Raw genomic sequence first — 104,641 nt, 5'->3', positions numbered from 1 at the left:
AAAATTATTTTCCTCTCTTTTTTATCAAAAACCAACTTTACACAGTGGGGAAAACAATTAACAAAAATTAACAATATCCTAAAAAAAAATAATAACAGTTGTTTTTATAAACATAGAAGTATAATTTTATATAAAAGACAACAAAAATAAACAGAAAAATAAATATTTTATTGATAAATTATGCTTATCAAATTATTCCGTAAATTTTATAGTGATATAAATATTGTTCTGAAGCTATGATATAAATAATATGATAATTCCATCTATCCTCCTCGCATACACTCTCGCTAGATCTTTGGTATCACATCTGCAACAACATACAGAGCCTTATTTGACGCTGTCCTATAGTCGCTAGATACCCTGAGGAGCATTCGCCTTTGCGATGCCTCCATCAGCTTGACGTATTTCGTAGTGCTGCACCACACGGGGGACCGACTGGAAAACCCCCTTTAGCACCCTTCTTTTGGTACTACCTGAGCCTTCAATGTTCGGCATTAGCTGCATCAAGGCCTCCACACTTCGGTTTGCCTTCCCCACCGTCTTTTGGACGTGTACTCCAAAGCTCAGTCCCTACGGCAGCCAGGCTCAGAGATACTTAAGCGATTTAACCGGTGCAACTTCCACTCCTTTCACTATAAAGTGAAGAGAAGATTTGTCCCGGCTACGTTTGAAAACTACCACCTTAGTTTTCTGAGGTGCTAGCTGTAGATGGTTCTCTCTGATCCACCTACTAATACGACGCAGTGCTGTGTTAGCCGCATTAGTTATGTCAGTTTTCTGACTCGCCTTCGCAACCAGTGTGAGATCATCGGAATAAGCTACAAGAGTGCATCTCATTGGCATCTGTAGCCTCAGCACCCCGTCTTACAGGACATTCCACAGGGTGGAACATAGTACTGAACCAAAGCAAAGACCTAAACAATACTTTTTGATTTTTCGTTGATATTAACAGCAAAGTATTATTTTTTTAACTCACTTTAACCTTTTCGTGTTGTATGAAACTCTCTAAACGTTTGTCATTCCTTTCCTCAGATAGCATAGCTTTCTCCTTGGAGGTGTTAGTTGTTGCTCTGGAATCCTCCCAAACTCGCATTAACCTTTTATTGTTGTTTGAACTGAACGACCCTCAGTCTCCGGCGGCTCCAACACTCCCAACAGAGGTTGGAACAGGTTTGGAGCAGAGGGTGCTAAGAATCCCCGGAAAAAATCATGCTACTACAAAGAGCAACAAATGCATATTACTTCATACAACACTTCGACCAGAAGATGATGAAACAGGAGGAAGAGCTAAAAAACATAAAATGGGACATTATCGGCCTCAGTGAAATAAGACGAAGAGGAGAAGCCCAAATTACTCTTAAATAAGGACATGTATTTTATTTTAGAGGTGAAGAAGACACTTTAAATGGTAGAGTAGGATTCATTATACATAGAAAGCACACACAAAGTGTAAGCCCCAGGATTATATATCTCATCTTCAAACTGTCCATGGCACCAACGCTGAGGTCCTACAGCGCAAGGTAAAAGAAAAAGAAGTGCTTAATTTAGTGAAACAACGTAAGCTTGAGTACCTCGGCCACGTGATTCGGAACGAAGGAAAATATCGAACTCTTAACTCGTTATGCAGGGTAAAGTATCTGTCAGGAGAGAACCGGGACGCCGTCATATCTCGTGGTTGAAAAATCTCCGACAATGGTTTGGAATTGCCTTCGCGGAGCTGTTTCGCAGAGCAGTCAACAAAATCATGATAGCCTTGATGATCGCCAACATCCGGATCGGATAAGGCATTGAAGAAGAAGATCTTCAAATATAACCTTAAGGTAATCCAGACATATGCTCCAAGGACTACCCACTCGGATGAAGAAATTGAAAAATTTTATAAGGACCTAGAAACAGCGTTACATGCCACACCAGCATATTACATAATAATTATGTGCGACTTTAATGTGAAAATGGGGTTTAAAGAAGATGATGCAGAAGTAGCTATGGGTAAGTATGGCTATGGCGAAAGAAATGTACGAGGGCAAAGATTGCTAAACTTCTTACACCAGAAAAATATATTCATGATGAAATCTTTTTTCGATAAAAAGCCCCAACGTAGATGGACATGGATTAGTCCAGATGGCAGTGTCAAAAATAAAATAGATTATATTATAACAAAAAGAAAAAAAATCAAAGGCATCGAACTACTCAACAAATTTTCAATAGGAAACGACCACAGATTAATCCAAGCTAACATATTATTAAATGTCAAATTGGAAAGAACAAAGATGATCCTAAAACAAGAAAAAAGAAATGGATTCCCCCAGAAATCAACGACCTGTATGAAGATATACTAACTAGACATATACAAGACTTGCAAGACGAAATAGAAGATGTAGATCAAGCAAATGATGGCATAATGAAGGCTCTAAAAGAAACGGAAAGGGAGTGCTGCCCGACTGTTCTGACCCATAAAGAAAAACTAAGCCAAAATGCCAAAGTGTTGATAGGTAAAAGAAAACAGCTGACGAAAAAAAAACGGCTGCAACTACACAAAAATAAAGAAATTAAATAAAGATATCCAGTAGTCAAATAACTAAAATAATTTAAGCAAACAAAATTTTAAAAGTTTTAAGGCGAAATACGAACAACATAGGCAACAAAAATATGTACAAAATATACAAAATATGTAGAAACAAAGATGGAAAAATAACTACTGATAGAACCAAAATCCTTGAGGTTGTGGAATCCATTTATCGCGAAATGTATGATAGTACCGACGAAAGGCAAGATCAGCCCCTGCCCTAAATCACAAACCAGGGATCAGAATGAATGCCAGAAACAACTCCATACGAAATCAAAACGGCACTTTTAGAAATGAAAACTAGGTGCAACTAGGTGGAAATAAAATTATCCAGGCTTTGGCCAAGCTTTTCACCGAATGCATCTACCAAGGAAAAACTCCTTCTCAATGGTAATGCAGTTACTACTTTATTACATAAGCAAGGAGACGTAACAGATTTAAAACACTACCGTCCTGTCAGTTTGCTTTCACACATATATAAACTTTTCATAAAAATTATCAAAAAAAGACTGGACGCTAAATTAGACTTCTATCAGCCTAGAGAACAAACTGGATTTAGATCGTGATAGAGCACTAACGACCACTTACTAGTGATAAAGAACCTAATAGAGAAGTATGCAGAATAAAACAAACCATTGGCACTGATATTTGTGGAGTACAAGAAAGCATTCAATACCATAAGCCATCAGAAAATGTTAAAAGCATTAAAAGAATGCCGAACAGACCATCGCTACACTAACATAATCAAATATATCTACCAAAATGCTACAGCTAGCGTAAGACTATCTGAACAAGAAACAAATAAATTCTGTATGGCAAGGAGACACAGTCTCCCCAAAACTCTTCACGACGCAACATACTTTTAAGAAGGCACATCTGAACGAGCATGGTATCAACATAAATGGAGAGAAGCTCAGTCATTTGAGATTTGCAGATGACATCGTCCTTATAGCTTATCAAATGGATGATGCAATAATAATTTTTGAAAAATTATATCACGCTTCCTTGGAGTTCGGACTAAAAGTTAATATGACCAAGACGCAAATAATGACTAATCAGGTGCTAAATAGAAATATTGCCGTTGATGGAAGGAATATTGTGCAGACTACATCGTATAAGTACCTAGGAAATGAAATTCGATTGGGCAGATATAACCAGACATGTGAGCTCCCACGTCGCATATGATTAGTCTGGGCAGCGTTTCGTAAATTAAACTATGTATTTAAATCGGACCTACCTATATGCCTCAAAAGGAAAATCTTTGACCAACGTGTGTTACCTTTACTCACTTATGAATCGGAAACATTAACACTCACAAAAAAGGTAGTTAATAAGATAAGCGTGACTCAGATGGCTATGGAGCACCAGATGTTGGGTGTCTCTTTGAGAAACCGAATCCTAAACGAAAAAATACATCGTAAAACAAAAACAACAGGCGCTATCGAAAAAATCGCGTCGCTAAAGTGAAATTGGACAGGACACGTCACCAGATTATCAGACAACCGATGGACAAAACGTATTGTCGAATGGAAACTAAGATAATAAGCACTACGGAGAGAGGACGTCTACCAACCAGGTGGTCTGAAGCATGTTAGCGGTAACTGGATGCAAGCCGCACAAGTCAGAGACAGATGAAAGAGCTGAGGGAGACCTATGTCCAGCAGTGGATACATACAAGTTGATGATGGTGATGATCTTGTTTAAAGCGTTCTAAACGTTTGGAATTCCTTTCCTCGGGATGCTTAGCATCCAGCACAACTGGATTCAAGGTGTTCAAGATCGGATGCAATGGAATTATTTACGGGAGGCCTATGTTCAGCAGTGGACTTAAAACGGCTAATGATGATGATTGGAGTTACATAAAAGACGTGCTCAGGCCATGGAGGATATAATGAAACAGGACACAGAAGAGGCTAAAGCTACGGAAATTCAATGTTTATTAGCTTTCATCTACAGCAGACTATGTCAGTGCCAAATTTAGCAGTGGAAGCAGCGTTCTATTTAAGAATGGCATGGGTTTATAACCTCGGCATCTATGACTGTATTAGTGGCAATGCCTACATGTACATGTGGCTAGATATATGTCATGTATGTCATCGGTTAAAACAAGTGTATACTCCAGACTGTTGGAACGAAGCGATGAGAAAATGTAAAAGAAAAATTGTGTTGAAGTGATTGTATTGAAACAATCTAATTGTTGTTTTTTTTGTTTTTTTTTTAATACAAAGCAAAATTACTAAAAAAGCTATAGAGATGACAAAGAAAAAGTTCACGTTTTTCAAAATATCAAGCCTCAAGTTTTAATATGAACAACCTAACATAATGTATATCCAACACCTTAGAAATGAAGACTATAAAGCAGTTAATATTGAAAAAAAAAGGTTTGAGGAAATCAATTTTACTTTCCAGAAATTTGAAATCAAAATATAGTGAACCTATTTCAATAAACAGAAAAAAAAAATGAAAATATTTGGCAGTTCTTAAAGTTTATTCCGCCAGCTTTCCTAAAATTTCATGAAGAAATTGGTGCTTGCCAACAGATTCTACCAGATACTGATAATGAACCTCTAGAGAACATTGAATATTTGGCTGATTTTTTAGATATTAAAAATATTGACAACTGAATTATTTTATTATTGTATTTTATGTTCATTTTTAGAATATAATTTTTTCTATAAAAGGGGAGAAGCCTTGGATTTTTTCCAAAAATATTCAAAAACCTTTAAATAAGCATTTGTGTTACTTTTATGTATTTAAGTAGATAGTTCAATACGAGTGTGGACCTTACTTTCGAGAAAAATGTACAAACTGGATTTAACGATTTGAAAATAAGTTGAAATTGATGTTTTCTCCAAAATATTGTCTGTGGCATGACCCCTTGTGATCCCAAGGTCTTCAATTGTCAGATGAGTTCGTTGAAACATTTACCTTAGAAGAGTGGGAAAAAATTGTAGACAAAGTGAAAATTATTGATGATGATTTTATTTCAAAGGAGCCTTTACTTAATGTTGCCATATAATCCTATAGTATTAATTTAGGTGAATATTTTGATAACGAAGATATATTCTCAAATACAGACACTGATGACAGAAATGAGGATTTGATTTAATTCTAAATTTGTTATCGCGAATCCGTATTTTTTATAATTTATATACTTATGTACTCAGGTAAATGTAATTAGTTTAAAATCATCATAATACATTTATTTTATCATTAAATAACATTGTTTTACAAATTGTGAAAAATTTACAAGATTTAGATAAAATTTACAAACTCGTTACACAGTTACTATATTGAAAAATAATAATTAGTCATGTACCTAAAAAATATTTCTTTTTTTTTTTATTTAAACAAATATACCCGCATCAACCACTAAGGGTTATTGGCGGTGGGACATACACAAACAGTAAGATACATATTGTTACATAAAAAAATATTTTTTACAATCTGGTATACAGTTTAGTCATTTTAAGATAACTTAATAAAGACTGTAAATTTGACGTTAGTATACTTTTTAAATTATCACTAAGGGCACACGCGATTCTTTCGTTCTGGTACACTGGACACTCAACAATTATATGTTTCACTGACAACTAAGTGTTGCACTTGGTACACATCGGAGCAGCCTCCTGGTTGAAGATATGCTTGTGTGTAAGGAAAGTATGTCCTATTCGGAGTCGGTTGATGATGACTTGGTCTTTTCTATTATTTGGTAAGATGAGTTTGGTTCCTACTTGACTTAGACATTCTTTGAGTTTGTTAGCAGTGTGATCCCAAGTAGTTTGCCACGCTCTGTACACGTGGGCTTTGATATTTACTTTGTGATCAGTCCAAGGCATTTGATTTATGATAGCAATACTTTGGTCGGTGGTTGCATTGCTTGCCAGAGAGTCCACTTCCTCATTACGACTTATTCCCATATGGGAAGGTACCCAGATAAAGGAAATATCTTTTTGTTGAGTCTGTAGATAAGATAACTTCTTCTTTGATCTTGAGAAGTATGGCGTGAGTTGTATATAGCTGTTTTATTCCAAGTAATGCGCTCATTGAATCGGTGATGATAACAAATTTGCTTTCATTGATAGAACAATATTTTTTCACTGCCTGGTGAATTGCCGTAAGTTCTCCGGTATATATACAACAATTTGTTTGGATTCGTATGGTAGACTTGACGTTTTCGTAGATGTAGGCTGCAGCATGTCCTTCATGACATTTGGAAGCATCAGTGAAGATTTGATGGGTTGTTGGGTATTTGGATATTACATTTTTATAAGCTTGCTGTATAAGGAAAGGATGTGTGGAATGTTTCGGGAGTTTTTTTAGAGACGTGTCTATTTTTGGAGGTTTAATCATCCAAGGAGGAACATTTACATGAATAGGCATAGTAAGACTGAACTGTTCTAAATTAAGACCAATACGTTTTATTCGTTCGGGAAATGGTAGTTTTTTTATTGCAATGTTTCTGTAAAGATCGGACGATATATTTGTTCTGCAAAGTATTGTTGAGTAGGTTACGTTGCTGTTGTTTGCTGAAATTCTGGCAACGTAATTTAGTGATAGGAGTTGCCTTCGTTGGCTTAAGGACAGTTCATTAGCCAAAACTTGTAAGCTACTTACTGGACTAGTTCTTGTGGCACCTAAAACTAATCTCAAGCACATATTTTGAATGTAGTCAAGTTTTTTTAAAGATGTTTTGTTAGCAGTATCGTAGCATAAACAGCCGTAGTCTAGTTTACTTCTTATTAGTGATCTATATAGAGTAAGTAAGGTTGCTGTATCTGCCCCCCAAGAGGTATTTGACAGCATCTTTAGTAGATTAATTCTGGATTGGCAAGAACGTTGCAGATTGGTGATGTGGGTTTCCCAGTTTAAGTTACGTTCAAAAGAAAGTCCTAAGAAATTTATTTCTTCTGCTTGTTTCAGGTCAACTCCATTTAGTGTTAATTGAACATTAGGATAATTTTTTCTTTTGCTAAAAATTAAATAACGTGTCTTTTCACTAGAGAATATAAAACCCGTATTTTGCGACCAGCTTTCAATTGTGTGTAAGGTAGTTTGCAGTATATGTGTTCCCAGAGTTACATTGTTTGTTCTTAGATAAATGACTAAGTCATCTGCATATAGGCTAGTAAATACAGGTAGTTTTATTTGATGTATAATACTATTTATTGCAACTAGAAAGAGAGTAGGACTTAGAGTAGATCCTTGTGGAGTGCCGTTTTGAAGTACTCGTCTGGAAGATGCAAATCCATTAGTTCTAACTCGAAAAGTTCGTGTTTCTAGAAAATTTTTAATAAAGGACAACATGTGCCCTTGAACATCCCATTCTTGAAGTGTTTTTAGTATAAGATGTCTCCATGTTGTGTCAAACGCTTTTCTTATGTCAAAAAACACGGCAATAAGTTTTTGGTTGTGCAGAAAGGATTCATGTATACTTGATTCAAGTGTTATTAGATTGTCTGTTGTGGATCTACCCGTACGAAATCCACTTTGTCTGATACTTATTAGGTTATTGTTTTCGAGGTACCATTTAAGACGATAATTAAGGATTTTTTCTAAAAGTTTGCAGGTACAACACGTAAGTGATATTGGACGATAGGAATTTGGATCGTCTTTTGGTTTATTATATTTAAGAATTGGAATTATAGTTGCTTGCGACCATAGATCAGGAAAGTCATGATGAATAAAAATATTATTAAAAATATCAACTAATATTAGCTTTGCATTCAGAGGAAGATTTCGTAAGAAAAGAGGGTGGATATCATCAGGTCCTGGACTCGAATTTTTAGCACTTAAACAAAATTCTAATTCTTGAAGACTTACTGGTTTGTTTATTGGATTGCCGCTCTCTGTGATTTGTATATTTGAAGACTCCGTTAGTTTTTTGTGCTCTAGAAAGGATAGGCTGTAATTAGAATCACCAAAATTAAGTTCGTATATATCTGCTAGTATTTCTGGAATATCTTCTTTGTTTGAATGCGTTTGGTTATTATATGATAGAGTATCTATACCTCGAAAGTATTTTGTACCTTTTATTCTGCGGACTTTGTTCCATATGTTGCCTAAGGGGGTGGAAGGATTTATTGAAGAAACGTACTTTTTCCAACTTTCTCGTTTTGCTTTTTTGATTAATTGTCTGCTTTGAGCTCTGAGATTTTTAAACCTTAAAAGGTTTTCGATAGTTTTATGTTTCTTGTAAACGTTAAATGCGTGTTTAGACAAAGTGAGTGCTTGTGCAATTTCGTTATTCCACATAAGGAACTGGCTACCTTTGACTTGATTTTGTTTTTCCCACTGCGATTGTTGCTGCAGAAATAATAATGTTATTAAATATTTCAAGATTTTGGTTTGCGTTATTGGTTAAATTAGATTTGTTTGTTTGTTCTTCTATCAGTGTTCGATATAAATTCCAGTCAGCTGACTTTATTTTCTATGTCTGGTGAATTGAAAAAGTTGATTTATCATTAGTGTTTATGGTTATCGTGATAGGGAAGTGATCACTATCATATAAATACCCCAATGTGTCCCAGTATAATAAAGGAGCTAGCGACGGACTGCATAAAGATAGATCTATTGCAGAAAATGTACCATTGTATGAATTGAACCTAGTAGATTTGCCAGTGTTTACTAAAACTAAATTTAAATTATCAATGAGATTATTTAGGAGATTGCCACATTTGTCGGTTTTGTTACTTCCCCAAGTACTGTTGTGACAGTTAAAATCGCCTAATATTATTTTTGGGTGTGGAATTTGGTTTAAAACATTGCTTAGTTCAGTTATGTCTAAATCAGTAGGATGAGGTAAGTATACATTGCAAATATTGATTTTCATTTTGTGTGTGACTGACACTGCAACTATTTCGAGATTTGTTTGCAGTTGTATTTCAGTTGACTCTATGTCATCCCTTACAAAAATTGCTGTTCCGCCGCTTGAGTGATCTGCAACTCGGTTTCTTAGAAAAGGAACATAATTTTTTAATATCACATTTTGGTGCTTGAAATGGGTCTCTGCTAGACATATGACTAAAGGAAGATATTCGTGTATAAGAAGCTTAATGGATTCTATATGTGTAAAATAACCGTTGGGGTTCCACTGTAATATGAATGTGCTGGCCATTAACTCTTTATGTGTTAACTATTTATTGTTGAGAACTTGATTCTTGGTCAGTTTCGTCAGTAGAAGAAGGACTGTTGAGAAGCAGTTTCTTCTTCAATCTGGTGATATTGTTTTTTAAAGTTTTATTTTGTATTTGAGAATATATAAAGTTTAAAATTTCTTTTATTTCTTGGCTTTCATTTGAATAATTTTTAACAATGCATTCAGGATGTTTTGAGTGAAGGGAATTTGCCAGAAAATCACATATTTCATGAAAAGTAAGTGTAAAGGAAGGGTTTCTATTTTCAATTTTTTCTTTAATTTGATTTAGAATAATTGAAAGATCTTTTTGGGTTTTAGGCTTTTTTTTAGGTTTTTGAGTATCGGGAGGAGGTAGGTCATTTTCAAGAATTTCAGGAGAGGATATTTGTCTTTTAGTTGCAGGAGTAATTTCAGTGGTTTTTCTATCGCTTTCAATTACTAAGGAATTATCTTGGAATATTTTTGGTTGATTCAAGATTTGTAATTCATTGTTTGTTTGTGAGGAAGTGGTTTGGTCCTTTGTAGCTGATGCGTGATTTTGTATGGTATTGGGTTCTGGTTCCATTAATGTTTCGGTATTTTGTTGGTATTGGTTTCGTGGTTGATCTTGTAGCTGATTATATTTTTCATTGGTAGACTTATGTATATTCACGTGGTGGTCAGTTTCCATTTGATTAATTGAGTTGCTTGATGATGATAAAGAAGGACAGTCAGAATCGTGATGTCCGACAATCTTGCATCTGGAGCAGTTTAAACCATCTATGGAAATGTATAGTCGATATGATGTATTGTCGAATGAGATTAGAAATGAGTCAGGAATTGATGCATTTTCTAAAGGACTTATGAACATTTGCCTCCTAAAGCTGAGTACGTGGCTGTATTCTGAGTCTTGCATTCCTACTCGTAGAAACGTCATGTTGGAGGCGGATTTTATACCCATAGTTTTTAAGTGCTCTTCAATTATGCTATTAGGTATAGTAGGACATACATTAGATATGATGAGTCTCTGGGCAGGGGTTATAAGTCTTCTTACTTCAATCTGGTTACCATCAATATTTATATGTTTGTAGGAGCTAAGAAATTGATCAACTACATATTTAGAGGAGAGGTAGATGCAGATGCGGTTGTTTGCTATTTTGGATGCCCAAACAACATTTTTGGGCTGTACTATTGATCCAACAGCTTTTATATATTCGAAAACTTTTATTCCTTGTATGGTTGAAAGTATAATACCTTGGTCTTTTGAAGGATATTTTAAACTGTTTAATGCATTGGAGTAAGATCTATGTGACGTAGAGGGTATATTTCGTGAGGTAGTAGCTGATTCCGGTTCATCCATCTTCCCGCTGAGAATTTACGTACATTGGCACAGAGGATCTGAAGCCGGGCCTGGCCACTTAATAAAATTGAACAGCAGCCTAGCCTAATTACTTGTTAGAAGCAAGAACCAGCAAAAAGTTGTTGTCGATAATCGATAAGTTGAATTGAAATCGATAAAATATTTTGCCTTTTAAACTTCTGATTTTAAGGTTATTAATAATGCAGTTTTGTACTCACAGAATTCTACGATTTTCAGTACACTGTCACATTTAACTTTAAGTTGCAAACAGTATAAAAATTAAATTATATTTTTAATTTTAACTACCATTAATTAACAAATTGGTCAGAACCGATATAAAGCTGTATGATCTGCTAGATATCGGGGCCGGACTCAAGAGAATATTTCTGTACAAAGAATTCAGTCAATATTCATAGAAACAGTGGCAATCCTATATTGTAAGCTACAAACGAATTCTGCATCTCTCCTCACCTCTATTGCTATCCTATGCATGCAGTATATTTAAAAGAAATATAATTTCAAGATATTGAGGGTGTGTATTTTAATAAAAATTATTTTGCGAATCTTGTAGTATTATTATATTAAAAAAATGATATACCTTAAATAAATAGCTTTTAATTAAAAAAATATTTTATTAATACTGATTTAATAGCTATGAATAATGATTTTTTATATAGTCAGAGATCTTTTCTCCTACCATAATACAAGGTACACTGGGATGCCCTGTAGAAGAAATGGGAAAAATACTGGCGTCTGCCACCCTCAATCTCTTGATTCCAAAAACCTTCAAATTTGAATCAACCACAGCACCCTGCTTCGGACTTCGACCCATTGGACATGTAGCCATTGGGTGGAATGCGGTTAAAGTAATCTGTCGTATGTAACAATACCAATACTCTTTCGATTTAAATATCAAATGGCTACAATCTGGTAACGGATTACTCATATAATTAAGGCCCAAGCTTTGATACGCTTTGCTCTCTGCTATTTTAAAAAGAAGTTGAATACTTTGATACATCTCATCAATATCCTTATTTTCAGGATCAGAGAGAAGATTCGGGTTTATAAGAGGATATTCAAAGGGATTGCTGCTCTTTAATCTGATAGTACCTGTAGATTTTGGATCAGTGTGAATCACACCAAAGGAGAAAGCTGAAGTATGATTTGCCCAAAGAGCTTCAGAAACTTTGCCTTTTAGAAGAGTAATACTTTTTGTTAAAAACAGCGAATTTGCACTGACAGCGTCTGTAAAAATTTCTAAATTAGGTATACCTTTTCTGGTGCTGTTTTCAGTTTCATAAAATGCCACACCTTGTATTGTTGTTACGCTGGTGAGATCACCAATGCCTTGTAGGTAGTCCTGCAATTGCTGTTTTATATCTTGGGGAGGTAGAACAACATTTGTCGAAAATAAGATATTTGCATCTATGTGATCTCGTGATTTACTTCCTACTTCTAGATCTTGAATTAAAGATATGTTAACTTCTTTAAGATGTTTTATAGGACCTACTCCAGATAACATTAGTATTTGTGGGCTTGCAATAGCTCCAGCAGAAAGTATTACTTCCTTTCTAGCTTTTACCCTGTAAGTGGTACCTCCTTTTGTGAACAAGACGCTTTGTGCTACTTTTGTTTTCTGATTAATTTCTATTTTTATTACATAACTCTGCGTTAAAACTTTGAGATTAGTTCTATTTAGATAAGGAATTAGATAAGCAGAGCCTAAATCTTGCCTTCTACCTTTTTTAGTATATAATTGAAAAATAGAAGCTCCCTTTTGTTTATTGCTGTTGTAGTCAAGTATCTCAGCTCCTAATTCAACGTTTGCGTTAAGAAAAATATCATTAAATATAATATTAGGTATTTTTTGTTGAACTTTCAACAAGCCCCTAGTTCCATGATAGTCAAGATCTACGGGTGCTTTTGGATTGGTCCAATTAAAATTTTCTAGTTTTTTGAAATATGGCAGCACATTTTCGTAAGACCAAGATGGATCGTTAGATACTCTTGCCCAAGTATTATAGTCGTCTGGATGTCCCCTACTCGATATCAACGCATTTATCAAAGATGTACCACCAACTCCCCTGCCTCTTGGAACGTTGCATATGTTATTCACAGCTCCTAAAAAATCATATAAATATTGTATTAGAAAATATTTTGTGATCCTTTTAAAAACAAAATCGTTACGTATAATAATAAAATTTGATGAATGATGACAATAATGTTAAAACTAATTATTCAGATACTGGCAACTCGACGTTGGGGCTAATGGACCATAATGGAGGGCGGATCTGTTTGAGGCGGGTGTAAGAGGTGACATTCGGATTTTTGCAGAAAAAGTTGTGTGATAACTTCAACTTCTTTTCTTCCTTCCTCTCAAATAGGTCAGGAATATTAATAAAAAATTAAAATATTTAAAAATTACTAAAAAATCGTTTTGTTTTTCTTATTTCGTTGCTTATAACTTTAAAACGATTCATTTTGGAGGAAAGTCGTAAATATAATATAAATAAAATAATAGAAATAAAATAGCGATAACAGAATTTTTTATGAGATACGAATAGTTAAAAATGTTTAAATTTATTACCTCTGCTGCAAAATAGCAATATTAGGGTTATTGTTATTACATTATTTAATTCAGTTAGATGATGGTAGAACCTGAAAACGTCATGTAGACCAAATACGGCAAATTGGGAAATATACACCATCTGAAAATAATCAATGTTACATTCCGGATATCATTACTCACAATTTGGTTGCAAAAGAGGCATCCATTCCAGAGCACAGTGTCTCACCACCACCTACCGAAGTGACTATCGAGGAATCGGAAATTTCAAATAATACGGAAAGTTTCAATATTGTACCTGGAGCTCAAAGTGAAACTGAGGAACCCATTTTAAGGCGCTCCACTAGAGTAAGAAAACCTGTTACGAGATTGAATTTGTAAGTACTTTACTTCTAGTTATCTTTTGTAAATCATGTTCAAGGGAGGAGGTGTTATGTTCATGAAAAACTCCCTAACAAGAAATGTAAGTTGTTATGACGCTGAAGGACGGCTGTCACTCGAGGATTGATAAAAAGATCACGTTTGTATACTTTTCCGAAATAAAACATTTTTACATTATTACATTACGTTATTACAATATTAATGAAGTGATTAATTACAATTACGTCTTTCAAATACGAAAGACACTACAAATACAATAAAGTGGGAGAAGTTTTTTTTCGTTTTCTTATTCAATGTTTTTCAACTACTTAGATTGCACTTAGTACCTTCATAATTCGCCTAAAAAATCTATATAAAATAATAAAACAGCCCACCAAAATTTCATTAAAATCGATTTAATAGATGTCGCATAATAATTTTGTAATCTAAATTTTTTTTTTAATTGAAATTTTTAAAAATATTGCACAACAAAAATTAGGCGATATAGAAGTTTGCAAATTTTTTTGCTTATCTTATCACTGTATCTAACGTATGGAATTGAAATCAGATTTTTTGGGCAGCCTTAGGAATGTTTTAAAATTATAAACAATTTTTTGGCTTATAAACAAATAGAATATCTCGGTAATTATTACCGAGATTACCACAAGGGACTCCTGTGTGATCACCTGTTACAAGCAAGTAGGTTTAAAACTGCTCTCTCGGAAAAATTGTGAATTTGGGTATGTACACTTTATATTTAAATTAAAAATCTGGCAGACGCTATACCTATAGATGCAAAGAAGAGTTGGAGACGAAGGCGGTTCAGAAATATAATTCAATTCATATAATTAAGAGAAAAGTTTAAAGTTCTTAATTATTGTTTAAAGTTAAAGTAAAAGTTTTTTAGTATTATCAACTTTTACATATTAATTTTTTATATTGTAAGTAACGTTTTTGTGCCAAACAGTAATTACGGTTCGCTACAATAAAGGTGACCACACACTAAAATCGACGGCAAAGTGGCGTTGGTGAACAATTAAATATCGTTTTAATTTTCGGCTGTAAGAAAACTCGGAAAACGGGACTTACAACGAAAAGTAACTCGGTAGAAGTGACTCACATATAAACACCGATAAGGGTTGGAGATTCGACAGGTTGATTGGTCGACGACTCTTTTCGAGGTGTAGGACAGGGAAGGAGATAAACAGCGAAATAACAAGAAAAGTCCAAGGAAAATATCGTATGACGGGAGAAAAAGAAAAGGAGAAAATATAGATTTTTTTGTAAACAGCAAAAAAAAAAAACACCAAGAACTCCTACAAAACGCCAAACAACTGAATCTGAGAAATTAGACCAGTTATTAATAATGATGAAAGAAGTGAACACAACTCAAAAAGATATGAAGCAAGAACAGAAATAAAAACTGAAATAAGAGAAATTAAAGACCAACAAAACAAAACAAACGAAGCTCTACGAAAACTGACAGTAGAAAACGAACAATTAAAAAAAGAAAATCAGGATATAAGAAAAGAGAATTCAGAAATAAGGAGAGAGTTACAAGAAATGAAAAAAGCAGTCGAAATAATCGAAAAAAAAAAAAAATAGAAGAAAAAACAACATTGTAATGAATGGTCTAAAAATGGATACAAATGAACCAATCAGTCTAAAAGAAAGAATAAAAGGATTTTTTAATAAACATCTTTAAATTGATATTACACCTACAACAGTAAAAAAAAATAGGCGAGAATACATGCGTAATAGAACTAAGAAATGAAGAGGAAAAACACGAGATCATGGCAAAAAAATATAAATTAAAAATCGTCAAAAGTATTCATCAATGATGACTTGACTAGAGAAGAGAAAGAAAAACAGAAACACCTAACAAATTTTGCAAAAAACAAAAAAGAGAAAGGCAAAGACGTCAACATTGGTTACAACAAGGTGTTAGTAAACCAAGACGAATGGAGATGGAACAAAATAAAAAAGGAACTGGAAAAACATCCAAAAAACTACACCCACAAAAGGAATATTGATAACGACCAAAGCAACGGAAAGGATCTGACAATGACGACCAGGGCGACGAATAGGAATAACGATAGGAAAAAGCACGATGCAAAGGTAAACAAGGATGAAAATAGGAAGAAGATGAAAGATATATCGCAGAAAAAAAGGAGAGATAAAAATGGGAACATGGAACGTAAGACGCATCAATGGAAAAGAGGTAGAACTTGTAGAAGAAATAATCAGACAAAAAATAGAAATATTAGGAATAACGGAAACGAAAATGAAAGGAAGAGGTGTTAAGAAGATACACAAAGGATATTGTATTGAGAGAGCAAAAGAAGACGTAGGGATAATAATTGCACCGAATAGACTACAATACGTTATAGAAGAAACATATGTTAACCAGAGAATATTATCGCTGAAAATGAAACTGATAGACGAGGAAATATGGACAATAATAACAGCCTACGGAGTAAATGAAGATGCAAAAAAGGAAGAGAAGGATAAATTTTTCGAGGAGCTCCAAATGCAAATTGACAATGGGGAAGAAAATATAATTGTAATGGGAGATCTAAACGGTAGAGTCAGAAATAATAACAATGGAATTGAGGAATGCATGCAATAGAAAAATGCATGAATGCATGAAAAAAAAATAATAGAAATATGTATGGAGAATAAATTTGTTATAACAAATACAAAATTTAAACATAAAAAAGTACACAAATACACGAGAGTACAAGAAAGCAGAAATGAAAAATCAATCATAGATTACTTTTTGGTAAGTAGCAACAAATGGAAAAGAGTACAAGACACGAAAGTGAAAAGAGGCTCAGAGATTGGCAGTGATCATCATCTAGTAATAATGAGAATGAGAACAGCAAAAGAAAAAGAAGAAAAGAGGAGAAAAGTAGTAAATGAAAAAGTAAAAAGCTACAAATTAAAAGTAGAAAGATATAAGAAGATATTGCATGAAAAATTAGACATTATTTTGAAAGGTAGGGCAAAAACTGCAAGTATAGAAGAAAAGTGGGAAAATCTCAAGACCACTTAATCATAGCTGCTGAGAAAACTTGCGGGAAGACAAAAATAGCAAATAATAGCATGAGGAGAACTGAATGGTGGACGGACGAAATACGAAGGAAAGTAAAGAACAAAAAAGAAAAATGGAAGAGATATCTAAATACAAAGCGCCCTGAAGATTATGAGGCATATAAAGAAAAAAGAAAAGAGGTTAAAACAGCTGTGAAAGCAGAAAAAGGAAGGTCATGGGAAAAGTTTGAACTAAAAATGATAAATAATTATAGAGAAAATCAAAAACTCTTCTATGGCGCATTAAAATAGCTCAGACAAAAGAAAGAACACATGATGCCGAATATAAAAGACAAGAATGGAAAGGTAATAACAGAAGAAAATCAAATAATGGAAAGATGGAGAGAACATTTGAAAGAGCTAACTCATACAGAAGTAGACAACATAGTAGAGATACAAGAAATAAATGAAGAACAAAAAGTAGAACCCATAACAACAGAGGAACTAGAAAAGGCAACTGAAAGAGTTAAATTAGGCAAAGCACCAGGCAAGCATCATATCACCCCGGAAATGATAAAATTCGTGAGAATAGAGGAAGTGGACAGCATGAAAGAACTAATGAAAGATATCATACAGAGAGCAGAAATACCACAGGACTGGAAGAAAGACATTATACTATCAATACATAAAAAGGGCGACAAGAGAAACTGTAATAATTACCGAGGTATTACTATATCAAGTATTCCTGGGAAGGTATTCGCAAGAATAATAGAAACAAGAATAAAAACCCAAATAGAACCAACTATGGAAGATACACAATGTGGATTCAGGAAGGACAGAAGCACGCAAGACCACATATTCACAATAAGACAAGTAAGTGAGAAAGTAATCAATAAAAATAGAGAAATACATATATTCTTTATCGATCTGGAAAAGGCGTTTGACAGAATACAAAGAAAGGACGTATGGAGGACATTAAAGGAAAGAGGAGTTGGCAGGATAACAATTGATGTAATAAAGGATATGTACAATAATAATACAAATACGGTGAGAACCAACAACGAGGAATCCGAAGAATTTACTACAAGTCAAGCCGTCAAACAGGGATGCGTGTTGAGCCCACTCCTGTTCTCAGTGGTACTGGATGAAGCAATAAAGAAATCCAAGAGAAGAATGAGAAAACTAACATTAGGATACTGGCAAATGAAACAGACTCAACTATCAGAGCTTCTATTTGCAGACGACATGGTTTTGATAGCAGAAAACAGAGAAGACCTACAGAACAACCTTGAAATCCTAGAAGAAGAACTGTTAAACATAAATATGAAAATAAATACAGAGAAAACAAAAACAATGATAATTTCAAATAAGAGAAAGACACACGCAATACAATTAAACGGAAAACAACTAGAACAAGTGGAACATTTTAAATACCTAGGAGTAATAATTGAATCAAACGGTCAACAAGACATGGAAATAAATGAGAGAATGGGATGAACAGGAAACTTATTTAATACTATGAAAACAACATTTTTGGGGAAAAAAGAAATACCGGAGAAGGTAAAAACGGCAGTCGTTAAATCAGTAGTTAGACCTACAATCACGTATAATAGAGAGTCATGGACATTGACTAGGAGACAAAAATCTCGAGTCAATGCTATGGAAATGAGGTTCCTGAAGAAAATAGCAAACAGAAAGAGGACACACAAAATACGTAACGAAACAATCAGACAAAACCTAAAACTAGAACCAATAAACGAAAAAATAGTAGAGGGGCAACTAAGACGGTTCAGGCACGTGTGTAGAATGTCGAATGAAAGATTTACAAAACGAGTGTTTGAAACAAGAGTGCAAGGGAAAAACAAACGAGGAAGAGAGTTAGGTGGGTAGACGAAATCAGAAAAGAAGTTGAGAAGAAAGGATTGACATAAGAAAGTGCACGAAATCTAACACAAAACCGGAAAGCATGGAGACAACAGTGCAAAACTTAACTCCACCAGCCTTACACCTAACGGTAGAAAGGCTTAGGACTAAGTAAGTGAATAAGTAAGAATATCTCGGTAATTATTAGCTTAAATTAAATTCAGAAAACGGCGCTAGAAAAGACACGGCAAGACGGTTTTTTAAGAAAAAAGTTAACTTACGAGCAGTGGTTCCTGAGATACAACCGGTCAAAGTTGACCAGCATTCGCGACGAAGTTATAAACAATAGCATGATAATATTTGAACCATTATCTTTTTTTTCGGAGCTCCTTCTCGATACAAATTTTCATGTCTTTAAGATATTTATAAGATATAAATATATAAAAAAATTGAATTTGATAATTGAATTTCAAAGTTTAAAATCGGTATACGTAAAAAATGTACTTTCTCGGCTTCCAATGGAGCAATTTTCTTCTTTTTTTTAATCCGATGTAACTTGAATAGAGACCCACAAAAACGCATTACCAAATCACAAAGATGGTTTACTTTTGTTATAAATATATTAATTTATTTATACTCAAATTGTCAGAGTTCTCTCAGAAATAACGCTTGAAGCAACTGGCGATTTTGAATGTTAGATACGCTCGCAAAAGAAATTACTTTAAATAAAATTTGTTTCTACTCGATGGTAAAAATTCGATGTCTAATGATCAGAGTGTCCTATCGACTAAAATCAAAAAGCGTTTTAAATATGAAGAGTACTACTTTCATAGATACAATAGATACAATTTCATAGATATACGCACTTATTTGTTATTAGAAAATTAATTTCATAATGTCAAAAATCATTTATAAAACAATTATATTTAATATATTACTTCCATTTTTTTGGTGGGAACGACTCAGAGAAATGATTCAACATGAAGCCGAGTTAGCACTACCAAAACACTCTCAAAGAAGACAAAAATATTGCTGTGATAATGATTGTAAGAGAGCGATTGAGGAGAGGAATAGAGCCAGAATCAATAGCATAAGGAAGAATTATTTGAACAATAGAGAAATAGATGCTGAAAAGAGAAGTAAAGAAGTGAAGAAGTAAATAATATGAAAGAAGATTTTATAAATAACAAAGTCAGGAACTTTTCGCAAGAAATAAAAAGAGAACGAAGTCAATATAAAACCCCACCGAAATATTATAAAGATAAGGACGGGCATTTAGTAGAAGGAATAGACAAAAAACTAGGCAGATGGGCCAGATATTTTAAAACTGTACTAACCACCGATGAAGAACAATATCTTCAAATACAGGAGCCACTAGAAGACACAATAAGCCGACCGGAATAACAATGATAAAATACCAACAAAGGAGAAATAGTAGACATAATAAAGAATTTAAAAAATAATGAAGCACCCGATGAAAATGGCATCATAGCAGAGTTCCTAAAGAAATGTGGCTAAAGCCTACAGGAAGAAATCACGTAGTTGATACGTGAAGTATAAACTAAAGAACAAATACCAAAACAGTAAAGAGAAGCCCTGCTATGCCCAATACGCAAAAAGGAAATGTTACGGAATATAAAAACTACAGGTGTTATAGCAAGACACAACGTATAAAGTTCTAGATATATCGATCAGGAATAGAATAAATGCCAACATTGAAGAAAACCTGGGTGAATATCAAGCTGGTTTTAGAGTAAATAGATCAGTAATAGACCAAATTTTTACAATTTAAGCGATCCTAGCTAGTTCATTAAACTATTTTGACTTTTCGAATAAAATAATATGATTAACTAAATCCCTTCTGAATGAAACCAAAAGTAAAGTTATGATAGAAGGTCATGTCTTTTACAGCTTTAATATCACTAGAGGCCTACGACAAGGTGATCCCCTGTCTACTCCATTTTTTAATGTAATACTGGAAAGAATTCTAACGGAAAGCCATATACACACTAAATGCTCGATCTACCACCACAGACATCAGTGCGTAACATATGCGGACGACCTTGCCGTCCGCATATGTTACGCACCCATCCAACATTTAGGATAGTTTTGGAGAGTATCTACCTCAGACAAGGACTACAACTTTCAACATATAGAAATGATAAAACTCAAGAAATAAAAAAAAAAGAATGGCTAAAGGTAGTAAAAGTGCTGAAACTCTAAATAAGATGCTTAGATCAAAGAAAATATCCAGAGGAGTAAAAAGTGGAATATATACAACCGTTATCCGACCAACGGTGCTTTATGCTAGCGAGACTTGGATCTTAAGCAAAACCATAGAACTGAAGCTAGATAGATGGTAGCAGAAGATAATCAGAAGATTATATGGAGGTATAAACGGTGGACAGCTTATCTGTAAAAGAAGAAAAAGTAATGATATAATGCAAATATATGGACAACAAAAAATTTTCAAAGACTAAGATAGCACGGACACGTAGCTAGAATGCAGGAAGGAAGAGTCCCCAAAGCATTATTAAATACTGAAGCTGGCACAAAAAGGAAAAGAGGACGACCACGAAGAAAATGGATGGAATCAATAAAAAAGACTTAATATTAATAATAAGTTTATAATAATGCTGAGAGATACCCTTTTATCCCTGAGGAAGCAAAATAAAACTCGGGTGCTTCGTTAGATGTGCTGTTTAATTAATAGTCTAAGCTTTCGTCAATCATTATTGACATCATCAGAGTAAACTACAAACAAACAAAGAGAACAAACAATGAACAGGTGGAAACTAAGTATAAAAATAATAAAACACTTACCCAAATTATAGCAAAAAACTCAGTGTGTAACAGTCGTTACTCTTATTACAATTTATATTAAAATAATAAACAATTTATATTAAAATAATTTCAGAGATGTAGTATGGGTTGCCTAACTTTAAGTGTTCATTTGCCCATTAAGTGTGTATTGTTAATAATTTAAGTTGTCACTCTGTTCTAATTTGGTACCATTGCGGACCAGAGAGATGACAGGAGATTAGGGGGGAGTGGAAACTGGTTCTTCTTGGTTAATTAACTGTGAATTAAAATTCACTTTTGATCTAGAGTTTGAAGTGGTACACAACGGTGGTAGTTAGCGAAAGAAAATCCAATTAATGCATAGAATTTCCTTCACTTCAAGAAGTTAAATATTCTAAGTATAACTATAACAATTTAATTGACGGTGTTTTCGCAAACTCGGGAAGTTGAAGTGAGATTTCTAGCACGGAATTAAGTAGCTATCTGGTAAATAATAATTTTTTATATTATAAACATTAGAGTATTTTATCTATATCCTATTATTCAGATTCATTATTTCATATTTTAATATAGTATTTTGTCCAAGGCCATTATATTTTTACTCTATGTGAAGCAAGGTCACGCTACATCCGATTGGATGGGTTTTTTTTATCTACCATAATTATCTTTTTGCTCCGGTTTCTTATGCTGAAAGAAACTTTCCTCACTTCTTCTTTGATTTCTTTTTATCAATGTTGAGATTAGAAGTAACGGGGAATTGTTTTCAGCCACCTACCATGGAATTATAAATTTCCCTCAGAACATCCGAGGGAGAGTACCACTTCAACTCTATTAGAATCAGGGTCATTGGGACAAGCCACAGGGGGTATTGTCTACTCCACCCTCATTTTTTCTCCAGCCTGCACCTAGAGGTAGGGCAGGCCAGTCATCATCGGAACTGAGCCAATTAGCACCAGCTCCGTGCTAATTTCGGACCTCAAGGAGGACTTCGCTGGGACACCGAAGCCATTCGGGAGTATCCTTCCAGACAACTGTTTCACCTAGGAGGACAGTTGGTTTTTACTTCAGAACTATATATATATATCTTGTTTCACCAGTTATAGGTTTTTTTTTATAACATATATATATATTAATTAATATAACTCCCCTTGGTGTAAGGTATCGGTAAGTTTGAGCTCAAATTCTACCCAGAGATTATCTTCCATTGTTTTTTTGTATTAACCATTTATTTCATTATTAACTTTAATTATTTCATTATTTGTTTACTTAACTAATTTTTTTTATATTTCATCTTGTGTTATTAACTCCGGTTATTATCCCTTCAGGATAATAGACCGTTTCAATTGTTTAACTTGGCTTGTTCCCATTTATATATATATTTTGTTTGTATGTGAATTTAGAGGTGTTTAACAATATTGTTGGTCATATTGTAGGTTAGTATGATATATTTACGTGGCTATACGTTCTTCCAACGTTAGCAATACTTTGTTTAAGGTTGTTTTTAACCTAGATGTAGGTTGTACACTCTATATCAGAGTTATTCTGTGTAGTTTTCAACTTTTTGTTATAGTTGTTTTCAACATTTCCGCTATAATATTATATTGTGAAATTTTCATATACTTTTTGGTAACTTAGAGATTGTCAAAATCTAAGAAGTTATATTTAATAAACTTGAATTGTTTTGCATATAATTTTTTTATTAATATTTCCTTACCTTTTTACATTTACAGCATTTTTGTTTATTAAATCAACTTTAATTAATATTAGCAGTATACGATACCTGGAAGAGTGACCGTTACTCTTTTTAGAGTAGTATCCCTCTTCTGGCGCCCTCAATTTGTTTTCTTTGTTAATTTTTATTATATCTATTCATTTTTCTTATCCTCTTTTCTATCCATCATACATATTTTCCTGATTTACTGTCTTTAAAAGGCATGCAAATTGGCCGTATCCATCCTTGAGTTTCTAGTGGTCATTCTCTTGCCTACATTGCTAGCCTAGCCACATTCCGTTCAATATTTTTTTTCATACTTCTTTACTTAATTGTTATCTATTTTATCCCATATATATAGACCACTCTTCTTATACCTCTCTCCTCCTACACACCCCAGTATTTTGTTACATCGGCGTCCCAACGCGGTGCCTTTTCCAAGTTTTTGGTTTTAAGACAGTAGCTTTTAGCTGATTTCTTTTTTTTTCTTACTCGAGTTTTTGTATATTTGCTTTTTTTTTTACTCATATTATTGCTGATTTATTCTATCTTTAAATTTTTATTAATACTAAACAGGTATACTTATACTGCTGTATTGATTTATTAGTTTTATTTATTAGATTTATTAGTTATTAATATTTTGAGACCTCAGTGATAGGTTATAGTAGTACAACTTACATTCTAGGTTGAATTTTGTATTTTTATTGAGAACTTATATTTACTTACTTACCTACACATACTTATATCGTATATTATATAAACTTTTATTCCTACAGCCAACAGTATTATACTTATAGGTACTATTAATTGTTGCATATATATTAATATTTGGTTTAGAATAGTTATAATTTACATATAACTAGAAATTATTTTTGCTGGCTATTTTGATCTTGGTGGTGTGTTGCTAATAATTTGTCCACATCTTTTTTTTACAACTTAGGTATAATTAATAATTAATATTTCATATTTCTGATCTTGGTATCACTTTGTCCATATTTTTCCTCTCATCATGTGTGCTTTCAAAGTTGAGCATCTTTTGGTAAATGAATTGGATTACGAATTGAATGTTAGGGGTATAACGCCTGCAGAGTCGGCAAAGGTTGAAGACAAACGCAAGCTTTTGCGTGGAGATTTAAAGCAGAAACAGGACAATAGGAGTTTTACTCAGATTTCTGCTACACACATCCCTTTCGATGACCAACAGAAAGGAATATCCGAAACCTTAGATGATTTGTCGACGAGAATAGGAGATTTCAGGGGAACTGTACAAGATAACTTGTAGGCGCGACTAACTTCTCGTTTAGCTCACATTTCTGGCCGCGTACATTTGTTACATTGCACTACTGAAGAGCAGGAATCTTTTAAAAAGACTGTTTCTCTGATAATACTTACATTGGAGGGTGAACTTGATTCTAGAGTTAATTACATTGTTACATCTACTCCTAATGCTCCAGTCAATGTAGTTCCTAGCTTCGCATACTCCAAACCTGTGCAAGTACACAAATGGGGTGTTTCATTTTCTGGCGAAAAACAGCACACTGATGTGATGTCATTTATAGAAAGGGTTGAATGTCTTCGTGTTTCTAGAGGTGTCTCTGAAGAGGATTTGTTTGCTGCTTCTGCTGAACTGTTCACTGGTACAGCTTTTACATGGTTCATGAATAATAGAGGTAGTCTTTCTTGTTGGTATGATCTGGTACACAAGTTGAAGTCAGATTTTCTTCCTTACTCATTCCAGGATGATCTATTGGACCAAATCAAAAACCATAAGCAGAAACCTGGAGAATCTGTCACCATGTTCATTAACACTATTTTGGGCATGTGTAGCCGGTTGGAGACTTCTTTATCAGATTCTGCTAAGATAAAAATTATTCTTAAATGTCTGTTACCTTTTTATCATCAACAGCTAGCTCTTATGGACATCCACACTATTGATGACCTTACTGTAAAGTGTAAACGTTTAGAGGAAACGTTATCCTGGTCCTCTCAGTCTTCATCCACATCTCGACCTTCTTCTAATTTTTCTTCTCAGCCAAACTCTTTTAGTCATCGTTCTTGGCAAAATAAAGGCCCTGAACGTAATGTGTCAGTTGTAAGCTCTATCGTCTGCTGGAATTGTCGTCAGTCTGGTCATTCGTTTGTTGAATGTTCGATCCCTCGCACTCGTATTTTCTGCCATGGTTGTGGTAGGGAAAACACTCTAAAGAGAAATTGTTTTAAGTGTTCGGGAAACGAATTGTCGGAGGTCCGTCCCCTGAGCGTTTCTCCGTCCACCATACAATCAGGGAATCAAACCCAAACTTCAAACGAGACCGCTGGTCCAAGCACATCCAGCAACCCAAACCCATCTCCGAGTCGGAAAGGGAAAGGGGTAACTTTCAAAAAAGCAAAGCACACCACAAGACAAAATCAGTACCGAAATTAACTACTAATCATGAAACGTTGAATCCGCCTGTTTTAAGTGATCACAGATGGTCAACTACCAATTCTTCTTTACCCAGTAGCGTTAAACACAATTCTAATGATTACAGTAGTGAAATAGTTCCATTATCAGTATCAACTTTTAGGTTTGTTGATGATGATGATATGTCTATGGTTGTACCATATAATATTTATAACCAATCAAATACTTTAGATTTGCGATTCTTTGTTGGCGATAGAGTTTTAAAGAGAAACTTTGTAAAATCAAGTAAAGGTGATGCTATTTCGGCAAAATTTTGCCAGAAATACATTCCGTGTACGGTTGTAAGGGTAATATCTCCTTTGGTATATGAATTAAGGGACAATCCGTCCAACAAACGAATTGGTCAATTTCATGTAAAGGATTTACTGCCTGATAACACCATCGACGAGGTTAGTTCTTCATCCTCAGAAGAAGACTAACTTAACACTTTCGTTTAAGCTAATCTCTTTCTCTGTTTGTCTTTAGCTTATTTTGATTATATTTTGCATTTTAGTCTAAGATTTTCTTAATCACCAGATAACGTAGGTACACCGCTATTTTTTGTATCTTTTGGCATTGGTTAATGACTTCTATAACTTATTAGATAATTAGTATGTATGACTTATCCATTTTTTTTTGTATTATAAATGATGCACTTTATAATGAATTAATATTCTTAAGTACTAATCTTCCCAGGAGAATTACTCCTTTTAACCTCATATGATACGAGGGTTGTTTAGTATATATTTACATATTTAGATTTATACTTATAGTTAATCCTATTACTGATAAGGAACTATGGAACTATGTTGTTACACTACTGGATCATATATTGTGTGTTATATTTTTGATATTTGATTCCTTAGTATTTGTTTTGATATATTTGTTCAATATTTGCCAATTTGGAAAGATGTTGTGATTTTTTTTTATCTTTGGTCTGCTTTATTCTCACTTGTCACGAAAATCTTAAATACTCTACAATAATTTATGTCCTGATTCCATATACAGGATGGTTCTGGAATTAGTTTGGAATTTTGAAGTAGGTAAGGATGACCGGCGCGGCGTCCTTCTTATTTCTTCTTATTTATTCTTCTGAATTTTCTGTCAATGAATCTGTCAATACTCAGCTTTAGTGAATACGTGGGTTCGAGATTGTTGCTCAGCAACTGATCACTGCTGCTCAATTAGGTTCGTACTATATGTGTTTATTGCAGAGTAGGCAGATGTTTATGCCTCATAATATTTCTGGTCAGGAAATGCTCGCGACATGTCCTAACCATTGTTGTGTGATTGTCCAAATATTCCAGTTACCTTTTCACAACTTGATAGGGAAGTTTAATTAGTTCATATTAGTTATCTTACTTCAGGTTATGTTTTTATCTTTAACTATCCCTACACATGTCAAGTTAGTCATTTTCACTATTTAAGAGTTTAGACAAATGAGTTGTTCTCTTAGTGTAATCCCACTTCTTTCCTTAGGCATAAATTGCTGTTTAGATTTAGGACTATTCCCGGATAATTCCATGCTGCGAGAATTTGTTATAAATCTACAGTTTTGTTCAAAATTGGTTGCTTTTTACTTTAACTTTAACTTGTTAGTAATGGTATTATAGGAAAAGTCCACCACTTATATTTTCTTAGGATTTCTATTGGGATTTTATCGGTGATTTATTGAAAATTTATTTAGCCTCTGAATTCCTTTAGTCCATTTTAGATTTTAGACTTTAGGTATTTATCTTTATCTTTGGTTTAGTTCAGTTACCTACTACATTACTTAGTCTGAATAAGTGTGACAATGCTGCTTCACACTTTAGGAAATTTTGCTTTATTGTAATTACTTAGTTGGTATTGGCTCATATTACCGGATGAGGGTAAGAGCTAATTTAGTTATTAGTATTAGTGAGAATTGGTCCTTTCCTGATCGTCCTTCTTTGGATATGCTCTATTTATAAATCTGGTGTCCATCGATAGTCCGATTTTGGATTCAGTGTCTGATTCCTCACTTATTTGGTTTATTTGGATATGTAGGTTCGTATCACCAGATGTGGGTGTACGTAGACCTCATTTAGTTTTGAGATTTAGTATTGGTGTGAATGGGTCCATAAATCTTCCTGGTCGTTCTTCTTTGGATATGCTTTTATGAATCTGGTGTCCATTGATAGTCTGACTTTGGATTAAGCGTCCTATTTCACATTTATTTTGGTTATTACGCCTTTGATATACTTTGGTATGTTTACGATTTAGATTACTATTTGTGTTATTTGGTTTGGTGAGAATTGCTCCATAAATCTTCCTGATTGTTCTTCTCTGGATATATTACTATGAATCTGGTGTCCATTGTTAGTTCAATTTTGGATTAAGTGTTCAATTCTTAACCTATTTAGTTTATGATTTCTTTGATCTTAGTTTAGTATATCTCCGGGTGAGATATTGTTTGAATTGGCTCATACATTTGCCTGGTTGTTCGTCCTTGGATATACTTAGTCTTATAGATCTGATGTCCATGGATAGTTCAATTTTGGATTTAGTGCCCAATTCGACATTTATTTGTCATCAAGAATTTAGTTGGTATATTTAGTTAATATTTGGCTTTTAAGCATATTGTCGATTGAGACTTTCATTTTTACTTTGAGTCATCTGAGTTTGTGGTGTCTGGCGCCATGACCATTCTTTTTTTTTCCCGTGATCTTTAGTTCGTGGTTATTTTTTTTGTGTAAACTTGCAGATCAACGTGGAATGTTAGGCCAGTACACTTAGTTATTAATACTTTAATTTTAGGAAAAAAAAAAAAATTTTTGATTAAAATTTTTTTTTTCCCGACTAGTAGGGGAATGTAACAGTCGTTACTCTTATTACAATTTATATTAAAATAATAAACAATTTATATTAAAATAATTTCAGAGATGTAGTATGGGTTGCCTAACTTTAAGTGTTCATTTGCCCATTAAGTGTGTATTGTTAATAATTTAAGTTGTCACTCTGTTCTAATTTGGTACCATTGCGGACCAGAGAGATGACAGGAGATTAGGGGGAGTGGAAACTGGCTCTTCTTGGTTAATTAACTGTGAATTAAAATTCACTTTTGATCTAGAGTTTGAAGTGGTACACAACGGTGGTAGTTAGCGAAAGAAAATCCAATTAATGCATAGAATTTCCTTCACTTCAAGAAGTTAAATATTCTAAGTATAACTATAACAATTTAATTGACGGTGTTTTCGCAAACTCGGGAAGTTGAAGTGAGATTTCTAGCACGGAATTAAGTAGCTATCTGGTAAATAATAATTTTTTATATTATAAACATTAGAGTATTTTATCTATATCCTATTATTCAGATTCATTATTTCATATTTTAATATAGTATTTTGTCCAAGGCCATTATATTTTTACTCTATGTGAAGCAAGGTCACGCTACATCCGATTGGATGGGTTTTTTTTATCTACCATAATTATCTTTTTGCTCCGGTTTCTTATGCTGAAAGAAACTTTCCTCACTTCTTCTTTGATTTCTTTTTATCAATGTTGAGATTAGAAGTAACGGGGAATTGTTTTCAGCCACCTACCATGGAATTATAAATTTTCCTCAGAACATCCGAGGGAGAGTACCACTTCAACTCTATTAGAATCAGGGTCATTGGGACAAGCCACAGGGGGTATTGTCTACTCCACCCTCATTTTTTCTCCAGCCTGCACCTAGAGGTAGAGCAGGACAGTCATCATCGGAACTGAGCCAATTAGCACCAGCTCCGTGCTAATTTCGGACCTCAAGGAGGACTTCGCTGGGACACCGAAGCCATTCGGGAGTATCCTTCCAGACAACTGTTTCACCTAGGAGGACAGTTGGTTTTTACTTCAGAACTATATATATATATATATATATATATATATATATATATATATATATATATATATATATATATATATATATATATATATCTTGTTTCACCAGTTATAGGTTTTTTTTTATAACATATATATATATATATATTAATTAATATAACTCCCCTTGGTGTAAGGTATCGGTAAGTTTGAGCTCAAATTCTACCCAGAGATTATCTTCCATTGTTTTTTTGTATTAACCATTTATTTCATTATTAACTTTAATTATTTCATTATTTGTTTACTTAACTAATTTTTTTTATATTTCATCTTGTGTTATTAACTCCGGTTATTATCCCGTCAGGATAATAGACCGTTTCAATTGTTTAACTTGGCTTGTTCCCATTTATATATATATTTTGTTTGTATGTGAATTTAGAGGTGTTTAACAATATTGTTGGTCATATTGTAGGTTAGTATGATATATTTACGTGGCTATACGTTCTTCCAACGTTAGCAATACTTTGTTTAAGGTTGTTTTTAACCTAGATGTAGGTTGTACACTCTATATCAGAGTTATTCTGTGTAGTTTTCAACTTTTTGTTATAGTTGTTTTCAACATTTCCGCTATAATATTATATTGTGAAATTTTCATATACTTTTTGGTAACTTAGAGATTGTCAAAATCTAAGAAGTTATATTTAATAAACTTGAATTGTTTTGCATATAATTTTTTTATTAATATTTCCTTACCTTTTTACATTTACAGCATTTTTGTTTATTAAATCAACTTTAATTAATATTAGCAGTATACGATACCTGGAAGAGTGACCGTTACTCTTTTTAGAGTAGTATCCCTCTTCTGGCGCCCTCAATTTGTTTTCTTTGTTAATTTTCATTATATCTATTCATTTTTCTTATCCTCTTTTCTATCCATCATACATATTTTCCTGATTTACTGTCTTTAAAAGGCATGCAAATTGGCCGTATCCATCCTTGAGTTTCTAGTGGTCATTCTCTTGCCTACATTGCTAGCCTAGCCACATTCCGTTCAATATTTTTTTTCATACTTCTTTACTTAATTGTTATCTATTTTATCCCATATATATAGACCACTCTTCTTATACCTCTCTCCTCCTACACACCCCAGTATTTTGTTACAAGTGAATTGAGTGGAAAACAAAGAAAGTGTTATCTGTGTATATACTTAACATGTTTTTAGATACATGATGAGAAGTATCCATAGTTCACAATGTATTTTTTTTTAAATTTAGATCGATCTATTTACATTAAAACCTAACCACAAATAAATTGGAATCTTACACGTTGTTTAAAACAATCTAAAAGTAATTAACAATTTACGACGGTGTCACTAAACTTGTTTAAAATAGCAGGATAATTTGAAATGTAAAAATGACAAATATATTCTAAAATGTTAACAACAAATACTTAAGTAACTTTAGAGTTACAGAATGACAAAAATACAATACAAGTAAATAAAATAATTAAAATTGGTAAATTAAAATAGTTAAAAAATCTAACCTATATCACTCATTATATCTGGGCGACAATTTTTTAATTCCTGAAATATTTTGTTTAAGCAGGAAGGTGTAGATGGAACTTAAATTATCCACATCCTTCTTGTGATTGATAGCATTTTTCGCATTATAAAGGATTTTTCGTTGAAAATCTCTATTAGATGCATCTAAGATGAATGTGTCATTATAGAGGACTATGTGGTCTTTGCTATTAACGTGAATACTAAGACCTGTAGATTGTGGTTTGAGTTTGCAATCACTTTTATGAAGGGACAATCTTTTGCTTAATCTTTGGCCAGTCTGACCAATATAAACTAAGCCACATTCACATGCCATATATTACGTTAGTACGTTGTAAGGTAGGAGTAGGATCTTTTAATCTGGTGTAAAACAAGTTAAGAGTTTTTTGGTTATAAGTAGATATTTTTATATTAAATTCACCAAATAAACTAATGAGTGACCTAGATAGATTTTGTATAAAAGGTAGTTTACCATATCTCGCAGGAGTATCAACTAAGGAGTAACATTGTGATTTGCATCATTGTTTACAATAGGATTCGAGAATAACAATTTGTTAAGCAGTTTTTTTGGATATTGGTTAGATAACAATATATGAAATAAAATTTTAATGTTTTTATTAACAAATTTCGGATGGCAAATCTTAGTAATTCTATTTTTCATGGCTAGAACAACATTAATTGTCTGTTTTTCGGGATAATAGGAATTGTATGGAATAAATCTCCTGGAATTAGTGTTTTTACGATACCAATCAAGGCAAATCAAATTACTGTCAGTTCTAACAACTAAAGTATCTAAGAAAGGGACCGAGGAGTTAGACTCCTCCTCCACTGTGAATTTTAAATGTAAATTGAATGAGTTAAAGATATTAAGTGTATATTGTACCTTGTCATGTTGAACGGCCATAATTAAGTCATCAAAATAGAGATAAATAACTGGAATTGTGAAATTCACCTGGTCAATAACAAAGTACAATCATTTGTTCATCACAATTACAGCCATAATGGGTGGGGCTACTTCTCCCATTATGGCTGACAATATAGGCTCCCTAGAAAATTTAGGGGAGATATATAAATATATATATATATATATATATATATATATATATATATATATATATTTTGTTGTACTTTTGAATGTCCATAAGCAATAAAAAACCGATATACAAATTTTATTACTTAAATAAAAATTAAAATTATTGATATTTCATTAAGACACGGGCATATGAATTTTCAAACATCCTGTATAAGACAAAATATGTATTTTAAGTTGTTCGAAGAATTGTTCATTAGGCCTCAGAGACAAGACTTTCAAATATTATCGATAAGAAATTTAAATAAGTCGGTTATTGTGGAATGGTTTTACCCGGAATAAAAGTGTATATAGAAAGTGTTGAACAATAGACCGGGATTTGCGGTGGTTTTCTCCCCGAAAGATTATATCGGTAAAAGTTTATTAACAAAAGACATTGAATTGAGAAACAGGTATCGTTTGTAGCTATTAGTAAGAAATATTTGTAAAGCAGATAGATTTAGTTAGAATAATTAAAGAAGTTTGTTTTCTGGAATTACCCGAATGACGTTTTATAGAGAGAGTTGGGTGGTAACGATATACGTCACAAGAGGTGGATGATTTTTATTGGTCAAATTTTGAATGCAAGGAGGTTGATTTTGGCTATGAGATAGGAGAGAGAAAAAAAGGTTGGTAGTCAGTTTTCGTCGTCCAAGAAGGAAGGAGCTTTGTGATTTGTGTTTGTTTGAAGTCCCGAAGATGTAATTTACCGGGTGTGTTTATTTGCGGTGTTAAAGCTGACCAGTGTGAGGAACGGGGTACAGAGAGATAGAAAACCAAAGGGCATAAGAATATTAATAGCAGACAAAGCCGGAAACATTTGGAGATACAAGGACAGATAGGAGAAAGGTGTACGTCATCTAGACCACAATAGGAGCAGAAGCAGAGAAAGGTTTTTTTTTGTTGTGGCGTGGCCATAGAATTGCAACGGCAGAGAAGGAAAGGTCAGTCAAATTTCATTAGAGCCGGAGTGTGATTTTCATTTATTAATTAAATAAATTGAATAAATAATAGAGACAGTTAATTTTGCGATCACTTAAAAAAAAAAGGAATTATAAAAAGAGCTTAGTTATAACACATATTAAAAATCAATGTAAAATAACATTTGGGTCCATGATAGAAAACAACTTCTCATATATTTAAAGTTAGTATATTGCAAATATTACAGGATTGATTGTTATATAAAATTTCATTAAAATAAAGGACATCTCACATATAGTTCAGTTGAAATTCTATGTATTTTATTCAGGTCATATTACCTATCCCGATTAGGACGCCAATTGGAAAATATTTTGAATCCACGATCAAAGGTAAATCGTACAATTTAAATAGCCTGAGATTGTAATTAATTAATGCTGATTTATTGTGATTAATTGGAGATTAGTTCATTTAATAAATATAGACAGGATTTTTCCTAAGTAAGCAATATAATACAATTTAAATAGCATAACAAAATGGCCCCCAACGTGTAAAGCTTTGAAAAATATTTCTAGTTGGCAAATTTGAAAGGATAGGAGTAGACGAGCAGATATTTGAAAGTTTATATGCCGGGGATAAAGTGAAATATTATGTAAAAATTGAGGACATAAAGATTATATTTTTTTTTAAGATACAATTTACCATAATTGATTTATTCGTGATATTGACAATTTATAGGTTACCATAATTGATTTATTTGTGTGATATTTAAATTTGATAATTTTACCATACTTGAATTATTTGATTGATTTTGACATTTGATATTTTACCATTTGATTTATTTGTGGGATATTGAAATTTGATACTCGTACTCAAGAGTTATTACATTTGAACAGGAAAAGTCCCGTTTGTTGCAACAGACCAGTAGAATTTTATATTTGGCGGGGATATTATTGCACAAATTTCAAACTTTCATATTTGGCGGGGATAAATAATCTAACGAACATGTCGACCACAAGGAGTCAAAGCAAAACGCAAGAAAGGAAAGAGGATAAGATAGAAGAGGAAACAATTATTGATGAAGGATCGGATAATGAAGGAAATGCTACAATAATGGAGGAAAGAAAAGAAACAGGGATGTTAGAAAAATTATTAGCTATGATGCAAATACAGACACAACAAATACAAGAATCGTCACAAAAAATGGATAAAAATCAACTGGAAACAAAACACATAATGGATGAATCACAACAAAGAACGGAACAAAAATTGGACAATTTAGAAGAAAACCAAAGAAAAATGGAACAAAAAATGGAAACGCGTATGGACAAATATGAAAACGAAATAAAAGTCTGTTTAGAAAGAAGTAGGGAAGAAACAGAGAGGAAAATAGAATTGCAGAGAGAAGAAATCGAAACTAAAATGAAGGATATTCAGAGTATGCAAAAAAGGGAATTAGAACAGATAGAAATAAAATTTGAAAATGCGCTACAAGAAGACCGGAAAGAAACGGAAAGGAGATTTAAACAAATTGCAGAGATGGAGATAAGAGGAGTAGAAAGAAAGGAAGTCATCGTACATAGCACAGAAGTCGTAAAAGTACGATTTGGAGGGGATATAAGGAAAATACACCCAGTGCCTTTTATAAATAACCTAAAGGAAAAAGTCAAAAACATAGGACCGTTTGCAACAGCAAAGGAAACCATCAGAAACCATCTCAAAGAAGAGGCAAATCTTTGGTTTGTCAGCAAGGAAGAAGAATTGGACAATTGGCAAGATTTTGAGAGAAGATTCTTAAATTATTTCTGGGGAAAAATCCAGCAACTACAAGTAAATAAAGAGTTACAAAATGGAAAATACCATGAGAGGATGGGCGTATCAGAAAAGATGTACGCATTACAACTCTATAATAATGCAAAACATTTGCAATATAATTATTCATCAGAACAATTGGTAGAGTTGATATCGCGACATTTTGAAGATACCTTGGAAGACCACATAAATCTCCAAAATTACAAGGACATTGACAGCTTATGTCAATTTTTGCAAATGAGAGAATCACGTAGGCATGAAAGAAGAGAAAGAAGACCGCAAGAAAATTATAGACAAAGAGAAAACCAAGAATATAGAGATAGAGGTCAAAATTTTAGAAGAGATTATACAAGACGAGAATTCATACCTAGACGGGGATATGAAAATAGACCGAACGGAAGAGAGAATTATGAACCCAGAACCCAGAGATGGAATGAAAACAGGGATCGGGAAAATCAGAGTAGAAATAACCGCCCATACCAAGGAAACAGATACAATAACCCACGGAATGAACAGGAATCTCGCGGTAATCGATACGGGAATGATAGACCAAAAGAGAACAGAAGAGAAATAAATAATATGCAAAGAGAAGAAAATGAATATGAGAGAGAAGATGACGGGAGAGAAAACACAGAAGAACAACAGGCGTGTTTTCAAGAAGGCGCTCACTAAAAACGAAGAAACAAACAGGAATTTTTTGTCACCCCAAGGAATTTATTAAACTGGCAGGAAACAATGAAAAGAGAAATGGAGTTAATTTAAAATTTGTGGATGGATTTATAAATGAGAAACCAATTAAAATTATGATAGACACAGGCTCTGAAATAACACTGGTCAACAGAAAATTAATCGAAGAAGTAAATTTAACAAGTCTAATTTATAAAATACCTAGGGTGAATTTAGTGGGCGCAAATAAACGGACATTGGCAACAATAAATGAAGGTATACGAGTAATGGTACGATTGAAAAAAAAATATGTATGCACTTCAATGTGTAATAATGCCGAATATGTCACATGATATGATTGTAGGCGTTGACGAATTAACGGAAAAACATGTAGTGATCGACTTCAAAACCAATACGATGAAAATAACAAAGGAAGAAGAAGAAGAACAGGATAAGGAACAAGAGAAACAAATTACGGACGAATCAGAGAAAGAACAAACGGTGGAAATGAACCTGGCGACGAAGAAAGGAAAAGGAAGAAAGAGGGGAAAAGGTCTGAAAAAGATCAAAGAAAAAAAAACCTGGGATTCCTCAAAAGATGAGACGAGCTCAGGAGAAGAAGATGGAAAAATTTTGACAAGAAATGAAAGCAAAACTTGGGATTCCTCAAAAGAAGAGACGAGCCCAACAAAAAAAAAAACAAAGGAAAATGAAGAGGACACAATGGAGACAGTGGTGTTTGAAGAAGACACGGAGTACACGGTGAATATGTGCGAAAAAGTTGATGGGAGAGACAAAAAATTGATATGTGGAGAAGGCAAAGAAAATGATTTGCGTATAATTTTAAGAGACTATGAAACGCTGATAAATGAGGAAAACCGAGTGGCCACAAAATACGAGCACTCATTTGAGGTGAAAAACTTGGGAAATTTTCGATCGAAGACTTATCCAATTCCTTATAAGTATCGGCAAGAAGTAAAGCAAGAAATCAAAAAAATGTTGGAAGATCAAATCATTGAGAGATGTGACTCACCCTATATTAACCCAATTGTGATAGTGAAGAAGAGCAGTGGAGAGTTAAGACTCTGTTTAGATGCCCGAAATATCAACCAACACACAGTATCACAATATGAATCACCGTTAAATATCGAGGCCATTTTTGGAAGAATCACGGGATCACATATTTTCTCAAAAATTGATCTAAAGCATAGTTTTTGGTTAATACCTTTGGCTGAAAAGTGTAGAAACTACACTGCCTTTTCAATTGATGGTATAGTATACCGATTTAAGGTAGTTCCGTTTGGATTACAAAGCGCCTGTGCAGCACTTGTACGAGCTTTGCATACCATTTTGAATCACCATGAAGAGTTCATCGTCCATTACATCGACGATTTATTAATTTTTTCACAAGATATGCAGAGTCATGTGGAACATATCAAAATAATTTTGAAAGAATTGGACACAGCGGGATTAAAACTAAACATTGAAAAATGTCAATTTTTTCAAAAGGAAGTGATTTATTTGGGTTTCAAACTTGACACCGAAACTGTAAGTCTAGCCGAGGACAGAGTAAAGCTCATCGACGAATACCCAAGACCAACAAATCTAAAAACATTGCGAGGGTTTCTCGGTACGATAAATTATTTCAAGAAATTAATTCCCGATTTAAGCCAAAAAGAAATTCCTTTAATAAAATTGTTAAAGAAAGGGACAAAATGGAATTGGAAAGAAGAACAGGAGGAAGCTTTCAAAATATTGAAACAAGAATTTGCTAAAGGAACAAAAATATATCACCCTATTTACAATTTGCCGTTTATACTCCGTACGGATGCGTCGATACAGAAATTTGCAGGAGTGTTGTCGCAAATACAAAACGGCCAAGAGGTTCCGATATGTTTTATATCTCGAGTGACTAAAACACATGAGAGAAAATACAGTGTCACCGAGTTGGAATTCGCCAGTGTACTATTTTGCGTAAACAAATTAAGGTTTTACTTATTGGGAGCTAAATTCACCATCGAAACGGATCATGCAGCATTGATACACATCATGAAGAATCGATTGGTAAATAACAGAATACACAGAGGCATTCTGCTCTTACAAGAGTATGATTTCCAATTTCGATACATCAAAGGGAAAGACAACATAATAGCTGACGCTTTAACACGGGACGAAGATACAGGAAAAAAGGAGACAATTACATTACATGTGGGATTGAATATACTGACACAAGACGAAGGGATATTTTCGTTAAATGAGATAAGGACCGACCAGGAAGGCCTAGAAGAAAAAGAAAAGAGAAGAGCAGAGCTAGAAAACGAGATATTTTTTAAGAGAATAGACGGAAAGGAATTATATTTAGTGACACCGACATTGGCAGAAAGAATCATCAAGAAACTACACGAGGAAAATGGACATATTGGCAGTAGAAAGGTATGGCTTGTATTTAGGGAAAACTACATCAGTCGACAAGATTACCGCATTGCAAAAGAGATCACACAGAAATGCGAAGTATGCCAGAAATACAAGAGCAGGAATTTTAAAACAGTACAGTAACGAAAGAAACACCAGAATACATCATGAAAGGCGTCATGCCGATAAGACCGTGGGAAGATCCAGAACAAAGAGAGTATCGACAGGTTATAGAAACCGTTCAGAGGAGATTAAGAAGAAGCAATGAGAAATACATCCAGAGACAGGGTCATAATAGGAAACGAAGACCAGTAACTTTCCAAAAGGATGACAAAGTAATGGTAAGAGCATTAAGAGTGTCAAATCTTCAGACCGGTATTTGCGCAAAATTGATGCCTGTTTTCGAAGGGCCATACATAGTAAACAACGAAGATGGAGTAAACAGCTATGAGTTGAAACATATGGATTCTGAAAAGATCAGAGGTATTTATAATATCCATGATGTATATAAATATCACGAATGAAGATTTAAATTTGTATAAAGTAGATAGTAGGATAGGATAATACGTAGCATAAGTACAGATAGCATACAGGAAGTGCGTTTATTTTGCCTCGAGAAAATTTAGTTGCATAAATTGATAAATTTTATCGATTACAAAGGCGGGGATTTGTTGTACTTTTGAATGTCCATAAGCAATAAAAAACCGATATACAAATTTTATTACTTAAATAAAAATTAAAATTATTGATATTTCATTAAGACACGGGCATATGAATTTTCAAACATCCTGTATAAGACAAAATATGTATTTTAAGTTGTTCGAAGAATTGTTCATTAGGCCTCAGAGACAAGACTTTCAAATATTATCGATAAGAAATTTAAATAAGTCGGTTATTGTGGAATGGTTTTACCCGGAATAAAAGTGTATATAGAAAGTGTTGAACAATAGACCGGGATTTGCGGTGGTTTTCTCCCCGAAAGATTATATCGGTAAAAGTTTATTAACAAAAGACATTGAATTGAGAAACAGGTATCGTTTGTAGCTATTAGTAAGAAATATTTGTAAAGCAGATAGATTTAGTTAGAATAATTAAAGAAGTTTGTTTTCTGGAATTACCCGAATGACGTTTTATAGAGAGAGTTGGGTGGTAACGATATACGTCACAAGAGGTGGATGATTTTTATTGGTCAAATTTTGAATGCAAGGAGGTTGATTTTGGCTATGAGATAGGAGAGAGAAAAAAAGGTTGGTAGTCAGTTTTCGTCGTCCAAGAAGGAAGGAGCTTTGTGATTTGTGTTTGTTTGAAGTCCCGAAGACGTAATTTACCGGGTGTGTTTATTTGCGGTGTTAAAGCTGACCAGTGTGAGGAACGGGGTACAGAGAGATAGAAAACCAAAGGGCATAAGAATATTAATAGCAGACGAAGCCGGAAACATTTGGAGATACAAGGACAGATAGGAGAAAGGTGTACGTCATCTGGACCACAATAGGAGCAGAAGCAGAGAAAGGTTTTTTTTTGTTGTGGCGTGGCCATAGAATTGCAACGGCAGAGAAGGAAAGGTCAGTCAAATTTCATTAGAGCCGGAGTGTGATTTTCATTTATTAATTAAATAAATTGAATAAATAATAGAGACAGTTAATTTTGCGATCACTTAAAAAAAAAAGGAATTATAAAAAGAGCTTAGTTATAACACATATTAAAAATCAATGTAAAATAACATTTGGGTCCATGATAGAAAACAACTTCTCATATATTTAAAGTTAGTATATTGCAAATATTACAGGATTGATTGTTATATAAAATTTCATTAAAATAAAGGACATCTCACATATAGTTCAGTTGAAATTCTATGTATTTTATTCAGGTCATATTACCTATCCCGATTAGGACGCCAATTGGAAAATATTTTGAATCCACGATCAAAGGTAAATCGTACAATTTAAATAGCCTGAGATTGTAATTAATTAATGCTGATTTATTGTGATTAATTGAAGATTAGTTCATTTAATAAATATAGACAGGATTTTTCCTAAGTAAGCAATATAATACAATTTAAATAGCATAACAATATATATATATATATATATATATATATATATATATATATATATATATATATTACTTTTTTCAAGGATTCAATTTTAAATTTTCTCATCGCTGTTATTCATATACACACTTACTTGCTCTTTTATTGCGCATTCTCGTTTTTTTTTGGAAGCTAAAGAATTTACTGTGGTGGTTACAATAACGAATACTCATGTGCCCCAAATATTTAATAAAATAATTCGAAAAAATGCAGTGTTGTATGTGTAAATCGAATCACTATTTTATTTACGGAGCATACCTTAAAAAGATGGAAATTATTAATAGACAATTTGTAAATTTAATTATTTCTGTACATTTTTTTTATTTTGAAAATGTACAATAATTTTTATATTAACTAATTAATATTTTTCAATGCAATATTCGACATTAAATCTATTTATTCATATCCTAATATACAATCCATTTTATTTACAATATCATGAAAAGATAAAAAAAATTTTCTCGAGTCTAACTGCAAATTATGAGAATTATTACATCAGAAATTAAATTCCGTCGTCAGACAATTTCGTCACAGGCTTTTTCCGACATATTCGAGTCGTCAGACGCGTTGAATAATCTTTATTGATCATTAAACAATTTCATTTTGTGTGAAAAAAACAACGCAAAATTATGATTTTTAAAGCTGAAAAATACAAGCAACAAATATTATTTTTGAATTCACCAAGGACCTAAATTTAAGTTCAAATCTTGTTCTATCATTTTTAGATAAGTATTTTCCGCTTTCATCTCGTTGTTTGTAAGACGTTTCCACATTGGTCCTGCAGTTCTTTTAATATCGTCGCTCCAATGCATTTGCGGTCTTCCTCGTGGTCTTTTGGGTTCATATGGCCGCCAATTCCCGAGTTTTTCTGATCTTCCCCCTGTTTATTTTAGTGTTTGAGCTCCACTTGTAAGTACAGGTAGGATAAAGGAATTAGACACTTTGGTTCGCAGTCTTTGAGGTAAATTTTTATTTTTAAGTACGTATGAGAGTCTTACGTATATTTCGTATATCCTGGACTGAGCACGTGACCAACGAAGAGGTACTACGCCGGATAGGTAAAGAGAAAGAGGCGGGAATAAGTATAAAGAAAAGAAAGTTGGAATACTTGGGTCACGTTATGAGACATAATAAATATAGAGTACTACAGCTGATCGTTCAAGGGAGAATAGGCAGCAGAAGGGGTCCAGGGAGGAGAAGACACTCGTGACTCCAAAACTTGCGGCAAGGGTTCGGATTGTCATCTGCTGAACTATTCAGATCTGCCGTAAACAAAGTCAGAATAGCCATGTTGATTGCCAACGTTCGGAACGGACAAGGCACATGAAGAAGAAGAATGAGAGTCTTCCAAATACTGCCCATCCAATTTTTACACAATGGTTCGGATTGTCATCTGCTGAACTATTCAGATCTGCCGTAAACAAAGTCAGAATAGCCATGTTGATTGCCAACGTTCGGAACGGACAAGGCACATGAAGAAGAAGAATGAGAGTCTTCCGAATACTGCCCATCCAATTTTTACACGTCTGCTTATTTCGGTAGTCTGATTTTCTTTGCTTACCTCGACATTCACATTTTGACCCAGATATATATATTCACCTACGTGTTCTATCTATCTCCCTTGGATGTTTATCATAGGTTTGTCATCTTTGTTTGTCATTAATTAAGTTTTGCTGAAATTTATTTTCAGTCCTTTTTTTAGGGATTCTGTGTGAAGCTCGTCAATCAGCGTATTCAGTGCATTCCACGTGTCGGCTATTAGTACTACATCATCTGCATATCTAAGATGGTTCAAGTATTTTCCGTTAATAGGGATTCCCTTATTTTCCCAGTCTATTGACTTAAATATATCTTCTAGGGCAGCTGTTATATAATTTTGGAAATATTGTGTCTCCTTGTCTTACACCTCGGTTGATTTTTATTGGTCTTGTTTCGATTCCATTACCCAACGTCACTATCATTTTAGCTTGTTCGTAAATATTATGTATTAACATTCTGTACCTAGAGTCGATACGGTTGTTGACTAATGCTTCTTTTATTGCCCACAGTTCTACGCTATCAAAAGCTTTTTCATAATCTATAAAAGCCAGACATAATGGGAGATTGTATTCGTTAGTCTTCTCTATTAGGATTTTCAAAGTATATAGATGGTCACAGGTGCTGTACCCTTTTCTTAATCCGGCTTGTTCTACTGGTTGATATCCGTCAAACTTATTTATTAACCTGTTTGTAATAATCCTTGTAAAGGTTTTGTAAAGTTAGGAAAGAAGTGAAATTGGTCGATAATTTTTTAGGTCTCTGGTGTCTCCCTTTTTGTATATTAGTATTGTTTTAGCAGTATTATATTGTCCGAGTATGTTGCCTTCGAATAGATATTATTAAATAGTATTTTTAGATATGTGATGGCTTCTTCTCCGCCTTCCTTCAGCATTTCTGCTAGGAATCCATCGCTTCCAGGAGCTTAATTCCTTTTTATTTCTTTTACTGCTCTTTATATTTCTTCGTGGCTTATCACTTTTGAGTTGACATTTGTTATCTGCCTTTTCAAGTTTTGCTTTGAGAAGTTAGGGGGATCGTTTCTGGAACGATACAGATCGGCGTAGAACTTTTCAATTGAGTTTGCTATATCAGATTTACTTTTTTCTAGTTGTCCTTATTCATTTTTAATGGTTATTATGTTTTTCTTTCCTAGTTTCGGTTTGTTGCATTTGAGACTTCGGTTTTTCTCTATGACTTGTTCTATACGGTCTTCTTGATGTTTTTTAATGTCCTCTTTTATCTGTTTTCTTATTACTCGATTAAGTTCCTTAAATTCTGCAGTGTCTCTTTTGTTTTGTCTCAGAACATCTTTTTTTGTTTCAGCGTGTTTTGTGATTCTACACTTATTTTGTATTTTCGTTTTCTGTTAGCGGTTGCCACTTCTGAGCTTGCATTTATTAGTTCTTTTGTTATGACTTCATTGATTTCATTTAAGCTAAGTTTATCTAGATTTAATACTTTCGCGGGTTTTAACTTGCTTTTATATTGTTCTGTATTAGATTTTTGTTTATCTGTGTCTATATTCCAAGTTTTTCTAAATTTATTTCTATTTTTATTATGTTTTATCTCTAATTTGGCTCTAACCATTTGGTGATCGCTACTTGCTGACGCCGTATTTATTACTGTTACATCCTGTATGATATCTGTTTTGTTACACAGTATGTAATCTATTTCGTTCCGAGTTTTTCCGTCTGGGGATAGCCACGTCTACTTTCTTTGACGTTTTTTCTTATATAATGTGTTCATTGCATAGTTTTTGTGGGCTTGTAGGAAGTTAACCAAGATTTCTCCTCTCTCATTTCTAACTCCAGAGCCGAATTGTCCCATATAGTTTTCGGTTTCTTTCAAATCGTTGTCCGATCTTAGCGTTGAAGTCACATATTATTATCGTATACGTGCTGTGATAATTCATGCTAGTTACTAGAATTTTCTCATCAAATTCGTCTATCTCTTCATCGGGATGTGCTGAGGTTGGAGCGTATACTCGAATAATTTTCAGGGAGATGTTCTCGTTAAAATTTAGCCCAATCATTGCAATTCTTTCAGATATTCCTACGTATTGCTCTACTTTATGTGCATATTTCTTGGAAATTAGAAATCTTACGCCATCTAGGCTTATCACTTAAAACTTATGACTTAAAATAGTAATAATAAATAATGAAAGGATATAATAGTACCATGGTCATCAACTCTAGCCACTATTTCTACTCATGCACAAAAATTCCACTCCGTCAATTTATAAATTGAGATAATATTTAGAGTCCGTTTAGCTTGCCTAGACAGGGAGGGATCGGTAATAGACAGATACCTGTCTATTGCAGAGGATACAACCAGAGCTGCGCTCACGCGAAACGCGATTCAATACATTATTATTTATCAAATTGTTTACATATAAATTCACATTTATAAATATTTTTTAGCAAACAAAAATTCTGACAAGGACTATTTTCTCACAACCCTTTCACCTCTGATTGCCCAGAAAGCTCCTCCGCCGAAAAGTCACGAAATCCACCACCACCAGTGGAATCACACAGCCAAAAAGTCAACCAACCAAAAACAAACCAGTCATGAAGCAGTTCCAGCTCCAAAACACAAAACAAAGAAAGCCAACCAACAAGAAAGAACACCGAGACAATGCAGTATAGTCCGTTTGTTACGTCTCCAGTGCGTCTACGTCTACAGTCCGTCAAACTGTAAATCCAGCTTAAGAGAGAAAAACAAGATCTAAGGCCCAAATTTTTGCTGGTTTAACTCATTGTACAAATGAGCGCCCAACCTGCCGTACGCACTTTATTCACAATTAAAAAACACTATTTTAAAATAAAAATAAGGGCAGAATTTTCACCAGGAGTTGATAGAAGAAGGCTTGAACGTAAACTTAGCTATTGATGATTTTAAAAATAATATTTTTTACTTGTGTTTCCAACCGTTGAAAATCGTTATTTTGCGGTTTTTTTTTTCAGTTTTTAATTATTTATAATTCCAAAACGATCAACATCAGAAAAAACTTATAACAGACTCTTTTTATTTATAATGATCCAAAAAACCTAAAAAAACTGGGCGGGCATAAAAAATTGATTGTAACAATTTCTTAAAAAAATGTTTAAAAAAATTTGAACAACTTTTCGCCTCGGTGACCTCTTGAGAAATTTTGGAGTATCTCAAGAAAATGATTATGTAAAAAATCTCATGGTAATATTTTTCCGAACGAATTCGAGCTTTTCGAATTGTTTAATTATACTAGCTGGAATTTCTTATAATTTTTTGTTTGTAATATTTATTAGTCCGTATATGTTGCTATTTATCATTAATATGTCTGCTTTTGTGTTATAATTTTAATGTACATATATTGTGTTTGTCCTCAAATTTTAAAATTATGCAAATTTGCGTTTCAGTAATTGGTAAACACGTCATGAATTCCTTGATAATTAATATTTATGACATTTTAAGTCATTATTAAACTGTATATATTAAACAGGCTATCGATAATTGTACTCAATTAAAGATTATTAAGAGACTTACATATTGCATTATTTACATGGAAAATAAATCAGAAACAGCAAAAGAAAGAAAAAACATATATCCGTCAATATTCAGTGGCTTTACATCCACTGAACAGCAGTCAGATAATTTTGTCAAATAAGCCCACCATCAAATATACGAGGATGTATTGAAAAATTCTTAGCCCACTATAGAAGCAAGCAAAATATGAAAGTCAAAGTGTTTTATTATTTAACGCACTCTCCTCTTAATTGAATAAAATTGTAATGAGAGGTTCTACTATAGAAATAGTACCTTTTATCAGAGCGGCCATATCGAAAGTCATAGACCAGAGATGGTTCTAGATGACTGGTTCTCATAAGAATCACAACTCTTATTGATGGCTCAACACGCAATACCACGGGTAACCGCACTGGTTTACAGGCTACACTAAGTGACGGTAACCAGATATGGCGAAAAGCAGCGAACGACTGTCAGTATAAATGGTCCTCCTATTTCCCCATGTCTCTAATAACATCTTTATCAACATCTGTTTTGCCTTGCAATTCTTAGATGGCGCAGATTAAAGCAGAAATCTGAATTGGTTTCAAAAATTAGTTTATGGATTTACAAATATTACCAGTACCACAGTTTTATAACTGTGAAAAGTTAGAAATCGAAGACCAACTTCTCTGTAGAAGAATATAACTCAGCCAAACAATATGGGGTGGCAATATTATTAATAATTGTCATACAGGTACATGCACTCACAAAAAAATCAACCACAGAATGAAGGCCAGAGGTCACCCACAGGTCAAGACGAAGAAGAAAATGAAATTAAATAATTTAATAGCGATGTCACCGAAACCAAGAAGATTTAAATTATGTGTTAATAACAAAACATTGTAACATAGCAATGGAAGTGGAATATTTGGGAATCAAATTATCTAGCCACAGAAAAGTGCAAACATTGCTATATTAGGTCAATAAGCTCAACAGAGCAGAGGGATCGTTGAACAAAATTTTAGCGAGAAACAAAACTACCCAAACAAAAACTATAAAACAATAATAAGGCATATAAGATCATTCACTGCGGGAGCAAAAGTTGATCCGGCCAAGACACAAAAATTATTGAATGAGAAATAAGGAAATTATAAAGCGATGTGAAATGAAAAATATAAACCAGTGTATCAAAAACAAGAAAGTGTAATAGAACCCATATATAGCAAAAACGCCATAAAGGTGACTGATTGTTAAATGAAAAATTAACAATGAAAAATGTGCTCAAAAAACATAAATGGAGGCTCCAATTTTGTATGGGTTAATTAATATTTAATACAACTTATTACTTACCAGTGATGTCGTCGAATGTATAGCCAAGCTGAAATGGAATTGGGCAGGTGACATAGCGAGACTGAAAAACACAAGATGGACCAGAAAACTAATTGAATGGCGCCCAAGAGAAGACAAACGCAGCAGAGGACGATCACCAACACGCTGGATGGACGACATTGGACGAATATCCAAGGAATGGCAACAAGAAGCACAGAACCGTGAAGAGTGGCGAAAAATGGGAGAGACCTATGTCCAGCAGTGGACAGAAGAGGTTGCATGATGATGATGATGATTACTTACCAAGACATGCCGTATTCTGGGGAATACTTTTATAAGCCCAATTGTAATCAGACAAGATACCAAATACTGAAAATGCTGGAAACTGTATTATACCGTTATCCGTAAAATTTCCAGCTTCTATGACTAATACTCTAAAATCCGCTCTTTCTGAAAGTCTACTGGCAATGACTGATCCAGTTACGCCTCCTCCAATGATAACAAAATCATAAGAACCAAAATCTGAAATCCAAATAAAACTATTATACCAGTATATCATTATATTTATATTCATAACTAGTTTATTTAGATACTGCTACAGAAAAGTTGTTCAAAATAAATTCCCTATCGAAATGTCAACTTTTAAAGTTAAAAATAATTTTTTTTTGATAAAAATATATTCAAAAAAATTAAGCGAAAAAACATACATACAACAACATATAACTAAAACTGCGTAGAAAAAAGTTATAGAACAATGTATGCGAAAAAATAGAGAAAATAAAATGGTATCTGGGATACTGTAAATCATAAATACTTTTACCACACGTCTTTTTTTGAAGAAGGATAAATTGTATGTGATTTTTTTTCTGTAAAGCAATGCATATACATATACTACCATAGAAAAAACTCATCGGACAACAAAGAAAAATCGCGGGTATTTCTTTTTTTTGGTTCGATTTTTGATAATATTATATTAAAAAAAATTATTTTTGACTTAAACAGCTGACATTTCGATAGGAAATTTAATTTTGAACAACTTTTCTTAGAGTTATATGTACGAAACTGTACAGAATTCGCACAGAGACTAGACCTCTTTCTCAAATATGCACCCCTCAAAATGGTAGCACTCCGCGGTTTTTTTATATTTGGTGGTACATTGCCCATATGAAACAATAAAACCCATTTAGCGTTATAGTTCCTTTTAGCCCTATTTTTTTGAACACAACCATTACTAGAATGTGGTCCAATTCTAACCCATCATAATTCTAGAACGTTTGATGTTCTACTAAAATGCTTTTGTTTTCTCACTTTAAAAAATATTCTATGCAGATTTATTTTGTTATTCTAAATACATATGAATACGAAAAAAAAAACGTTTTAAGACGCACGAAATGGTACACTAAGTACAAGTAAGCTATAGTCTTATGTTTGCCACTAGTAACAAACAGACTTCGGTCTAATAGTAGTGATTGTTTATCTAAGATAAGATGTAGTGCCGTTTTGATAGTCGCCTTGTTTGTTTTTACATCCTAATATTATCGTTATCCCATCCCCTTTCATTTAAGGCATCACACGCTCCAATCGGACCAATAACAAGGGAGATATGATGTATTGCCCTTTTGGAAATGCCGCAATATTTGTTTCTTCCGTCATTGTAAGAGTATTTTATAGAACAACATTCTCTTCTACCGCTATATGTTGCAGAGATCGTCACCTCCTACAGAGATACTTGCAGTTTTTGTGGATAGGTGGTGTTGGGGTTTTCGTTACAAACAGACATACAGACGGACAGCATAAGAAAATTATATATATATATATATATATATATATATATATATATATATATATATATATATTTCAAATTATTTTTCGACCGTACTGTTTTAAATATTGATTTATAGTATCAGCAATCGGTCAGGAAATAAAACTCTATTTGTTCAGTCTCAATATTTCGTCACGATTTTGTGACTTCTTCAGGAGAAAACTGTAAATTTATTAGAATAATTAATTATTATATGTAAACACAGTAAATATTTTAATACTTACAACTATAAGAATAAAAATTTAAATTTTTTTAGCATATCTAAGTAAATGACATATTTGTTTGATTTTATTTAGGAGTTATGGTAACCGGAATATTTTATAGAGTGAATTCCCATTGTACAATTTTTAGTGAGTAGGTTAAAATAAACAATTACTATGACACTATTATCCATATTATAAAGTGGAAAAATGGAATTAATAGTACAGAATTGAGAAAGAATCAGGAACACGATAAATTGATCTATAAAATGTAATTGTTGGTATGTAGTTAGTTATAATTTTATTACATTCCTAAATATCAGTATTGCAATAACTGACTACATACCATCAATTACATTTTATAGATCAATTTATCGTGTTCCTGATTCTTTCTCAATTCTGTACTATTAATTCCATCTTTCCGCTTTATAATATGGATAATAGTGTCATAGTAATTGTTTATTTTAACCTACTCACTAAAAATTGTACAATGGGAATTCACTCTATAAAATATTGCGGTTACCATAACTCATGATACTATGAATAACAAGATAGGATCTTCCCGTAGCACAAAATCGGTCGTGTTCGCGCATGCCGTCATTGGATAGCAGAATTTGAATTCTTGTTAAAGTTAAATGGGATTTTTATGCATTCTGTGATGAAATTATTCGATTAGCAAAATAATAATATTAAAAAAAGGTTTAATAATTACAATAATCGTACACAAAAGGATATCTCCAAACTATTTATTAAAGATTATTTATTGACACATACAAAAAACTAACATTACGAACGTGCAGCTCTCCAATTACGTCACGACTTATGCGCAATATCTTATCTTCTTAATCATAGTATCATGCCATAACTCCTATTAGTATTTATACCTATCCTTTACACAAACACATTTTGTAGGAATAATGCCATTTGTTGCTTAGTAGACTACAGTTATGAATCAAAATCGGAACAAACCCCAATGAAGCAGGTAAATAGGACTCAAAAACGAAAGCGTAATCCCCAGATGTGGAATAAAACACAACGAGGAGAATTATCAACAAGGAAAAAACTACATCACGGCTAAAGTTATAGCTAGGCCTGCTAAAGCTTAATACACGTACAGAATGCAACCACAGTTGTCGTTTCCGTTGTAATGAAAAATTTAACCCCGAAGACAGATTAGAGACAAAAAAACAGGTATTACTCATTAGACTAAAATAAAAAGGATGCATTTATATTAAATGTAACAAAGAGAATTTTAGTTAAGAGAAAACGCAGTACTGAAACAAAATACAAATCTTTTTTCTTAAATATGCTTTGCACAAGCCAATAACTCATATAGGTACACTGTGCATTTACAGAAGAGTGATTCAGCCACACCACACTGATAAAAGAGGAAAAGCGACCAAAGATAATAACACAACACATACTACAACACCATATTATGTAGGGACACATTATTGTAGGAAAGATTCAAAAACAAGATATCTAGACCCATCATTTAACGTACAAAAATGTATGATTTGTACATTAAAATGTGCAATGCAAATAATATATTATATTTTGTGCCATTATATGTTTTGATCTGGGAAATGTCTAGAGCATATTGAGTGAGTATAAATGGATGCCACTGAAAGATTAGAATTGCATAAAATGTTTGATTTCTGAAACGAAACAGTTTATATATAAAAGTTAATTTTCTACTCTTCTGTATTACCAAATCCTTAAACATTAACATATAACATATCTGGTAAAGTATAATTTTGTCAGAACCGTTTTATTTGACAGCAACAGCAAACTGAAAAATTTTATGAATGACGCTTGGAACCCTTTGGTTCTCAGCCCTCGATATATAAAATTTTACATTCCGGCAACTAGAATACTTACATTTAATAGGTGCCTTAGGTGCTTTATACATGCTTGCATCTATCGGTTCCTTATAGTTAGCACTATTAGCCATACCCTTCTTTATAATATCTTCATAGTATTCAACTGTCTCAACTGTTTGTGTATTGCTTCTTGTAAAAAAATAAAAAAACATTAACACTTTCAACAACCATATTTCCATTTTACATAAAATATTTGTTTTGTTTCACAAACATCAACTGTTTAAACAATAAGTGAACAGTAATTATTTAAAGATAAATTTTTCAAATTTGCATGAAATATTTACAGTGTTTATTTTACAACATAGTTGTTTATTTATTATATTTAAATTATCTGATCATTTAAATCATTTGTCAGTAATGTTATAAGTTTAAAACACTTCTCAACCATGATAAGAAAAGAAAGGACTAACAGTCATGAAACACTTAAATACAATGCTAAATATGCAAAGAATCAGATCCACGCGAAAATCCTACAAAAAACAGAAGAAGTGGAAAAGATTCTACTCAGTGGTAAATAAATATGATATTTTAAATATGTAGGAATATAGTAAAAGCCTCATAACTATAGCATTTATGAAACACTGCGGCAGAATATTTTAATTAACACTAGGACACTAAGACGATTGTCATAAAGAAAATCCTAATCCTAATCCCTTTCCATGAGAACTTGTTAATAAACTTAAACTCAAATAATATCGCAGTAGACAACAATCTTCTAGATTGCGAATAAGACAACTTTGAAGATATATTAACAGAAAGTAAGAGCTTCCATACAACCTCACATTGCTCTTCTGACAGCGAGTCAAAAACAGACGGTAAAAATAGAAATAGGCAACGCTCTGGCAATAACTTGGAGTCTTAGCAAACAAAAAGAATAAAAAAATCGGACAGCAACATGAGTCAACCGGTGAATACTCTGGCTAAACAATCCCAGGCAAAGAAAACATTGCCTGAGGAAATAACGCAAATGAGGCAGGGAATAAAACAAATACGTAAGCAGTACAGCAGCCAAATTGAGGGTCTCATGAAAAAATACAAGCTGACAAGCCTTGCTAAAATAAGTGCTGCTGAAAAGCAGACTAAAATCAATAAATAAATAAATAAATAAAAAAAGACAAAGAGTGCGATAAAAAATCGAAACAGAAACAGCAGGAAAGAAAAATAAAAACGAGGTAGCTAAGAATATAGCGCCAGAACAAACAGCAACGACGAAAGTATAGCCCAAACCACCGGAGATAATTCTAAAAATAGCAAGTAACTCAAGATGCGTCAAATGTGGTGACAACCTCCTAAGTAATGAATGCCCAAAACACAGGATCACTGACTCCAAAATGAGCTAACTGTGGGGAAGCCCATACTGCTACTTATAGAGACTGCTTTAAAGTTTCTTGGAGAACCTTTTTCTCCTCAGATAAAAGTACAAAGTACGACACCGCAAAAATGTCAGCTATGCACAAATAGCAAAAAAATTAACACTAAAAGAAGACGCTTTAAAAATAGCAGTAACGAAACAAACAGAAAGCCCCATAGCAAGTTTCCATGAGCAAATACGAACTTTGCAACGATAGTAGAGCAAATGACAGCTGTCATGAATGAAATGTGAAGTTTTGGTAGACAACAACAATGCTAAGGTAAGAGAACGATCTTCGAATTAGGAACTCAGAAGGGCTAAGATCAAAAACTTACATACTGGATGAGTTTACCAACCGACTTAACCTAGATGTCATAGTTCTAAAAGAAAAAAATTAAAGGAAACAGTGAAAATCAAATTTTCGGGCTATGACATCTATATAAACGATCACAGGGTACAATCAGGAGGTACAGTTATTTTGGTAAAAACAAAGAAATAAAACATTATAGTACCTACACCAGATGATTTGGATACTATAGAATCCACTATAGTAAAGATCATGACGGGAAATGAGACGTTGAAAATTGTTTCAGTGTATGTTAGATCGCAAAATTCTATCTTTAATGAGGACCTCAACATCATTTTAGATTCAGAATAGTCCAATGTAATCAGATGATACCTAAACGCACGATCGCCCAGCTGGCATAACCGTGCTACAAACTGGAACGGGAGACTACTATGTGGCTATCTTGAAGAAAGAAACAACACTTACGTGATCGTTCCAATAGATCTAACGTGTTTCCACGGATGACACAGACTTCCCATATATATGGATATAGCAATCCTACAGAACGTGGGTCAACAATATAAAATACACTCATTAAATGTAGGCAGTTCTACATACAGTCTAATCATCCTGACCCTAGGTGCAATAGAATTAGACTATTTGTAGCCTCACAAGGAAAAGACAACAAGCTGGATAAACTTCAGAAAAATTGTGAGCGAGAACATCGGAGCAATACCCACAATAGTAGAACTCAAAAAAAGTGTGGTTAAACAATACAAAATGCTATCGATGCCAGCTCCAAATAAAAAGTAACCACAGCGCTAAAAGGAATATTCAGATATATTAGCGATAAACTAAAGGATCTTATTAGAGAAAACAATAGGAATAGAAGAAGGGCCAACAGAACAAGAAACCAAGAAGACAAAAGGATAGCTAACGAACTGAATAGGGAAGTCAAGAAGCAATTGGCAAATCACAGGAACAAAAACTGAGATACCTATATCCAAAAACTAAATCCAAACAAATCTGCATTCTGAAAGCTTTCAAAAATATTCCGAAAGGACACAAAACCGATTCCACCACTACACGAAGAAAACAGATTGCTGTATAGCGAGGAAGAAAAAGCTGAAGTCATGATCTTTAAAACTCTGGAGCTTTTTTAATAATCACATTTTTCATTAATATTTTTATCTTTTTTTTTTTTTAATTTAATATGATGTTTATGTTCTTTAGAGAGTAAGTTGTTTCATCAAGCACACAAATATTTGGCATTTTTGACAGGTATATCTGGTTGGCCTATTTTTTTGTCTACTACGGTATAAACAACGACCTCGACAATCAGGTTATGGGTTTGGTGCTGGAACAATTTGTTCTTCAATACGGCAAATTTCTTTTATATTGACCTAATTGATCTAGGAATACATTTATTCAAAATTTGACATTGCAGATAATCGTTTACTAGTCCTATACCGAGAACTTCTGGAAAAAGTTTTTTAGGCGTTTTATCTATATCATTAGATGTTTATTACAAATGAATTGATACCGGCTACATTTATTGCAAAATAAAAAATTACCATAGGTCATCGCCGAGTGATCTGAACGAAATTGTAGGCGGCACACATTTTATCAACTAGATCTACTCCTCGTTTTAATTTATTATAGTCAATTATGATTTTATGGCTTACCTAGCTTGTCTAGCAAATCGTCATGGAGCATCGTTGAAAGTAAAATTTCGTATTTATTTTTTCTGGGTATATATGACACAATCGTACATTTTTCTCTAAAAGCAAACATACTTACTTGTTTTTTCTGATCTCTATGAAGTGACAAATTTGTCACTTCATTAATGTCTGTGTCCGTTTTTACGTTTTGAATCTTGACAAAGGCAAGGGTTTCCTGCCGAAACGTTGAATTTTATGGAAAATAAAATCTAGTTTCACATCTAATATAATTTATTATCTAATATAATTTATTTATTGATTATTTATATATAATATAAATAATCGTTTGGGTCTCCATCGATAAAAAATGGACCGACAATGTGGTCGTCTAACATTCCAGTCCAAACATTTAACTGTTGCGGATGCTGCGTTTGCACTGCAACATTGAAGTGCTTATTTTTCCGAGAATAATACCTTGCAACTGATGGATTGTGTTTTTTATGTAATGAAAATGAAGATTCGTCAGAAAATAAAATATTTTTTAAAAAGTGTACATTTTCATTCTGTTTATCTAACATAAATGCACAAAACTCCATCCGCCTTAAGTTATCTTCCGGAAACAGTTCTTGTGTTGGTTGTATCTTAAAACAGTGATACCCATTCCTTTTGAGAACTCGCTGGATAGTTCGAGCATTCACGTTACCTTCCCTCGAAATTTGTACGCTATTGCAGGGTTCACTAGCTTCCACAAAAGCACAAATATCAATATCCCTGTTTTGACGCTCCTCATCGACAGGTCTAACACGTGGTTCGTTACCTTCATGACACTTTTTGTATGTTTAATGGTATTTTTAACTGTTGTAACACTTGGTGAGGGTCTATTTTCGAAGGCAACACTAAATAAATCAATTACTTCGCGTATCGAATGACCCTGAACGTATCATGTTACAAGTTGCACTTTTTCTTGGACGGTATACAGTTTTATTAATTATTTGTTTATTCTTTCAGAACTTCGTTTGAAATTTTTAATGTCAATGTGATAATTACGACAATTCGTACCTACTGTAAAATGAATATAGAGGTGGAAACGTGTAACATGTCACAACGATTGCCATTGTGTTGTATGGTCAATAAAACAATGTCGTGATATGTATTAGAAAATTAACTAGCCAACTCAATTGGAGGTATTTGGGAAAAAGAGAAGATGCCAGTAAAAAGGCCTGATGTATTTTTCCAATTCACAAAAAATATGATCCGATGCTTTGCGAAAGCTGTTTCTTTTTAATTGTCGTCTTGCCAGATTCCAGTCAGAGCATAAGAAGGTATCCGTTGCATTCTGGCAGACAGCTAAAATCCATATATTATACGTCACCTTAAAAGAAGAGTAACTAGGTATATTATATTAAGGAAATACTTACAAATAACCATACCTATCACCATAAATCAGAAAAAAAATTGTTTAAGAACTGCCTATTACCAAAAGAAATCAAAAGAACGAAAATATTTCCGTGAGCCATAAACTAATTTTGGTAGGTACTTGGCTCTCGAGAAAAAAGAAATAAGATTTCAGATCCCTGGTTCGATTTTCTCCTCTGTCAGACACTGCACTTCTCTCCATTCTATCTATGCTCTCATCAATATGTTCACCATGTCTCTTTCATCCAGCCTGAAACTCATTTGCCTATCGAAGTTACTCTGCTGGAGCCCTGCAGACCCAGAGAGGTTGTGATTATAAGATAAAGTTATACAAATTATTCATTTATTTAAAACAGGCTTAGGATAGAATTAATAGGAAAAATTGTTAGAAACAATAAGCGAGATAAGACCGTCGCTAATCATTTAATCAATAGTCTTTAAATTGTTATCGCAATGCTATGTCCAACAGAAAAATATATTTATATGCTTCATCGACTTTGAAAAAGCACTTGATGAAGTAAGATACGTCCTACTATTAGAACGTTTGCAAGAAATCGGTTTAGATGGGAATGACATCAAACTACTAAAAAACTTGTAATGGAACCAAAACGCCAGAGTTAGGATCGAAGGTTTTACGTTGGCAGAAGTAAAAATTAGGAAAGATGTTAGGCAAGGATGTGTTTTGTCAACCTTGCTATTTAATCTTTATTTCGAGTTTATATTTAAAGAGGCACTGAAGAATCCCAAGGATGAAGTTAAAGTGAATGGAGTAATTATTAACAGCATCAGATACGCCGATCTTGATTGTGAATTCCGACTTGAGCAGGGGCGGTTGGGCCTGGTCAAGTCTTCTTCTTATCTGCAGCCGTCAGCTGTCATTTCAATTATCAAATCTTTTTCTTTGCGTCGTGTTATCTGCCCAGTCTTCTTTTTTGCAGACTGTAACTGTTAATTCTTCTTTTCGTCTGTCAACTCTTATTTTTTTGTCAAGGATTCTTTTTCTTTTCGTCTGTCAAATCTTCTACAACGACTCATTGACAGAACCAGCGCAATCTGCGAGTAATTTGGAATGAAAGAAAACCAAAGTGATGTCAATCCGAAAAAAAACCAAAATGTTCCTCAAGCTTGCACAATAAACGGGGACATTTTAGAACAGGTTAACAAGTTCAAGTAGCTGGGATGTTGTATCGATAGCAGCCTAGACCCTGATCTACAAATAAGATCAAGGATAGAACAGGCCGGAAAGTCTTTTGAAAAAATACAAAACTGCTATGTGATTCTCTAATATAACCCGAAAATCGATGACGTTTATCAAAATGCTGATCGACTCTCCTTTATGTATTTAAACCGTGGACCATTAAAACATACATGATAAATAAATTGAAAAGGCCTTTGAAATGTGGATATACCGGAAAATCCTCAAGATTTCATGGACATCGCATACCTCAAACGAAGAAGTGCTGCAGAGAATAAGCAAGGAACGAGAACTTTTTAACACAGTGAAAGTTAGAAAAACATGATACCTAGGCCACATACTAAGAAATATTAAGTATCAATATGATTAACTAATAGTAAAAATAAAGATTGAGGGATAGAGACGTCTAGGAAGGAAAATACTATTGTGGCTAAGAATCATCTGACAATGGACAGGGCTACATTTTGAAAAACTAAAGACAGAGAAGAGTTTGCAATTGTAGTAGCCAACCTTCATTGAAGAGAGGTAACTTTGAGAAGAAGGTCTACTTATTAACCAGACGTTAAAATATATAGCTGTTCATACTTAACGACTTCCATAGCGTGTTAAAGGAAAACGCCCCAGTTTCCCATTTTCCGACCATAAAAATTTATCCTTACGGCATTGATAAGTTATGTACGAAGTTACAGCTTGCTTTTCTTTCTGTAACTTCTTTTTTTAATGGAATGTAGACTATTATGTTATTAAACCTAATGGATTCTTCGCTATAGACATGCGTCAATTTTTGTAAAAAAATCCAAAAAAAAATCTTTAACGATAACTACCTGAGATCTTAATAAATCTAAAATTAATATTTATTGGGTTCTTGCTATTCAAATCAAAAGTTATTGACCTTTGTCGTTCACGTGGAAGGATTAAATTTGAATACTTGTTTACTAACATTTGTTTACATATTTATTATACAAAAGTATATTTTAATTTATACTTACATTTTTCCTTGAAAATTTTTTAAAAATTGAATTGAATTGAATAGGACAAAAGGCCACCTTCTCTAAACATACTAATTAATTTACAGATAAATGTAATAGGGCAAAAATAAAAATGTAATTCAATTTGTCTTACAAAAAGAAAGAATACCAAGTTATCAAGTGTTGGCGATGGTTCTGGCAGCTTTCGCGGGCGGTGTTTTGTAACATTACCGAATTCCCCCCACAAATATTTAGATTTAAGCATGATAAGACGATTGGTAAATACGAAGGTTATTCCAGGCCGGAAAAGTGAATAACGTAATCAAAGAAATGCGAAGACTCAACATTGACATACTTGGATGCAGTGAAGTTAGATGGCCCAATTTAGGCTAGTGCAAAATAGAAAGCCACACAATGTACTACTGTGAAGATACTACAACAAGAAACAAAAACGGAGTGGCTATAATAGTAAATAAAAAAGTTAACAAATATGTACTTAGTTTTATAGGAATATCAGATAGAGTTGCAGTACTCAATATTAATGCTAAACCAGTTAACGTGAACATTATTCCAGCATATGCTCCAACTTCGGAAAGCTCAGAGCAGGAAATAGAAATATTCTATGAACAATTAAAAGAATCCCTAGAACATACCAAAGAACAAGAAGTGAATATCCTGCTAGGAGATTTCAATGCCAAAGTAGGCAAAGGAGGTGTTGGCCAATACTGTGGGACACTTTGAACTAGGAACGCGAAATGATACAGGAGACCGCCTTTTTCAGTTCTGCCAGGAAACGGATAGTGCAATAATGAACACCTTTTTCCAATTACCACCTCGAAGACTCTACACCTGGAAATCTCCAGCTTACTGTCCAAAAAAAAATGATTAGAAACCAGATTGACTACATCATCAACAAACGGTTTCAGAATTCCGTAAAATCCGCAAAAACATATCCGGGAGCAGATGTTCCATCAGACCATAATCTTTTACTAGGACGTTTCAAACTCCACATAAAAAAAGTCCATAAAAGAATAGCACAAAAACTTCCAGACATCCAGAAGTTGAAAGATAAAACCACAAGAGAAGAAGTCAAAGAGGAGATCAACAACAAAATAAACAGCATGGTAATCTTAAATATTAATCAAGAAAACATACGTGTGGATGATATGTGGAATAAAATCAAAAATATCTGTAATTCAGTGGTAGATAATAAACTTAAACCAGAAAACAATATAAAGAAACAGCTATGACGAGACAAGAAATATTAGAGCTAATGGAAGAACGAAGAAAACACAGAAATAAGATTGAGGAAAGGTACAAAGAAATAAACAAAATCATTAAGAAAAAGATTAAAGAAGCAAAAGAATCATGGCTGCAAGATCAATGCACAGAAATAGAATCCATAGAACAGAAGCATGACACTTTTAACCTACGTAAAAAGATCAAAAACTTAACGGGAGGAAACGGATCACGAAGTCATAACTTAATGCTAGACGAGCATAACAATCTGCTCTACGAAAATGAAAGAATACTTGAGAGATGGAGGCAATACATGGAAGAATTATTCAAGGAAGATCAAGAAACAGAAATCAGTGTTTCTGGATGTTCAGGATTATGTTTAGAAGCGGACTGGGAACGTGAGAGGCCCTATTTTCCATACAAGTATTGATACAAAGAGCTCGAGACGTAAATTGCGAAGTCTACGCATGCTTTATAGACTTTAAAAAAGCATTTGACAAGGTGCAACATCAAAAATAATTTCAGATACTGAAAGAATCTAGTATTGATGACAAAGATTTACGTCTAATTAAAAATTTATACTTACAGCAAAGGGCAACTGTACGAGTAGATAACGAAACCTCACAAGAATTCACGATAAAACGGGGGGTACGTCAGGGCTGCATTTTATCACCGACGTTGTTCCATACTTACTCGGAAATGCTGTTCAGGGAAGCTCTTGATGGTTTAAGAGAAGGTATAAAAATCAATGGTAAAATCATAAACAATTTAAGATATGCAGACGATATGGTTTTGATTGCTGATAATGCGGAGGATCTTCAAACATTAATAGACCGTGTAGTGGAAGCCTGTGACAGATAGGGCATGAAATTAAACTGTAAGAAGACCAAAATTCTTGTAGTAAGTAAAAACGACGTAATACAGCACCAATTCACAGCTAATAATGAACCCTTGAAAATAATCGACAAAATTACATACCTTGGATGCAGCCCAAATAAGGAATGGGACCACTCACAGGAAATAAGATGTCGTATAAAAAAGACGAGAGCTGTCTTAAATCGAATATTTTATGTAATATGCACCTGAACATTGATATAAGAACACGAGTCTTGAGGTGCTATGTATTTTCTACCCTTTTATATGGAGTCGAAGCCTGGACCTTGACGGAGGCAACATCCAAACGATTAGAAGCCTTCGACGTGTGATGCTACCGTCCCATGCTCAGAATTTCCTATATCCATCATGTCACAAACAACACCGTGATCCAACGTATGAATAAAGATCTGGAAATTATGCGTATCGTGAAAATCAGAAAGATGATATACTTAGGGCATGTGATGCGCAATGAGAAGTATCAACTAATTCAACTAATTTTACAAGGCAAGATTTTTAGTAGGCAAAATATCTCAAGGGCGCAGAAGGACATAGTGGTTGAAGAACATCAGACAGTGGGCAGGAATGACTATCATACATCTATTTAGAGCAACTGTCAACAAAGTTGTATGGATCAACGTGATTGCCGCTTCCTTCACCGCATTAAATTATTTACAGGTTCTGAAATTTGTGTTTTTGATTGAACAGTGAGATAAAAAAAATATATTGTAATACATAAAATTTAACGCCCGAAATGGAAATTATGGAAAGAAAATATTTTTTGAACCTCCAAAACGGTAACAATTCGCCAAGGGCGCAGAAGGACATCGTGGTTAAAGAACATCAGACAGTGGGCAGGAATGACTATCTTACATCTATTTAGAGCAGCTGTCAACAAAGTTGTATTGACCAATGTGATTATCAACATCCACAGAGGATAGAACCAGAAAAAGAAGAAAGAGTTGAGTACGAAAGCACTAAAGTTGGTCTGAAAATCAATAAAACTAATACAGAAATAATGGTGGTTGACAGATTCCACACTATTCAACTAACATGTTACAGTAATACCAGATAGTGGACAGTTTTGTCTATCTCTGGTCTAGTATAACTAACGATGGTAACTGTGTATTGGTATGGCAAAAAATGCGATGAGTCGCCTAACTAGAGTTTGAAAAGACTAAGAATCAAAAGAGACTTAGAAAGACTGAGACAAAATATCAAAATGAGACTCGTGAATGCCCTTGTATTCTCAATATTTTTATACAGGGCAGAGACTTGGACTATGTTTCCATTCTAATCCAACACGAGATTTAAAAAAGGCTGCCCACAATACGTCTGCAACATATTCTGCAATTTTTTGGTCATGTGGTTCGAAGAAGTGACGATAGTTTGGAGTGATTAATTGGTTCTGAAAACGTTCCAGGGAGAAGATCAAGATGACGATCACCAACTAGATGGTCCGACCAAATTAAGAATTCAGCTGGAAACTCATTCTGCGAAACTTTCAGAGCAGCTGAAGATAGAGACCAATGGAGAAAAATTGTTAATAATATTGGAAGAACTAACGATCCTCAGTAATGGGGAAATAACAAGAGAGAGAGAGAGACACCGTAACGCCATAAATCTTATCTAATGTAATTTTAGGATTTTATGATTATACTTTATAAAGTCAATTATCTTAAGCTTTGCAATCTAAATCAAATCTAAATCAAAAAGTGGATATTTTACCCTTTCAAAATCTCATATTTAAATGATAATCAAAAATTTGATGTTTCACGGACTGCAGAAGAGATTTCAAAAATTTACTAATTAGTGCATGAGATTAGTTCGACAAATCTTTCTAAAAGAATATTCTACTCGTTTAAATGATCTCACAGGAAAGGGTCAAAGATTAATAATCACGCACATTGGTAGCGAACATGGTTTTGTGGAGAAACGTTTATTTGAGTTTGTTTCAAAATCCACTAAAGATTACCACGAAAAAATAAACTTCGAAGTTTTTGAGAATTACTTTTCTCAGATATTGTATTTTCTATCAAATAATGCTGTCATTGTTTTCAATAATGCTCGGTCTCATGGAAAAAAGTAAATATAATTGACTAGCTCCATCGCACAACAATACCTAATGATCAGACCGTTCTTAAAACAAAATTATTATGAATTGCAAGGCAACATAAATCGTACTATAAAGAATATGTCATTAACAAAATGGAAAAACAAAAGGAATAACGTTATTGCGTTTGCAACCTTATCATTGTCAACTAACTCATCCAATAGAGTTAATATGGGATCAAGTAAAAGGTGAAGTAGCCAGACAAAATACAACTTTTAAATTGAAGGATGCCAAACAATAATTAAAACCATAAAAACGCAACAAAATATAACTAGACTCATACTGTAAACCACGCAAAGAAAGATTGTGGACTGGTAATAATAAATAACATTGAAGAACTGTGTCAATCTATAATCATTCCAATCCGTCCGTATACCGAATCTGACGCAGAAGAAGAGGACGAGATGGAAATCCATAATTTCTAATTAAATCAAAAAGTCTTTAATTTATGTATATTGTTTAACTGATTTATTCCGAGCTGCTGTGAATAGAATAAGATGGGTCAATGTGGTCGCCAACATTTCTAGAAGATAGGCACATTTAGAAGAAGACATTCTTTAAATGTTAGGTATGGTCCTACCAGAGATCTAGATTCATTAATATTTATTATCGGTAAGTGTCTACCGCAAGGCAGCGGGGAATCGTCTCTGGACAGGATCGCACTTATATTTTCGATTTGCATTACTTATTCGATTGTTAGGTGTGTTTAAAAACCGGTCTTTATCATTGTCTACTAAAGTTATAATAGTTGCAAAAATATTTACATACACTACATTCACATATTTACAAAACTTTATCATTTCTAAATAGAGTACAAAAAAAAACAGAGGCAAAAATATTTTAGAAAATTATTTTCAAAATTGGGGTGTGTTTAAAAGCTGGTTTTATACCGTTATCAACTGAATTTAAAAAAAAATACATAAATTACGTAGACATAGAAAGTTTACCATTTATAAATATAATATCAAAAAGTACTTACATTTAAAAAAAATTATATGGACAAGTCGGTTTCACTATCACTGTTCGTTATCTAGATCTATAATAATTGTTTCTTTGAGCACCTTATCTGTATTTTTCCAGCTGTCATTGGTTATTTTCTCCATTTCTAATTCAATTAGACGAAATAAAAATGAATTTAGGTTAAGCGAAACATTACTTCTCCTTACCGATGTTTTTAGCTCATGCCATACGATTGTGGTAGCTGGCATTGTCCATCACAATCACACTGTTTGGTGGTATATTTGGCAATAACTTTGTAGAAAATCAGTTCTCAAATAATTCTGACGTGGTGTCATCATGATAGTCGACACGGGAGTCCTTAATATTTTTGCATAACAAGGCTAAAGTATTAGGTATAAAAACATTTTTTTCCTGCATGGATTATTGTAATACGTTTCCTTTACTTTATGAAGCTTTTTTTGTACAGCGACAAAAAGAATTTGCCCAACCACATTTTGGAACGTCATGGTTGTCAAACAACGTCCCATCCAGATAAATAATTTCTCTTCCACTTTCTCTGTATTTATGAATTTGAATTAAAAATTCCGTTCTCCATATTTGTAGACTATCAGATTCCATAATCACGTGGCGTTTATCGATCGTTTTTATTTTAAAGCCGTTTTTTAGAAGACATTGCCTTACTGTCTCACTGCAACACTTAATTCCTGTGTCAACTTTCTGCAACATATACATGATGGTTTTCAACGGAGGATCATCTATTATTTATATATGTTATAAATTTTTCTTCTAATGATGTCCACATTACCCCGGTCTAGTTTCCTAAACAAACCAGCGTCTTTTCTTTTTCTTCTACCCACTATCGGTTATTTTGTTATTGACCACACTGTCTTCATTATTCTTTGTGTTCGAAGTCTCCAAAACGGTAACAATTCAGGTATATTTTTTCGATCCTGATAATAAACTAGCTTTTAAATAGAGTATTATAAATAACCCGTCATTATAACCTTATTACGTCTCATCAGTGAAAGTCAATGGAAATCATTTCTTGGAATGGTCTTATTTTGGATATTACCTATAGCACCAATCACGATATATTTAAAATCGTAATTATATTTTCTAAGTTGGGGAACAGGTAGACTAAGATAATATTATGACAATTTCATTAATTATTTGTTTTTCATAAAGGAAGATAATTTGTGTATAAAACAATATTATTTAAAAGTGTTTCGTCCGTAAGAATAGCCTAGTACTTCTCGTGAAGTTGTTGATAATAATAATGCCGAAAGAATAGACTTTAGTGTTAACAAACCAGTAAAGCGCAGTGTTTTGTCAGTTGACACAAAAAAGTGATATTTGACGTTTACACTACCCTCCTTGAACGAGGACTTTCCAAATTTAATGCAGTGAGGGAAGCGGCAGCCTTAACACGAAGATCAATGGACACAGTGTGGTCCATAATAAAACAACCGGTAGTAGGTAAAAGAAAAAGAAAAGACGCTGGTATGTTTAGGAAACTAGACCGGAGTGATGTGGAGACCATTAGAAGAAAAATTTATAACATGTATGAGGAACAGGAAAGATGACACAGGAATATAGTGCTGCAGTGAGACAGTAAGGCAATGTCTTCTAAAAAACGGCTTTAAAATAAAAACGATCGATAAACGCCAAGTGATTATGGAATATGCTCGTCTACAAATATGGAGGAAGGAATTTTTAATTCAAATTCATAAATACAGAGAAAGTGAAAGCGAAATTGTTTACCTGGATGAGACGTGGTTTGACACCCATGAAAAACCCACGTTCCAAAATATGGTAAGGCAGATTCTTTTGGTCGCTGTACAACAAAAACTTCATCAAATAAAGGAAAACGTATTACAATAATCCATGCAAGAACAAAAAATGGTTTTATACCCAATGCTTTAGCCTTGTCATGCAAAAACATTACGGACTACCGTGTCGACTATCATGATGACACCACGTCAAAATTATTTGAAAACTGCTTTTCAACGAAGTTATTGCCAAATATACCAACAAACAGTGTAATTGTGGTGGACAATGCCAGCTACCACAGTCGTAGGCTGAATAAAGTTCCATGTTCTAATGACACCAAACTTGGAATCCAGGATTATATGCTGGAAAATGATATATATTATGAAGATAATTATTCTAAAAAACAATTACTTGAAACTTTAAAATCATTTTCCATCAGAAAACAATATTATTGCGACAGTTTGGCGGAAGAAATGGGTCATATAGTATTAAGACTTCCGTCTTACTATTGCATGAGCTAGAAGCATCAGTAAGGAGAAATAATGTTTCGCCCACCCTTAATTCATCTGTGGTTCGTCTAATTGAATTATAAATAGAGAAAATAGCCAATAACAGCTGGAAAAATAGTGTTGCCCATGTTCTAAAGATGGAAAGATCTTATATAAATACAGATAGGTTGCTCAAAGAAGCAATTATTATAGATCTAGATAACGACAGTGATAGTTAAACCGACTTGTCCAAGTAATTTTTTTTAATGTAAGTACTTTTTGATTAGTATTATATTTATAAATGGTAAACTTTCTATGTATACGTAATTTATGTAAATATTTTTAAATTCAGTTGATAACGGTATAAAACCAGTTTTTAAACACACCCCAATTTTGAAAATAATTTTCTAAAATATTTTTGGCTCTGTTATTTTTGTACTCTATTTAGAAATGATAAAGTTTTGTAAATATGTGAATGTAGTGTATGTAAATATTTTTGCAACTATTATAACTTTAGTAGACAATGATAAAGACCGGCTTTTAAACACACCCAATAATCGAATAAGTAATGAAAATCGAAAATAAAATTACGATCCTGTCCAGAGGCGATCCCCCGCTGCCTTGTGGTAGACACTCATCGATAATAAATATTAATGACTCTCTTAGATCTCCGGTAGGACTATATTAATATGATGTAACCGCTATAACATTAATTTGATTTAACATATAAATCTGTCCCCTTTTGATTCTCCAACTATGTGGACCATTTGAAAAATAATAACTAAAACTACATTTCAACATGAGAGGATATTATTTTGAGTGATTTCAGTTTGACCACTTTACCTGCTGTTTGCAGATTAACGAAGATTTGCATTTTTAATAAGCTGCCAGTTACAAATAAGACATACATTGTTTTGTAAGACAAATAATAAATTATTCTAAGCGAGAAACTAGTAAACAGCAAATTAAATATGTAAAATACTATAAAATTAAAAAGACAAAAAGAAAATGTTTTATTTAAAATTTTAAATTACACCATACTCTTTTTTAATCACATCCGCAAGTTTTTCTCCTATAACCAAACAATTTATACTAGGGTATCCTGATATGGGTCCTGGAAAAACGCTAGCATCTGCAACTCTTAATTTATTCACACCAAACACTTTAAGATTGTTATCCACAACTGCTCCTTTGCTCGGATCTGCACCCATCGGACATGAAGACATAGGATGATATCCTGGCATGGTCAATTCCTTCATAAAGCATTCCCAACATTTTTTGGAATTATACTTACAGTGATTACATGCAGCTAAAGTAGGAGTTGCAAATTTTAAATTAAATTTCTTAAATGTAGGGGTCTCTATCATTTTAAATAAAAATTTTATCGCCCTGTATACTTGCGTTCTATCTCTTTGATCTGTAAGTAAATTGGGATTTATGAGTGGGTAGTCAAATGGATCATTGCTCTTTAATCTTATAGTACCATCGGATTTTGTAGTCATATGTAATATCATAAATCGGAATGGATTACCAAGCTTAATATTACTGAGAGTCTCATAATAGTCATCTTTCCACTTTAATATTTTTTGTTCGAATATACTGGTTTGATGGGTATCAATAAACATTGCTACATTAGGTAAATGACCATCTCTTTTTTCTAAATTATAAAAACCAACACTTTGCGATAAAGTACTAGCCGACGTTAAACTTCCAGTATTATTCAGAAAATCTCTCAACTGATCCTCTATAGATTCGATAGGTGTTGATAAATTCGAAGAAAAATATAGATTACCCGTTAAAGCATGCTCTTTGAATCGACTACCTACTTCCAAGTTTTGAATTACATCTACACCAACATCTTCTAAATGTCTTTTTGGTCCTACCCCCGATAACATAAGAATTTGGGGACTCGTAATTGCTCCTCCAGAAATAATAATCTCTTTGTTTGCTCTTACATTATACGTTTTACCTCCTTTGGTAAATATAACACTCTCGGCTATTTTACTTTCTTTGTTAATGACCACTTTCGTAACATAACTTCCTGTAAGAACTTTAAGATTTCTTCTTTCTAAAAATGGTGTGACGAATATGCTACCCATATCCTCTCTCCTTCCTTTATTTGTATATAATTGTGTTACTGATGCTCCTATTTGCGACGGACTGTTGTAGTCTGTTATATTAATTCCCAAATCTCTATTTGCATCTAAAAATAAATTAGTAAGAGGATGATGAATTACCGCATGTTCCACCGTAAGAGGACCATTTGTTCCATGATAACTTAAATCTACAGGTGCTTCTGGATTGGTCCATTGAAAATTTTCAGATTTTTTAAAATAATCCAACATGTTTTCGTAAGACCATGAAGGATCATTAAGCATTTTTGACCATTGGTTAAAGTTCTCTGGGTTTGCTCGTGTATATTGTAAGGAATTTATCAAAGTAGTACCCCCTACTCCCCTTCCTCTAGGTAGTGTACATTTTTGGTCTTTCATGCCTAAAAACATACTATTATTAAATATTGTATTTATTATCAGTAGATTATTATTTATATTTATGTTTATTGTCAAAATTTTACTGTGTTTTTATAAAAAATGATTTTTAGACAAATTAAAGAGTCCTATTAGACCAGGCTGAGGGGAAAAAAGGTTGATTTTACACTATAATCCAGGAATTTATGTAATGTGGCCTTTTTTATAAAGGGTAACCTCAGGAGCAATCTCCCAGTTCATTCAACAAAAAATTTTTGCTTATTGTTTATTTATGAGCGTTTATAGGTGCAAAATACGTATTTTTTGAGTTTTTTTCATTTTTTGCCTAAAGTAACAGTAAAGTATTCCAACACTTACTTTAGGCAAAAAATGTAAAAAACTTAAAAAATACGTATTTTGCACCTATAAACGCTCATAAGTAAACAATAACCAAAAATTTTTTGTTGAATGAACTGGGGGATTGCTCCTAAGGTTGCTCTTTATAACCACATTACATAAATTCCTGGATTAGTGAGTACTTTTTCCCCCTGGACTATATGGGATATTATTATGGGGTATTAACCATAAATACATAAAGCACCAAGCGAATGTGATGAATAATAAAACTTGAATCTATCATAAAATAAAATACTAAATAAAAAATGTAATAAGAAATTATCGAAACATTAAATAAAGAGAAAGAGGAGCGACAATATAAACTTTTACAACAGTTTTAACCGGAAGTTAATATCATTTATAATAACCTTTTCAAGGTTATAATAACTTCGTTAGCTCCGCTGTTAAGAGCGTAGGCGCAAAATTTCGGGCCAATGCTTTTTAAATGCATTCATTTTTTTCGAATCCTGAGAAAACTGATAAGTATTTTTGAAAAATTTAAAAGCAGAATGAAAGATTACATTATTACTGAGGGCCGAAAGTCCCTGAAAACTTCTATAATGTTTGGTTTAATAAGTTACAGGGGTGAAAAAGAAGAGAAAATTTAGTGTAATTTTTAATTTCAAATATCTCATTCAAAAAAACTTTTTGTTTATTCTAAGGGACTTTCGGCCCTCAGTAATAACGCAATCTTTCATTCTGCATTTAAATTTTTCAAAAATATTTATTAGTTTTCTCAGGATTCGAAAAAAATGAATGCATTTAAACAGCATTGGCCCGAAAGTTAACGACTAAATGTTTTAGTTTTCTAGGAATTGGGAGTAAAATTCGTCATCATCGTGGTAATGCGTCATTAGTTTATCTGTGTCTGCTATGGTTTTGACTGCACTAATCGTTGTAGGAAAATTTAAATTAAAATTTTTATTTTGACCTAATTAGAACAAAAATGGTTACGACTGATAAGATTCACTCAACACTCGTCTACATCCAATTCTCGGTAATTAAAAAAGCGATGTAATAACTAAAAAGCGAATGTATATTAATTATCATATAGAATCTTAAATATTAGTACATTAGTACAGTAAACTTTGTAATAACTTCAAATAAGTTAAAAACCCAAAAGGATTAAGTCCAAAACGTTTTCGAACCAATCAGTCCATTTTCAGTGAACCTAAAAGCAAATAATCCTACTAAATTAATAAACACTTAAGGTAACATTTTGACTGTTATATGCAAACATGTGGTTAATTACTTACTTTGTAGTACTTGCAAAATAACCTCAAAACCAAACAGTCTTTGGGTTTACTTGGATTAAACCATACTTGAAAATATTAAATTAAGTGACAGTATGCCGATGAAATTAGATTGTCAACAGGTAACATAAGTCCTTACTCGAAAAAGTTTTCTACATCCGAACTGTAGCAATGGTAAATGCCAAGTAATCTGAGATGCCGGAAATGATAACTGACTGTTTACAGCAGCGTTCAAGGAACTTTTTTAATCATTACCCCAAAATATTTTTGTGTAAGTTGATATTACCCCATGGCGAAGAGCAAAAACAAACGAAATCGCCTCTTTTTAGCATCTTTCATATTATAGCCCCCATGATAATTTTAAAAAGAAAACAATAACTAACAATTATTTAATTTAAACATCGTTTATTCAATTTATCAAGGTAATACCTAGTAATACATAACGGTAATAATAGTAATATATGTAGTATACAGTTGAAGTTAATGATAATTTCTTGTTATTTTGTAATTCATATGATATTTTTCTTGTATTATTAGACTCTAATTGAATATATAATCTTCAACAAATTGGGGTGCTACCAATTGGGGTACAATTGGGGGTTGACAATTTGGGATACTGTAACAAATTATAATTATAATAATAATGGTGATACAAACAAAAATTAGAATTGAAAAAATTAGAAAAAAAAAGTAATTGAAAACATTGTTCCTTCACGTTTCGGAAAAATGATGTTTCATGTTCGATAGAATTGCTTCAAAATTGGGACGTTTTGATGTAAGAGCGATTTGAATATAGTCTTCGGCGTTTAATCGATTTCTGTTCTAATTTGAAAGTACCTACTGACTTATTTTTTAATTTAATTTATAATACAGGGTGAGTCAATACTATACTTACTTAAGTTTAAGCGTTTTTATTCATATCTGGAGTTCGACAAAAGCTATTAACATGCGGTTTGCGCCATTTTGTTACGAATTTAATTCAATTCCATTATAATTTACAATAAATGGGTGTTTCCATTAAACATTTTGAAAAAAAAAACAAATTTTAATTTTTTCTATTCGAAAGTACCTTCTACCTACGACAAATAAAACTAAATGCAATTATTTTATAGTAGATGTAAATCATTTATTTCACACTCTTTCTAATGACACTAATTTTGTTAAAATCGGTTGATCCAAACCAAAGTTACAGGTATTTATCCACAAATATTTTCCCACTCTCCCCCACCCTTTATTTGAAAAAATAAAAAAAAGTACTTGAACAAATTTGTGTGCAAAGGCCCTGGCTATGGATCATACAGTGAGTAGCTTCAATATTTGGGTTATTTTTTTTTTACTAAAGCCGAAAAACCATAAATATGACCCAGCATATCTGGAGCTCCATCCAAAGATACAGAAATACAGTTTTCCCATTTTAAACTTTGCGCATTGAAGTATTCATTTATTGTAGACATTAATTCCACGAGATCTTAACTCGAGGGAAGAACAAAACAGCAATTCCTCTTCAAAATTATCTACCTTTGTAGCGAACATATACCATTAGCTGTGAATTGCTATTAAAATCAATTGTCTCATCAAGCTAAATAGCAAAATATTTAGCCTGTTTTAATGCGAAAATAACCTGTTCCTTCGCATTTTCTGCTAATATAGAAATTCGTTCTTTCACAATTCTTGCAGACAAGGGCACTGAATTCAGTTTCTTCGCTTCTTTTTGACCACACATAATCTCTGTCATTTTTACAGTAGCTGGTTTAACTAAATCTTCACCAATAGTGTATGACTTCTTATTTCGAGCAATCATCTAGGCTACTTCATAGCTAGCCCTTGATACTGAACGCTCATCAAATGTACCAAACAAGTTGCTATTCAATCTTTGTCTTTTAACAGATATTTCTAAATTTGAAAAGTATTCTCGTGGTTTGGAAGACAGGTGTGAATGCAAATTATCTAACTTTTTCTTCAATTGACTTTTTTTGAAAGATTCTGAAGTCAGTATCTTCATACATACAACAAACTGTGGTTTCATTGTACCTTGATCGATATATCGATGATTAATAATAAAATGGTGATTTTGTCACCAACTAACAACTAAGTAATAAAAACTAAGCCGGGGGTAACAGGAGAACACTCTAGTGGTGGGGAGTGATATGGCGTGCCTGCATATGTCGCTAAATTGTTTAAGTTGAAAAAAATACTAACAGGTTTATAAAATAGCAAATTAAAAATATATACTTTGTACTCACAAAAGATTCATTTTTACCCCAAAAAATTTTATTTTTACCCCATTAGGTTAATTTACCGCGGTTCCCCGACCGCTGGTTTACAGTGATAATGACATTCGGAACAAGATTGACTGTACATTTTTAAGTGAACCAGGTCAAGGATCCTGATGTTAAAGTACATATAAATTTTTATTAGACTAGTTTATTAAAACTAAAATAGTAATTATTATTTTTATTATTATTTACACCTATAAGTTTATATTTTATGAATTGACACTCAAATTAAATTTATCAGTAAAATTGGAAGCTTTAGAAAAACACAAAAATTAAAATGTGATAATAAGAGAAAGTAAGTGAATTAATAATCAATTAAAAGGTTGAATACTTAAATGAGAAAGAAAAGAAATTTATCTTATAAACCACTGGAAGGGTTTATAATGTCCTGTAGTATAATTATAACTAATTGTGTGTGAATAAAGTGATGTTGATGATGAGTAAAGTAACAAAAATTGTATTGGAAATTTGATGGTCAACTGTAGGGTTGGGTGTATATGTCTAAGGAGGATTTGAATTAAATTTGTTGCAAAATAAAAATTATTTGAATTTGATATTCATTTTGATTATTTATTTTACAACAATTACAATAAAAATCCATCTTAGACATATACAATCAATCCTACAGTTGACCACCAACTTTCCAATACAATTCTTTTTACTTTATTCATCGTCAGGTTATAATCATGATGGCGTCTGTTGTTTTTGTTCTACGACGTATTGCTTCGTTTGGGATTTATCTATCAGTGAGACACCCAATATCTGGCACACCATAGCACTCTGAGTCACGCGAATCTTATTCACTACCTTTTTTGTGAGTGTTAATGTTTCCGCTCCAAAGTGAGTACAGGTAACACACATTGGTCAAAGATTTTCCTTTTGAGGCATATGGGTAGATCCGATTTAAATACATAGTTTAATTTATCAAACGCTACCCAGGCTAATCCCATGCGACATGGGAGCTTACCTGTGTGGTTATCTCTGCTCAATCGAATTTCATGCCCTAAGTACTTATACGATGTAGTCTGCTCCCGATATAATATCCCTTCCGTTAACAGCAATATTCCGATTTAGCACCAGATTAGTCATTATTTGCGACTTGTTTATATTAATCTTTAGTCCAACCTCCAAGGAAGCGTGATATAATTGTTCAAATATTATTATTGCATCATCCATACGATCGGCTATAAGGACGATGTCACCTGTAAATCTCAAATGACTGGGCTTCTCTCCATTTATGTTGATACCACGCTCGTTCAGATGTGCATTCTTACAAGTATATTTTAAAAGGTTCGTGAGTAGCTTAGGAGAGACGGTCTCTCCTTGTCGTACTCCTCGCTGTATACCAAATTTATTTGTTTCTTGTTCAGATGGCTTGTAGTATCGAATGCTTTCTCGTAGTCGACAAATATCAGTTCCAATGGTTTGTTGTATTCAGCAGACTTCTCTATCAGGTTCTTTATCACTAGTAAGTGGTCATTAGCGCTGTATCCCGATATATGTATATATATATATATATATATATATATATATATATATATATATATATATATATATATATATATATATATATATACTGCCTTCCCTCACTCAACCGTTTTCATCTCTCTCTGTTGTCCCATTCTCCATCGTTTAGGCCTCTCTTACTCATGGAGTCGTCTACTTCGTTCCTCCAGGATTTTCGGGGTCGTCCTGTTTTCCTCCTTCCTATGGGGCTCCATTCGGTTATTCTCTTTGTCCATCTGCTGTCACTAGTTCTTCTTACATGTCGATACCACTTTAGTCTTTTTTGTTCTATGTATGTCTGTTTCTATTGATGTTCTTTGCTTTATTTCGTCATTACTTCGACTATCCATTCGTGTTACTCTGCAGCATCTGTTTTTCTTGTTTATGATCCAATTTTTAGCCTCATATGTCATAATAGTTCGCACTAATGTTTTATAAATCTGTGTTTTTGTCTTCATATTTAGGTGTCTATCCCACCATACTGAGTTAAGTTGTCGGATTGATGTTCTTGTTTGTCCTAATCTTTGTGAAATTTCTTCCGCTGCTGTTGCCTTTTTCGTGATTATAAACCCCAAGTATTTGAATTTATCCTTTCCTTTGATTGTTACGTTGTCATCAATCTGTAGATCTTCTATGTCTTCTTCACTTGTAGATAGATACTCTGTTTTCGCGAGGTTAATATCTAGACCAGCCTTGGTATATTCTTCTCGAAGTTTCTTCATCATGTAGCTGAGGTCGTCTTGGTCTTGGCCCGATCTAAATTCAGCTTATTCTCTAGGCTGATAGAAGTCTAATTTAGCGTCCAGTCTTTTTTTGATAATTTTTGTGAAAAGTTTATATATGTCTGAAAGTAAACTGATAGGACAATAGTTTTTTAGATCTGTTATGTCTCCTTACTTGTGTAATAAAATATTGACTGCATTCTTCCATTGAGAAGGAGTTTTCCTTGGTAGATGCATTCGGTGAACAGCTTGGCCAAAGCCTGGATAATTTTATTTCCGCTTAGTTTGATCGCTTCGATCACTACTCCGTCATCGCCAGGGGATTTGTTATTAATTTTTTATTTCTAAAAGTGCCGTTTTGATTTCGTATGGAGTTATTTCTGGCATTAATTGTGATCCCTGGTTTGTGATTTTGGGCAGGGGCTGATCTTGCCTTTCGTCGGTGCTCTCATACATTTCACGATAAAAGGATTCGACAACCTCAAGGATTTTGATTCTATCAGTAGTAATGTTTCCATCTTTGTTTTTTTATTTTGTACATATTTTTGTTGCCTATGTTGTTCGTATTTCGCCTCAAAACTTTTAAACTTTTGTTTTCTTGAATTATTTTAGTTATTTCTCTTGTATTGTTTTCTCTTACGTCTTTTCGGATTGACCGGTCGATTTTTTTATTTAATTTTTTCATTGTTGTGTAGTTGGAGCCGTATTTTTTCGTCAGCTGTCTTCTTTTACCTATTAGCTCTTTGGTATTTTGGCTTAGTTTTTCTTTATGGGTCAGATCGGTCGGGCAGCACTTCCTTTCCGTTTCCTTTAGAGCCTTCGTTATGCCATCATTTGCTTGATCTATTTGCCATCTTCTATTTCATCCTGCAAGTCTTGTATATCTCTGGTTAGTGTATCTTCATACAGGTCGTTGTTTTTTGGGGGAATCCATTTCTTTTTTCTTGTTTTTAGGATCATCTTTGTTCTTTCCAATTTGATATTTAATAGTATCTTAGCTCGGATTAATCTGTGGTCTCTTCTTATTGAAAATTTGTTGAGTACTTCGACGTCTTTAATCATTTCTTTTCTGTTTCTTATGATATAATCTATTTCATTTTTGACACTGCCATCTGGGCTGATCCATGTTTATTTACGCTGAGGTTTTTTATCGAAAAAAGAATTTATCATGAATAAATTTTCCTGGTGTAAGAAGTTTAGCAATCTTTGCCCTCGTACATTTCTTTCGCCATATTTATACTTACCCTTTACTACTTTTGCATCATATTGTTTTTAATAACACTATAGGACATTATAATCCCTCAAAGTGGTCTACAAGATAAATTTCTTTTCTTTCACATTTAATTATTCAACCGTTTAAATCATTCTTAATTCACGTACTTCCTCTGATTATCATATTTTAATTTCTGTCTTTTTCTAAAATCAGCTTCCAATTTTACTGATCAATTTAATTTTATAGTCAATTTATAAAATATAAACGAATAGGTATAAATAATAATAAAAATAACTCTCAACGTCCAGATGTGTACGAAAATTTTTGGGAGATACTCCAGCATACCAAGTCACCTAGGTCTCGATAACACGGAAAGAGTCCCACCAGAGCTCAATCCTTTTGATACCGTAGGTATCTGGGATGAGTGAATTTTACCCTTAGATGAAATGTGAGCCGTATGGCTAAATCTGGATAAAAAGAATAATTACTGTCTCAATTTTAATAAATTAACCTAATAAAAATTTATATAGGGTTCAACATATGGGTCCTTGATCTGGTTTGCTTTTTAAAAAATGTACTATCAATTTGTTCCGAGTGTCATTGTCACTATAAACAGTCAATTATCACTTCCAGCATCTCAGATTAAATTGATTCCTACAGTTCGGATGTAGAACACTTTTTTGAGTAGGGCAATCTAATTTCATCGGCATACTGCCTTATAATTTAATATTTTCAAGTATGGTTTAATCCATCAAATCCAACCATTGTTTGGTTTTTTGCAAGTAATATAAATTAAGTAATTAACAACGTGTTTGGATATCACAGTTAAAATTTTACCTTACGTTTTTATTAATTTAGTGGGATTACTTGCTTTTAGGTTCACTGCAAATGGACCGATCAGTCAGAAAACATTTTGAGCTTAATTCATTTGAATTTTAAAATTTAATTTTAATTAAATATACCAATCACAACAGAAGTGTTTTACTTCTGTTGTACTATTTTTGAACTATATGACATGCAGCCCACTCCCAGGAATTATCCCTTTTTAAATTTAAAATAATGTTTTTTTGGATCTTTGAGATAGAAATAGTTCTTGGTACCAAAAAATTTAAAAAATATTTCAAAAAAGATGTAAAAACAACATAAAACCAAGTAAATATCCGTTTAGTGTTACTTTTAACGAATCACATCTTATTCTTGTAGAAATGTCCCGCGAAGGTAAAGTGTAATTAAAATTCTAATATGCTGCAGTTATAAAAGGTGTATAAAATTCTGGAAAATGTTTTCAGCCAGAAATCGATGTTACAGACCTGTATTTTTTCAACATTTTTTTCTGAATATCGCGGAAAAATATGATATCCAAAACAATAATAAATTGGACTAAAATGATTTACAATTAAATTTCTTATTTAAAGTTTCTTGGTTGTGGATTCAGTAAAAAAATAAGCATAAATAAATCAAAATTTGAGAAATTCTTAAATAACCGTTTTGGAAATTTATTTGTAGAAAATCTGAAAACTTTTCATTATCTACAAATTTGTTACTAAAAATATAAAGTTTTTTCAAAAACAACAGTGTAAAAAGTCGATATATTTTTCCCGTTGTTGCATAATAATTGTCCAAATACGTAATTTGTTTTTAAAATTACTCAAACTTTAACTTTTAAAATCTAAGTTGCCTAGGACGTCTGGCGTGAACCAATAAAAGAAAATGGTGAAAATTATTGTTGTATAATAATGAAATAAATATATACTTTCTTCACGTACCAAGGCAGATGTGTGTTTGTGGTGTAGTTACATATCCCCAATTGTAATCTGAAAGTAGCTTAAGACCAAACAACCCAGGGATTGGCATAATTTCATTGTCTCCATAATCACCAGCTTCAAGAAGTAAAATCTTCCAATCACTTATTTCAGATAATCTGTTTGCCAGTAAACATCCAGTGACACCAGCTCCAACGATGACAAAATCATACGGTTCATATTCTGAAAACGATCACAATTCAAATTCTTTTTAATAATTTTTTCATTTAATTAAAAAAAAGAAGAAACATTTATTAGACCAAATTATCTTTAATTATAATGTTTATTTAAATTCGTTTGGCAGCAGTTTTATTAACTAACCTAATTCTATCTGATAAGTTACTACCTTTTTTGCAATTATTTGTTCCACTATATCAGATAATTTTTATTGTAGTTCTTGAAAATAATTGTAACCACAATTGAAAGCTTGAGCCATTTAAGAGTAGTGTTCTAACAGCCCCTTTTATTCTCCAACCCAACCAACGTTAGTTTTGTTTTTTTCCTAACGAGTCAACAAATACTTCTTTTTTCTTATATATATATATATATATATATATATATATATATATATATATATATATATATATATATATATATATGTATATATTGTTATGATATGTAAAATCAAGAAAATATTGGTTTGTTTAAAATATTTCAAAGTTCAACAAAAAATTAAAATAATTCAGAAAGTATAACCAACAAACATTTCTAAGAAGGAAAGTTATTAAATTCTTGGATTATCTGTACTAAACAAAAAGTAAGCTTTACATAAATTATTTCTTTGTAATACTTCAGTTGACCCGCATAAGTTTAAGTGAAACAAAAGACAAATTGAAACGGGTTTTTACAAATACATTAGTGCAGTGATTAAAGACAATAGAAGATATTTTATAAAGAGGTTTTTGTTAGTTTTAAGAATTATAGAAAATAATATTTGTAAATAAGTTTTAGGAAATTTTATAATTATAGGTAAAAATTTGTTTGTTATCGAAATGAAAAAATGGGGAATTGTGACGAGTTTTGATTGGCGGAGATTGAAAAAGGTGGGATAAGGAAAGTTTAGCTAGATTGAGGAGAGAGAAAATATAAGCAGTTGGTTTTCCAAATCTGTAAGAGGAACAAGGATTGTTCTCTGGCGGTTCCTGAGAAGTAGCAAGCAGTAGTGTTGAATGTTAGTGAGTTTTGTGGAGTTAGTGTATCTGACAGAAGCTGGAGCAGCAAAATATTGTAAATCATATTTTCCTACTTATATTCCAAGAGTCACTGTTCAGGCCAACGAGAGATTCAGTTTATCGTAAAGAGAAGATATTCCAAGAGTCATTTTTCACTCGGGCCAACGAGAGATTCAGTTTATCGAGAGGAGAAAGGCTATCATAATTTGAATGATTTGTGCTTTTGAAGGAGATCATTAAGGACGATATACTTGCAACAATCTGTTGTACGATTGCTGATTACATAGGGAGCGGTTGAGAGGAGATAATATAGTCTACAAGGAACAAGGATTAGGACCACTCATCATCAGAGAGAGATATTTTGTTTCTGCAGTTTTTTTTCTTTTATTGATAACACAATTTTACACGTAATTTGGAAAGGATATAAATATTTTGATTAGGAGAGTTAGAATAGTTTGGGATTTTGAGATTTCAATTAATATTGTTTGTACCATTAATTTTGATTGTTCACGTACGGAGAACAAAATTTTGAGAATCCTTATATGAGATTTGTTTATTGAAAACTTTTGAGTGTGAATTATTTCATTATTTTATTTCAATATATAGTGTTAGATCATATGTGTTTTTTATTATTCCGGTATTCTCTGGACCTTACCTTTCACATGTAATAGCATAGATATTGAAGCACGAATTTAACCCTGAGATAAAAGAATTAAAATTGTGATAGAGTAATAATCATATCATTTAAATAATTTTAATTAATCAAAAAAATTAATTAGCTAATTATTGCTTGGCGCACCAAGACTTTAAATATCACAATAACTGGCTTCCAAAACGTGGGGCTTGAAAATATCGCAGCTGTACATTTGAAGGAAGGGAAAGAGATCTGGAATAAGTACAGGTGATCCAGAGATAAAAACATATAACATAGAGGGAATTTGAATTTGAAAGTATTTTGACAATTTTTCCAGGGAATATAAATTTGATTTATTGATTGATCGTAGTTAGTGGATATTTACTGCTATTGAATTATTTGATTTTATTTTCTTTACCAATCGTACATTTGATATTTATTTTGAATTATTTGAATTTTACTGATTGCATATTTGATATTTGTCGTGAAAATTTAATACATTTGGGGAGAAATATTGTCGTGTTCTGAAACATATAGAGTGTTGTAAAATTTCACATTTGGCGGGGACAAAAACAATAACAAAAAGTAACAACATGTCTGTCACAAGGAGACAAAGTAAAATGCAGGAAAGGAAGGAGGATAACAGAGAAGATGAAACAATTTTGGAAGAAGTATCGGATAATGAAGGAAATGTGACAATAGTTGAGGAGAGAAAAGAACTATCAGGAATAGATAAAATATTACAACTAATGCAACTCCAGTCACAAACAATGGCAGAAACAAAACAAACAATAGAGAAAAACCAAAATGAAACATCAAAGAAAATGGATGAAACAAAACAAACAATGGAAGAAAACCAACGGGAAACAAGGCAAGCAATAGAACTAAATAACAGGAATATAGAGCAGCGTTTGGAAAACTATGAACAGGAAATTAAAGGATGTGTTGAGGGGATAAAGAAAGAACTAATACAACAGATAGAAGAAATAACCCTAAAGAATGCAAAACAAGAGACAGAGATTAAAGATATCCAAGATACAATGAAGGAGATACGAAATTTCCAGAAAAAGGAAATAGAACAGTTGGAAGAAAAATTTGAAATGGCGCTACAAGAAGACAAGAAAGAAATAGAAAAACAAATTGAGGATATCAGAAAACAACGAGAGATGGGAGACAGGAGAGAAGTACTCATCCAAAGTCCGGGTGACATAAAAATACAATTTGGCGGGGATATTCGGAAAACACACCCAGTACCGTTTGTTAAAAATTTGAAAACCAAATTACAACATACTAGATATTTTGACGATTGCAAAGAAACAATTAGAAACCATTTGAAAGAAGAAGCAGCGTTATGGTATGAAAGCAAGGAAGATGAGTTTGAAAATTGGACAGATTTTGAAAATAAATTTCTCAACTATTTCTGGGGGAAAAATAAACAGAGAGAAATCAACCAAGAGCTACAGAATGGAAAATATCACGAAAAAATGGGAATATCTGAAGAAAGATATGCTTTGCAGATATATAACAATTCAAAATATCTAGAATACAAATATTCTACCGAACAGCTGGTAGAAATGATCAGCAGACATTTTGAGGAAACGTTGGAAGATCACGTGATTTTGAGAAACTATCAAGATATTGATAGTTTGTGCCAATTCCTTCAATTAAAAGAAGCAAAAAGAAAAGAAATGAGAAATAGAAGACAACATGACCAATATAATGGACCGGAAAGAAGGTATTCATCAAATTATGACCAGAGAAACCGACATCCCAGATCAACAAACGAATATAGGCCGAGAAATTACAATAATTACAATAGACAACAAAATTACGATAACAGGAATGACACACAACATAGAACATATGAAAATCACAACAGGAATAGAGATGCACAAAATACTCCGAATAGGAATACTAACGAACAAAGGGATGATAGAAATAACCAGAGCTTCCAACGACAAAATAGAAGGGAGATGAATCATGTAGCAATAGGAAACGAAAGACAAATCTCTAATTCTAATCTAATATTTTTAGATGCATTTATAAAACATAAAGCAATTAAAATTGTGATTGATTCTGGCTCGGAGATATCGCTAATCAATAAAAAACTAGTAAAAGAATTAAAATTGGACAGATTTGTGTATAAGATTCCTAGGGTTGATTTAGTGGGTGCAAACAATAAAAATTTGACGACAGTAAACGAAGGTTTGGGAGTACAGATAAGAGTGGGAAACAAATTCCATATTATGAAATGTGTGGTGATTGAAGATTTAAATCATGATATGATAGCGGGAATTGATGAATTGGGAAAAAAAGATATCACCATAAATTTTGCGGAAAATAAAATGGAAATCAGAGCAGAACCAGACAACACAGGAGAAGAAAAGCAAACAGATAGGAAAACAAATTCTGGAAGGATCAATGCACCGGAAAAACACAAAGAAATCGATATGACTGTAGAGAATAAACCGAAAGTACAAGAACAAGATCTAACAGAAGAGAAAAAGAGAAGGAAGAAAAAGAAGAAGAGTTCGAAAAGAAAGCAGGAAAATAAGATGGAGACCAGAGAAAAACAGGAAATAGAAGGTACAGAAGAATTGTCGGCAACCGACGATAAAACAGAATGGAAGCAGGAAGAAAAAGAAAGTATCATCAGAGAAATGAAAGGAATAGAAACATGGTGCTCGGAATACCAAAGGGAATTAGAGGATAAAAGGAAAACAGAAGAAAAAATGGCACTAATGGACGAGAATCCAGAATTGTGTGAAGAAGTATTATGGACAGTGAACACATATGAACAAAAGGAGGATGAAAGAAAAATAAATTGTGGAGAAAACATAGAGAAGATTTTAAGAAACCATGGAGATCTTGTTAATAAAGTAAACCGAGTGGCTAAAAATTATGAATTTTCTTTGAAGGGAAAATACTTGGAAAAATTTAAAACGAAAATATATCCAATCCCGTATAAAGAGAGGCAATATACGGGGTATTTTAACATTCACGACATTTATCAGTATCATAAGTAGATTTTAATAACATAGTGAAATGATTTGATCCTGGAAAACTTTTGTCATTTTAAAATTTAACAAAGAGTTTTCGGCAGATCAAATGGCGGGGATTTGTTATGATATGTAAAATCAAGAAAATATTGGTTTGTTTAAAATATTTCAAAGTTCAACAAAAAATTAAAATAATTCAGAAAGTATAACCAACAAACATTTCTAAGAAGGAAAGTTATTAAATTCTTGGATTATCTGTACTAAACAAAAAGTAAGCTTTACATAAATTATTTCTTTGTAATACTTCAGTTGACCCGCATAAGTTTAAGTGAAACAAAAGACAAATTGAAACGGGTTTTTACAAATACATTAGTGCAGTGATTAAAGACAATAGAAGATATTTTATAAAGAGGTTTTTGTTAGTTTTAAGAATTATAGAAAATAATATTTGTAAATAAGTTTTAGGAAATTTTATAATTATAGGTAAAAATTTGTTTGTTATCGAAATGAAAAAATGGGGAATTGTGACGAGTTTTGATTGGCGGAGATTGAAAAAGGTGGGATAAGGAAAGTTTAGCTAGATTGAGGAGAGAGAAAATATAAGCAGTTGGTTTTCCAAATCTGTAAGAGGAACAAGGATTGTTCTCTGGCGGTTCCTGAGAAGTAGCAAGCAGTAGTGTTGAATGTTAGTGAGTTTTGTGGAGTTAGTGTATCTGACAGAAGCTGGAGCAGCAAAATATTGTAAGTCATATTTTCCTACTTATATTCCAAGAGTCACTGTTCAGGCCAACGAGAGATTCAGTTTATCGTAAAGAGAAGATATTCCAAGAGTCATTTTTCACTCGGGCCAACGAGAGATTCAGTTTATCGAGAGGAGAAAGGCTATCATAATTTGAATGATTTGTGCTTTTGAAGGAGATCATTAAGGACGATATACTTGCAACAATCTGTTGTACGATTGCTGATTACATAGGGAGCGGTTGAGAGGAGATAATATAGTCTACAAGGAACAAGGATTAGGACCACTCATCATCAGAGAGAGATATTTTGTTTCTGCAGTTTTTTTTCTTTTATTGATAACACAATTTTACACGTAATTTGGAAAGGATATAAATATTTTGATTAGGAGAGTTAGAATAGTTTGGGATTTTGAGATTTCAATTAATATTGTTTGTACCATTAATTTTGATTGTTCACGTACGGAGAACAAAATTTTGAGAATCCTTATATGAGATTTGTTTATTGAAAACTTTTGAGTGTGAATTATTTCATTATTTTATTTCAATATATAGTGTTAGATCATATGTGTTTTTTATTATTCCGGTATTCTCTGGACCTTACCTTTCACATGTAATAGCATAGATATTGAAGCACGAATTTAACCCTGAGATAAAAGAATTAAAATTGTGATAGAGTAATAATCATATCATTTAAATAATTTTAATTAATCAAAAAAATTAATTAGCTAATTATTGCTTGGCGCACCAAGACTTTAAATATCACAATAATATATATATATATATATATATATACATCCCGCTATCCTTTAGAACTCTTTTCACGTTGCAGTAATTTAGCATCACCAAGAATTGCTATCATTTTCTATTTATAAATTGTGTATGTTCGTTTAGGGTACCTTTGTAGGCTTGGCACTGTTGTCGGTTTTTTAATATTCCGATTTTTTTTATATATTTAATTTTTACATCAAACCTACGTTTTAACATCGAGCGGTAAAATCACTGTATTTGGCATCATTTTAGAGCCAGTAGATGTTGCCGGTATTAATCCTTAAAATAATATTTTAGATACCTAAATATCGATCGGTTGTTTGGGTCAAGTTCGAATGACGACATTGAAACTACCTGCTCACAAGTTGCAGTCTCAACAGGTTTTTTTCTTCGTTTAGATGTTATATTTATTTAACCTAGATATTTTTGCCCAGAGAATCGTGTAGGGGAATATTTTACATAAATTTTAATTTACAACCTGTTTAGTCGAAGCTATCGATGAATAGTTTGAGATAAATATTATGGTTTTATGGGATTAAGGCCTTTATTATTGGTTGTGATTGTGATAATGTTTGAAATTTTGATTTCCATTCCGGAAATCGTTCTCAAACAACGTTTTTCTGTACAAAATGTGTATACACATGTTTACATAATTAGTACAATAAACAAAGCTATTGTAAAATAATAGTGGAAATCAAAACGTTAAATATTAGTTAATTAAAAATGTAATTTTCATCTCAATAACGACCAATAATTGTGGCTTAATCACCTAAAAAAATAATATTTGATCGGAAAAAAATAATATTTGTTCACGGAACCTCGCTAAATAATTTGAAAAAAATCTTATACAGAAATTTAAATTCTAAATAGTATGAGGGGTAGCTGACGAAAAATTCGTAAAGACGTACAGTTGATTTTGCTTTGTTTTTTTAAACAATCTTAAAAGGCAAAAAAAAATAATTTTTTGCTTATAAAACGTTTTGTATACATTCTAAAGAAAAATAATTCAAATAATAGTTGTAGACCATAAAAAGTTTTTTATGTAGAGAAATACCAAATTTAAATACATAAATAATTGATATAATTCCAAAAAACCGTAAACTCTATGATATTATGTTTGTAGTAATTTATAAATAATGTTAATAACTTTGTTTTTGGCCTAACGACAGGCAATTATGGCAATTGATGAGTTATTAAAGTGTGCTAAATATCAAGCAGATCAAAAAATATTTTACAATTTATTCAATTTGTTTATGACAGAAAGCGATTATTTAAACAACTGTACTTGTCCAAACAGTATGACTCTACAAGTATTTTGTAACTTGCAATCGATTCTTTTCGCTTTTAGTTTTAGGGTATATTAAAAAAACTTTAACATATTATTAAATTTTTTATTAAAAACCAGTTTGAATAGGGGACTTTTTAGTTTTTAGACCACTTAACGTTTTTTCAGTTTCTTTGACAAGTGAGGATTATCTATTCGCTTATTTCTTAATATGGGCTATGAGCAATTATCTAGTCAAGTCAACACTATTATAGAAGTTACCCATACTTTTTTAGTAGTCATTCAGACGGTTCATCTTAATTGTCCCCATATGGAACATAAGTCCGAGAAAAGTCTTAAATTCTGTTTGTGTTGTTTCTTTCCAAAACGCAATCCTCTATTTTTCTGAACGACTTTGTGCAAATATTTCGTCAGAGTCAATCAGAGTCACTTCCACCATTCATTTTATCTACATCGTCCTCGCCAGATGCTTCTAACAATGATTGTAATTCAGCAGTGGTCAATCTACGTTTATATTCACATTTAGCTTTTTTAGATGTCGAAGGCATATTATTTACATCCATCTTTTTATAAATACTATAACTCACTTTTTCGGAGGTAATTAACAATTAAAATGTTCTACTAAAACTATCAACTTACGACTTCCAATACTATAAGGCCACTTGAGGTATAATACGTTTTTACTCAATAATAGTTCCTGTATAAGTAAAATTGTTTTTTAATGTGCTCCATTGAAGCACACTAGACATATTCCAGTTTTGCCATCACATTCTTCAGAGTATGTTTTAACTTTTTTAACTTTTCTATCGTCCTTTCTACTAGTCATGCTTCTTCTTAAAATTTTGTTACATCTTGTACACTTTCTTCTCTTTGTATTATCTACATCGCTTTGCCTGAGATGGTATTTTTGGGTGTAACTGTTCGTGAGGGTTACAACATTTTTTTATTTGCAAATGCCTTCGCGAACTCCAGTCTGAACTCAAGGATAGGTTGTCGCTTTTTTACGTTTTCTATTATTTAGCAACTAAGCATTTACTACTGCGGTATTAAATGCGGTATTAAATATTAATTCCACTGCCACTTTCCGGTACCACTTCAGAATTTTGCGTATTGGGCTTTGGTAAGAAGCCACTTAATCACTAAAATCAACACTCTTTTTCACCAAGTTATAATCGAGAATAGTTTGTGGTTTTAGTACTTGTGTATAATTTTTCTTTTCATCTGATTAAACCAAGATATAACTATTATGTTTAAATGTTGTAAGGATTAAAACTGGTCTTTTGTCGACCCATTTTATTACTTGTAAAATCAATAATGGGGTTAAGTTTCATCGTGAGTAACTGGTTGCAATTTTTTTAATCGAGATTTTGGTTTTACATGTTTTTATAGTAAAACATCTGCACATGAATAATTCGTTTCTTGAACAATGATTTCAATTCATCGACCAATAGTCTAAAATAAGGTTTTATTACGTCGTCCGGAATATTATAAACTGGTTCTTTTTCACAAATATATTGGAAATATGGTTTACATTCTATATTTAGAAAAATCTTTTACTGCAACTCTTGTTCCCATAAGACCGTATGTTATAAATAAATATATTCCTATACGAATTATCTTGAAAGATGAAAAAAATACAATAAAAAAGTGCAATATTAAGTGTTATTTAAAAAATAATAAGTCATTCACGGGCGTACAGTTAAAAACAAAAGTTTTCAGTGTTCTATTGCTTGATTATTATTATCTGGTATTCTGAAAATGTTGACATTTTTTCCTGGTCTGATCTCCCTCAACTAACGTCATCTTTCTTAATTGGTGGGTTGTATTGATCAGGTCTCTTTAAGTGTTTTGTTGCTATCCATAGTAAATGATCTTCTTTAGACAATGTACTAATGTAGTGTTCAAATGTGGCATTGCGTACATCATGTAGCGCTCATCTTAATTGTCTGATTATCTACCTCTTGCTCTTTATTTTTCGACTATTAGTTGTATAATATAATTCGGAGTGTTATTTGTCTTTTCTTGATTTGGAATTGTTAATCGTGTAGCTCCATATGAAATAGTAGGAGATGAAAACGGCAGCATATTCATTCATAAAAAAAAGGAAACGCGATAAACATATCTGAAACAACTGTTTTATGTTATAAGAGATGAAATAGTCCGAAATTACCAAAACAGGTGAACAGGGCACTATAAAGAGGAAGTAAAATTAGCTATGAAACAGTTTGAATGAGAAAAAGAAGTAAGCTTAGACCAAATACCAGCAGGAATTATTCAACTGAAGAAAAAAATTAAATCGATAACAATATTCACTCCATTTACAGAAAAGGCGGTGACCCGCAATTATTTTAAGAACTTCTTTAATAGCCTCCAGTCAACAATTTCCTAACCATGTTTAAAAAACGTACGGAATGCACTGTATATACTAACCCAAGTCGTCAACATACTTGTTGTTGCAGTTTTATGTGCATTTATGTTTTATTGCATGTATTACGATCAACTTAAAGGTTATGCACGACTCCCCTTGTATAGGTACACAGGCAAGCACATGCGGGAGAAAAAAGATTTGTCATACCGTTACATAATGTCAAATTTTAACGTTGAATATTTTATGGTCCCCTTTGGGTTATAAAACGAATGATCGACTTTTTCTCGCACAGATCCCTGCTATGTAACTTTACAAAGCGAGTTTGCTGGGTATTAAAGAACCGTCTATGGCATCATATAATTTTACGCTAATATTTCACGTTCTGCGACGCATTCCACGTTTGACACATTGTCTTTTTTAGTTTTCTGTCATTCTATTTGTTAAATCCTATCTCATTCTCGTCACAGCGTCAAGGAGCAGTAAATGTGTATACTGAACGGGAGGCATATGTCTAACAGTGAACGTTGGAGATTTTTCGAGTTTATCATATCTTCTTCTTTGAGTGCCTCTGCTATCGGAGATTGGATATCATTAGGGCGATTCTAATTTTATTTACTGCTGTTTTGAATAATTCGTTAGTGGTACAGCCAAACCACTCTCTTAAATTTCTCATCCAGGACATTCTTCTACGGCCTGGATTTCTGCGTCCTTGGATTTTTCCATGCATTATATTTTGTAGGAATGTGTACTTTTGTCCTCTCATCAGGTGGCCAAACTATTCAAGTTTTCTCTTTTTTATATTCAGTATAACTTCTGGATCGTTATTTATTCTGCGTATTACCTCTTCATTTGTAATTTTATCCACCCGACTTATTTTTAGTATACGGCGGTAGCACCACATCTCAAAGCTTTCAAGATTTTTAACATTCTTCTGTTTAAGAGTTAATGCCTCAACAACCGTAAAGCAAAGTACTGAATACATACTAAGTAGTTAACTAAAAGTGGACGTATGCAAAGAGATGTATGACGTAATCGTATGGTATTCGCTAATAATCCTGTCACGTAATATGCCACACACTTCTGTGCGTTAATTCGTTTACGCAACTAAGCCTCTTTTGACATAACATATATAGGAGCAAAGATATATACCTATAGTCCTTTTAGTGTTGATGTATTTGATTTGTACGTCGTAGTATTCTATTAGTTAAATGGTACCATTTGAGGTACTTTACGTCACGATTGGACTAATAGGATCGAAGATACATAACTAAGGCCCTTTTGCCAAGCTACTCTATTTAATTTTTATATCTCATTGTATTATATTAGTTAAATTCTATCATTTAAGGTACGAAACGTCATGATTGGACTAATAGGACCGCAGATACATAACTAAGGCCCTTTTGACAAGCTGATGTATTTTATTTTTCTATCTTATTGTATTCGATTGGTTAAATCCTATCATTTGAGGTACTGTACGTCACGATTGGGCCACTAAAAACAAAGATACGTAACTAAGGCCCTTTTGACGTGATGCTGTATTTGATTTCTATGTCATTGTATTCTATTGGTTAAGTGCTATCATTTGAGGTATCGTACGTCACGATTGGACTAATAGGACCGAAGATACATAACTAAGGCCATTTTGACATGCTACTCCATTAAATTTTTATACCTCATTGTATTTTATTTGTCAAATCCTTTCATTTGAGGTACTGCACGTCATGATTGGACTAATAGAACTAAAGATACACAACTAAGGCCCTTTTGACATTGTTCTGCATTTGATTTTTCTATCCCATTGTATTATTTATGTTAAATCCTATCATTAGAGGTACTATACGTCACGATTGGACTAATAGGACCGAAGATACGTGACTACGGCCCTTTGGACATGTTGCTGTATTTAATTTTTTTATTTCATTGTTTTTAATTGGTTAAATCCTGTCATTTGAGATACTGTACGTCACGATTGGACTTATAGAAACAAAGATATATAATTAAGGCCTTTTTGACATGCTGCTATATTTGATTTTTCTGTCTTATTGTATTTTATTGGTTAAATCCTATCATTTGAGGTGCTGTACGTCGCGACTGGACGAATTGGAGCGAAGATACAATAGGTAGTTGCAATATATCATAACCCGTTACTTTTAACCAAACATGATGCCAGAATGATTTGTAGATGAAAAAAATATATATATATTCTTAAATTTACTATTTCGTCGTGGGTAATATTATATTCAACAACGATGCCAAATTTCTGATGCTAAAATGATTGATAATGAAAGTGGGATATACATTTTCATGTATATAATGGCAGCGAGTAAACGGTAAAACCCTGAACTAAATATATATAATATTTTCACTGTACCATCATTTTAGACTCAAACATTTTCTGGAATAAACTTATATAACTCAGTAAGGGATAAAAAGAGAAAGCGGATATTTTAAAATACCAACACGGTATCAAGACTCTAATCAATGAGATGGTTAAAATTCTTGTAACAAGTACGGGAAAACAGTTATTAAGGTCTTGTAAAGTAGCGTCGATATACAGATGCTACTTTGCAAAACGATGCTAAATTGATGGTAAAAGCATAATGTATCGATGCGAAAATGATAGTAGGATGTATATATATATATATATATATATATATATATATATATATATATATATATATATATGTATATATATATATATATATATATATATATATATATATATATATATATATTAACATATATATTTATAATGAAATTTAATTGGATAAGTAGAGTAGTAAAGAGGGTAAGAGACGGTTCCCCAATAGAAGACGATCAGTAGGAAGACCACGAGAAAACTATGGAACAACTTACTGGAAGCACATTGAAAAACAGTCATGTCTACATAAAAAGAAGAAGAAGAATTAGAGAAGTTGATTCCGCACCGTAATATATTAGCAAAGAGAATGATGATAGGAGTTTTAGATAATAAAGTCTTATTAGTAAAGCCTAATTTGCATTCTAAATTTGATTTTATTAATCCGAAATATAAGCTGTATTTATAAATCACTTGGAAATATACACATTAAATAGTTATTTTATAAAGTAAATTAAAATCAAAAGTTAATTTTACAAAACATTGATAATATTCGACCTACCTTCTAAGGTGTTTCCATCTGGTTTATACATACGAGCATCAGTATGATATTCATAAGAAAAAGCGTTTATACCTTCGTTAAAAATTAATCTTTTATAATTAGAGATAATTTTTTCTTTTGATAAACTTTGTTTTCCATAACTATTTACGACAATAACTAACAACCACAATCCCAATTTACAAACACTTCCCATCTTTGATTTTATTAGCTAAATGAATTTAAAGAGAATCACAACTCACAATGTAATATACTAATACCAACGTTGTTAGGGGAAGGTCGTGCAAAATCAATTTATAAAATACCTGTTTTTTTACACAACTTTTCAGTGATTTACATCCTTAATTAGTTTTTGACCGTTTATTGGGTGTTTATTATATAAAATATTATCCGGTCATCAAATTTTGGTATATTAAGAGTTTGAAGTTAATATTATTTTATAATCCAAATAGCCCAGTCTGGTTAAAAAAAGGTCGAATAATTTTTCGCAGATATCTGAAGCTTTTAAGACATAGGTGGGGGTTACTAGATGAAGAATAGAGATGAAAAAGTACTCGTATTTTTACCTTGCGTTTTTTTTAAACAATAATTTATGGTCATAATTTGATTTTATGTCTATAAGTTTTTTTCCTTATATTTTACATAAACAATATTTATATCATTTTTTTATATCAAGAATTTCTTTATTTTCCCGTTTTTTAAATTAAAATTAATAAATAATTTGCGGAGATATTTGCAAAAAAGCAGTTTTGTGCACTAATTTATAAACTTTATTAATTTTTTTATTTTTTTATTAACAAAATAAAATGTTATTAATACATTTGAGCATCGAGGAATTACCACCGTCTTTTAAATTTGTGCGAAATTTCCCCCCGATCGGTCAAATAGGATTCAAATTTCATAGGATTCTTTAAGATTTAAACTATCTCAAAATTTAAATGCATATTGCGTTTTCATCGAAATTATTTACAAAATAAACGTTTGAAAAAGGGGTATGCTTTTTACTTATTAACAATTGTAATAACTTCTATATTTTTTAAGCTACAGACTTGTACGTACAACCATTGGATGGCTGGTAAAAAAACTCACATTAAAAAAAAACCTTCTATGACCAATAGGAACGAAGTTAGGGACTATTTTTAAAAAAATCATATCTCCATTGTTTATAAATATTAAGAAGTAAAATTTGCTCAAATTTTGAATGAAAATCTAAACTTTATATTGAAACTTATAGCTATAAAATTCATTAAATTTTTCGAAACTTACAGACCTTCAAAGCGAAGTTTCTTTCGAAAGATCGACATACGAAAGTGGGGGGGGGGGGAGGCGGATAACTGTTTCAGCTCTCCGTTTTTTTTTTGTGATCGGTATTTCAACAAATTTAAACACGTAGGAAACATTTACATTATTTCGGCTTCCATTGCAGCTAGAAGCCTCTTTTTTTTTTAATCTGGTAAGTAAAAACTTACTTTTTTTTAATTTGGCTGGATTAGTCTGTCGCAGTATAATGATGAATTTTCAGGCCCCCCGGAATTCTCAGAAAATCCCGGAAAATCAACATATATTTTTTTTTTCATTTTATATCAATTATGTAATAATACTTACATATTTAATAAATTAAATTTCAGGTAATTTTCAGGTAATTAAATTTCAGGGGATTTTGCGAGATTTTCGGGGGGGGGGGGGGGGGTGAAAATTATGTCATTATTATTAATACACTGCGACAGACTGTTCCAGCTATAAAAAAAAAAAGAGTTTTTACGGTGAATTTCAAATGGACTCAATTTTTCCGAGGTTTCCCATATTTCCCGGCCAGTGAAAACTATATAGTTATCCATATTTCGACGAGCTAACAAAAAATTTAGCTGCAATGGAAGCCGAGATAAGGTAAATTTTTCCGACGTGTTTCAGTTTGAAGTTTCGATCTTGATAAAAAAAAAGAAGCTGAAACAGTTATCCCCTCCACTTTCCTATGTCGATCTTTCGAAAGTACCTTCGTTTCAAAGGGCTGTAAGTTTCGAAAAATTGGATGAATTTTATAGCTATAAGTTTCAATATAAAGTTTAGATTCTCATTAAAAATTGGTCCAATTTTACTTCTTAATGTTTATAAACAATGAAGATATGATTTTTTTTAAATAGTCCCTAACTTCGTTCCTATTGGGCATAGAAGGTTTTTTTTTACCAGCTATCAAATGGTTGTACGTACAAGTCTGTAGCTTGAAAAATGTAGAAGTTATTACAATTGTTTATGAGTAAAAAACATACCCCTTTTCCAAACGTTTATTTTGTAAATAATTTCGATGAAAACGCAACATGCATTTAACTTTTGAGATAGTTTAAGTCTTAAAGAATCCTATGAAATTTGCTAAATGAGTCTAGCATCATTAAAAGAACAAGTTCAATTGTTTAAATATTTAGCCTCAGGGATAAATAAATTAAATAACTTTTAAACTATTTGACCGATCGGGGGGAAATTTCGCACCAATTTAAAAGACAATTCCTCGATGTTCAAATGTAATAATAATATTTTATTTTGTTAATAATAAAAATTAATAAAATTTATAAATTAGTGCAAAAAAAACTCCTTTTTTGAAATTATCTCCCTAAATTATTTATCAATTTTAATTTAAGAAATTGAAAAATAAAGATATTCTTGATATAAAAAAATGATATAAATATTGTATATGTAAAATATAAGGGAAAAAACTTATAGAGAAAAAATCAAATTGTGACCATAAATTATTGTTTAAAAAAAACGCAAGGTAAAAATACGAGTACTTTTTCATATATTCGTCATCTAGTAACCCCCACCTATGTCTTAAAAGTTTCAGATATCCGCGAAAAATTTTGCCGTGAAATCGATGATTTTTGCATAACGAGACTGGGCTAAAAGATATAGAAGTTGTTTGACTCTTTAACTGGCTAAATAACCTTACAGTTTATTATTGAACTACAAAAAAAATCTATTCTATATTAAAAATAGTTTTGTATAATTAATAAACAAGAAATTATATTGAATTTAATTACATCAACATGGGAAGGAAATATAACAAGCAGTAGTCAAGCATACACGTGTAGGACTACTATTCACCCATCTAGTGCGTTTCCGCTGGGGGTGGAAACGGGTTATAGATATAGGTGGCATCGAAAAATAAATTGATCGGCGTAGATCAAAATTCGTAAAATAGTAGCGGCTAATCCAGTATGGACGGATACAAACAGCGTCTGACCCAAAGTAAACAATTAAAAAAACACTCAACGTCAACCCGTCCGGTCTGCGTGGTCTTTCAGTCACCTACCTAAAAAAATATGGTAAAATAAAAAAAATTACCTGAAATAAATTAAACTAAATCCCCGCCGATTACATTTTCGTCCAAAATAAATAGTACCATAAAAAAAGGTATAAATTTTTGTCCAAGCCCCTAATATTGAGGTATACAAGTTCGTCCAAAGGGTCAGGTGAATTTTCGTAATGCTTTTCGAAGAAGCAATTAATATTAAATATATAAATATGTACGAATCTTCAAGTCTATTCATTTGTGAAAATATTATTAAAGTGTTTATATTGCTATAGTCTTGAATTGTGTTATGAAAATCATTTATTCTTGAAACGTTATGGAGAATTTCGACAAACGTATGGTGGTAAAAAAAAGTGCAACGGAAAGAGGTGCTTCTCTTTTATTCGTGAATAACTATAAATTAAATTTTGCCGAAAAGTGGGGAATCACGTTGGAGATGTCGTACCAAAGGTTGTAACGCTGCCGTCTACACAATTGGGGATGATGTAATAATTTCTAGACAAAACTTAAATCATTCTCATGAAAGTCTGGAGGCCAACTGCATTCAACAACAGTTTGTAAGAGTAGCAGCTAAGCGTAAAGCTGCAGAAGATATAAGTACTCAACCCAGGAAAATTTTACATCGCGTTTTAAGTGAAGAAGAAAATACCAATTTAACTATTATGAATTTGAAATCAGTGAAACAAAGTATTTATAATGTAAGAAGAAAATTACTCCCAGTTTTACCACAAACGTTAGGAGAAGTACTGGAATCATTGGAAAAATTAGAGGACCCTATCATCACGTCTAGAAATGAAAACTTTTTATTGGTAAATGATAAGAGTGCAAAATTGACTATTATATCTTGTGAGACAAATCTCAGACATTTATGTAAGTGTTTGACCCTGGAACGAAGTGTATATGCAAAAATATTTGACTTGGACGAAAGTGTTATTTCTTCAGGTAAAAATTTAAGGTAAAACTGAACTCATTACGATATTCCGGACAAAAGTGTATCTGCTCTAAATCCCAAGTGGATAGATGATGCAACAGTGGTGAATCCCACTCCGTAATAAAAGAAACGGACCTCTTCCTGAGATACGGAGAAGTAAGAATTCGTTAAAAAAGACTAAAGTTTTAATATCACTTCAGCTAATGTAATATCAAAACATCCATGAATAGAGTGGAAAAAATCACGAACTAGAAGAAATCAAGTTCAACAATAGCATGCCAGGATGATGAAAAGATAGAAAAGAAAACTGAAAGAGGAAACTGAAAACTACATAAGAATTTTGTTCTGCAGTTATAAACGAAAGATGTGAAGTACAGTAAACCAACATTACCAACATTGGAACCATATTCTATGAATATGGTTCCAATGGTTTCTATATTCAACTGCCCTAAATATTTCGCATAATGAACGGTATGTTGAATGCCAGATTTGGTCAGTCCACCGAGTCGGTGACGGTTTCCTTGCTTTCCTGTCTGGAACGTTTCTGGAGACAATCGGTCCTTGTGAATTAGTTTCGTTCAAGTAGGCTATATGCCCAAAGAACATAAGATTTACCGACTGTGGATTGTGTTGTTGTAATATTAAGTATGTTTAAAATACAAGCGTTTGTGCGATTAGAAGTCTCACTAAATTTGGAACATTCTACTTCAACACCACATCTTAAATACATCGATCTTCTAGAGCTCTTGTCACCGAGAAGTCCAAGCTTCCGCACCATAAAGAAATATTGAAAAGACGAATGTTTTACTAGTTGCATTTTGGCTGTTTGGGGGAGAGATCTATCTTTCCATGTCCTTATTAAGCAACTCATCACTTTTTTTGCTACAGAAATTCGCATCTGAGCCTTTTTTCGACAAGTTCCATTGTTAAAAATTATAGAACCTAATTGGTTAAAGTTGTTTACCATAATATTCAACTTATGAAAGCGATCTCTTAGTTGTATAATGCAAAATCTGTGTACTGCAATTATCTTTGTTTTGATTTAATTATTTTTTAGTCTGACTCTTAATTTTAAACTCAACTCTTTGCAAAATATCCAGCATGTTTTGTTCTGTTACTCCCATTACTGTAGTGCCATCAGTAAATTTTAGATTTTTCCATCGGTCAGTTATTCATATAGACTCAGATATCAAATGCAGGACAATTATTATTATTTCATGTGGCAGAAGATCGAGAAGTCTTCGCTATAGTGATCGCCAACGTCGGATAACTCTGATATGGCACGTCAAGAAAAAGAAGAATCATATAGAATATTAGATGTGATAAATTGTGAAAAACAACAAAGAACAATATAAAATAAAATTAAAATTAGTTAAAACGTTAAATCTGGAACACCTTGAGTTATAAACAGAGAGAGAATTTATGTAAGCAGCATAATTTGCATATTTTGCTTATTTCATGCAAAACATCTCTTTTTTGCTTATTTTCAGAAAAACTATCATATGGTGCATATTTAATACTTAAATACACAACAAGATTAAGGTTTAAACAAAAGTACCGAATCATCATTGTTCCATTATGTATTTCGTAGAATTTAAGTTCCCTGTACATTTAAGTTGATGTTTAAAAAGTACACATTTATAGTTATTCCCACACTATTCGCTGAAATCATCGGTATACGCAGGATCAAAACATCCTCTCCTTTTAATTTTTCCTCGATGATCGTTGCATCAATAACATTATTCTTATCCTTTTTACAGTCAGTCTCGTTTCATTGCAGAGTCGAGGTTGACTAATGTTACGCAGCATAAAGACAACTGATCCTACTTTTAATTGTAAATAGTTGGGTGTGTGTCCAGCCGATTCCAATGAATTAAAAAACTCTGTAGGATAGTTGACTACGTCATCCTGATTTGTAACTGTTTCAACTAATTTGATTAAAAACAATTTTTCTGGAAAAAAATTCAGAATAGTCGTATTCAGATTATCGACATATGTATTTTTTGCCGAAAATATTGCTCTTTGAATTATAGTTTTTGAACTAGTTAAGAAAAACACGCTGAATAAGCTCGGCCCAGCAACTTAACAATAAATTTACTTGAGAATTACACTGAGAAGGTAAAATAATAATTGTAAACGTCAATACTACAAGAAAATTAATTAGAGAGAAAAAAGGAAGTACGAACAACAGAAATATGAAGAAATGGAAAGGAATAGCCAACAGTCAAATAGTCGAGCATTTTACAATTCAGTGTCAAACGAAAAGAAAGGCTTCAGACCTAGATGTGTGTCTGTACTCAGAAAAAATGATGAATTAATAATAAATGAAAAAGAACTGCTCCAAACATAGCAAGAACATTTCAAGACTTTACTAAACATACATCAAGAGGAAGAACATGGAGAAAATATATATTTTGGGGTGGACCTACCGGTAGAGGACCCCAAAATAGATGAAACATTGCAAGGCATTGCAGGCTCTGAAAATATACTGGCTGAATTCTTTAAGTACGGAGCAGAAACTCTACATAGACAAATACACAAACTAATAACACTTATATGGAACGAAGAGAAAATACCAACAAAATGGCACTGAAGTGTAATAATCCCCATCCATAAAAAGGGAGACAAAACCAAGTGCTCTAATTATAGAGGCATCTCCCTACTTAATACGGCATATAAAATCTTATCGAACATCCTATTAAGTAGGCTGACACCGTTTGTAGAAAATTTCATGGGGGAATACCAAGCCGGCTTCAGAAAACAGAGATCGACCATAGATCAGATCTTTACTCTAAAACAGCTGCTTAAAAAAGGATGGGAATTCAATAGAACTATCCATAAACTCTTCATAGATTTGCGGCAAGCGTACGACAGCATTAAAAGAGATCAGATGTGGAATGCAATGGCAGAACTTTTACTTCCAAGAAAACTTATCCAGCTTGTTAAGTTATGTGTGAATAGCTGTAGATCCAGAGTACGGATAGATAACAAACTCTCAGAATCTTTCGAAATAAGCAGTGGCCTGAAACAAGGAGATGCGCTGTCACCTCTCCCCTTTAATATCATCCTGGAGAAAGTAGTAAGAGCAGCACAACTTAAAACACAATTATTGACAGTAAATGGACCAAAATTACTACTAGCATACGCAGATGACATTGACATTGTGGGAAACACAGTCACCAATGTGAAGGAGACTTTTAATAAATTGGAGGTAGAGGCAAAGAAAACTGGTTTAAGGGTAAACGAAGAGAAAAACAAATACATGTGCATCAACAGACAAAAGGGACGAGATAGAATAGGGCAAAATGTTACAATAGACCCATATAACTTTGAAAGAGTGGAGAGTTTTAAATATCTCGGAGCAACAATCACTGCAGATAACGATATCGTGGAAGAGATTAAAGGAAGAATTCAGGCAGCAAACAGATTTATGTACAGCCTCCACAATACTATTAAATTTAAAAGTCTAACACGAAGATCAAAGATTAGAATATATCAAACGGTGATTAGACCGGTGCTCATGTATGGGTGTGAGACGTGGACCCTGACCAAAGAAACTTAAAGAAAACTTAGATGTTTTGAGAGGAAAATCCTCAGAAGAATCTTTAAGCCTTATCATGACATTAATAGCAACCAATACCGAATGAGAACAAATACTGAAGTCAAGCAGGTGTATAGAGCGAGCGATATAGTCCAAGAGATTAAATCCCAACGTCTAAGATGGACTGGCCATGTCCATAGACTCCCTAATAACCGCCTTGCCAAGTTAATATGGGAGGAAGCCCCCATAGGAAGAAGGCCGTTAGGACGTCCACGAATGCGATGGAGAGACAATATATGGTCAGATCTAAGAACAATGGGGCTACCCACTGACCCAACTATTATAGACAAACGTTCAAGATGGAAGCAAGTTGTGCAGTCAGCCAAAACCCACCCCGGGTTGTAGTGCTACGAGAAGAAGAAGTCAATACTACGCCGGAGTTTTCGGAGTGAGAGAAGGCTCATTGTGTGAGAGATACAGTAGACTGGATTCGTTCTTATCACTACTTCGTGCTGTTTACTGGGTGAGAAGTGACATTGGTGGACACCTAGCGGGAATAACTGACCTAGTAATAATTGACCAGATATCGAGCAAATGTATAATTACTAATATGGCTATTTAAATATAGGTATTAGTGATAGAATGGTGAAAATTAAGAGTATTGTTTAATGTATTGTTTAATGCCACATCATAAAAAAATAAAAATAAAAGATTTTGTCCAAAAATTAAAAAAATATATTTGTGGTGGATCACCCTTATCACTTATCATCTTAATAATACCAATGTTTTTTAATTGGTATGAGAATTTAAAATAGCAAAAATTTGTGCCCTACATCTTGTTTCTCGCTCTTATACACGCCGCAGCCTGAACATATGCGCTTCATTAACGATTAAAAAAATTTCAATTACCGTAAAAGTGACGAGTTGGGTATATAAAATAGCCATCAGGAATGAAGATTTTTCCTCCATAGTTAAAGATAGAAGAAAAATTCTGCGAAGACTCTTGTCTCAGTAATTAGGAAATCGAAGTCTTTCCGAAGATTTTACCAAATTTCCATTCAAGAAAGGTTCTAAAGTAGCCCAAACCACCCTACAGGTGTTTTAATCTTTAGTTAAAAGATTTATATGGTCAACCAACTGATTGGTAGAATGTCAGAAAAGCTTCTAAGTCAAATCTACTTCAAATTGAAGGTAGCTTGTCTGAAAAAGTGGACGAACTAGACAACTTTACAGTTTCGCCTACAGTTCCTTCACAAAAATCGGATTTCACTAGGATAATGGCAAAGCCCAACCCAATTTATGAATTTTGACTCAGGAAGAGAGCAGCTCATACCATTATTGTAGCATTTAATGGCCCTTGGCCACTGACGATAATCTTTTTCAGTCAGTTGGCGATCTATTGTAAGGCCCTTCCTTTACATGGTGGCATAACCACTTAGTTCGAAAAAATTTACATAACTGGAATCCCAGAAGGTTTATAAAGCAACCTGTGGCATCAGCCCACTCTACCAAGCACAATTTTTTTTTTGTGAAATCCGAAGCGCTCTTACAGATACATTCTAAAGAAATTCTAGGAAAAGACATGGTCTCGGAAATACGCTGTGGACGTCTACATGATTATATTTGAGCTTTAGTACTGTACGATATGGATATTGCTGCAATACTGCAAAATTTTTGCATAATATAAAGTGCACGACAGACAAAATCAGCTTAGTTCTAAAAAAAAACAAAATAGAGACTATTTTTAACACCGACAGAAAAATCGCAACCATATTACCAACAGCAAAAACAAAAACAAAAGCTGCATTGCATATATATATATATATATATATATATATATATATATATATATATATATATATATACAAACAACACAGTTTATTAGGGCTTCAGTCAGAAAGTTTGGCCAGGATGTTACAGAAACACTCCTTTGACTTTTGGTGTAAAGTACATTCGTTTACCAAATTCCCATCAGTAAACATGAGCACGTGTTAATATTCGCCGTCTCATTCATCAAGAGGCTATTAAATATAATTTATTACCTTAAGTCAGACAGATTCTCATGGTACAGATCCAAACTTGCCAGCATTTTAAATTCAAATTGTATCGTGTTGATTTTTAAGTTAATATATTGTGTTATATTTATGTTATAGTTATTGTTAAGTTATTTACTGGTCGTGTTATTTTTTAGAGTCTAGTTTAATTGTGATATAATGATTAAATTTCAAGAAATTCTTACACTAACAGTTTCAAAAGTAAATATTTTTAAAAATCATATGATACATAGGTCGTACATCAGTACGACCCTGTTTGGCTTACACGTGGTTCTATTGACGATTGGGAATTTGTAAAATGACGAGAGATTTTTCGAGACACTGTAATTAGAAGAATGTGTAAATATTTACAATATATCACAAATTGTCAGTGCAACTTACTAGTGGTTGAGATTATTTATATAAAGCTATGATACTCAACATTAATAACACACATATACAATATAACATATAAAATAATGAACAAAATTGTTCACTAATACTGTTCTAATACGTCCCATAATAATCGAAATATTGAAAAAATAATAGTTGTTTGGTTTATACTTAATAAAACATACCAAGCAAGGACTATCTTTATATTACTGTAGTGTGATGAGTATACTAGTATTATAGTTTAGATTTTAATGAGCTATTAGAAAAATGTTTAGTATAAAATAATATTTATTTAGGTCAAGATTGAGTATTATACAAATAATATTGTATTTTTTAATTTGTGTTACCTCGAGATTTAAGTACCAAGGGACATCGTCAAAGTCCCATATATATTTACCACTTGTTCTGTTGTTTCATTTATGGTGAGTTTTGAATTGTTTTCAAGTATTTAATTTAATTTTTTTATTAATAAATCTTGAATATGTTGCCTGTGTGAGTCTATTTCAAATAGGTAAAAAGAAATAAGAATAATACTTACTCACAATCAATTTATTCTACCATCAATGACCGGTTTCGCATACTATAATTTGCTATGCATCTTCAGGTAAACGGTATATGGTAAACTAAATGCTGAAAATATAATAACCCGTATTAGGGTGCTGCCTGGTACAGAATATACAGCAGTTATGCCAATATTATATGTGTATGATTACTAAATATGACTTTAAAATTGATTAAATAAAAGAAAATAAAACTTGAAAAATGTTTGAGAAAACATGTTAAAACATGTTTACATGTTTGTAAAAAACACAAAAACCTGTTATGGTAAACTGGTGACAGTTGATCATCGGTTTTACTGCAACTATTTAACGAATAAAGGGAAAGTTCTTGAGGAAAAAAGATATTAACAACTAGACTAGGAATGTAGGAATTGTGTTAATTGTTTGTTAAAAATTAAAAGTAATGGGTTTTATTATTTAAAAATTATTTATATTTATTTAAGAGGTATTTTTTGGAAATGTGTGTTATTTAAATGTAATTATGTGCGTTAATTTAAAACGGGGTATTTTTTAGCACTACATCACTTGTAAGCAGGAGGAACTGGCAAACAGGAATATTTTTTGGTGTCTAATTTTACCTCTTAAAATTTATTAGACAACAAAAACTATTCCTGTTTGCCAGTTTCGCCTCAGAAGGAAAATTAAATATGACAGATATTGAAGACGAGACAGATAAGAAATTGGAGAGTGATGGATAGTGAGAGTGATAGAGTGAAAATATGTCAGATGGGAAGGATGTGTTTTACGAAAATAAAGATACGTTCATTGGCAAGGATAATACCAGTAAGTGGTACAAAACTTCTTCTGAGATCAAGCAACAAAACATAATAAGGTTACCGCCGGGATTGAAATGAACTACACGTCAAATAAAAACAGAAATTTATGCGTTTTTTACTATTATTAATATTGATGTGTTGCGAATTGTCTCCTTTCTACAACACAAGTAGCGGGCCAGACGTTGGAACTGGCTAAGTATGTAGACTAGGATTAAATAATCCTTTGTCGACACAATTTTCTAAGTCGAAATGGTAATAATAATGCTTGATAAATTTAAGGGCACTTTATTTTACGTTGCACTGTTACAAAAGATAGTGATTTACAAACGTATTTAACTAAAACTAAACTATTTACTTTTCTGCAATGTGAACGAAGGTTTACGTTGAACGCGTGTATTTTTACACAAATTTTGAGAGGTCGAGATGTACCTAATGTCAGGTACGGGAATAGAAAGCAGAGTATATACTCCCCTAGTAAGGTAACTCCCATAGAAAGTTTTGGGAGAGACTTTATAGCGCCAAATACTGACGGGACAAAACTAATTTCATTTGGTGGCAAATTCAAAACGTAGGTTCAAATTCAAAACGTAGTGGCAAATTCAAAAAATATGCTCTGAATTTTAGGCGCCAAAATTCAAAAAGTATGCTTTTAATGGAAAGTAAATATAGTTATAAAATAAGAAATAAAAACTTATTCTATGCCAAAAAATATATTCTCTCTGTCCAAAAATATAGTATGCACTTACACATTTTTATATATAAATGTATAACATAATATCTGATACAGAGAAAGTATATATTATGGTACAGGAAAGTTTTTATTTAATATTTTATGATTATATCTGTTTTCCATTACATTAACAAACCAAAGTTCCAAAAACAACAAAATAAAACACAGACATCGAGACACTTGTTTATTTGTATAATTTTCTTTGGTAAAGTATTGGCAACAAATATCCTCCTCCCCCTCATTCCTTGAGCCCTTGTTAAGGTGTGGGTGGAGAAACTCTAAGTATTGTTACCTTGCTGTCTCCATTGGCTGCAATTCTGTACCAGATGGACAACTTCATGAAGGGATTTTAACGTCCCAAACGGTGGGTTCTAAAAAGCCACTTTTTCTATACATTTACGAAGAAACTGCATAATAATAAAACAATAAAACTAAAAGATTTACCACCCATTTAAGAGTTCCGAGAACAAATAAACAATATTGACCCAGTTATAGGAAGACACAAAACTTGTTTTTTTGTAACGAATTAGCGAAGCGGTTAGTACGAGGAAAAAACGTTCATGACCAGTCGTGGTCGTAAAAATGATAACTTTTTATATTGAGAAGAGGAGAATAGACGGTAAAATAATATCGAAGCGTGTTTAGATACTAAAAGAAACAACCTGTTTTAGCGGAAGTCTCTACGGGAAACGAACGAGACAAAAAACTCGTTTTATTTGAGCTGAGATATATCGAAAATAAATAGAATATATTTTCGTGTTTTATTGGGATTATTGGGATGAAATCCTTATTTTTACCAGTTTATATATAAATGAGAGCATAAACACACAAGGGGTGATAGATGTATAATAGACAAGTTGTCGGCCATTAGGTCGTTTTTTGATAAATTTATAAAAAATTATCAAAACTCATACAATTAGTCAGAGTATACAACAATTGATAAAATGCTCCATCCCTTCAGAGGTAGGCGTAGCTGGATACAATATATACCCAACAAACCTGCTAAGTACGGGATAAAAATGTATGCGTTATATGATGCTCAAACATTTTATACGACGTATCAAATTCAACTTTTAACGTTATAAAACGTCTAATAGAGTCCATAGAAATGAAGGGAAGAAACATAACAACCGATAATTTTTATACTAGCATTCCGTTAGCTACATATTAGTTGGAGAAAAAAGTTAGGTACTTTGCTTGAAACGCTGATGAAAAATAAGAGAGAAATTCCTCAAGATTTTCTTTCAAATAAATCAAGAGCAATCCAAATAAATCAAGTCAGTCATATTATTATGGTCTATGCAACGAAATTAAAGTTGACATGGATACTAAGAAACCACAATTGATTTTAGATTACAACCAAACAAAAGGAGAGGTTGATACTGTGGATAAATTATGTTGATCATAATCATACAGTGTTTAATGAATTATGAAAAGATGGCCGTATGTTGTATTCTATAATTTAATGAATCATAAATTATAATGAAAATCACTCAAAATGAGACATTTTCTCAAAACCTTACAATGAACTTGATGAAAGAATCACTTCATACACGATCACAACTCAAAACACTTCCACGTGATATAACCGAGTTCTTGTTCAGGATGTTTCCGAAGTTCCTCATCAAGAAGACGAAAATCCTGCTAAACGTGGTAGATGCTGCAATTGTTACAGTGAAAAAATGAAGTCGTATACGTCTATGAAATTTATAAAATATAGTGCATTCACTTGTAAACGACATACTAAATCTAATATTGTATGTACAAATTGTAATGATCAAATAAATTAAAGTTTTTTTTACAATCTATTAAAATTAGTTAAATTAATAAAGCCTTTTTCAATTGTCAAATAACTGTCAAAGTTAAACTTGATAATTAAAAGTTCTCCTATTAGTTTTTAATAATTTTGTGTATATTAAACAGTATTTAATAGTTATATTACAATTAATTAGTATTCAAGATTCCCATTGAGGTAGCCAACGAGTAAACATTACCTTGTGATGTGATAATTCGAATTATTTTGTGTGTTATGGAAACAGCAATTATTATTGGACTATAATATTATTATATTTAACTGAAGAAAAACTGCAGATACAGGTAACTGTTATATTCCTATTATTTTATCCACAGTGTCCTAATAGGACGACTGTTGCAATACTAAAAATTAAGTGAAGTGTTTTTGGTATCCAGGAACACTCACAAAAATGAACTCAAATCAAAACCTCACAACTCCACAAGTCCTCCCCACAAAATCATATGTCGCTGCTACTTTATCCAAACCTCCACCTCCTACTTTCCCACGTAAGGAGCAAGCCATTTTAATGCACACTATTCCAAATACTGTTTTATTTGACTATGTTAAAGCTATAGGGGACATTGTTATCCCAAAAAACATTACCTTTGCATCACGTATTCCGAATAACCGCATCTGTATTTATCTTTCCTCGCCTACAGTTGTCGATAACCTTCTAAAAACACATCAAAATATCTCTATCAACTCTACAGTAGTTCCCATCAGAAGACTTATCACCCCAGCTAAACGCCTTCTTATATCTAACGTATCTCCTTCAATTCCACATTCCATAATTGAGAAAGCCCTTAAAGATATTGGATTACAGCTGGTCTCTCCTGTGTCATTTGTGAAATGTGGTGCACTCGGAGAAGGTTATGCACACATAATGAGCTTCCGAAGAGTAACGTATATTATCCCCGATAAAGAGAACTTTTCAGTAGATAGAAACTTCGTTATTACATACGAAAACATATTATAAAACACCTTATAGAATATTTATTTCTACGGATAAATTGCATTGTTTTTTATGTAAAGAGGTCGGACATACCGCTCACTCATGTACCAATAATCCAACTACTTTTTCTCAAACTGAACTACCCCATCTAGA

The 104,641-nt window shown here is 32.7% G+C and overlaps 2 protein-coding genes across 2 annotated transcripts; both read right to left on the bottom strand.

Moving 5' to 3' along the window:
* Positions 1-11,695: 11,695 nt before the first annotated feature.
* LOC140434667 (glucose dehydrogenase [FAD, quinone]-like) lies at positions 11,696-50,672 on the bottom strand. Its single transcript, XM_072523087.1, has 3 exons — positions 50,416-50,672; positions 46,816-47,034; positions 11,696-13,164 (listed from the first exon to the last, which is right to left on the bottom strand). The coding sequence occupies exons 1-3, from the start codon at positions 50,594-50,596 to the stop codon at positions 11,696-11,698; spliced, it is 1,869 nt and encodes a 622-aa protein (XP_072379188.1). The 5' UTR covers positions 50,597-50,672.
* Positions 50,673-65,724: 15,052 nt separating this feature from the next.
* LOC140434666 (glucose dehydrogenase [FAD, quinone]-like) lies at positions 65,725-89,756 on the bottom strand. The gene is made up of 3 exons (XM_072523086.1): positions 89,480-89,756; positions 76,338-76,556; positions 65,725-67,231 (listed from the first exon to the last, which is right to left on the bottom strand). The coding sequence occupies exons 1-3, from the start codon at positions 89,670-89,672 to the stop codon at positions 65,763-65,765; spliced, it is 1,881 nt and encodes a 626-aa protein (XP_072379187.1). The 5' UTR covers positions 89,673-89,756; the 3' UTR covers positions 65,725-65,762.
* Positions 89,757-104,641: the final 14,885 nt, after the last annotated feature.

This window comes from Diabrotica undecimpunctata, chromosome 2 (assembly GCF_040954645.1).
Source record: "Diabrotica undecimpunctata isolate CICGRU chromosome 2, icDiaUnde3, whole genome shotgun sequence".
NCBI lineage: Eukaryota > Metazoa > Arthropoda > Insecta > Coleoptera > Chrysomelidae > Diabrotica > Diabrotica undecimpunctata.
This window is presented reverse-complemented; position numbering and strand designations above follow the sequence as displayed.

Coding starts and splice junctions, on each gene's coding strand:
- LOC140434667 (XM_072523087.1), bottom strand. CDS start 50,596: ATGGAAATATGGTTGTTGAAAGTGTTAATGTTTTTTTATTTTTTTACA. Junction 47,035..50,415: donor ACCTAAGGCACCTATTAAAT/GTAAGTATTCTA, acceptor TTTGGATTTCAG/ATTTTGGTTCTTATGATTTT. Junction 13,165..46,815: donor CCAGAATACGGCATGTCTTG/GTAAGTAATCAT, acceptor ATGATTTTTTAG/GAGCTGTGAATAACATATGC.
- LOC140434666 (XM_072523086.1), bottom strand. CDS start 89,672: ATGGGAAGTGTTTGTAAATTGGGATTGTGGTTGTTAGTTATTGTCGTA. Junction 76,557..89,479: donor AGATGGAAACACCTTAGAAG/GTAGGTCGAATA, acceptor GATCGTTTTCAG/AATATGAACCGTATGATTTT. Junction 67,232..76,337: donor ACAAACACACATCTGCCTTG/GTACGTGAAGAA, acceptor GTATGTTTTTAG/GCATGAAAGACCAAAAATGT.